Raw genomic sequence first — 144179 nt, 5'->3', positions numbered from 1 at the left:
GCAAGTACATATGCATGCAAGCGATCTCTCTGCCAATAAGGGCTATATACATCTTGCAATTAGAACTCTGTTCTATTAAGTTGTATAGTTATATCCCTTACTGAAACCAGGTTATTCAGTACATTACTTGGCTACTTTCCTGTAACCAGACATACGGCATTTACGTTCTGCCTTCTTATAGGCATATTTTCCTTTCCCCCGATTGGAAGTCTTGGTCTCCTACAAAGGCTTTGGCTGGAAACTTCTCATAATCATATCTATTCCCTAGTAGGGAAAATTTAATATAAATGCTAGTGTACCAATCGGAGACAGAGAAGTTCGAACGTTTTTGTCCTAAGAAGGAGAAACCTCCGTTACGAATGTTTTCCAACTGATTTCCGGACACGATTAAGTCGAGCTACGCATGTATGCTTGTCATGCTCCCAGTTCGTTGTTACTACTCCGTAGTAGACTTATGCTTATCACCCACCCAACAATAGATTGAAGATACGTCTCGTCTCAATCCCCTCTTGGGGTTTGTTGGATGCGTTCGGTAATTACCGTACAGTCTTCTGTCCGGAAAGCAATCTCAATGGAGATTCGCCCTTATAAAATAAGCTGTACTGATTAACTGGGAGCACAAGGAGGACACGGGGGAGAGTCACCAGTATACCTCTTCAGCTCGGACTCAAGGACATTCATCTCGACCTGTTTCCAGACCCTCCCCCGTCACGTCGCCCTACAGCATGATGTTGGATACATCCCAACGTCCCTCGCCTTCGAGTAATACTACTCTGTGACGCAGGTGCTACAAGCTGGAGTCTGGAAGCGTCTAATGACCTTCGCAGCCCGCTTCCTGCAGGGCGTGACCCACAGGAGTTTCGATACGTTTTCTATCGCTCTGTGGTGGCTACACAACAGCTGGTCTAACCTCAGGCTCCTTTTTGGACAGGTAGCAGAAGGTTGAGGGCATTGTTATCAGGTTTTAGTCTGCATGAACGAAAGAAGTATGTCTGGCCCTTACTTCTTTCTTCATCATCCCCTCTACGGGGAAGCAGCATCCTGGTCCCTGCATAGCTGACCTCGAACCTCTGTAGGTAAACCATGCTTCCTTGTGTTCCGAGTATTGAGTCAATACTGTCGCGTCCCCCATACCCTGACGAGGTGGTATTGGGAACGTCCTAACCCAGAGTTCCTTCTGGAACTCCAGGTCAACTGCCTTGGACGGGTCACACTTCTTCCTTCACACACAAGCTTATGTAGGCCACAGGGTTTCTTGCGGAGCAAGGAACTTGTGAGGTGCAGGGACTCCTTTTCTCGAGTGCGACTCACTCGGATCCTGAGTCCCCGGGTAAAGCCAAAGCCAGTATGGCTGGGGACTTTCCACCCTACCTAAGGGGTAAGTCACCCAATGTAAATAGCGTGGTTTGTATTTCGGTTACGGAACAAATGACAAATTCGAAGATAATTTGTATTTTTCCTAACCATACAAACCTTAGCTATTTACACATATTTGCCCGCCAGCCCTGTCCCCCAAGACAAGTCCTACCTCTAAGTGAAAGTGAGCATTCACCTGTGTGTGAGGGGGGGAGGGGTAGCTAGCTACCACTCCCCTACCCCCCCCCCCCCCCCCCCGCTAACTAGCGCGGGGGTAATACACCCTCGTTAAATTCTAATGGCTCGCCATTTCAGCTGCGCTAAAAGGTAAACTCAATGTATATAGCTAAGGTTTGTATGGTTAGGGAAAATACAAATTATCTTCGAATTTGTCATATTGGTATTGCAGAATGTCTTTTGAGATATTTAGTTTTTGAGGGAATCAAGTGTGGTTGATCAAAGGTTGTTCTGAAATATGATATATAAGGAAATTAAGCTTAGATAGGACATGAGTCCAGGTAATGCTGACTTTTCTTTTCATCCCACGACATTTAAAAATCAGTAAATCTTATAAAGTAACATCTTAATACGTCATTATTTGTATTCTTCTTGACTGTCATCCCCCAAAGAATTAGACTAAAATAAGCTATAAGGGCATCCCAGCTCAACTTAGCACTATCATTATGATCTGCTATTCTGGTTCCCCATAGATTAAACACAAGATTGCTGCCCAATTTCCATAACTTCTTTATTGCCTAAAGTTTTTAAAAGCCTTTGGCAAACCGTCTAAATATGTATGCTGAAGGTAATATTGTGTTTTTTAGTTTGAAGTACGGGGGCCATGGTGACATCAATTCATCGTACCCACCAAATTGATGCCATTTATGCCTAATCATCTCATCATTTCAATAAGGACATTTGCAGTAAATATATTTTACTTTAATTTCAGAAGCATTTACTGTATGTAAATGCACATTTGAAATCCAAAAGCTGAAGCCAGTAAATGAAAAAATTTCTAGTGGGCAACCCAATTTCCTTATTGATATGGGAAGATCATCATCTCAGAAAGAATATTTAGAATATTGGAATGAATATATTTTTGGGCTCAAGCCATGTCGTCCTGATGGAAGTTCCTTAAAGGCAGCTTCCTAGGGTATATTACAACTACGGCGATATTCCCAGAGAATTTACCTAAAGGTACCCAGAATTCTAACTCCTGGAGCGAGTATCCCTAAAAAAGACCTTAGAGATATCGTAAATATCAGTGGACGTATTCTTGACACGCCTCATAGCAATCTATACCCCGAATAGAGTTAACACTTCGTAGGGGTCAAATGGCAAGAAAACGAAAACGATAAGAAAGGGGAGAGCCGTTCGTAAGGCATCTCTCCTCCCCGTTTCGTAAACGTGCCCTGCGCCGCTCGCGGCGCCATCTGTATTCCTTTTTGCGTAGCTATACGACTCGGTGTTTTTCCCTGTGTTACTACCAAAATCTTGGATTTACTCGTTGATAATGCTTTCTCCAACTTCTTCTGCCTCGGATAAGTTGAGTACTATTTCTTTTATGTATAAATGTAGGCTCTTGTTTCAAATTAAAGTAATTAAAAGAGTTATCTTTGATACAAGAGCTGTTGCCTGCTGGAGGCATCATGGATGCTGTCGCTCGCTAGAATAGGATTTATTTGTTAGCAAGAGCGACGTTCCCAGCCCCTTTGCGCCTTAATAATTAGCTGCTTAGCTTATTTAGGAATTCTGTTATGATGCGATAGTAGTGTGCCTGGCGAAAGTTTTGCCTAGGCTGACCAACACTAGTCTTCGTAGGCTAGCTGTTGGCCCGTGTACTTCCTGCATGATAATTAGTCTTCCAAGTGTGATTTTATATTGCTTTAAGCGTTAGGCAACGTTATACATATAAGCCCTTTTCGAGTACTTTCCAAGATAGTATTGGAGTGAGTTTCGGTGAATTAGGTAATCGATTCTCTTATTGCCTAGGCTAGGTTGTCTTAGGTCATTATAATATTATCTGTTTCCCCGTTTGCTCCCTTCTCTTCGGGGAAGGGGCAAACCCTTTCCCTCTGTTTAAGCCTTAGGCTTAACTCTAGTGGTTTATTTGAATTAAATTTCAAATATATCTATGCTGGAGTAGTACTGTACCTTCCTGTTCCAACTGAATTGGTTCAGAGGGGGACAGTACAACAGTGTATTAGTCTGAGTCCGGGTTGGTCTAGCGTGGGGCAGAGTCTCCCTTGCTGACTGACACTGGCATAAGGGGTTTATCCCCCTTGGATCACCTTGTTGGGTTCCAGTAGTGATCCCTTCGCTCGGTGACCCCTCAGACTTGTCCTCTTTGCCGTTCTGGATTCGGGATATGTTCCCTTTCTGGAATAGCAATTCCTTCCTTGCCTTGGTTTTAGGGAGGCAGCCAGTAGTGCCGGCCTCCCTCTCGGGTTTTCTCTGGCTGAGAGGAGCTCTCTTAGTTGGGAATGACCCTTAACCAAGGCAAGGTTGGATAGGACCCTCTGTCCTTCCCTTCTATTTTTCCCGTTTCCTTTGTGTCAGTCGTCCGCATCCGTACCTAGCCTAGGTTAGGATGGGGAACTGACGTGGTCCCCTGTCGGCCGGCAGAGTGTGCCGACCGGCAGAGACCCTTTCTTTTGAGTGCTGCCCGGTCCTTTCTTGGTCCCTCCACCGCTGCCGTCTGTAGATTCAGTAAGCAGCGGTTAGGAAGCCTGACTTAGTGTCTCCCCTTCCTCTCGGCACTCTTTCGGGTGCCGGGCACAGAGGCTCATAGCCTCCTAGCCCGGCACTCATTCTGTTGTCTTCTTATGTGTTGTCCTTGCCGTCTGCCGGCCTACAGGCCGGCCGCCGTTGGGGGGGGGGGGTGTTCTCCAGTTCTCTTGCTGTCGGTCGGCGGTGGTTATATACCTTTGCCGGCCGGTCTCTTGCTCATCTGCCGGCCACTATGAGTGGCGGCCGGCAGCCGAGCGCTACCTGGTGTGGAGGCCAGCCGGCAGGGTTTGCTTACCGCTGCCGGCTGGCCTGCTACACTGCCCAGTTAGCCGGCCACTAAGAGTGATGGCCGGCAACACAGTGCTACCCGGGTGGCTGTGGACCGGCAACCACTGCCGGCCGGTTCAGGCATGGGATCTGGAGTTCTCCCCAATAGGGGTGATCTGGAGTTGTGTACTTGAGATCTACCTTTGGAAAAAAAGGGGGGGGGGGTTACTGACCGGCAATAGCCGGCCGGCACACCACCCTCATGTACTGTATCAGTTCTTTCTTGAGTGGTGTATTCAACCAAGGGAGACCATGATATAGTAGGTTACAACACTCTCTTTTCTAACTTACTTGTGTTACTTTGTGCAATCACTTGGTGTCGCCTTACAAGGATAAAAAGAGAATTCTTTTCATCCCTGGCCAGAATGGTAAAATTTTACCTTAGGTGTGAGCTACACCTAATTTCCTTGGGAAATATGATCTCTGGTTATTCTAGTAAAGACTAACTACGTGACTTTTGGCTGGTGGGCTTCCACAGGTGATTGTGTGGGTTTCACAAGTAGGTGTCTTTCCCTTATTCTTTGTGAATACTCATTTTTACATGTGAATTGAAATTCACTTGATATTCATGGAAATTTTTCTTCTTTTACAGGAGGAGCATCCGAAGTGTGATAGTGTCTTCTGCAATGTCCGCAGCAAGAACTTTTGCGGACATGTCTCGTGTAGGAGGCACGCGGCTTGCGCAGCCTCCAATGATGACCATCGCTACTGGGATCCGCAGGTATGTGCAGTATGTACTAACCTACTATCAGAGGCTTTTGAATCCCCTAGGTCGGCGGAGTCAAGGGATGCAGCGAGGGAGAAGCTCCGCTTATGGGTAAGGGGTTTTCAGAAGAACACCACTGGACCTTATCTTCTTAATGAGAAGATGAGGGCATACCTTTTTCCCAAAGCTTCCACTGACGCTGTTGTTCCCCAGCCTCGGCCGGAGATCCCTCTCGTCCAGATCCCAGTCGAGGAGGATGTTGCGGATGCCATGCAGGACATCCAGTTGGATGACAAGATGTCTGACTTGTCCGATCGTGCGGAACAGGGTCTCCTCGCAGAGGGTGAGGAGGAGGATCAAGATCCTATTGCCGTGGAGGAAGAGGTTCCCGTCCCTTCAGACGTTCCGGTTCAGATCCCTGAACCTATCCCCTCTACCTCGTCCGCTCTTCCAGCAGAGCTGGGACAGGCTCTCTCTTCCATCGTTGGTATGATCCAACAGATGCAGAGGGAGAATAATCAGAAGGCCGCTACTTTGGAGCTCCAGATGCAGAAGATCACAGCATCACGTGGACCTCCAAAGAAGCTCAACGTGAAGGACCTTCCTCTGTGCTCGGATGCCAACCCGTGGAGATATGCCGAGCACATGCCGATGACGATCGGGAAGATCGTCATGTCGGAGAAACTTGGCTCAGTTCCCCTTGAGGAGGTGGAATTCTGGCCCAGTAGAGGGGCCTACCCGGACTGTTATGTCCGTCTGAAGAAGGAGCCGGCCTCTAAGGAGGAGACGGAACCGAAGGAGGTGATCATCCTGGATCACTCCAAGGCTCAAGCTACCCTAACAGCTGCATTGAAGGAGAGGGGGTTCTCAAACTCTAAAGTTGCTGCTCTGAGTAAGAAGCACCCCTCCTTTGTATCCTCCCCGGCTAGGGCCTTCCCCTTTATGCAGAAAGGGTTCGCGGCCGTCTTGAAGGCGGTTGAAGCTGGCAAACCGTGTCCATCTCTGGAGGAATGCAAACCACTGTCGTTGGCCTTGCCGCTGGATAATAAGGACTGGAAGGAGGTGCACCTCACTTTCTCGGTTGGGAAGTTGGACGCCGACATTGCAGGTCAGCAGTTTGGCGAAAACCTTCCCAAGTTGTCGGAATTCCTCCTACGGAGGGAATTGGACACAAAGGAGCGCCTGGCAGCCTCGATGTCTCTCCAGACTAACATGGAGACAATGGCTAGCGACCCCAAGATGCCTGAGATGTTCATGGTAATGGCCAAGATCCATCTGGCCACGGTGACTAAGGACCTCTATTGCTTTGTCAAAGCGAGGAGGGCCTGTAGAGAGTTTGTTTTCGCCTCGGCCACAGTGAGGCATGAACCCAAGAGGCTCATTTCATCTAGCATCTGGGGTAAAGATCTCTTTCCCAACGAAGTGGTCAAAGAGGTGGTGGACAAGGCAGCCACTGAGAACCGTAATCTTCTCCTTAAGTGGGGCCTGTCCCTTAAGAGGAAGTCTTCTCCTGATGAGGGCCCTCAGTCGAAAGGAAAGGCGAAGAAATCGAGGTTTTCCTCCCGTCCAGCCAAGCCTTTCAGACCACAAAGACAGCAGCAGCAGCAGCCAGCTTTGCCTCCGGTACCACAACTGGTAGCCCAGACCCCGACCACCTTCCAATGGGTACCCCAAGCCGTGTCATCAGCATCCCCGGCATTCAATCCAGTGTTCGAAGGGCAATCGACCACGTTTCGAGCAAAGCCCAGAGGTGCAGCCAGAGGTTCGGCGAGACGCCCCTCTAGGGGACGAGGATTCAGAGGTGGTCGCGGCCAGGGAGGCAAGACTGCAGGGCAGTCAAAGTGAAGTGTCGCCGGTAGGTGGGAGACTACAGTATTTCCGGGATCGCTGGACCTTCGATCCCTGGGCCCACAGCCTGCTCAAAAATGGACTGGGTTGGAGTTGGTACAGTACTCCGCCCCAGTGCCCTCAATTTTTCCAACACTCCACCCCCGTTTTGGAGGAGTACATCCAAGATCTGTTGGAGAAAAAGGTGATCCGGAGGGTAAAGTCCATCAAGTTTCAAGGGAGGCTGTTTTGTGTTCCCAAGAAAGACTCGGGGAAACTCAGAGTCATTCTGGACTTGTCACCACTCAACAAGTTCATAGTGAACCACAAGTTCAAGATGTTAACGTTACAACACATAAGGGCCTTACTGCCCAAGAGGGCATATACCGTCTCCATCGATTTGTCAGACGCATATTGGCACGTTCCAATAAGTCGCCGTCTCTCCCCCTACCTAGGATTCAAGCTACAACAAAAACTTTATGCTTTCAGAGCGATGCCCTTCGGGCTAAACATAGCCCCAAGGATCTTTACGAAGCTTGCGAGCGCAGCGCTCAAACAGTTATGCCTAAAAGGGTTCCAGGTAGTAGCCTACCTGGACGATTGGTTGGTGTGGGCAGCATCCAGAGCGGAATGCTTGCAGGCTTCCCTACAAGTGATTCAGTTCCTGGAATATCTAGGTTTCATGATCAACAGAAAGAAGTCTCGTCTTTCTCCAGCTCAGAGGTTCCAGTGGTTGGGAATTCACTGGGATCTAGTGTCACACCGTTTTTCCATTCCGATGTCGAAAAGGAAGGAGATAGCGGGGTCTGTCAGGAGACTTCTAGGTTCCGAGAGGATATCAAGACGCGAACAAGAGAGGGTTTTGGGCTCTCTTCAGTTCGCATCAGTAACAGACCCAGTGCTAAGAGCACAGCTAAAAGATGCAGCGGGAGTCTGGAGAACCTTTGCATCGAAAGAGCGAAGGGACTTGAAGAGACCGGTCCCACTTCGGCTACGTTCTCTTCTCAGACCGTGGTCTCAAGCCAGTCGTCTAAAGAGGTCACTACCTCTTCAACCAGTGACAATCCACACAGACGCCTCAAAGGTAGGGTGGGGGGGGGGTCACTCCCATCGGAAAAAAGTGCAAGGGACCTGGTCCAAGCTATTTGGGACTTTTCACATAAACTTTCTAGAAGCTATGACAGTGCTTCTTACCCTGAAGAAAGTATCCCCACGTCACTCGATCCATGTAAGGTTGGTACTGGACAGCGAGGTGGTAGTGAAATGTCTGAATCGGCGGGGATCGAGATCTCCACCTCTCAACCAGGTAATGTTAGCCATATTTCGACTGGCGGAGAAGAAGAAGTGGCACCTGTCAGCAGTTCACCTTCAAGGAGTCCGGAATGTGACCGCGGACGCTCTATCCAGGGTTACACCGATAGAGTCGGAATGGTCCCTAGACGCAGGATCATTCTCCTTCATCTTGAGACAAGTCCCAGAACTGCAGATAGACCTCTTCGCGACGAAGGACAACAAGAAGCTGCCGAGATATGTGTCCCCATACGTGGACCCCTTGGCGGAAGCAGTAGATGCGATGTCCCTCGATTGGAACAGATGGTCCAGGATCTACCTGTTTCCCCCTCACAATCTGATGTTGAGGGTCCTCAACAAACTGAGATCCTTCAAGGGAGTAGCAGCAATAGTGGCCCACAAGTGGCCGAACAGTGTATGGTTCCCTCTAGCTCTGGAACTACGACTAGAGTTTCTACCACTCCCGGACCCAGTTCTGTCCCAGCAAGTCTAGAAGTCGACTGTCTACGCTTCATTACAGAAAACCCGGACCCTGCAGCTCATGATTTTCTCTCCCTAGCGGTGAAGAAACGGTTCGGAATCTCGAAAGATAGCATCGACTTCCTGGAAGAATATAAGTGTAAGTCTACTAGAAGGCAGTACGAATCAGCATGGAAGAAATGGGTAGCCTTTGTCAAAGACAAGAACCCGCAAGAGATCTCTACGGAGTTCTGCCTATCCTTCTTCATCCACCTCCACGGACAGGGGCTGGCGGCTAACACGATTTCTACATGTAAGTCAGCTCTGACAAGACCCATTCTATATGCCTTCCAGGTAGACCTCGCTAACGAGATGTTTAATAAGATTCCGAAGGCCTGTGCTAGGCTTAGACCATCAGCTCCTCCAAAGCCTATTTCGTGGTCGTTAGACAAAGTCCTTCATTTTTCCTCATTACTGGATAATGAGGAGTGCGCATTGAAGGACCTGACTCAAAAAGTGATCTTCCTTTTTGCCCTTGCTTCTGGGGCCAGAGTTAGTGAGATTGTGGCCCTCTCGAGAGAGGAGGGCCGGGTTCAGTTCCTGGATGGGGGAGAACTGAACCTGTTTCCGGACCCTACGTTTCTCGCTAAGAACGAGTTGCCCACCAACAGGTGGGGTCCCTGGAGAATCTGCCCTCTGAAAGAAGATGCATCTCTATGTCCCGTAGAATGCCTAAAGGTCTATCTTCGTAGAACTTCAGACTTCCATGGGGGCCAACTATTCAGAGGAGAAACATCGGGCTCGAATTTATCTTTAAATCAGCTTAGGGCGAAAATTACATATTTTATTCGCAGAGCGGATCCTGACAGTTCACCTGCAGGTCATAATCCGAGGAAAGTTGCTTCATCCTTAAACTTCTTTAACTTTATGGATTTTGAACACCTTCGTTCATACACTGGCTGGAAGTCTTCCAGGGTATTCTTTCGCCACTATGCTAAGCAAGTGGAGCAGCTAAAGAGGTCTGTGGTAGCAGTTGGTTGCGTCGTTAACCCTGCTGTTTAACTCTGCGAGGAACAGTGGAATTATTTGGGACTTTGATTCTTGGGTGAGTGTAGAGTTACATGCGTTGATATAACTAGTAGTGAAGGCTCTGGGAGCCCACAGTGACTGTTCCAGCATTATGGTGATGGTAGCACAAGTACAGACAGGGTGCCGAGCGTTGCTAACGCTAATGTCAGTGGATAGTAACATGGACGTTAACTTTGATACCTTGGTATGCGACAAGTGACCTGATTGTTTTCTTTCAGATAACCATACATCCATGCACTACGGTACTTGTGTAAATTGTTGGTCATCCACCTATCAGATGTATATATTTGTGGTAACCATGTCTATTTATTGTTACTCAATAAACTTGTTCTCGGGAACCTTGCGTCTCCTTCACCTATATTGATTTCATGTTAATTATTGAGCATTTAGCTTATGTATATTAATCGGGGATATCTATAATAGCCTATTCCTTAATGCAAGCCTTATTGCACTGGTTTATACTTTCCTTAGCATAAAGGGTTCCACCCCTCTCTGAGGACGGTGGCGGCAGCAAGTTTAATCCTACGCAGATATAACCTTTTTGTCTAATTTTACTTCGACCAGGGTGCTGGTCGGGATTTTTTCCCTTGGATGCTGTAGTTCCGTAAAGACTATGCTTTACTTCATATAGAGTGAGACCACTATATTGTACTGGCTGGCGAGTGATTCATACATAGGTATATGTACTCTTCGTTCGTTTCTAGAGTCTAGTAGGACTCCTCCCTGTAGGGGGCAGGAAGCGCTTTCATGGCTTATGATTAGTGAAAAGATGTATAACGGTAACATCTTAGGTCTTTCAGTCGAGTTGACTAAGAAACATTCCTGAGGAGTACGGCACGTATTGAGAATCCACAGATACAGTAATGCTCTTTTATACTTCCATCAGGACGACATGGCTTGAGCCCAAAAAACGGATTTTGAGCGAAGCGAAAAATCTATTTTTGGGTAAGATGGCCATGTCGTCCTGATGGACCCGCCCTGTCCCTTTTCAAAAAAAAAAAAAAAAAAAAAAAAAGAAAAGGGTTGTAGGACCCCTCCCTACATACAGTATCTGTAGCACCTCGTGTATCGCTACATGGAATACAGATGGCGCCGCGAGCGGCGCAGGGCACGCTTACGAAACGGGGAGGAGAGATGCCTTACGAACGGCTCCCCCCTTTCTTATCGTTTTCGTTTTCTTGCCATTTGACCCCTACGAAGTGTTAACTCTATTCGGGGTATAGATTGCTATGAGGCGTGTCAAGAATACGTCCACTGATATTTACGATATCCCTAAGGTCTTTTTTAGGGATACTCGCTCCAGGAGTTAGAATTCTGGGTACCTTTAGGTAAATTCTCTGGGAATATCGCCGTAGTTGTAATATACCCTAGGAAGCTGCCTTTAAGGAACTTCCATCAGGACGACATGGCCATCTTACCCAAAAATAGATTTTTCGCTTCGCTCAAAATCCGTTTTTACTTTTCTTTCAGAAGCGTTTGTATACTGCACATTTGAAATACAAAAACCTAGGCCAGTAAATAAAAACTTTCTTGTGGGCAACCCGATTCCCCTAATAATATCGGAAGGAGATGGAAGCTAGAGGAACGCTGAGGGTAGAAGATTAAATTATTCATATCTAAATCACAGCTGATAACAGGGATGGAGGCTGTAATATATAACTCATCAGTTTAAAGATAAGTTAAAAATTTTCATTATTTAAGATTCTTTTTTACATTTGCACCTCATTTGGGTTACAGAATAGGTAATAAATATTTATAGAAGGTAGTTCATAATGTTGAGAGTATACAGTACTATCTGAAAAAAGTCAAGTATTACATAACTTCTCGAAGTGAGATTGTTCTCAAATTATTTTTAGGTGAAATGGTCATAGATTTTGTCATTTCTATACATTACTAGTTTTATGTCTGTATACTACCACGTCATTTCAGGTATGCAAATATTTCTCGAAAGGTCAATTCTCAAAAGGTCTTTTGTTCCGACGAGATATACAAACCTCGTAATCATTTAATAAAGGAATTCGCTTCAGCAACAGCCCAAGAGAACGAAAACCATGCAGTTGTGCTGATTGATTGGCTGGCGGTATGGGGCGAAGCTTAGCTCCCGCCCTTCCCCCCACCGCCAGCCTGCTTTCCCCATTCACTCGCTTTGGCTCAACGTGGATGGTTGTGCTACGCTCCGCTCTCTACGCTGCAGCCCTTTGCCTTCTCTTGTGCTTGTGTACTAGTGATTGTGTGATTGTTATGGAGGAGAAAGTTACTTGTAAGATGCGATGTTGTGCAGGCCGTGGCAGGCGTTGCAGTAGGTGACTTTCGTCACCTTCTGTAGACCTGCACACGCTCTGATCGACAGGAAGGGAAAAACCTTGCTATCAAGGTTCTCCTTGCCGTGAGTGTGAATCCTCGCCGCCATGTTGGGAAGCCCGGATTCACAGCCTGTCGGGGATTTCTCGGGTTTCACCGGGGGAGCGGGTAACTTTAGCGCTCCCGCTACTTCGCCGATCACGAGGGGCACCCGACAGATTGTTGGACCATCTGATGCCGATGACGACACTTATCCCGGTAAGATGGGGGAACTTTGGGCGTCTCTTGGATTATCAAGTAAGCCTGACTTGAATTTATAAAAACGCTTTTTATATATGGTGGACGAACTTGAACGTCATTTGAATGATCCGATTGTTGATGAACACATGAATGTAACTGAGTTTGTAACTTTATCGACTCCCATGTTCCCTAATGCCCCTGTTGTTGTTGACCATGTACCTGATAAAGCATTTGTTCTTGGGAAAATACAAAACTTTTCCAAGGGTAAAATAACTGCAGGACTCCCCGTTAAAACAAGGGAGAGTAATGTTTTAAACACTGAGATTTCGTTAACGATTGCTGGCAAACCCTTTACAGCTTCGCCTGCAAGTCATTTAAAATTAAAATCTGCTAAAACTCCTGCTGATACAAGATGTTTTTCAGGTTCACCCCATTCACCGACCATGGCTCTTCCTACGGACATGGCTCAGGTATCTCCTACGGCTTTAAAGCAGAGATTCAGTGCACCCTCTACTTTGATTTTAGCTGAAGATACATTTGTTCATCCTCATCCAGTGTCATCTGCTGTTGCCTTGACCACCGTTCCAGTACCTCGGAGGGGGCACAAGAAGAGGAAGCGTGGGCGATATTCCTCTCATAGTTCCTCCTCCTCTCTCTCCTCGTCTTCACCTTCATCTTCCGACTCTGACTCTTCTCCCCCCAAGGAGAAAGAGGAAGGAGAAGAAGAGGAAAGCGAAGAGGGCCAGGAAGGCCAGTCGCAGTCGAAGGGACATGGTACCCCGAGACACCTCTTCTCCTCCGGAGGATGAGGGTGACGCGAGAGATTCCCGTGTTCAATGCGCTCATGGGATTGTTCACGGCGAATCTCACGCAAGGCCTCAATGCACGACAACTGCGCTCGAGGGTGCAGGTATTGTCTCCTAGAGCACGGTAACGGGGTCCTCAGTCCCCCGAGCTGCTGTTCAGACTCGAGTTGAACCGCTCTTGAACGGGGAAGTGAGAGTCCCGGCTTCGGCACGAGAAATCACAGCTGTGGTCTCTCGTGAAGAATCCGCGTCGACTACCTCTGGTCTGAGTCAGAAAAGTACCTCCACATAAATCTCCTAGAGATGAAGGCCATCTTTCTGGCCCTTCAACAATTCCAACAGTACCTGGCCAGTCACTCTGTGGTGGTGATGAGCGACAACACCACAGTAGTGGCCTACATCAACAAACAAGGAGGTACTTTTTCGCAGCAACTATCCCATCTAGTAGTAGAGATACTGAGGTGGACCGAAATCCACTCGATACCACTATCGGCACGCTTCATTCCAGGCAAAAGGAATGTGCTCGCCAACAATCTGAGCAGAGCATCTCAGATAGTGAGTACTGAGTGGTCTTTGGATCATCAAAATCCTGACTTTGTGGGATTCTCCTACTGTGGACCTTTTCGCAACGGCCCTGAACTTCAAGCTCCCGCTGTACTGTTCCCCAGTCCCAGACCCCAAGGGTCTCTGGCAAGAGGCTTTCCAACAATGGTGGGACAATATCGACATTTACGCCTTTCCCCCGTTCTGTCTGATGAGGAGGGTACTCAACAAGACCAGAACATCGGTCAATCTTTCAATGACCCTCATAGCTCCGCTATGGCATCACGCAGAATGGTTCTCGGACCTTCTGCAACTCCTAACGGAGCCTCCAAGAGAACTCCCTCCACGACACAATCTACTCAAACAACCACACGCCAACATCTTCCTTGAAGCCGTAGCTTCGCTACGACTTCACGCCTGGAGTCTATCCAGCATTTCCTCTCTGACAGAGGATTTTCGCAACAAGTTGTGATTAGGATGTCTGGACATCTGCGGAAATCATCAGCAGCAGTCTACCATGCAAAGTGGAAAGTCTTCTTTGGTTGGTGTCGTGGAAGGGATATCTCTCCACTTGATGCCACTATTCCAGCAATAGCGAAGTTTCTCGTGTATTTGCGTGAAGAAATGCACCTTTCAGTCTCGGCAGTGAAAGGCTATCGCTCAGCCTTAAGCCTCGCCTTCAGACTGAAAGGAATGGACATTTCTTCATCGCCAAAACTTTCTCTACTCATACGGAGTTATGAAGTTACCTGCCCCCAGTCGGAAGTGAGACCTCCCCCATGGAACGTGGTTCGAGTTCCCAGGTCTCTTAAGAGACCTCCCTATGAATCATTACGCCAGGCAACAGATCGCCACCTTACTTGGAAGACAGTGTTCCTGCTAGCTTTGGCCTCGGCCAAGTGAGTCAGCGAACTTCATGGTCTCTCATATGACATCGCCCATTCAAGGGGATGGGGAATGGTAACATTCAGCTTCGTCCCTGAGTTTATTGATAAGACTCAGAACCCGGAAGTAGCGGATCCTCGATTCGACTCTTTCCGGATTTCTAGTCTCCGTACTGTAACAGATGACCCAGACCATCTCTTACTATGCCCAGTAAAGAGCTTGAGGCTGTACCTCAAGAGAACAGCCGCAGCCCGTCCTCATGTGCCAGCACTATTCGTCCGCACTGGAAGGACTAAGAGGAGGGTCACCAAGAACACCATCTCTGCATGAATTTGCAGGGTCATTGACCTTGCACTGAATCCAGACCCTCCTCCGTCACGTCGCCCCAAAGCACATGATGTCAGGGGCATAGCTATGTCCCTGGCATTCAAAAGAAATTATTCAGTAATACAGGTTCTTCAAGCTGGGGTGTGGAAACGTCATAACACGTTCACATCCCACTACCTGCAAGACGTGACCCACAGGAGACTCAATACTTTTTCTATCGGTCCTGTGGTGGCTGCACAACAGCATGTTTAAAACCTCAAGCTCCTTATTGGACAAGTAGCAGAAGGTTGAGGGCATTGTTACCCGGTTTTAGTCTGCATGAATGAAAAGGTTTGACTGGCCCTTATTCTCTTCTTCATCATCCCCTCTCTTGGGGAAAGCAGCATACTGAGTTCTCTGCATAGCTGACCTCAAACCACTACAGGTAAACGATGCTCCCTTGTGTTCCTAGTATTAAGATTAATACTGTTACTTCCCAATACCCTGATGAGGTGGTATTGGGAAAGTCCTAGTGCACAGTTTTCCATCTAAAGAACTTCGGAACAACTTTCTAGGACGAGTCACACTTCTACATACCTTTACACACAGCTTGCGTAGGCCGCAAACCTTGCTTAGCAAGGTTTTAGCGAGGTGCAGGGGCTCCTTATTTCTTGAGTGCTAACACACACAGATAAGGAGCCCCCGGGCAAAGCCAAAAAGCCAGACTGGATGGGACGCCCACCCTACCTAATGGGTGAGTCACCCCTATTATATAGTTACGGAACAAATGACAAATTCATAGATAATTTGTTTTTTTCCTAACTATACAAACCTTAGCTATTTAACCAAACTTGCCCGCCAGCCCTATACCTCTTAAAGTCCTACCTCCAAGCAAAGTGAGCTCAATCACAGGTGTGTGAGGGGGAGCGGTAGCAAGCTACCCTCCCTACCCCTGCTAACTAGCGGTGTGGGTAGTTAACCCTCGTTAAAAATTAATGGCTCGTAAATTCAGCTACGCCGAAAGTAATACTGTACTCCTATTAAGTAGCTAAGGTTTGTATAGTTAGGAAAAATACAAATAATGTACGAATTTGTCATCTTTTGAAAGTTTTCATTATGTACATAAGTCTTACATAAACAAATCAGTTGAAAATTGAAATTTAACATTTATATAACTTGATTTTTTGTAAAGTGAAAATTTTGCTAATGCATGTTAGTCAATTTAAAAAAAATAAAAAAGAATAATTGAGGATATAATAATTAATTCATAAATATAAATAAATCAATTGCTTCCATATTGAGATGTCAGGTTTACAAATATTCTAAATGTTACTCTTTCAATTACTTGTAATGTTCCTTATAATTTTCAGACAATTTTGTGCATAATATTAATACCCTTTTAATTTAATACATCTCCATTCATCATCTCCTACTTCGCGCTTCATAGTCCTCAGCCATGTAGGTCTGGGTCTTCCAACTCTTCTAGTGACTTATGGAACCCAGCTGAACATTTGGTGAACTAATCTCTCTTGGAGAGTGCGAAGAGCATGCCCAAACGATCTCCATCTACCCCTCATCATGATCTCATCCACATATGGCACTTGAGTAATCTCAAGATCGAGACGACTGGCAAAACCTAATCGAGGCCCTTTGTGTCAATAGACGTAGGAAGAGAAGATGATAATGATGATTAATACCCTAATTTCCATCTGTTAAAGCTAGTTTAAATCTAAGATCATTATTTCTAGCAAACTCAGGAATTGAATCTATTTTGTTCATATAAAATCTATATTATTCATTTAGATCACATGTTAAAACATTTTCATAAATTGAACTTATTAAATGCATGTATGTTTATTTCTATGGGTTTTCATGAAAGAGGGGCTATGAAAAGCTAAATGTTTTTTATTTTCTTTTTTGCTGTAATCTCATCTAATAGCCATTTTTATATATATGTTATTTTATATTTGTTCCGTAACCGAAATACAAACCACGCTATTTAAATAGGGTATTACTTTCGGCGTAGCTGAAATGACGAGCCATTAAATTTTTAACGAGGGTTTACTACCCCCTTGCTAGTTAGCGAGGGGTTATGGGAGGAGTAGCTAGCTACCCCTTCCCCCTCACACACCGGTGAACTAGTCCACTTTGCTTCTGGCTCGGGTGATGAACAGACGTGTCTGCTCTCACCCTTTCGTATTGACAGCCATAATCTTTTTTGTTTTTCCTTTCAGTTGTGTGTTTGGAAGTTGGCCTCTCTCTTTATCATGCGGAAATGCTCGGATTACCAGACCGCCCTTGTGGGACATATATGTCGGCGGTCGAGACGGACCCTCACACCTTGTGTCCGTTCTGCAAGGGCCAACGGTGTGATAAGGATAAAGTTTGTTGTGAGTGTAAGGAGTGGTCTAGCTCCCAGTTGGAGAGGTTTTCCTGGCGCCGAAAGAAGAAGTCCAAGCGGGATCTTTCTCCTTCAAGGATCTCCTTGAAAAAGGATATCTCCAAGGACTCTTCTTTTGTTGCCCAAACCTCCTCCGAAGCTCCCACTCGATCGGTCTCTCCCGAGAGGCCGTCGAGTGGCAGCGTAGGCCGTACTTGTGTTGACCGACCTCGGGGTTCGGGAGAGGGAGTTGCCTCTCATAGCGAGGCAGCTCCTCCTCCTCCTCCGGGGGAGGATTCATCTATGAATGTTGCTAATGATGATTTATTGCAGCTTTTGGCTTCCTTGGGGCTTAAGGGTTTGCCCTCTAGGGAAGCCCTGTTTGACCTTATCCAGTTGCAGTTGGGAGCAGCTGTCAAACAGTCGCCGGTGATAGCGGAGGTTGACCCTCTGTCTATCGTCGACGTTGTTGTGGCAGAGGCTTCCGGCGAGTTGGGTCAAACCTCTGCCTTGGGTGCTGATGTTGCTGAAGGCTTGGTTCCCCTCCCCGAACATCCTTCGAGGGAGGGGTCAAGTCCAACGGTCTCTCCTGCTGGTGTTTCTCCCCCTCGGGGGAGTTCACTAACAGACTCATCTTTGGAGGACTGACGATGGTGTTCCTGATGCCCCCAGAGGACGTATCCGACGCAAGGCTCGTCTTCCTCTTCGCCGTAGAGGCCTTCCTTCTCCCCACAAGGGAGTTAGGAGGCGCCTTTTCGGCTCCTCGCCTTTGCAGTCCCCCGCAGAGGATCCTCCTCACCGTGCTTTGACCGTTGCAGCTGCATCACTGGACCTCTCTGCAGATTGTTCGCGATCTCCTCCGCCTGCCAGACCTGCTGACCTTCCTTCTCCGTTCCTGGCAGCTGACATGCTGTGGGCGCCCACGCACCCCGTTTTCAAACGGGCACGGGTCCCTTCGGGGCAAAAGGGGCTTGCTCACAATGTGGGCAAGTCCCTTAAGTGCCAGGTATCTCCTGTGCCCACGCTCTCCTGCGTGCAATTCGACCCAGAGACATCCTATGCCAGGGACAACGCGCCAGCGAGTTCCTGCTGCAGAGTCGACTCACCAGCGCTCTCACCGATCTCCTGCTCGTCAGCGCTCACCTGCGCGCCAGCGCTCTCCTGCGCACCAGCGATCTCCTATTCGCCAGCGCACAACTGCACGCCCTGATCCTGTTACGCGCCACGCGCGCCCACGATCTCCTGCTCGCCCACAATCTCCAGCTCGCCAGCGCTCTCCTCCTGCTCGCCAGCGCGCGCCATCGCTTGCCTGCGCGCCCTCGATCTCCGGATCTGAGCACAGGAAAGAAGACTCGCCCCTCGCCTTCTCGCCAGCGATCTCCTGCGCGCCCTCGCAACTCGCCCACCCGTCAGCCCTCGCCTGCGCACTATGGCATGCAGTCACCTTTGAACTCACAGGTTCCAGTCCCTACCGTGCGCCCTTCCAGAGGCTTCCGAGATTCTGCGCGCCCACGAGCAGTCTCCTCCTCGCGCTTCCACGCTTGCTGGTCCTTCTGCGCGCCCTCTGTCTTCACCAGACCGCGCACCTGAGCGCCATCAGTCTCCTGAGCGCACACGTGCACCATCTCCTGCGCGCCATCACTCCCCAGCACGCAATCGCGCCCACGAGCCTGCTCGCCGTGGATCATCTACGCGCCCACGCGCACCGTCACCTGTGCGCAGTCGCAACACCTGCACACTCTGCGCGCCATCGCTCGCCTGTGCACCATCATTCTCCTGCTCGCCAGCACTCGCCCGTGCGCCCACGCCCTCCCGCGCCTCCATCTCCGCGCGCCCGCGCACGTGCGCGAACGTTCGCCCGCGCGCGAACCTGGGATTATTCCCTCGTTTGAGCCCAAGTGCGATTCCCACCGGGTTTCGCAACGCGAACTACAGAACGAGTTGTCAGGAACGAGAGCAGCTAGGTCGTCTTCACCCCCCCCCCCCCGATCCTGTTACGCGCCGCGCGCGCCCACGATCTCCTGCTCGCCCACAATCTCCAGGTCGCCAGCGCGCTCCTCCTGCTTGCCTGCGCGCTCTCGATCTCCGGATCTGAGCACAGGAAAGAAGACTCGCCCCTCGCCTTCTCGCCAGCGATCTCCTGCGCGCCCTCGGAACTCGCCCACCCGTCAGCCCTCGCTTGCGCACCATCGCACGCAGTCACCGTCGTGCACACAGGTTCCAGTCCCTACCGTGCGCCCTTCCAGAGCCTTCCGAGATCCTGCGCGCCCACGAGCAGTCTCCTCCTCGCTCTTCCACGCTTGCTGGTACTTCTGCGCGCCCTCTGTCTTCACCAGACCACGCACCTGTGCGCCATCAGTCTCCTGCGCGCACACGCGCACCATCTCCTGCGTGCACACGCGCACCATCTCCTGCGTGCCATCACTCCCCAGCACGCAATCGCGCCCACGAGCCTGCTCGCCGTAGATCATCTACGCGCCCACGCGCACCATCACCTGTGCGCAGTCGCACACCTGCACGCCCTGCGCGCCATCGCTCGCCTGTGCACCATCATTCTCCTGCTCGCCAGCACTCGCCCGCGCACCCACGCCCTCCCGCGCCTTCATCTCCGCGCGCCCGCACGCGAACCTGGGATTTTTCCCTCGCGTGAGCCCAAGCGCTATTCCCACCGGGTTTCGCAACGCGAGCTACCGAACGAGTTGTCAGGAATAAGAGCAGCTAGATCGTCTTCACCCCCTCCCCCCGATCCTGTTACACGATCTCCTGCTCGCCCACAATCTCCAGCTCGCCAGCGCGCTCCTCCTGCTCGCCTGCGCGCCCTCGATCTCCGGATCTGAGCACAGGAAAGAAGACTCGCCCCTCGCCTTCTCGCCAGCAATCTCCTGCGCGCCCTCGGAACTCGCCCACCCGTCAGCCCTTGCCTGCACACCATTGCACGCAGTCACCTTCGCGCGCACAGGTTCCAGTCCCTACCGTGCGCCCTTCCAGAGCCTTCCGAGATCCTGCGCGCCCACGAGCAGTCTCCTCCTCGCGCTTCCACGCTTGCTGGTCCTTCTGCGCGCCCTCTGTCTTCACCAGACCACGCACCTGCGCGCCATCAGTCTCCTGTGCGCCATCATTCCCCAGCACGCAATCGCGCTCACGAGCCTGCTCGCCGTAGATCATCTACGCGCCCACGCGCACCATCACCTGTTCGCAGTCGCACACCTGCACGCCCTGCGCGCCATCGCTCGCCTGTGCACCATCATTCTCCTGCTCGCCAGCACTCGCCCGCGCACCCACCCCCTCCCGCGCCTTCATCTCCGCGCGAACGTTTGCCCGCGCGCGAACCTGGGAGTATTCCCTTGCGCGAGCCCAAGCGCGATTCCCACCGGGTTTCGCAACGCGAGCTACCGAACGAGTTGTCAGGAACGAGAGCAGCTAGGTCGTCTTCACCCTCCCCCCCTGATCCTGTTACACGCTAGGCGCGCCCACGCTCTCCTGCTCGCCCACGATCTCCTGCTCGCCCACAATCTCCAGCTCGCCAGCGCTCTCCTCCTGCTCGCCAGCGGGCACCTGCGCACCATCACTCGCCTGCGCGCCCTCGATCTCCGGATCTGAGCACAGGAAAGAAGACTCGCCCCTTGCCTTCTTGCCAGCGATCTCCTGCGCGCCCTCGGAACTCGCCCACCCGTCAGCCCTTGCCTGCGCACCATTGCACGCAGTCACCTTCGCGCGCACAGGTTCCAGTCCCTACCGTGCGCCCTTCCAGAGGCTTCCGAGATCCTGCACGCCCACGAGCAGTCTCCTTCTCGCGCTTCCACGCTTGCTGGTCCTTCTGCGCGCCCTCTGTCTTCACCAGACCGCGCACCTGCGCGCCATCAGTCTCCTGCGCGCACACGCGCATCATCTCCTGCGCGCCATCACTCCCCAGCACGCAATCGCGCCCACAAGCCTGCTCGTCATAGATCATCTACGGGCCCACGCGCACCGTCACCTGTACGCAGTCGCACACCTGCTCGCTAGCACTCGCCCGCGCGCCCACGCCCTTCCGCGCCTCCATCTCCGCGCGCCCACGCCCTCCCGCGCCTCTATCTCCGTGCGCCCGGGCACGTGCACGAACGTTCGCCCGCGCGCGAACCTGGGATTATTCCCTTGCGCGAGCCCAAGCGCGATTCCCACCGGGTTTCGCAACGCGAGCTACCAAACGAGTTGTCAGGAACGAGAGCAACTAGGTCGTCTTCACTGCGTCTGTCAGTAAGCAGCCATGGTTTGAGTCCCTTATCAGAGCTGTCGTCCAGGCTGTTAAGCCTGCCTTCTCTGATTTGGGACCCAAACCAAGGGCAGCTCCGACCCCACTGAAGAGGAAGAGAGGAGTAGAGATCGTGGTGACTTCTCCTCGGGTCAAGCTGGCTCCCAAGAAGTCCGTCAGGAAGGCTCCTTCCCACCCGCAGACGTTTTCTCCATCCCCTGTGGACGAGGTTTTTCCGTCCTAAGGGGAGTCTTCCGAGTTGAGACCTTCTCCCACCTCACCAATGGGAGCAACCCCACCTTGAGCAGGAGAATCGTCCCGTGTTGGGGCGGAGAAGAGCCCTCAGACTTCGTTGCTGGAGTCCTGTATCCCTCCTAGGAGGGAACCGAAGGACTCGAAGACCATCCCGAAGTCTTCTTCCAGGATTCAACCAGAGCCAATGAGACCCGCGAAGAACGTCCACGTGTCCCCCCAAGAAGAGCCTTTTGGGGACAGGAGACTTCGCTGCCGGTTCTCCAGGGGGAGAGCAGCAAGAGTCAGAGCATGCCTTCTAGCAGGTCTTGACTCTGATGAGGAATCTCAACAAGTTTCCGGACCCGGAGATTCCTCCTCGTGAGGGCAAGGACACGGTCCTGGACCGAGTCTTTGGCACTCAGAAACCCACTAAGGCCAGTGCGGCTCTGCCCTGGTCCCAAGGGGTTAAGAGTGCCAGGGATAAGGTTGAGGGCCAGCTCTCCGAGCTCGCCTCCTCCAGCCGTTCCACTGCTGGCAACAAGCTCCTCCCGCCTCCTCATGTCCACCAGAGGAGGTATTTTGAGATCATGGAGGAGTCTTGTTTAGCTCTTCCGTTGCACCACTCTGTGGAAGACCTTACCAAGGGAGTTCTTCTTGATAGACTCTCTAGCCGGCAAGTGACTTTCTCGGCGACAGAGGTCCTAAACCAGGAGAAGGTTGCGAAGTGAGCCATGCAGGCTACTTCGTAGCTGGATGTCTGGTTGGGGTCTCTGGGCATGGTTTTGCGATCCGAGGAGCTGTCCAAGGAAAGCACTAGGAAGGCCCTGGAGACCTTCCTCCTCTCGGGCACCCGCACCATTGAGTTTCTGGCCCACCAAGTCTCGAACTTGTGGGCCAATTCGATCTTGAAACGACGTGATGCGGTGGTAGAGAGGTTCCATTCGAAGGTCTCAACCGTCGAAGTCAGCAAGCTCAGACACTCTTCCCTTATGGGAAAGAGCCTGTTTGAGCCCAAGGATGTGGAACAGGTAGCTGAGAGGTGGAGGAAATCCAATCAGGATTCTCTCCTCCAAAGGGCTCTCACATCGAAGCCCTACAAACCTCCAGCACTCAACAACAACCTCGCCAGTCCAAGACGACGAAACCGGCAGCGGCAGCGAAGACAACGGTGTCCAAACAGCAGCCCTTTCCTGTCAAAGACAAGAGAGGCAAGAAGTCCTCCAGGGGAGGCAAGAATGCTAGGGGGAGCAGCCGAGGCCGCAAACGCTAGGATTGGCAATCCCCCTGCATGTCCACCAGTGGGGGGATACCTACAAAGTTGCGCAATCAGGTGGCAGCAACTCGGGGCTGATTCCGTGACGGTTTCTGTAATCAGTCAAGGATATCGCGTCCCGTTCATAACATATCTTCCTCCCCTGACAGCGAATCCAGTGTCGTTGAGCTCCTATGCCATGGGATCGGCAAAGGGGCTAGCCCTACAGGCAGAAGTCGAGACCATGCTAAAGAAGGATGCTCTCCAAGAGGTCGTCGAGGGGTCCCCAGGCTTCTTCAGTCGACTCTTTCTTGTAAAGAAGGCGTCTGGAGGCAGGAGACCAGTCATCGACCTCTCAGCTCTGAACAGGTTTGTCAAACAAACTCCGTTCAGCATGGAGACAGCAGACACGGTCAGACTTGCAGTGAGACCACAAGACTTCATGTGTACACTGGATCTGAAGGACGCGTACTTCTAGATCCCAATCCATCGGTCTTCAAGGAAGTATTTAAGATTCAGCCTAGACAACAAAATCTACCTGTTCAAGGTGCTGTGTTTTGGTCTCTCCACAGCACCTCAGGTTTTTACCAGAGTTTCCACCCTGATCTCTTCGTGGGCACACAGGACCCGCATTCGTCTACTCCGTTATCTGGACGACTGGCTGATCCTGGCAGTCTCGGAGTCGACCCTTCTTCGACACCGAGACAAGCTTCTGGGACTTTGCCAAGATCTAGGAATCATGGTAAATCTCGAGAAGTCTTCTCTGCTTCCATCTTAACGACTGGTATATCTAGGCATGATCTTGGACACTAATCTCCACAAAGCCTTTCCATCAGACGACAGGATAGCAAGGCTGAGGAGGGTCGCAGATCCTTTCCTCAGACGAGAAGAACTCCCAGCCCAATCTTGGTTACGTCTCCTCGGTCACCTTTCCTCTCTGGCACGTCTAGTTCCAAATGGGCGCCTCAGGATGAGATCCCTGCAATGGCAGCTCAAGTCCCGGTGGAATCAAGGTCACGATTCCCTGGACATTTTGGTCCCTATGGGTCCTGCGGAACGGACGGACCTTCAATGGCGGGTGACAGACGAAAACCTCCGAAAGGGAGTGGCTCTTCTCGTCCTCCCTCCGGATTTGATGCTGTTCTCGGATGCCTCAAAAGAAGGTTGGGGGTCCCATGTTCTGAACTACAGGACCTCATGCCTACGGTCAGAATCAGAAAAGTGCCTCCACATAAACCTGCTAGAGATGAAGGCCGTCTATTTGGCTCTTCAACAGTTCCGACAGTACCTGGCGGGTCACTCCGTGGGGGTGATGAGTGACATCACCACGGTAGTGACTTACATCAACAAGCAGGGAGGTACCTTTTCACAACAGCTATCCCATCTTGCAGTAGAGATACTGAGATGGACCGAAGTCCACTCGATTCCACTATGGGCTCGCTTCATTCCGGGCAAAAGGAATGTGCTCGCCGACAGTCTGAGCAGAGCATCCCAGATAGTGAGTACCGAGTGGTCTTCGAATCCTCTAGTAGCCAACAAAGTCCTGACTTTGTGGGGTTCCCCGATGGTGGATCTGTTCGCGACAGCCTTGAATTTCAAGCTCCCGCTGTACTGCTCCCCAGTCCCGGACCCCAAGGCACTCTGGCAAGATGCCTTCCAACAACGGTGGGACAACATCGACGTGTACGCCTTTCCCCCCGTTCTGTCTGATGAGAAGGTTGCTCAACAAGGCCAGAATATCGGTCAACCTGTCTATGACCTTAATAGCTCCGCTATTGCATCATGCATAGTGGTTCCCGGACCTTCTGCAGCTCCTGACGGAACTCCCGAAAAAACTCCCTCCTCGACACGAGCTACTTAAACAACCACACGCCAACATCTTCCACAAAGCCGTAGCATCCCTACATCTTCACACCTGGAGACTATCCAGCATCTCCTCTCAGAGAGAGGCTTTTCGCAACAAGTTGCGGAAAGGATGTCTCGACACCTGCGAAAGTCACCCGCAGGAGTCTACCAGGCGAAGTGGAGAGCCTCCTCTCGATGCCACTATTCCAGCAATAGCGGAGTTTCTCCTCTCGATGCCACTATTCCAGCAATAGCGGAGTTTCTTGTGTATTTGCGGGAAGAAATGCGCCTTTCAGTCTCGGCAGTGAAAGGCTATCGCTCAGCCTTAAGTCTTGCCTTCAGGCTAAAAGGGATGGACATTTCCTCCTCACCAAAACTTTCTTTACTCATACGAAGTTATGAACTTACCTGCCCTCAGTCGGAAGTGAGACCTCCTCCATAGAACGTGGTTCGAGTCCTCAGGGCTCTTAAGAGACCTCCGTTCGAACCATTACGCCAGGCTTCTGATCGCCACCTGACTTGGAAGACGATGTTCCTACTTGCTTTGGCCTCGGCCAAGCGAGTCAGCGAACTTCATGGTCTCTCGTATGACATCGCCCATGGGGGGAGGTAATGTTCAGGTTCGTCCCTGAGTTTGTAGCTAAGACTCAAAATCCAGGAGTGCCGGACCCCCGGTTCGACTCCTTCCGGATTTTGAATCTCCGTTCTGTAACAGATGAGCCAGACCATCTCCTACTGTGCCCAGTAAGGAGTCTGAAGCTCTATCTTAAAAGAACAGCTGCAGTTCGTCCTCGAGTGCAAGCATTGTTTGTGAGCACAGGAAGGACGAAGAGGAGGGTCACGAAGAACACTATCTTAGCGTGGATTCGCAGGGTCATCCACCATTCCCTGAATCCAGACCCTCCTCCGTCCCGTCGCCCTAGAGCACATGATGTCAGGGGCATCACTACGTCCCTGGCCTTCAAGAGAAACTACTCAGTGACGCAGGTTCTATAAGCAGGGGTTTGGAAGCGTCAAACGACATTCACAGCCCACTACCTGCAAGACGTGACCCACAGGAGGCTCGATACATTCTCTATCGGCCCTGTGGTGGCTGCACAACAGCTGGTCTAAACCTCAGGCTCCTTAATGGACAAGTAGCAGAAGGTTGAGGGTATTGTTACCCGGTTTTAGTCGGCATGAATGAAAAGGTATGCCTGGCCCTTATTCTTTTCTTCATCCTCCCCTCTCATGGGGAAAGCAGCATCCTGGGTTCTTTGCACAGCTGACCTCAAACCACTGCAGGTAAACCATGCTTCCTTGTGTTCCTAGTATTAAGATAATACTGTCGCGTCCCCCATACCCTTACGAGGTGGTATTGGGAACGTCCTAACCTAGAATTCCATCTAAAGGACTCCAGGTCAACTTCCTAGGACGAGTCACACTTCATTCCTTCACACACAAGCTTACGTAGGCCGCGATCCTTGCAGAGCAAGGTACTTTCGAGGTGCAGGGACTCCTTTTCTTGAGTTCTACTTACTCAGATACTGAGTCCCCAGGCAAAAAGCCAAAGGCTGGGACTTACCACCCTTCCTAAGGGTTAAGTCACCCTATTTAAATAGCGTGGTTTGTATTTCGGTTACGGAACAAATGACAAATTCGTAGATAATTTGTATTTTCCTAACCATACAAACCTTAGCTATTTAATCAAACTTGCCCGCCAGCCCTGGTCCCTGGGATAAGTCCTACCTCTAAGCAAAGTGAACTAGTTCACCGGTGTGTGAGGGGGGAGGGGTAGCTAGCCTATTTAAATAGCTAAGGTTTGTATGGTTAGGAAAAATACAAATTATCTACGAATTTGTCATGTTTGTTTGCCTATCAAAGCTTCCTATTTGTCCTAAATTGTAAGAGGAGTTATTCATAAAGTATTTTTTTTTCAGGATACAGTTGGTTGCTTGCTTGAGATTAACAAATGACTAACGGCAGAATCACAAGAAAATTGATGTCCATTGATAACAAAAAACTTGCAAGTGGAAATTAAGATATGTGACTTCATGAAAAAAATACCATGGTTTTAAATATGGGGAGATTTAACAATTTTCAAAATTCTTGTGTAGATATGTTTAGAATGTGAGGCTCTAAGTACCTTGATATTGCCTAATTAATCTGTTAAATTTAGCTGTTAGAATTCAACTGCAAAACTTAATATTTTTCTATAAATCTTAAAATCTGTTGCTGTCTTTACCATACAGTTCTCATTTTACATTATACTGATTATGTCTTAGCTATCGTAAGTGTTTCTGTCAGGTTTTTTTTTTTTTTTTTTTTTTTTGGGGGGGGGGAAATTTCAACAAAGAACAAAGTGTAAGATTATGTTATACTATATTTGCAACTTAGAATACCACTGAATCACAACTTCAATAACTTTAGTCACCATCTCAGTCTTTTGCTATCTCGTGTCATACTAAATTTACCAGAAGCCTCAATATTAAATCTCACTTTCACTAATGTATTGTCATCAATTGAAAATTTTACTTAATAATATTTTTTCGTATCTATACAAGGTATAAGAATGTTGGTTAATACTTTTTATCGGGACCGTAGAACAAGGTTATGTGATATTGAGTTGTGTATGTTTTAATTCTAATTTGATTTGGCGACAATGCTTGTAAGTTTGCCGTTCTACTAAGCACATTTGGGATTACGATTTTATGCTACTTGAATTTGTATTTCCGGATAGTTTATAGCTATAATTTCTATGTAGCATTTAGAAGGATACAAATACTTGATCATAGTACTATTATCAATCAGAAAACACATTTAACATGGCACTTGTTTAATGGCTATTTTTTTGCAAACAATCATTTTGGGATCTTTAGGTCAACAATCTGTATAATGTATGTTTTTAAAATGATATATTAAGTTAAAATATTTAAACCTAACTTTACCTGATATACTGTTGTGCCCTAAAGTTTATTTGGTGACCATTTTCTCAATCAGGTGAGGTCCTTCGGGAGAAAATCCTTTTTATACATTGAATTCTATTATTCATAGTTTTTCTATGATAACTTTCTCTTTGGGGTTCCTGTGGATATTAGACAAAGGCTGATAGATTCAAAAGCTAATTAACAATTCCGGGTGTTTTACCCTGTGTTTTAGCTTATGATTTTATAAGGTTTCGTTTCAATCCTTACTTTCCACTAGGCCTTCTTATTCTGTAAATATTTGTAGGTCACTAAGCTGTGTCTTCAATTAGAACACATCATGTTGTAGGCAGTAGGTTGGCTAAGTGGCTAATTTCCAATTGGTAAGGATAAAAGAGACGCTTTAGCTATGGTAAGCAGCTCTTCTAGGAGGAGGACACTCCAAAATCAAACCATTGCTCTCATAGCCTCTGTACCATGGTATTCCTTATTTTATTCCTTCAGTGGACTTTATTTCCTGAGGCCCTTGCATTTATTGCATCCTGATTTTCCAACTAGGGTTGTAACTTAGCTATTGATATTATCGATATTGGTTAGGTTTCAACAACAGTTTGGAATCCCTTTTTCATTATCAGAAAGTTCTATTGAATTTGCTATTAAGACTAATTTTAGTAAGTTTCAAGAAATTGTGTTGATTCCTTCTTATTGGGTTCTTTATTTGGGCTTTGTGTTGGAGAACAAAATTCAGAATGATCTTGTGACCAAAGAGTTCAAGAAAACAAAAGTTCTGTCCACAACATAAGGGGATGAGTCTCTTAGGAACTAAGGCATCTTTAGAGACGTGCATTCCTCATGCTCAATTCAAAATAAGACCTTTTTAGTTTTGTTTCAACCAATACAGGGATAGATTAGTTTCTATTCTATGTATCAAGAATCAGATGGAACCACTTGATTGGTGGGATTCTCAACAATGTTTTCTTCAAGGTGGGAGTCTCCCTTCTGTAGGTAGTAGACTGGTCAAGGCACCAGCGAGTTACTGGGTTCCTTTGACTGGCCAGATAGTACCACATTGGATCCCTCTCTGGTTACAGTTCCTTTTTCCTTTGCCTGCACATATGCCATGTGGTATGGCCTATATTTTATGCATTTTCTTCTTTTCTCTTACATCAAAGATAACCAAAAAATTCTTCTTCACTCACGGGGTTAACTACTGCACTGTAATTGTTCAGTGGCTACTTTTCATTTGTTCATTGGCTATTTTCTTCTTTCTACTTTCCACTTGTTCAGTAGCTTCTTTCCATTTGGTAATGGTAGAAGAGAGACTTTAGCTATGATAAGCAGCTCTTCTAGGAGGAGGACACTCAAAAATCAAACCATTGTTCTCTGGTCTTGGGTAGTGCCATAATCTTTGTACCATGATCTTCTTCTGTCTTGAGTTAGAGTTCTCCTGCTTGAGGCTACACTCGAGCACGCTATTCTACCCGTTTCCTTATTTCCTTAAGTCACACTGGGTTATTTTCTCAGTTGGAGGCCTTTGGCTTTTTTGTGAAAAATCAAGTTTCAGCCGCAGTATATTTAGTTCCACTTTTTCTGCTCTTGATTGATGTGAAACTTGGTCTTTATGTTGAATAATCTGCAGAATCTCACATGAAATACAGTATTTGGTTAGATCATAATTCTTAACTCATGTTAGCTGACTGGTTTCTATGTACGGTGGTAAATTTGCTAAGCTATCAAGTTCATGTTGTTAGTAACTGATTATATTTGAAGGTTCTGTCCAGAATATGTAGTTGGATACTTTAACAAAAGTCTTCTGCAGTGTTTTCATGGATCTTGCTGAAGTCTGATATTTTATCATTGGTTAATTGTTGATGGTTTTGATGAGTTAGAAATGATAGTGTTTTTAAGCAGTTAAGGCTTTATACAAAATTCAAAGGTTATTTATCTTGAAAATGTATTAATAATCAAGTCCTGAAACAGGTTTCTCTTTTCATAGCAGGTTTATTGTTTTTTATATGGAAAATATGAATCTCATTCAAAGATGTAATGATTTTGCAGCATAGTTTCCTTTACATCTCAGGTGTCCTGAAATCTTCCTGGTTGTCTCCTTTTTAAGGAATGGTTTAAATAATTTTGTTCCAATGGTTATTTGGGGGAAATTATTGAAACTGAATTTAGAATATTTCTAGATATCTGGAGAATTGAATTGGAAACTTCACTGCCTGGCTAACTGCTGGACTAGTGTTCAAGTCCCGCTCAAGATCGATAGTTCTTGTAGTATCTACAACCTCACCATCCTCTTGAGCTAAGGATGGGGAGCCTATAGGTCTACCTGCTGAGTCATCAGCAGCCATTGTTTGGCCCTCCCTAGTTCTAATTTTGGTGGAGAGGGTTCTTGGGTGCTGATCGTTTGTATATATGGTCAGTCTTTAGTGCATTGTCCTGCTAGCTGAGGCAGTGTCACTGCCCCTTGCCTCTGCCATTCATGAGCAGCTTTTAAAGTAGTTCTTGATAATGGCACTAATTTCTCATGTTGGTTTCCTGTGATATTCACTCTAAGGAAACCAGTATATCTGTATTTTTTTCTTTGTGATTTTTTTTTTAATTATTTTTAAACATTTTTGATTACATTATGTAAATGGTTATGATCTTCCCATATCAGTTCCGAACATTCTCCATACTTGGGTTTGCAAAGTTTAAGGCTTTTTAAGTTTTCAGGATTTTTATGCCACTCTAGCAGACAGCTTTGAAAGGGACACTTTTGGATCAAGTGATTTAAATTTTTCCTCGACCTGTTTTCGTTAGGCGGTAATACGGCCTGGTTGAAAGTATCTCCTTAAAGTAAATTATGATATTTTGTATTTGTTCTTGGGTCTTTTGAGTTACTTTGGGCTTTCCTTGCTCTACAGTGTGTTTGTGAGCAATCCTTGTTTATAGATTTTTTTCAGATATTTGTTTTAAAGATATATTTTCTGTTACTTCTAAGGACAAATGGCTTTCTTTAGTATTCTGATTTTTGGGGGGCACTTTGTGTGAAAATTGTCTTGCAGAGTTCCCCTTGTTTTAGGAATTTTCTTTGGGCAAAGATATTGGAACTTCTTTCGTAGCACTCCTTGGTCTATGGAGTTATTTAAGGAACTCATTGTTCATGGATTATGAAGAAATTCAGGTTCTACATATTTTATTTTAAGTTATTTTGGATACACATTAGTCTGTGTAGTAATCTTGGAATCCTTTTTCTATGGCGTTACTCGAAGAATTTCTTGATTTAACAAGCTACAAGGGGCACTTATTTGATTTACCAGTTTTGAGTATTCCATAGTTTAGAATTTATTTTGTAGTGCACACTGGTTTATCCAGGAGACCACTTTGTCTATGGAGATTTTTGGGCCTTATTTCTCTGTCCATTTAGTTATTCATGACCAGCATTGTTCTTGAAAGTTATTTTTAATACTTTTATCTTTAGTATTATTTAGAAAATTTTTTATTGGCACTCATTGGATAGTGAAGTGAGCTATGAGTTATTTGGAGACGTATATTACCTATGCAATTATTCAGAACAATTCTTTGTGTGTGGAGTTATCCACTACACACCTTGGTCTAAGGGGCTATTCTGTGCACATATTGGATTGTTTATTTCATGTCGCTGGTTGTTTTCATGATTCGATTTAAGTAAATCCTTCTTTCATTTTTTTCTATTACTCTTGTTTTCAAGAGTTCCAAATTGCTTGTCAATCTTTATGCTTCATAGTTATATTGCAAGTCTCTGTGAATTAAGATCTAATTGATAAAATCTTTGTAATTGGGTGAATTTAAGATTATATATATTTCTAATAATTTTGCTTAAATTTTTTTGGGGGGAATATTTCAAAGAGAATTTATCTATCAATGATATTCAAGGTATGTTCAATGTAGCACTATTTTTTCTTCCTAGGCTATCTGCCAAACGATCATAAAACTGGTGGGAGATTTGCTTCATCCCCTTTTGTTTCTTAAATAAGAAAATATTAAAAGCATATCTGTAGATTTCTTGTATATTGCTAAGGGAAATCCATGCACTGTAATTAACTTGCTTTCCTTTAATTGAAAATAATGCATTCCCCTTTTACAATTCTTTCTAATGATTAAAACAAATTAGAATACTACTTTTGATTTATATGTTAAAGGTAGAGAATTGTATGGTAACTTGTATTTCTTATTTTTTAATGTGTCATTAATTCTCATGAGTCAAAATTTTGCCCCAATACCCATCCTCCTTTGACATTTTATATTGCTTTACAACAGTTGGCTCTCTCTCTCTCTCTCTCTCTCTCTCTCTCTCTCTCTCTCTCTCTCTCTCTCTCTCTCTCTCTCTCTCTGAGAAATCGATGAACTCGAAGTGAGTCAGACGTAATGGAGAAGCTAGCTAATGAAACTTAATAGATTAAATGGTAAAGAAAGTAATGATATATAGGTCAATGAAGGTTCATTATACTAGAAGATTATGAAACATCTGTTGGGGAGACATAAAGGTCACAGAATTAAGTTATTGAAAAGCTAGATATAAACTCAAATATATTATCTTTGTAGGGGTATTGTGCCATCATTTTACCTCCAACGGTCTATTGTGCCATCATTTTACCTCCAACGGTCTATTGTGCCATCATTTTACCTCCAACAGTCTATTGTATTCATTGCTTAATGGTCTATCAATGTTCCTTCTAACCCTATCTGCACTTGCACATTCTTTTTTACCCTATCTGCAATTCCATATTCCTTCTGACCATGCCTATACTTGCACATCCTTCTGACCCTACTTATACTTGCACATTCCTTCTGACCCTAGCTGCCCTTACACGTTCCTTCTGAACCTACCTGCACTTGTGCATTCCTTCTTATCCTACCTGCACTTGCACATCCCTTCTGACCCTTGTTGCACTTACACGTTCCTTCTGAACCTACCTGCACTTGTCCATTCCTTCTTATCCTACCTGCACTTGCACATCCCCTCTGACCCTCGTTGCACTTACATGTACCTTCTGACCCTCGCTGCACTTACAAGTTCCTTCTGAACCTACCAGCACTTGTGCATTCCTTCTTATCCTACCTGCACTTGCACATCCCTTCTGACCCTTGTTGCACTTACACGTACCTTCTGACCCTCGCTGTCCTTACACATTCCTTCTGAACCTACCTGCACTAGTGTATTCCTTCTTATCCTACCTGCACTTGCACATCCCTTCTGACCCTCGTTGCACTTACACGTAGCTTCTGACCCTCGCTGCCCTTACACATTCCTTCTGAACCTACCTGCACTTGTGTATTCCTTCTTATCCTACCTGCACCTGTGCATTCCTTCTTATCCTACCTGCACATGTGCATTCCTTCTTATCCTACCTGCACATGTGCATTCCTTCTTATCCTACCTGCACTTGTGGATTCCTTCTTATCCTACCTGCACTTGCACATCCCTTCTGACCCTCGTTGCACTTACACGTAGCTTCTGACCCTCGCTGCCCTTACACATTCCTTCTGAACCTACCTGCACTTGTGTATTCCTTCTTATCCTACCTGCACCTGTGCATTCCTTCTTATCCTACCTGCACATGTGCATTCCTTCTTATCCTACCTGCACATGTGCATTCCTTCTTATCCTACCTGCACTTGTGGATTCCTTCTTATCCTACCTGCACTTGCACATCCCTTCTGACCCTCGTTGCACTTACACGTAGCTTCTGACCCTCGCTGCCCTTACACATTCCTTCTGAACCTACCTGCACTTGTGTATTCCTTCTTATCCTACCTGCACCTGTGCATTCCTTCTTATCCTACCTGCACTTGTGTATTCCTTCTTATCCTACCTGCACCTGTGCATTCCTTCTTATCCTACCTGCACATGTGCATTCCTTCTTATCCTACCTGCACATGTGCATTCCTTCTTATCCTACCTGCACTTGTGGATTCCTTCTTATCCTACCTGCACTTGCACATCCCTTCTGACCCTCGTTGCACTTACACGTAGCTTCTGACCCTCGCTGCCCTTACACATTCCTTCTGAACCTACCTGCACTTGTGTATTCCTTCTTATCCTACCTGCACCTGTGCATTCCTTCTTATCCTACCTGCACATGTGCATTCCTTCTTATCCTACCTGCACATGTGCATTCCTTCTTATCCTACCTGCACTTGTGGATTCCTTCTTATCCTACCTGCACTTGCACATCCCTTCTGACCCTCGTTGCACTTACACGTACCTTCTGACCCTCGCTGCCCTTACACATTCCTTCTGAACCTACCTGCACTTGTGTATTCCTTCTTATCCTACCTGCACTTGCACATCCCTTCTGACCCTCGTTGCACTTACACGTACCTTCTGACCCTCGCTGCCCTTACACATTCCTTCTGAACCTACCTGCACTTGTGTATTCCTTCTTATCCTACCTGCACTTGCACATCCCTTCTGACCCTCGTTGCACTTACACGTACCTTCTGACCCTCGCTGCACTTACAAGTTCCTATTTCATGAAGTAAAGGAATCTAAATGGAATTATCATTGACTGATATTAGAAAGGATCTCTTTGATTGGGAGTTTTAGAAGGCGACCTCAGCAAAGCAGCCGATTACTGAAAAATTTCTTCAGTGAATTGCATAGTTAGATGAAAATGTTGTTTTCTGGGGTCAATAAGACCTTAGTGTAAAATGTTTTGTTTAGCTAAAGGGAGGGAGAAGAATTTGGAATCATATAGTTGTGTAGATAGTGCATTTGTTATGTATAAAATAGATGGGATATAAACTAGATGCAGTTTAATGGCCATTCCAATCTAAGGAAGCTCCTTTAATCTCTCTCTCTCTCTCTCTCTCTCTCTCTCTCTCTCTCTCTCTCTCTCTCTCTCTCTCTCTCTCTCTCCCTCTCTCCCTTTTTTTTCCTGGTGCTACATGAAAATACCTTGAAGAATAACATGCTAATTTTTAAAAGTAAAGGGAGGTTTTGTTCACATTTTCCAATAAGGTTTAATTATGAAGAAACTCTTTTATATTAACCTGATGCTTACCTCTAATTTCAAATCTCCCACTCCTCATCCTTGATCCTTCCTTATCCCAAATTTGGAAATGTTATAAAAAAAACCAAAGACACTCGCCTCCTATGGCTGATGAGTCTCCCACTGGCCCCCCTCCTCTTTGAGCATCAGTATTTGCCAATTTATTCCTCCCCACAAAAACAGCTAGAGTCCATGAGGTAGATCCTGATCTTAACTAGAGTAATCACTAGTTCTTTTGGACTGTTATTTTATTACCCATGTACAGAATTTGTTCATTCTTTTACTGGTGACTTGAGAGCTGTAGCTCAATGTAGTGACTTAAATATATTGTACTTGTCAAAGGCGACAGTCTGTATTGGTAAATATTTTGGACTAGTCTGCTTATTGATCCAGCTGTCTTGTATGTGCAGGTTTTATCCTGAAAGCCAAAGTCATGAAAAATTTTCTTGTGTTATGCCATTATTAACTTGCTCAAAAGCCTCAAATTCTTTGCTTGTGATGGTTTATCAGATTTTAGAATTTGGTATAAATTATCCTATTTGAATATTGTAGGAGGTTATAATGTCAAATGTACAGGTTTTGGTACTATCGTTTTCATTTCTAGTAAAATTGTATGCAATTTTGTCAATGACGAAAACATCAAATTTTTTATGAATTGTGTAATGTAAGTAGTGAAATGCCTATCTAATGTAAAAGGAATGTGATTCAATGTGCTCCAGACATGTTTATGCTCCTTTTGAAGTTAATGTGTAATCAGTGGTAATTGTTGTTTCCAGATATTTCATAAAAACTTCCATTTCAAGTATGATTTAAATGTTAAAGATTAATGATAAGCGTACTTAACGCAAGTGGTGTTTCAAGGAATTAGGTAAGAGGGTCATTTTCAAGTCTTGCATTTCAGAACTTTTTATTATGGCGAAATACCTGTGCTCTCTGGAAAGGTGCACAGCTCGGTTCATAAATTCCATTTTGTTTCTTGGCTCATGTCATTTGTGCCCATGACACAAAGAAGGGATAAATAACACTTTAATCACTTTTAAATAAATTGTGTAATAAGTTTTTGAGTATCTTGCCGCTGATGCGAAAGCTGTCCAGATTAGTTTATGTGTGATTATGTTGTTTAAAGGATGAGAGAAGGGATTTGGTATGAAAAATAGGTTTATAAATTGTTGACAGAGAGTCTCGTCAGATATGTGTGTTTTAAGAGCAAAGTTTAGTGGATTAATGGCAAAGGATTTTTTATTTACTTCAATTGGTCAAGGTATGAAAGTTCAATTTCCTTAAAATTACTTTGTTTACGTATCCTCATATCCTGGGTTTTAGAGATGCATTGAATTCTGGGTAGGTTTTTTTTGTTAATGCAAAACTGGTGTGCAGAAATACAGTATTAACGTCTTCAAACAGTATCCTTCCTAGAAGAAAATTCATAAAATTTTGAGAGAGTTGTTAGGTCTCTTACACCTACGCAATTCACAATAATTGGAATATCATACCCAAAAGTTCGTTAATTTTCTAAATATAGATAATTCATATTGCCTTTACAACTTTTTTAATCCCTTAACTATTTTTATGATTAAATATTTTGACAATGCACAGAAATTGTAAGATTTATTAGATGATACACTGCATCGTGGGCTGGTTCATACCTGGCATTTTTTGTATAGTCATTTTAGCTTTTTCTCATTTGTTAGATTTCCTGGCCTTTTGGACAGCAGCGTGAGCTTTTACTAGAATTGCAGTGATTAAAATAATTCACATTCAGAACATGGAGTTTTCAAAGTAAAAACAAATGTTGCTCATTACAGTATTTAAAATGAAAAATTTATAAATTGCCATATTGAAAGAGATTACAATACAGTATATAATGTAATATCACAGCACAGTATTAAAAGTTGTCTGTTGTTGTCACTAAAGGTTTTATTCTTGAAAAAAACAAAGTACCCACTGCTGACCTTGCTAGCAATTATTTCTATGCCCACATCCTTCAAGGATACCTTTGGTTTAGTTGTTTGCCATTAAGGGGTCGTCCGAGCTCACTTGGCCTAAAGTAGTTTTGAGTATTAAATTGAGAATTAAAAGATTAGATTAAAAATATTTATGAAGCAGCAAAAGTAATGAAAATGAAATACTGTATGGAAAATTGGATATTGCATAACCTAGCTACCTTAGTGTTAATTTTTTGTTCCACACAGAGAAATAGGCTGGCTCTCTCTCTCTCTCTCTCTCTCTCTCTCTCTCTCTCTCTCTCTCTCTCTCTCACACAAGAAGGGGGTAGTGCCATTAGTGCACATCACAAGATTCTCTGTAGGCATTACAAACCGCTCTTAACCCTACTGTAGCTACACTAGCTTAATAGCCTTCAAGCACTAGGCTATATTCCTAAATTCATTCAATCAAATCTCCCTCTTAAAAAACATTGATCACAGGACTCCTGTCAAATATTTTCTTAATTTCTTATTGGTAATAAGAGCAATAGTTTATAAGCAACATTTACTCTCTTAAGATGATTATTCATCGCACATCAGTATAAAAAACTTATTAAAACCCAGTAAATTTTGATCCTTGATATCAGTGTCTAATTTTAATTGTGATGGGAATTTGCTTTTATAGAATATTTGGACTAAGTGTTATGAATTCCATTGGTAGGAATAAGTAAGTGTTGTCCTAGTATTGAGTAATTGGAGTGAGATTCTTATGGAGTAGTTAGGTCATTACTTTGTCTATTTAGCTTCAATAGATCATGTCGCAAGGTGGACAAGGAAGTCAGCTTTTTGTCAGTGTTTCTTAAAGAAGTTAGACTGAAAGGATTTTAGTTAAAGCTTCTTTATGTACATGGATACGAATTAGGTTTTTCACACAGAATTAGGATAGATTTTGCATTGTAATTTACGTACTGTAGCTAATAAATAAATCTTGTTGAACTATGTAAAAAGGTGAAAAATATCCTCTATCCATTTAACAAGTTCAACATCCACTCAGTCAGCCCATTGCCAAGTTTCAAACTCTAAGTTTCTTCATAAAAGTATTTTTCAAGAGTGTCGAACACTCAGCTTTCAGTAAGCAAACCATATAAAAATTTACTTTAAAGTTTTTGAAGTAACCCGGTATAATCTTATTAATGTATTAGAGTAAAAAATTGCGAAGTTTTAGTGTATGCCTAGTTATGATAGATTTTCTGAGATAACTATGTATTTAACTTGGAAGTTTAGCTTTTATGAGAATTTATATAACAAACTCATAGAGACCAAATTATTTTCTCGATTTTAGAGTTTTGAATTATTAATTGTGTGATTTGAAGTAACCAAAGAGAAAATTTCAGTCTTCTTAAAGTCACCAAGAAATAAATGAAAAAAGATTATAATTTGTCTTTTTGTTCAGAGAGATTTGAGTTTGATGCTTTGCTCTTTATTATAGTAATAAACTTGTAGAGAAGTTATAATTCCTGGTCCTGTGTTTCTAAATTACGAAAAAGATTAATTTTTTCATTCAAATTAAAACACGTAATGAATTCATCATTATTAAAGGTCAGTATGTTGGTAATTAAGTATTTAATATTCTAAAGATATATTTCCCTTTGTTGGTACTTTTTCCAACTACCTTATATCAAAAGGTATTTGGGAGCTCAGACACACTCGTGTTTCGAACAATACTAAAATCATATCTTTTTATCTAATATCTGTTCATCTTGTGCCGGTTATCAGTAGAGAATATCTTATTTGGCAAAAGTGATTTTCATCTGTCTGTCCATCTTGTGCTGAGCTCATTCTAGAAACTTAGGAAAAAAAGATATTTTAAACTTCATTTCAGGCTGACTTAATCATTCTAAAGTCTGTTAAAGAAAAAAATCCACAAGTATGAAAATATTTTAATAACTAGAAATAGATTGATCATTGCTATTTTGACCGTAACTTATGGTGATATATTAAGTTACACAGGACCTGCGTAAAATACGTGATGAATAGTAAAGAAACATTTCCTTTGATTATTAGCTGAGGATACTTTAGGGAATATATGCACGTGATGGTATAGCAAGGGATATGAGCAGAGGATAGTATAGTACGAGATTATAAGATTAGAAGTGTATTATAAGTAATTATAAGATGATGATAGTATGTTGAGGGCTTATGTGCTGAGGATAGTATATTGTAGAAAGGAAGATAGTATGAGCTGAGGATAGTATTTAATGGGGATGACTTTATTTGATAATATGGATGTATAAGACATACTCGTAATTGCAGGATTATTGTATATTTTTGGGTTATAAATCTAAGTTTATGAGGAGTTATATAAACTTTGAATTAAAACTTAATCTACCTCAAACTATAAGTAAATAATTAATTAGTATCCTATGTCTCAGTACCATTTCATAAGTTTATTGTTTTAAACAATGCCGCTAGCTCATAAAGTGTTCCAGGTGAAACGCGCTTTCCAGCAATGCCTTTTTTAGGGTTTGTATTTGAAAACTTTATTACACAGCTAAAGTGATTTGGGTGTCGATGTGTAAGATGAATGCGTACTTCGGTCCGATCTGACTGTCTGCTGGGAGGAGTAGCAAGGATGGTCAGGGCAGTAGTCTTGCACTTCTCTTCTCTTTTACCTGACTCAATCGTGTGTATAAAATGGGACGAAACCAGGAGGCATCTTGGCATTTGTGAATCTTGTCTGCTTTTGAGAGGGCTTCAGGTGTCTGTAGTAATGGATTGTTCTGAAATTGCACAAAGGCTTGAAAATTCCCCTTTTACTTATTAGAAGTTCAATTTTTTTTCTATTTTAGAAATGTCTTGTTCAAGTGTATAATTTCATGTTTTCATTAAAGAATTAACGTAACTATAATAGCTGGAATCTGCCTTAAAGTAATGTAGATTATGACATAAATGTTTTACCATTCAACTTCATGTGAGCTCCAAACTATTCCTTAAGTCTTTGAATTACAATGCAGATATAATTTTTTTGTAAAATTATCAATAAAAAAAAGAAAAAAAAAAGAAAAGGAAAGCATTCAAGGGCCTAGTAACATTGCTTCACCAGAAGAAAAATTTGCTGTAAGTTTTTAGTTACTAGGTGGGACAGGGGATGGCCTTGGTGGGCTTTCCTTTTCCTTATTTTTTTATTAATAATTTTATATTAGATAATTCACAGCTTACTTACACAATCATAAAATATGTAACCTCAAATGCTGAGCTTCAAACGCACCAACAGTTGTTCAGAAAAAGAAGACGGACACTGACTGGAAAAACAAAGAAAACGGAACTTTTGTCATTCCAGATGCCATATTGGATGAAGGAAGATTCACCTGTGAGACTTTCTTTGTCAAATCGTGAGCCCAATGAAAGACAAATGTTAAGTTTTCTTTGAGTCTAGGGCGTTTAAAGCTTTCAGAAATTGGAGTTTCGTGAGTCTGATGCATTTATATGTCATTGACTTCATAGTGTTTGTATTTTCATTATACAGTATAACTAAACTGATTATACTGAAACCTGTGTCCTGTTTGGCATTCAATCTTCTAGAATAAAAATCTTTAGCGAATTTCTAAGTTTTTCTTCATCCATATTGTGTTAAAGGTTCCCACATCTAGGTATACTTTTGTACCTAAAACCTTATTAGCGTCAACATTGATTCAGAGTCTTTTGAGCAATATTATCTAATGGAAATAACAAGGCTAGTATTTATGATTTTAGTCAGAAAAAAACCTATTACATCCAGCTTGATTAAAAAGTAGACTTTGGTCCAAAATAAAATATCAGACAGTTCGGCCATCTTGACTTGAAAATATTGTCATAAAACATTGGTACTGCTGCTCTCATATCCCAGTTTTGGGGGGTGAACTAACTGTATATGAGGGATCAATAACAGTACACAAGGGCAAGTGACTACTTCGGAGAAAGGACTATTTCATGAGCTTTTTGGCCCGTTTTTTTTGGGGGGGAATAAGGCATTTTACTGGTGCTAGAAGGGGAAGGGGGCCCATTTAGGGAGAACACTCCTGAGTCGTTAAAATTAAAGTTTTTTTTTTATTCTCTATTTTTTTTTCATCCCATTTTCTTTTTATGTACAAAGGGGAAACAATAAAAAATGGTAATCCTTTTCATATGCATTTTATTTCTGAGTTCCCAAGAAGTTACAATGTTTGAATATGGCAAACATATCTTACTTTAATGAAGTTTAGTATCTTTTATGGTATACTTGATGATGTCAATACTATGGTATACTTGATGTTAATTGCACAAGAAAAATTGGTTTAGACAAATATACTTGAAGGTACAAGAGCTTGAGTCTTGAATGATAATATATGGCAAAAAATGTGACATACCACTGTTAATAGCATAAACTGAATAAGTAAAGGTAGATGGGCAAGCATTTTGATGCCAGTGATATGGGCATTACTGACTACTTTGTTATAATCATAGGTTAATTATAGTCAGAGTTGTAGAGGGCTCATTCATGAGATTAAGTATAACATATTTGAATAGCTAATTGGAATCAACCTCTTCATTCACAAAAGAATTGAGATATCTTGAGTTAAGCAATGTTGAGGTTTAGTAATGGGGTTTAAATCTTATAACCCCCATAAGAAATGGGTTAGCCTAGTATTTGCTCATTTTCAGAATGGAAATAGATAGGCAAGACCAGTCTTACACGATAGAGCTCGACTGGGGAAAACTTATGCTCAGTAAACTATTACCAGAAATGCCTCATTTGACTCCCACAGGGACACAAAGTCTGACCATCATTGTCATTAGTACCAATATGAGCCTGTGCTAAACAAATTAAGCATATTTGGAAATAGTTTACTGAACTAGGGTTGTTCCGAGTCTATCTCATACAAGACTAAGTTACATTTCTATCTCTGTTTTGAGAAATGAGCAAAATCTTAGGTTTTAACATCGATTAAAGGGGATGTTAAGAATCACCGGTAACCCCCATTGCTAAACCTCAAGATGTCTCAACTTAAGATATCTCATTTCTGTTTTGAATTAAATTTATTCTAATTTGGTATTCTACTATCTTGTACTCAATACCATGAATGAACCATTTCCAACTCTATAATGAACCTAGGGTATGACCAAAGGAGTCAGCAATGCCCATGTCACTGATGTCAAAATGCCGGACCATCTACCTTTACATATTCATTATATGTAGTTATACTAATAGCAGTGGTATGTCACTTCTTTGCCGTGAATTATCATTTAAGACTCAAGCCCTTGTACCTTCAAGTATTTTAGTCCATATCAATTTTTCTTATGCAATTGGCATTATTGAGTAGCAACTATTATTTACAACAAAATATTTGAAATAACCATTTTAACCAATGTACAGTTATGAATTATACAAACATCTCGCGTCTCAATTAAGTTTTACTGATTAATATTTGTATGTAATAAAATTTTAAATGGCAAAAGATTTTTTTTTAATTAAAAAAACAACAGGTTTTAAGCTTTTGATATCTGCCTAATTACCATTTTAGAATCGTGTCTTATTTATATGAAGTTATATTTTAGATTTGCAAAGCTATTCTACCTATTACACCACTTTTAATAATTTAAAGGATACAATCTACATTTCTATGCCAACCTAAATTTTCATAATCCATTACCCTCTAAATGTGTAAATGACTAATACTATACAGAACTTTAAATTACTACTTCAAAATGTTACATTGGAACCCTTTGTTTTTCTTTGAGCTTCCCTAAAAGCAATCATTCCTCTAATTGTCCTAAATATCTAATCATGACCGGATTATTTTTCTTCCCTCCCAAGCAGTGCTTTAGATGCAATTCCTAAACCCCTTCAGGTTTATCCTACGTATCAAGAACCAGATATGTCAGAAATATCTTTACACTTTCCTTGGGTATAACTACTAAACATTAATCATAAGCACAAGAAGCCTTTATAGCAATTTCAATATTTCATATATGGTTACATCCAGCCTTAAATCATGCAGGAAAGGACGAAATGAGCCGTAACCAAAAAGAGGAACCCAATGTAATACTGTCTGGCCAGTCATAGGACCCAATATTGGTTAAGGCTTTCAGTAATAATCTTGAAAGTTTGCATTGAAACCAATATTAGAACATCTACTTTAAGCAAGAAATATTTCGTGAATGTTAATTTAAAATTACTTCACTGATGATATCCTTCTCTTAAGACTACCATAACTAAAATACCATTTCCTTTCATAAAACATTTTCATAAAAACCTAACATGTAAAATGCTCCAAACTACAACTGTTATTAACTATATATGCTATATTTTAGACTAGATCACAAGACAGTTACTTCCATCTTTTTAAGAGAATATGCAAAGCTTAAAACCAGTGGACAAGAGATTTTATCCGTTGAGTAGCAATTTTGTCATTCTGATATTTTTTAATCAATCACCATTCACTAGATTGAAAATAAATAAGATCATCTACTGCAAACAAGCATTTGGATTGTTATATGTGACCAGAATAATTATATTATTAATATTTTGGGAAAATGATTAATTTAACAAAAATCACTAATACATATTTGGTATGAAGTTTTGAGAATAAGCTTACAACCAATTTGGCAAAAAAGGTGTCAAAACAATTTAAACTTATTTATAAACATTTATAAACAGGTATATTTTTCTCATTGTGGATATAACCTTAATTGAGAGAGAGAGAGAGAGAGAGAGAGAGAGAGAGAGAGAGAGAGAGAGAGAGAGAGAGAGAGAGAGAGAGAGAGAGAGAGAGAGAGAGAGAGAGGGAGAGAAAGAGAGAGAGAGGGAGAGGGAGAGAAAGAGAAAGAGAGAGAGAGAGAGGGAGAGAGAAAGAGAAAGAGAGAGAGAAAGAGAGAAAGAGAAAGAGAGAGAGAGAGAGAGAGAGAGAGAGAGAGAGAGAGAGAGAGAGAGAGATTAGCCTTCTAAAAGTTAGCAATACTATTTAAGACCTTAATTACACTAATGCCCTTCACAAATAATAAAAATTATCATATTCATGACTTTCCTTGCCTCAAGTTACACAAGATAAATAGATTACTTGCTCGCACAATATGTAAACCTATTTAATAAATAAAAAGTTAAATCTTTACAGAGCATACATGGTTCTCCCCTTGTTTAACTGATATACATATACATATATATATATATATATATATATATATATATATATATATATATATATATATATATATATATATATATATATATAATATATATATATCATAGATTTTAGTACTGGGGCTTAAATGAACTATTCAGTTAAGCATAATATCTGTCATTATTGCAGGGGAAGGAAATAAGGTTATTTTGAAATATATAAGCCAAAATCACCAATTAGTATTTTTTTTTACTTCTTTACTATATTTATAATACCAATACTTGTACACGTGTTGATTGCTAAAATATGATAACCCACAAAAAAGTTACAACACTGGCAAGCTGTAACAAATTTGAGAGCCAAACTATTTTTGGAAATATTGAACTTAGAGAGTGAACAGGTTAATCAGAGTGGAAAATATATGTGTGGGTATGAAATAAATGTATTATTATTATTAATTGCCTAGCTACAACCCTAGTTGGAAAAGCAGGATGCTATAAGCCCAGGGGCCCCAACTGGGAAAATAACCCAGTAAGTAAAGGAAAAATAAACTATTTCAAGAACAGTAACAACATTAAAAATAAATATTTCCTATATAAACTATGAATACTTTAACAAAACAAGAGGAAGATAAATTAAATAGAATAGTGTGCCCGAGTGTACCCTCAAGCAAGAGAACTCTAACCCAAGACAGTGGAAGACCATGATACAGAGGCTATGACACTACCCAATATTAGAGAATCTTGGTTTGATTTTGGAGTGTCTTTCTTCTAGAAGAGCTGCTTACCATAGCTAAAGATTCTCTTCTACCCTTACCAAGAGGAAAGTAGCCACTGAACAATTACAGTGCAGTAGTTAACCCCTTGGGTGAAGAAGAATTGGTTGGTAATTTCAGTGTTGTCACGTGTATGAGGACAGAGGAGAATATGTAAAAAAAATAGGCCAAACTATTCGGTGTATGTGTAGGCAAAGGGAAAAACTGTAACCAGAGAGAAGGATCCAATGTAGTACTGTCTGGCCAGTCAAAGGACCTCATAACTCTCTAGCGGTAGTATAGGGGAAACAGAAGATTTAGCGGAAAGAACCAGAGGATAATGGTGTATGCAAAGGAGAAAGGTGGTAATGGAACAGAAAGGTGGTAATGGAACATAAAGGGGGGAAGTGTCAGTCAAAAGGAAATCGAAGGTATTTGAGGACAGGAAAGTAAGGCATGCACAGGATGCAGAGAAACAGCACAGAGAAGAGGAAAGATTCTAGGAGGAAAGTAGGCATAGCTATTGGGAGAGCAGTAGAACAATTAGATAAAAGGCTAGTAACAAGAGAAGGAGAAAAGGATACCTATAAGATTTCAAACTTGAGGAAAAAGCAAAGGCAGGATTTGAGGTAACTAAAAGTTATCAGGGAGAGCAATGGAAATATATTACATACGGATGAAGACATTAAGAGGAGGTAGAGAATATTTTGAACAACTATTGAATACTGAAAATAAGAGAGAGGAGCTGGAAGAAGCACAAAGGGTGGGGGAGCCAGTGTCTTTTTTAATATTTTATTTTAATTTTCCATTACTTCTTATATTGTTTATCTATTTCCTTACCTCACATGACTATTTTTACCTGTTGTTTAGAGTTGGAGATTAGCTAGTAGCCTAATAATAATAATAATGAATACATTAGTAACATTAGTAAAGCTAAAAGTGAAAAACAGTAAAGCACCAGGTCAATAAGTTTCAGATTGAAATGGTCAAGATACTAGCTATAGAGGGGGAAGAATGGATGCTAGATTTAGTAGGAGCATTATAGGAAGAGGAAATAATGCCTAATGACTAGGAGAGTCTAATGATAACTATATTTAAGCAGAAATGTGATGTCATGGATTGTGGTAACTACAGGGGGATTAAACTAACATAGCACGGTTTGGAAGTTTTTGAAAGGGTACAAGAGGACAGATTTAAAGACATTGTAAAGATTGGGAACCAGCAGTACGAATTCATGAGAGGAAGATGGTGTGTGGACGCCATCTTTATAGTAAGACAGTTACAGGAAAAGAGAGTAGAGGGAAACCAGAAGCCTTTGTGTGCTTTTGTAGATCTTAATACTAAGAGAAATGATGTTTTGGTGCTTGAGGAACAGTAAAGTCCTGGAGACGTTGGTTAGGATGGTAGATATGATTCACAAAAGAACAAGGACTAAAGTAATAACAGCTGTTGGGTAAGAGAAACCTTTGAAGTTAGTGTTGGATTACACTAGGGGTCAGCATTAAGCCCGTTTTTATTTGTGGTGGGCTTGGAGGTCTTAAGTGAAGGGATCTGAAATTAAGAGTTGTGGTTGTTGCTTTGTGCAGATGTTTTGTTGATTACAGCTGAAAATGTGTTAGACATAGAGAAGGGTTGTAGAGTGGCAACAGACTTTTGAAAGTGGTGGCTTGAGAGTAAATATGGATAAGACTTGAGCTATGGTGAGCAGTAAGGAAGGTAGGGTAAGGATAATTATGTATGAAGTAGAGGCTCGGTCATAGAACAGGTGGAACCATTCAGATGGTTAGGATCTACTTCAAGTCAGGAAGGATGATGTGAAGTTGAAGTTGAGAATAGGATAAATGCAGCTTGGGGGAAGTGGAGGGAAGTAGTGAGAGTGGGATGTAATAAGAACATGCTAATCAAGGTAAAAGTCAAGATTAATAGTAAAGTAATAAGATCAATATTAATGAATGAATCGGAAATGTGGGTTCCAAGATAAAAAGAGCAAAGCTTGAGTGAAGAGAGAAGAATGTTGAGGTGGAACATGGGACTATCACGACTTGAAAGATTGAAAAATGATGAAATAAGAAGAATGGCAGGCATAGTGAAGATTACAGGGGTGATTAGAGTGTCATGGCTGAGATGGTGTGGACATATTTTGAGGATGAATGGTGGGGAGGGCTTAGGAGGAACCTGCAAGGGGGAGAAGATCGAGAAGGAGGCAAGAGAATAAGCCGGTAAGATAAGGTGAAGGGTGATATGGAGAAAAGAGGTTTGATGAAAGAGGATGCCTTTGATAGAAGGCATTTGAGAGGGCACATCAGGCAACTGGTCCCTTAATGTAGGGATAACGGTGGGGAAGAAGACGACTATTTTCTCCCATAGCTACTATTCTCAAATAGATCTGCTTACACCTTATAAGGGAACATAGACCTAGGGTAAATTTGACGTCGTGTAAAAGAAAATTCAGTGACAGTTGTTGATAATTAGATGCGAGTTTTGAAAGGCATAAATGAAATGGTGTCCATAGACAAAGATGAAATCATATTCATAGCTAAAATAGGTAATGTAGGTTATATCCACATGCAATTAATGTTTAATATATAGATTATAGAATAAATTGAAAGCAATTGCTAAAGATAATTGATATAAATTTCCCTTCAGCCACACATTTATATAACTTGTTTGCAGTACTTTACACATAACTAAAATGATACGACCTTGATGTTAAGAGGTCCAGAGGAAATGAACATTTGATTTAACAATAATTGATGAAAATTAAAAACACAAGCAGCAAATTTCTAAGGAAGAAGTCCTCCCTCATTTACATTTGTTTCTATTAATTGGTTGTTAATGTTAAATTTCCTCCTTTTCCAAAAATATTTACAATAATACATAATATAAAATAAAATAAAATAACATTGTCTCTGATAATTCCAGTTAACTATTTTGATATGATGATAGTAATAAATTAACATTCGGTATATTCCTATTCACCAATTACTTTGTAAGCTACTAAGCAAATTATTGTGCTTCTTTATTATCAAATAACCATTACGAAATTGCAATCTGAATTTTAATTAGAAAGTCAAGGGTCATAAATATAGATCTGGACCTAATTTTCAAGTTAAATTTTGGCCGTTTAGAATTTACTACAAAAAATAGCATCACTTGTATTTTTAAGGGAAAGGTGCAGATAATTGAAAATTAACTTGAAATAGCTTTATAGGCACTGACTTTGTAAAGATTAGGAGCCAATAAAATGCTTGCTACTAGACTCGGTAAAGGTTAAAGGCTTTGATAATTAAATTCCCAGCTTCCAGAAATAAATACAGTACTCTTTGATAAACTGGAAATAATCAGAAAGAAATGGATATCTGTTAGAGGCTTGGGGTGAAGATGGCAGGTTCATCTTGCCAAGATCCTTGGACATAATGTGTCCAACAATGATAGTGGCATTTTTAAATTTATATCAGAAGCAGGTCTTCTTAAACGGATTTTGAGCGAAGCGAAAATCTATTTTTGGGTGATATAGCCATGTCGTCCTGATGGAAGGTTCCTATGGGTAGCTTTCTAAGAGATATTTGGCTACAGTGATATTCCCAGAGAATTAACCTTTAGGTCTCCAGAATTCTACTCCTGGTGCAAATATCCTTAAAATTTCTATTAAGGATATCGCATAATATCAGGGGACGTATATCTTGATATGACACATAGCAATCTTTACCACGAATAGCGTTTTCGTTTCGAGGGGGAAGAGCGGAAAAAATAGAAGGGGAGCTGTTATCAAGGTTACCCTTCCTCCCGTACTACTGTTTAGTATCTAGATAGCGCTGTATCCAAGATGGCGCTCATTCCTTGTAGCATTGAGCATGGTGCTACAGATATAGTAATTTTGGGAAGGATCCTGCCAAGGCCTTTTCTATAGAAAAGGAAGGTGGGTCCATCAGGACGACATGGCTATCTCTCCCAAAAATAATTTTTCGCTTGGCTCAAAATCCGTTTTTTGGGCTCAAGCCATGTTGTCCTGATGGAAGTTTACCAGAGAATTACTAGAAAGTACTTTATCTGTGGATTTTCATAGGTGCCTTAACCTTGGGACAATTTTTCTATGGTCATCCGGACCATTGAGACAAATGACGTTACCGTTATCTGTCATTACCACTAATCATGGACAATGTTCGTGCTTCCTGCCCCCTGCAGGGAAGAGTCATACTAGACAGTAGAAAAGGGGTCTCTAGGTTTGCATATATTGTACGAACAAACATAAGTATCCACTAGATATACATAAGGTCTCACGGTTTGTATATGTTGTCAGAACAACCAAGTGTCAACTATGACCATTGTTTGTAAGCATACAATAATATGAGGTTTACTTGAATAAATAATTAGAGAACTCTGGCATATTTAATGTGCTAATTGCAGGAGAAATAAGATGCAATTACACTCTTAATAGACATTTATTTGGAATAAATGACCAAATGGAATAATGAGTGTAACGTGTTAAGGGAATTATACATACAACGTATACAGAAAATATTTTTCTCCCTGAAAGAGAAGAAATGATGAGTGCCACTCTAAATTTGAAAATGTTTGATAAATTTTCCTAATATAATTTCTGTAAATGTTATATACTATCAACACTGTGTACTATGTACACACGGCACAAGTGTTATCTGTATAATTCCACACCTGAGATTTTGAACAGTCTTAGTGTCACCATGACTCACTTAAAAGGTATTGCACTGGAAGTATCAACACCTTTTCACCCTAATTGACAGTCCCAATCAATCAACTGTTCATCGCAGCACTAGACAATTAACTGTTCATCGCAGCACTAGACGACAGGTTTTAATACACTACCTGCCACCACCATATAATGCTTCAGTTCGTGGACTTGCTTTGCGTAGCGTTTGTAGAACATTCTGGATGACTTCCATCCAGTATATGAGCGAAGACGCTCAAAGTCCATATACTGAAAAAAGTTCAGTGATGAAGCAATTTTTCTTGGATCATGACCTGTGGGTGTACTGTCAGGATCCGCTCTGCGAATAAAGTAGGTGAGCTTCGCCCTCAGTTGTTTTAGGGATAAGTTTGATCCTGAAGTTTCTCCTTTGAAGAGCTGTCCTCCCCTGAAGTCTGAAGTTCTACGAAGATAGACCTTTAGGCACTCTACTGGACACAGAGAGACATCTTCCTTCAGAGGGCAGATTTTCCAGGGACCCCATCTCTTAATGGGTAGCTCGTTCTTGGCGAGAAAGGCTGGATCAGGAAAGAGATTCAGTTCTCCCACTTTTGTGAACTGAATGTGGCCCTCATTTCTTGATAGGGCTACTATTTCACTAACTCTAGTCCCTGAGGCTATAGCGAACAGGTAAATAACCTTCTGGGTTAGATCCTTGTGAGAACAATCTCCATTGTTCACAGATGAAGCATAATGTAGGACCTTGTCCAAAGACCATGAAATGGGCTTCAGAGAAGCTGCAGGCATAAGTCTAGCGCATGCCTTCGGGATCTTGTTAAAGATTTCGTTCGTCAGGTCTACTTGAAAGGCGTATAGAAGAGGTTTAGTCAGAGCTGACTTGCACGTAGTTATCGTGTTGGCTGCCAGACCTTGTTCATGAAGGTGGATAAAGAAGGACAGACAGAAGTCTATTGAAATTTTTTTCGGTCCTTTTGCTTTAACAAAAGCAACCCACGTTTTCCAAGATGATTCATATTGTCTTCTAGTTGACTTAGAATTGTATTCTTCTAAGAAATCTATACTGCCTTTTGAGATCCCAAATCTTTTCTTAACCGCTAAGGCGAGAAAATCATGAAATGAAGGTTTTGGGTTCTCTGTGATGAAGCGAAGACAGTCGACCTCTGAACCCGTTGAGATAGTGCTGGATTCTGTACAAGGACCAGCCTCAGCCTCAGTTCAATCACTAGAGGGAACCAGTTGCTCTTGGGCCACTTGGGGACCAATAAAGCTGCCGTTCCCTGGAAGGATCTCAGCTTGTTGAGGACCTTCAGCAGGAGATTGGATGGAAGGAACAGGAAATTCCGGGTCCATTCGTTCCAAACTAGGGACATGGCATCCGTTATCTCCTCTAGAGGGTCCTCGTATGGTGCTACATATCGAGATAGTTATTCAATGTCGCTCATCGCGAAGAGGTCGATCTGCAGTTCCGGGACTTGTTCCAAGATGGAAGAGAATGAGTCTGCGTCTGGGGACCATTCTGACTCTTATCGGCTTGAGCCTAAATAGAGCATCCGCTGTCACATTGTGGAACCTTTGTAAGTGAACTGCTGATAGGTGCCATCTCTCTAGACAAAGGACGGCTAATATCACATGGTTGATATGGGACGATCTCGAGCCTTGTCGGTTCAGACATCTCACTATCACTTCACTGTCCAAGATCAGCCTGATGTGGACTGATCTGCGAGGGGTTTTCCCAACGTCAAGAGAACTGCCATGGCTTCCAAAATGTTGATGAGAAAGGTCTTGAACAGAGATGACCAAGTCCCTTGGACTTTCCTTTGATGGGAGTGAACTCCCCATTCTTCCGTCGAGGCATCCATGTGGATGGTCATCGACAGCAGAGGTGTTTGCAAGGGCATGGTCCTCATTAGGCTCTTGGCCTTCGACCATTGGTTGAAAAGAGATCATAGTAAGGCCGGTATTGGTCATTTTAGATATCTTCGAGCGTTTGATGCATATCTTCTCCATACTCCTGACGCATCTTTTAGCTGTGCTCTTAGCACTGGGTCTGTTACTGATGCAAACTGGAGAGACCCCAGTACTCTTTCTGGTTGGCGTCTAGAAATCCTGTCGGATTACAGTAGTCCCTTGACAGACCCTGCGATCTCCCTCTTCTTCCCTGAGGGAATGGAGAGACGATGTGACCTCAGGTTCCAATGGCTTTCCATCCATTGAAACCCTTGAGCTGGAGAGAGTCGAGACTTCTTGAAGTTTATTTTGCATCCCGGATGTTCCAGGAACTGGATCACTTCTTTGGATGCTTGCAGACAAGCTGTTTCGGATGCTGCCTGCACCAGCCAGTCGTCCAGGTACGCTGCTACCTGAACACCTTCAAGGCGTAGTTGTTGCACGACTGCGTCTGTAAGTTTCATGAAGATATTTGGGACTATGTTTAGTCCAAAGGGTATGGTTCTTAGAACATACTTTATCTTCTGTAACTTGAGTCCTAGGTAGGAGGAGAGAGGGCGACTGACTAGAAGGTGCCAATAAGCATCTGTCAGGTCTATCGAAACTGTGAACGCCCCTTTTTGTAACAGGGTCCTTACGTGTTGAAGGATTAACATCCTGAACTTGTTGTTTTTTAAGAACTTGTTGAGTGGTGACAAGTCCAGAATGACTCTGAGTTTTTCAGAGTCCTTCTTGGGAACACAAAACAGCCTTCCCTGGAATTTGATGGACTTTGCTTCCCTTATAACCTATATGCTCAAGAGCTATAGGGTATATTCTTCTAATGCGGGGGTGGAGTGTTGGAAGAATTGAGGAAATGATGGTGGAGACTTGTTCCGTTTCCCTCCTAGTCCAATCTTGATTAGGCCATGGGCCCAAGGATCGAAGGTCCAACGATCTTGAAATTGTTGGAGCCTCCCTCCTACCAGAAGCGTCTCCTTGCTTCGAATGATCAGAGGGTTTACCTCCTCGACCACATCCTCCCTTACCTCTTGAGGATGTCTAGAGGAGCCCCGTCTGGATACTTTACCTCTCAACCGAGAGGTAGTGGTCTGCCTCTTAAACCCGGGGTTGAATGCTGGTGACTAGGCAACCAGCTGTTGAGGCACCACTTGGAAGGTGGTCTGTGTTTGGGCCACCGCTTGGAAGGTGGTCTGTGTTTGGGCCACCACTTGGGGCACCGCGGTCATAGTAACTGTGGGATGTTGTTGAGCAGGTTGAGGGGGAAGTCTAGACTTCTTCGTCTTCCTTTAGGTTGGGGACCCGCATCCAGGGAAGACTTCCTCTTTGAAGAGATGCCCCACTTCTGGAGAAGGTTCCTATTCTCCATGATGGCTTTCTCGACTACCTCTTTGACTACTTCGTTCGGGAAGAGGTCTTTACCCCAGATGTTAGAAGATACCAGCTTCCTGGGTTCATGTTTCACTGTTGTAGCAGTGAACACGAACTCTCTATAGGCTCTCCTAGCCTTCATGAAAGCATACAGGTCCTTTACTAGGGTGGCCATATGCATTTTGGCCAGGACCATGAGTATGTCTGGGGTACTTCGTTGGCCTGCACACATCTCTATGCAGTTTTGTAGGGATAAAGATGCCGCAAGTCTCTCCGTCTCTTGTTCCTTGCACAAGAGAGTCAGAAAGTTTAGGGAGATTCTCGCTAAACTGTCGTCCAGCGATGTCTGTGTCCAGTTTCCCTACTGAGAAAGTTAGGTGGACTTCCTTCCATTCCTTCTCCTGCCTGGGCAAGGCTAACGACAGAGGCCTGCACTCCTCTAGCGCAGGGCATGGTTTTCCTGCCTCCACTGCCTTGGCAACAGATTTAAATGCCTTCAATGTAAAGGGGAAGGCTATTGAAGCAGGAGCAAGAAAGGTAGGGTGTTTCTTGCTCAAGGCGGACACTTTCGACACCGAATAGCCCGCCTTTCTAGGGCTATTTGACAAGAGAGCCTGTGCCTTATCGTGGTCGAAAACCATGACCTTCTTCGGTTCCGTCTCCTCTTTTGGCATTGGTTCATGCTTCAGTCGAATGAAGCAATCAGGGTAAGCGTTAAAGCTTGGCCAAAACAGGATGTCGTCTAAGGGGACAGCTCCCATCTTCTCTGAGATGTAGAGTTTGCCGTTCGAAATCGGCATAAACTCCGCTTACCTCCAGGGATTGGTTTTGGAGCAATCCCTGGGTCGCTTGTATGACCCTTGGGAGGCGTAAGTGGAGCATCACGGAGCTCTCTCTCGAATTTCGCTTCCCTTGCTTCGCCTCGTTTGCAAATGTTCTACATTAAATCCATAAGATGGGCCAGTGCCTGGCTCATGTTGTCCAATGGAGGGGTAGAAGGTGAAGACGTCGAGGGTAACCGCTCCAGTGCCGGCACAGACGGAAGGAACTCTGACTCGTCATCATCATCATCTTCCAGATGTAGAGTAGACTCCTCCTCGGGATCATCCTTTAATAGATCCTTTTTAGTGTCCATAGACACTTCCGACATCCTTACCTCTTGGTGGATGTCCATACTTTGCAATGCCTCCCTGAGATCCGTCTCAATGGCAATCTGGACGGAGGGAGGTCCGCGTCGTGCTTTGGGGCAAAACCATTTCACTACCCGCTTTCGGGAACAACAAGCTACGCATCCTATCGTTAGGTAGGTATGGTCCCAGAGAGTTCTTCTGGAACCCTCTTACCCACTTGCGCAGCTTTTCACGTGACGCATCCCTCGACTCTGTTGACTTGGGGTAGTCAAAACCTTCGGTCACCAAGGTCCGGCAGATATTGCAGACTTGGGGGTCCCAATATTGCAGGGATTCGGTAATGATGGTGCAGGGGGCATGAGACCTGTACGCTTCGTGACCGTGGAAGTTCCTACTCCTATGGTTGCAGAAGATCGCATCGCATTTCATCTGGGGTTCCTCCTGTAAAGGAAGGAAAATAAAATGAGTATGCGATTGTTTATCTCACATGATAAACAGATATGCGAATATTAATATTTTAATCATTATAGCTTAGGATAGTAAGCTAAAAAGAAATAGGGAAAGACACATACTTGTGTATCCCTTCCAGCCAATTGCTGTGACCTCCCCCCAATATTAAAGATAAAGAGTTTCCTTTATCAGGGCAACTCAAAAGAGAAGGGTTCTAACCCCTAGGGATATAAAAAGTGTACACTGCTACTGACCCTTCTTAATTATTTAATATTGTGGGGTCAGTATTAACTGATTTCCAATCAGAGTATTGAAGGAGTTCTATTCTTTCAATATAGGATTGGTCTCAGCAAAAGACTGTACAAGGGTACACAAGGTATGTTGGAAAATAACTACTGTATAATAAATACTATAGTTTTCTGTTTGCAGTATATACTATACTGAAAATATACTGGCTACTGTATAATCATATACTTCAGTTCAGCCGGCGTGTTGCCAGCATGGCTAGCACCTGGCGGCACAGTCCGGCCGGCATGTCGTCGGCTTGACAAGAAATTAGAAAAGACGCATACTTGTGTATTGCTCCCAGCCAATTACTGTGACCTCCCCTTCCAATATCAAGACTATAGAGTTTCCTGATCTGGGAAAACTCAAAGAAGGGATCTAACCTCTAGGGATAGAAAAGTGTACTACCACTGACCCCTCTAAACTATTTAATATTGTAGGGTAAGTTATTAACTGATTTCTAATCAGAGTATTGAAGGAATTCAATTCTTTCAATACAGGATTGGTCTCAGCAAAAGACTGTGCAAGGATACACAAAATATGTTGGAAAATAGCTACTGTATAATATATACAATAGTTTTCTATCTGCAGTAAATACTATACTGCAAATATACTTGCTATTGTATAATCATATACTGTAGTTCAGCCGCCATGTTGCCGGCAGGGCTAGTAGCTGGCGGCACCGGGCCAGCCGACATGCTGCCGGCTGGGTTAGTACCTGGCAGCACTAGCTGACAGAGAGAGAAAAAGCATGGAGTGAAGGTCTGACTTATTAAAATGTATGTTAACAATAAATAAGGGTGTAAGTATATAACCTTACTGCCTTCCTCCTAAAGGAGGGTTCAAATGGAAGGGGAGAATACATCATCCAGCCACAAGATCCGTTGCCGGCATTGCCAGATTCAGGAATGTGGATGGCAGTCCAAGGGAGGACTGAAGAACCTTCAGCAGCATAACGGAAAGACTGACTAAACAGCTGCGTATGTAGGAGCCCGGCCGGCACCGCAACCCACCCGGCAAGTGGTGAGATTGCAGGATAACGGCCACAGGATTGCGATGGCTAAGTCATCGCTAAAGAACAGAGAGGGGAAGGGAAAAGGGTCCTGTATCAAGTGTAGAAGAAGGTGGCAGGATTTCTGCCACTTACACACGAGAGTGAAACAATGTTTCAGTATCGGCGCCATCCTAGGTGGCAGAAGAATAACTATTCTTCAGCCTAGGGATCTGCCGAATCAATCAGGTGTAGAAAAAAGCCGGCAGGATTGCCGCCGCCTCCACACAAGAGAAACAATGTTTCAGTATCGGCGACATCCTAGGCGGCAGAAGAATACTATTCTTCAGTCTAGGGTCTGCCGACACAGAACTAGTCTTCTAGACTGCAGGGGAGAAGGTGGCGGCATCATACTACCACTTCAGGTGCGGCCTAGGGAGGCTTAGCCTCCTATGCCGGCAGCTGTAAGCCGGCAGGGGAGTGACTACGCACCCTGCTGCTCTGCCGCCGGCATAAACACTGAATACTCTGAGGTTCTGTCGAAAACCAAAGCCGGGATCTTGCCGGCAAAGGTGGGAGACAAAACCCTAGCCTAGTCAAGCCGGAGTGAACTACTCTATGGCAAGACCAGATAGGGTTGCCGCTTGCGGCAGCACTCAGAGGGAAGGAGGGATTACCCTTAAATCTCAACAGGAGACAAGTATCGAGTTATATAATTCTAGGAGATGTACTATCTCCCGTTGAATCAATAAAACGAAACACGAGGGTAAACGTGGATAATGTCTGAAAGTATACTACAGCACCTAGGCTAGGTAGCCTAGCGCGAGACAAGATCTCGGTTACCTAAATTGCCAAAACTCTAACGTATACGATCGACAGAAGGAAGAGGAAATTATGCATAAAATATATATCTTTACTACTATAATTGTGCCTAAATAGCTTTCATAATTTATTAATGCTATTACAACCGGGAAAGTCGTTCTAACTAAGTAACACATGCATAACGAAAGACAGCGCCCATGGCGCCTCAGGTGACAGGCCTAGCTCCTTAACACAATAAATTACTCTAATTTCACTGCGAAGCAGGAGCTAAAAATTATACACTGTAAAGAATAAATACTCAACTTTCCAGTGGCCAAAGAAGCTGGAGATTGCATATTAAAACCTCTCAAAAGCAATCAAATTGTTAGATTAACAGGGAACACGACCGTGCGAAATCGCTACAAAAATAGGAATGAGTGCCATCTAGATACTCAATAGTAGTACGGGAGGAAGGGTAACCTTGATAATGGCTCCCCTTCTATTTTTGCCGCTCTTCCCCCTCGAAACAAAAAAGCTATTCGGGGTGAAGATTGCTATGTGTCGTATCAAGATATACGTTCCCTAATATTACGTGATAATCTTAAGAGAAATTTTAAGGATATTTGCGCCAGGAGTTAGAATTCTGGAGAGCTAAAGGTTAATTCTCTGGGAATATCACTGTAGCCAAATTTCCCTTAGAAAGCTATCTATAGGAACCTTCCATCAGGACGACATGGCTTGAGCCCAAAAATGCTATTCAACTTTTATAACATATTTACTTTTCTGGTTTTAATTGAATATTCTTTTAATCTTTATTTAATAAACAATGATGCCAGAAAACTCCAAATCAATCAATCAATCAATCTGGTAATATCGTTATTGTAAATTACTTATTTGCTGTACAGTAACTTAAATGATTTTCTTTATATTCTGTTAGTAATTTCTATTAAATCTATGGGATATAAATAACCATTGTCATACACAACCCCTTAAAATCTCAATAACTTTTCAATTGAACATTTAAAAATATTTGAAGTATTATAATTATATTTCTCATGATAGTTTTCAATACTCCAGAGAGGTTTGAAGATAGTGTGGCCACTTCAGATGAGACGATTTGGTACTCCTTTCTGAAATTAAAATCTTGTCTTTGTCTTTTCAGTATTAAATTCCAAATTATTTGCTGATGATCATCATCTTGATGTCATAAGGAATGTCTCACATACAACAGTTTAATTATCTGGTTTGAGCTGGAGGCCATAATTTCCTTTTCTTTTGATGATTCTAGTCTGAAAAGTAAATAAAATAGGGTAATTATACAGATCTGTCTTATTCAAGTGGTCAAATATTTTACTGTGCACTTCAATATCAAAATCATACTTTTAGTAAAACATTTTGGATGATAAACTATAACGAACATAAAATATTCTTATGTAATGTAAAGGAGTTGGAAGACCCAGACCTACATGGCTGAGGACTATGAATCGTGAAGTCGGGGATGATGAAGGGAGAAGTATTGATTTAAACGCTCAAAATAGAAACAACTGTTGAAATCTAACCGAGGCCCTTTGCGTCAATAGGTGATGATGATGATGAATAAATATAAAATATGACAAACCAGGCATATCCATTAAATTTACAATAGCAAATAACAACCAAATGTATATGTTGTAAAGTGGAAAAGCATTACTTCCTAAATCCTAACAAAGAAATACTTCACAACAATAATCGAATGATTGACTGCTGGTATTCCAATGTTTTCTTCCAGAGATACTCAATAAACCACAATTCCCTGAATAAAACATTTTACCTTACACCACAGAGGATACCTGGTCAAAAACACACAATAATCATAAACAAAATTTATATAAAAGAGAAGTGTACAATTTCTGGGCAAAAATAGAGTTTACTGACACGGTAACAGTTCCAGGAGTAGAATATTACTTGGAGTACAAGGGTATTGTGCTGTGAAAATTAACGATTGTGTTGTTTTCACTCTTAAAACTATTAAAAAACGACATGCAGCGTGCTAAATTTATTAAGGAAATGTACCGTTCTCATAAATGAAATGGCATACTAAATTATATAGTGTATGGATTCTCCATAAACTAACTCCAGCTAACCCACCATTACTTATTCATTTTCCAAGTGGATTTACTGGTTAACATTCAATCAATGAAAAAGCTTATTCTCCCTTCACCATCTTAATTACCTTGCCTTACACTAAGGAAAACCTTATCACATATTCTTTGACTCACTAACCTTGTCTCGACAAGTTCACTGACAAGCTTAGTCATTTTTTATTTCATTTCATTTGATGGCTGCTTTCCCGGTCCCATAAAGCAGGGAAACCCCACTCTCTACAGGACCTCCACTGTCTTTTTATCGAGTTCATTCAGACTATTTAACGTTTCATATTGCGTATTGTTCATTTACTGTTAAATCGTCACTGTCAAAAGACTCATGAAATAAGAAAGTCTTCAGTTTCCTCTTGAAAGCCTTAATGTCTTCAATCATTCGAATGTTTCGTGGGAGCTTATTATATAGTCTCGGGGCCGATGTTATTGTTTTTAATATACTGGGCTGCTTACGTGAATTAGACATTTTGCTTCAGAGTGACCTTAACCTTCGAAAAATTGAATCATTTCCAGTTTTTTACATAAGTTAATCTGTGCCAGTTTCATTACTCTACGTTTAAAATTGCGGTCAGAAAGCTGTTCTCAAACACACAAACACACACACAAGGGGCAAAAACGTAAACTCTTTTCAACTTCGTTGGCGGAGGTAATTATATAATCCTGCCTTTGTCCCCTGACTAACCTATCATTGCCTAATCGAATTAAAAGTATTTTACACCAATTAACAAGTTAACTATTATTTTGACCATTACAGTGTGTTTACATCGCCGAATCTTTAGCAAGAGCCAGCATGGCTATCACAATGGCAAGCTCCTAGATTTCAGTGTTCCTTTGTATGAATCTAAGCTTTAGGTTATATACTTAATCTAATAAAAGACAATTAGTTAGGTAGAACTAGTTATCTTACAACACTAAAAATTAACAAAAAAATATCACCACAAGATGAGTCCATGATTCAGTCTTTTTATGTACTGTATTGGAAGTATATCTTTTTATATAATCCCATCAGTAATTTAAAACTAAACTAAACTAAATAATAAATTAACTATTAGTTATATAAAAAAATATAATTTTTATAGAGGGTTAAAATACCAAATGAAAAATGCAGGCCCATGAAATAACTTATGCAACTACAGATTTTTCATATTGCAAAGTGTAATCAATTGTTAACAGGTCTGGGAGACTGCAACTTATTAGTTTTCTTTCTTCAAAACCTAAAATTTCTCTTTACCTTGGACTTTCAGCGATTGGAGACCTAGCTCGTAGGGATCCAGCGAATGGGGACCTAACCGTGGCTGCCGTAAGAATACACCACTATTCCAGATACAAAACAAGCGGATGGGGGGAAAATTGGCCCATGGAGACATCTTTGCTCCGTGGAGGACAGCTTCGCTCTCTCGCAAATAAACATTATCCTACTGCTCTCGGTTCTAGCAAGTTGTATATGAATGAGTTGACAATGCCAATCATGTGGCATTATTTCGGGGATATTTTTTTTTAATTTTACATGAACAACAAATACTGTAGCTATATACTGGGGATATTTTTTACTTTCACATGAGCAACAAATATCTATACACTGGCGGATATTTTTTTTACTTTCACGTGAGCAACAAATAGTTGCGTATCTTCACTCGGCTGTGCATGTGTACTTTCACTTGTGTGCGTTTATGTACGTTGGATATGCTGTGGTTGCGCGCCGCTCCTCTTCTCATTCAACCAAGAATCTGTTCATTAACTGTTCGAAATTTTCTAATTCTCCAATTCTTGCGTTCTAATTTCCTGTCTATATTCTTCATCGGGAATGCTATATCCCACTGCTCCTTTGTTCTCATCTCCTGCAGCAGCAGCGTCCGCTATGTTATTCCTTGTGTATCTAGGCATCTTGAACTTATATTTTACCGGCTCAAAGAACAACTTCGCTCACAGTATACCCAAACAGACCTATTTTTACACCTGACACCAATATGTCCCATGTAGACGGATAATGAGACGTCGGAATATGGGTTTTCTTCAGTTATTACAAAAGGTTCGTAAGTACACAATATACTGTACACAACTGGGCGTTGTCAGTGCTAGAGTGTGGACGTGTTGAGTCGAGCTCTGCTATACATACCCTGAATCGTGTTTTAGCTTTCCGTTTCTCGCTTAGAATATCATTGAAAAGATATTAGTTAGTCTTATGGAGAAACCTAAGTGATAAGAAACAGTACACTATGTCTGCTTCATATGTAATGACACGGAAGGAGAACGGAGAAAATGGATAGTATGTGAATGTAATAGACTCAACCATAAGAGATGTGTACATATAGTGACAGCCATCAGTGAGAATGAACGGAATAACCTATACAGGTTATGCCCGCATTGCATACGTGAACCCAGACAAAACAATTTAGTAATATCAAAAGTAAAGGAAGATGTGAACGTGAGAGATCTGTACCTGAACGAACAAGATGCGAAAATAGATGACTTAGAAAACAAACTTGCGGACCTTATCGCACATGCAGCAAATTCCAAACAGACCACCGACCTCACTGAGAAAGTTGACATTCTTGCCATGAATACGGAATCAATTAAAGCAACACTTCAAATATTGATAGACCCAAAACCGGAGAAACCGACATTTGCTGACAAAGTTAAGGAAAAGAAATCTGTTGATAATTAAATCAACTAATACAACAACTAAAATTACTGAAAGAAAACGTGAGGTTGAACAAGCACTTCCAGACATTCCTATACTTAACACGAGGTCAACTACGAATGGAAATGTTTTTGTAAACTTTGCTAACAATATGATCAGAGAAGAGGCAGCAAACAAAATTCAGACATTGGTGGCTGACACTGAAACAAGGAAAATCAGAAAACCAAAACCCTAAATAATGATATGCAATGTATACTATGATGAAGATGATGTAGTAAATGCTTTGATTCATATAAATCGCTGCCTAGACCAAATCCAAAATATAGAAGATAAGATAAGTGTAGTCCTGAAGAAAAATGCCTGGGGGGGGGGGACCACCCACCATGTGCTGAAATGTGATCCTGAAGTTCGGAGGGCTTTCATGATAATGGGGACAAAGTTTCGTTACGATGGGGTATCTATAACATACGTAATAGGTACCACGTGATCACCTGCTCCCACTGTCAGAGATATGGACATTTTGAAAAGGATTGCAAGTCTAAGAATGAAGATAAAGTCTGTGGGAAATATTCAAGGAGACACTCCACCAGGGAGGTGTAATTTACAAGTGTCAAAGTGTATAAACTGCACAAAGTTAAACAGACAAAGTGACCACTCAGTAAATTCTAGAGACGGCAATGCTTATGACTTGGAATTGAAAAGACTAGCGGAAAATACTGATCATGGTTACTAGGGATGTCAAACTGTGGCCAAGTAAATATACAATCTGTAGCTAATAAGACTTCAAATTTGTGAATTGATAAACAAAAAATATTTAGATATGCTAGCATTATCTGAAACATAGTTAAATAACTTGGACAAGGCAAAGATCACTGAAATGACACCCCCCACACATGCCTTCTTTCACATACCGAGAGAAGGGAGGTCTGGTGGGAGAGTAGGACTCTTTATTCATAAAAGTTACTCAAATCTTAAAACGCTGAAAAGAATTAGTGTAACAAGCTTTGAACATATAGAAATAAAATTTACGCCAAAAAATAGAATATCCTTTGTAACAATCTACAAACCTCCTAGAACAAACACTAGTTTCTTTTTTGAAGAATTCGGTGCTCTCATTGAGAAGATTATGGAGAAAAACGAATTAGTTATCTGTGGAGACCTCAATTTTTGGAAGGATGACACATCAAATCCTGACGCTTTGGCATTTAGCGAGTTACTAGAATCATATCAACTAGTGAATAATATCGACTGTACAACTACTTTAACTGGGCATATGCTAGACTTAGTTTTAAGTGATGACATGAATAATATTGTATCTGATATAAAAGTTGAAGAGAAATGTACTCTCTCCCCAGTACACAAACTTATTACATTTAGTCTACCTCTACAGAAACATGCATTAGTAAAGAAAATAAACTTCAGACATATATCAAATTTTTCCCCTACCATATTTATTGAAGTTACAAGAAAATAAATGATGCTAAACACCCTCTGTGATCATGATGACCAACATCTGTTAGGAGCTAAGAGTGCTAACTGTCTTATGACCACTTATGATAAAGTGAGTAAAAGTGAATATGATACCATGTGCCCACCGATGAAAAGACTATAACCGTAAAAGACCAATCTCCTTGGTTTGATGGAGAGACTTTGGTAAAAAAAAAAAAAAAAAAAAAAAGATGTAAAGAAAGAAAGTGGAATACATGTAGGTTAAAAACTGAAAGTACTTGGGTAGAATACAAAACTGCTGCGTGTCAATATAACTACCTACTAAGAAAGGAAAAAAGTGAATACTATAAGAGAAATATCCTCGAAGCAGCAACAGACATAAATAAGTTATATCGTCTCCTGAATGGTATAATGGGAAATGTAAAAGAAAAGAAGCTACCTGATGGATACAGTGACCAGGAACTAGCAAATAATTTAGTATTCTTTAGAAACAAAATTGAAAATATAACCAGGTCATTTGTAAATACTCAACATCAGATTAATGATACACCAGGCACACAGACAAAATTAATATGATTTAACAACATAACACAAGATGACATCACCAGAATTAGCAAGAGCGCAAAGAAAACAAATTGCGCGATCGATCCTATGCCAATATCTGAAGTAATTGGAGAGAGAGACTTTTCTAGTCTAGCCGAAATAATAATGAGAATAGCAAATGCAAGCATTGATGAATGTAAGTTTCCTAAATCTGAAAAAATGGCTATTGTCACACCAGTTCTGAAAAATGCACCGACTACCAGGAATTAAGCTCATATGGACCTATTTCAAATCTATCCTTTGTCTCAAAAGTGCTTGAATATGTAATTCTTGAACAACTAGTCAGCCACTTAGAAGTAATAGAAGCTTTGCCTGACAACCAATCTATTACAGAAAACTATACTCTAGGGAGATAGCCATCTGCTGTGTTTTAAATATGCTAGAAATGATGGATGAAAATAAATGTGGTATCTTAATACTGGTCGATCTCAGTGCTGCTTTTCATCCAGTTGTGCATGAACTGCTACTAAATGATCTACGGTCCATCGGCGTTGAAGATCAAGCCTTCGAATACCTAAAAGACTACTTAGTTGGTAGAAATTACTGTGTACAAATTGGAAACTCTTATTCAGCATATGAACCCTTAAACAGAGGGGTACCCCAGGGGAGTGTACTTGGCCCAATCTTATTCTGCATCTATACTATTGGTCTATCGAAAATGCTACAAAGGCATGGTGTGAAGTTTAAACTATTTACAGATGACACACAATTTTACTTCTCCATAAATGATATACAGTACATGACACTACTGAAACTCTAAACCGAATCCTTGATAGTGTTAGAGAATGGATGACATTTAAACAACTAAAATTAAATGAGAACAAAACTGAATTCAGGGTGGTGGGCAGGCGAAACAGCGTGAGAAACTTAGGTGATATTCAAATGAACATAAATAATGACTCGGTGCCGATATCTAGTAAAGTTCGAGATCTATGTGTATTTCTTGACTGTAACCAGTCTCTAAATGCCCAAATAAATATTGTAATAAAAATGACAAACTTATGCAAGAGTTTGTATTTTTCCTAACATACAAACCCAAATTCTTTACTATAGGAGATATTCTAGCGCAAGCTGGAAAATACGGCAGAAAAACCTTAAAAAGGTCATTAACGACCGGCCAGGTAGATACCCCCCTGTTAGCGGTGGGGGACCTCCGGTCGGTAGCTACTGTTTACCTTCAATCGGATTCTAGCTAGGACTATTCTAGGGGGCAGTGATGGAGGGAAGATTTGCGTAAAGAATTCAGGTTTGTATGTTAGGAAAAATATAAACTGTTATAAGTTTGTCATTTGTTCCTACACTTGATACAAACCCTCATTCTTTACTATAGGAGAATTAGTCTTGAGGCAAGGGTGACCAAGGAGTTCCCTATTCCTAGGGAAGATAATCCTCAGACTAGACTCTTTTGAAGAAAAAATCTCCCGTAAATCTTCTTTCTTTGTAGATCCCCATAATCTTAGCACAGCTGAAGGGTTGTAGCTTTGTGGAAAAAAATGTTTCAACATGAAGTGGGTCAGGAACATTCAACTCAGACGCCTTCATACTTAGGATTCCCCCGACCTTGAAAAGGGGAAACCTCGTGACCACGAATATAACTTATACACTGTGAGAGGAATCAGATGAGTTTCATACCTTATTTCCATTGGCGAGTTCAGCTGAAACTGGCTACAGACTAGGATCCCCAGATGGGAGGGAGAAGGAAACGAAGAAGATAGATGGATGTCCTTCTTAAAACCTAGTGTAACCCATTATCCTCAGCCAATGGCTACTGTCCTCTGAAAGGGTGTAAGGTAGCTACAGCACCTGTTGACCTGCCACAATAGGCCCTATAGAAAGAGTCTAGAGACTTATGTGTCACGTCACTCAAATAGTGAGTGGTGAATGTAGATTGGCGTTTCTAGACCCCAGCTTTTAAGATTTGGGAGACAGAAATTTCTCTTAAAACGCCAGTGAGGCAGCCACTCCCCTAACTTGATGGGTTTTGGGTTGTGCTGCCTCTGAGTCTCCGTGAAAAGCCCTCGCAATAACTTTCTTGAGCCAGTAAGAGATGGTGTTGTGAGAGGTTCTCTTCTTTATCTTGTTGGTACTAAGGAAGAGATGACGGAGACGTAGTCTGAAAGGTCTGGTGCACTTCAGTATTTCTTTAGCGCCCTGACTGGGCATAGTGTTACCTTATTGAGGCTGGGAAATTGAAATTCTTGAAATCTCTCATCGGTAGATGAAGGATTATGAGTCTTAGCCTCAAAGCCAGGTACAAAGTTGAGAGACTCCCCCCCCCCCTTTCCCCTAGAATGGGTGACGTTGTAAGACGGACCATGTAGCTCACGGACCCTTTTAGCCGAGGCCAAAGCTACGAGGAAGACGGTCTTAAGGGTCAGAAAATAGTCTGAGGCCCTATTTAAGGGATCATAGGGCGGACCCTGCAGGGAACGTGAGACACGTCTCAAGGTGGTGGTCTAATCTCAACTGGGGGACAAGATCACTCAAAACCTTGAATTAACAAGGCGATATCTTCCGAGGCGGAGAGGTCAACCCCTTCTCAGTCTACAGATGGGGCTCAAGGCTGAATGATAGCCCTTAATCACCGAGACTGAGAGGAGTTTTTCCTCCCTGAAGTACAAAAGGAAGTCTGGGAACTACTGATTCCCTCCTTTTGAGAACCCAATTGCCCCACATGGTCCCTGTTGTAGGAAGTCCATTGCCTTAGCCCCAGCAGTTAGGACTTCCTGTAAGGACTGCATGGAGTCTTGGTTTGACAGGTCCTTGTGACTCGCAAGGTAACCGACTGTACCAGACAACGTGTCAAGCTAAGATAGAGCCTCCAGAAGGGACATTGAAGCCGCTTCTATTGCCAAGGCTTCTGTGGCTGAGAAGGAGACACGAAGAGTAGTGTCTCTTCGAGGAGCAGCCAGGTGTGAGGCTCGCTGTGAGGGGATCCAAGATTATAGAAGGGTTGGAGTCTCTGATCTTGTAAAAGGGCTTTTGTCTCTTAAACGGGAATTTATGGGATTCCTGAGACTTCAGGGAACCCGTTTCTCCCGAGACCACCTGCGATACCTTCCTCAGACGGCCTGCAGGGTGAACAGACCAGGGGAGTTCAATTCTGGTCGTAGGGTTTGGTGGAGGACGACATAGCCTGTCTAAGGCTGGAGCGTCAAGAGGTTGAGGAGGCAGATGCAAATCGCTGAGGCCTAAGATATTACACACAGTTCTTAGAGCCCTTAAATAGGAGGATTCTAAGTCCTTCGACAGCAGCTCTTCTGAGGAATCCTAAGGCTGCACTAATTCCTCGCATGTTATTACAGGTAAAGTGGATGCGAGTAGCAGACAAACCTTTTGTCTCACCCCTCGACTCTTTCTTATCGAAAGGGGAAGAGCAATAGAAGTCACTCCGTCTGGAGGTAATGGCGAAGACCGTTGACGAGTCGGAAGACTCTGTCATAAGAGTAAAACTCTTGATGACGATGGTCGCGCGCATAGCGCTAATTACGTGCATGCACGAACACTTTATGCTAATTGTTATGAGCCCAAAGGCTCAGTGTAACTGAAATTCAAAGGTTCACAGTCGTACGAACTCGAAAGTCCAGCGTGACAGAGGGCCGAAGGACTCCTAAGGTCATGAGAACCTGTAGGATCAACATGATGAGAGCCCGAAGGCTCACGATCACGCCAGCCCAATGGGTGATCGTCACGAGACCCCGAGGGGTCAACGTGAGGAGAACCAGTAGGTTCAAAAAGACGTCTCCTTACGGCATGAGGGGGAGAACGCCAGGGAGGGGAGGAGTTACAAACCCTCCCACCTTACGAACCTCCGGAGAGGAAAGACTCCGCCCGATGGGGAGACTGTTCCAGATCTAAAGATAACTCCTCCGAGGGAGAAGTTTGTTCTCCCGAAGGAGAACGTCGCTTAAGACAAGGCTCTTGCTCCACCCCTGGAGGAGAACCATAAGCGTAAGGGGGAGGATTGTGGATCAGCAAACTCCTACAAGTTTCCTCTCGTGAACGAGAGACAGGTACTCCCAAAGGATATCGCAAAAACAAGCTTTCTACCTGCTCTATGAGAAAAAGCATAGACATAATAAACTCACTCTCGCGAATGAGGGAGAAGTCCTCGCGAACGAGGGAGAAGTCCTCGCGAACGAGGGAGAAGTCCTCGCGAACGAGGGAGAAGTCCTCGCGAACGAGGGAGAAGTCCTCGCGAACGAGGGAGAAGTCCTCGCGAACGAGGGAGAAGTCCTCGCGAACGAGGGAGAAGTCCTCCCGAAGGAGGACATCGCCTAAGGCAAGTTTTCTCCCCGCTCTATGGGAAAAAGCGTAGGCATAATAATTTCTCTCTCGCGAACGAGGGAGAAGTCTTCCCGAAGGAGGACATCGCCTAAGACAAGCTTTCTCCCAGCTCTATGGGAAAAAAGCATAAGCGTAATAATCTCTCTCGCAAACGAGAGAGAAGTTCTCCCGAAGGAGGAAGAGCCTAAGACCAGCTTTCTTCCAACTCTATGGGAAAAGCGTAGGCGTAATAATCTATCTCTCGCGAACGAGGAAGAAGTCCTCCCGAAGGAGGACATTGCCAAAGACAAGCTTTCTCCCAGTTCTATGGGAAAAAAGCTTAGGCGTAATAATCTCCCTCGCGAACAGGAGAGAAGTTCTCCCGAAGGAGGAATCGCCTGAGACAAGCTTTCTCCCCGCTCTATGGGAAAAAGCGTAGGCGTAATAATCTCTCTCTTGCAAACGAGGGAGAGGTCCTCCCGAAGGAGGACATTGCCTAAAACAAGCTTTGTCACAGATCTATGGGTAAAAAGCATAGAAGTAATAATCTCTCTCGTGAACGAGAGAAAAGTTCTTCTGAAGGAGGAATCGCCTAAGACAAGCTTTCTCCCCACTCTACGGGAAAAAGCGTAAGTGTAATAATTTCTCTCTAGTGAACGAGGGAGAAGTCCTCCCGAAGGAGGACATCACCTGAGACAAGCTTTCTCCCAGCCCTATGGAAAAAAGCATAGGCATAATAATCTCCCTCTTGCGAACGAGAGAGAAGTCCTCCCGAAGGAGGACATCACCTGAGATAAGCTTTCTCCCTGCTCTATGGGAAAAAAGCGTAGGCATAATAGTCTCTCTCGCGAACGAGGGAGAACTTTCCCTCGAATGAGGAACAAGCCTTAGACTTGCTTTTTCCCAGCTCAAGGGGAGGAAGCACAGTCTTCGGGGACGAGAAAGCAGAGGCAAAACTCGTTGAGCTGTCGGCAACTTCACGAAAGAGGGAAGGTTGCTGAATTCCTGTAGTGGGGAAGCTCTCCCTCAGAAAGGGGGACAGCCCAATTCCGGGGAAGGTTAACACTCCCTTCTAAGGGGAGGTTCTCCAACCCCTGGAGGTGAATCTCCAGGCAGCAATCTATGCTTCCCAACAACAAGTTGTTCAAGTTGAAGGTTGACAATGAGTGCTACCTAATAACATGGGCAGCTCACGAGCTGCCACGTGAAGCGCAGGATAATAAACAGAGCAGCCAAAGCCATCGGCCTTATAATAAACAGAGCAGCCAAAGCCATCGGCCTTGTATTCTACGTCGCGGCTATCTGGTTGTGCTTTCTTTTTAGCTTCTCTAACACGTTTCCCCTTTACCCTCTGCTCTCAACCGAAGAGAAGAAGGATCAAACCCCTGCATCTTCTTCCGAGGTTTTCGTGAGACTCGTAATCCCTAACTCATTAGGGAGCAAAGGAACTGGGGAGGTTGTCCTGTCTGAAACACTAGAGCGAGGAGATTGACCCCCATGAGTGTATGACCGGAGATTTGCGTGCGTAGCGCTGAATGCACACTCGCGAACACTTTGCGTGACAAGAGTCGGAAGACTCTCTGTCATAAGAGTAAAACTCTTGATGGTCACAGGCGTAGTGTTGGTTGCGCACGCGCGAACACTCCACACGACAAGAGTCCGAAGACTCTCTGTCATAAGAGTAAAACTCTTGGTGACTTGTTTTACGAGAACCAGAAGGTTCAGCGTGATCGTTTGTGCCTCTAGAGATCGTGTTGCGAGACCCCGAAGGGCCAGAGCAAAGGGAAATATGATATTTTCATAATAAAATAAATTTTTGAACATACTTACCCGTTGGTTATATAACAATAGCTTTATTCTTCTGTCCGGCAGAAATTAAAAACTCGCAGCAACGGAGCTAGGTTGAACTATTCCTTCTAGTCTCAGATTTTCCATGCCCATAGGTCTCTAGAGGGGAGGAGGGCGGGATTTTAAGTTATACAACCAGCGGGTAAGTATGTTCAAAAATTTATTTTATTATGAAAATATAATTTTTAAACATTTAGACTTACCCGCTGGTTATATAACAATAGCTGATTGACACCCTTGGTGGCGGGTCAGAGACAGCAACATTAATGGAATTTCACTTAATTGTTAAAAACAAAACTAGCTTAAGGGTTCGTACCTATTAAGGAAGCTGACTTCAATGATTCTCTGCATTATTAAGTCTGCTCTCCTTTGAGAATCAGCGATTCACCCAGGGGGCTGAAGAACTCTAGGAGCTGTCAAACGGTGAATAACCTATATGCTGACAGGACCTCAACTAATACCCTTGTTCCGGGCGCTCTCAAGGAACAAATAACTACTTGACCAAGTCAAAGATTGCGGAAGATTGTCTAACAATTTCCTCCAATCATAACAATATATACAAGTTCCAAGAAGGGAAAAGGGTACTAGGGATTAAGGGAGTGTAGTGGTAGATCCTTCACCTACTACTGCATTCGCTGCTACAAATGGACCCAAAGTGTAGCAGTCCTCATAAAGAGTCTGGACACGTTTTAAATAATGTGATGCGAATACAGATTCACTTCTCCAAAACGTTGTATCCATTATACTTTGCAGAGAACCATTTTGTTTAAAAGCTACAGAAGTTGCCACAGCTCTAGCTTCATGAGTCTTAACTTTCAGGAGCTTAAGGTCTGCCTCACCAGTGTGTGAGCTTCTTTAATCGAAAGTCTTATGAAATATGATAAGGTGTTTTTAGACATAGGTAAAGCAGGCTTTTTGACTGCACACCAAAGAGCTTCTGAATTGCCTCTTAAACCTTCAGTCCCGTCTAAATAGAACCTTAGTTCTCTAACAGGACAAAGAACCTTCTCCAGCTCCTCACCCACCAAATCAGAGAGGTTAGCAATTTCGAAAGATTTTGGCCATGGGTGAGAAGGACGTTCGTTCTTGGCTAGAAATTCAAGCTGCAGGAAGCATATAGCTTTGCCGTTTCTAAAGCCAATGTTTTGCTAAAAGCATGAACTTCACTGACCCTTTTAGCTGCTGCTAAGCTTACTAAAAATAAAAGTCTTTAAAGTCAGATCTTTAAAAGAAACAGAGTTCAAAGGTTCAAATCTGTCACTCATAAGAAATTTTAAAACCACGTCTAAATTCCAGGCTGGTGAATCCTGTTGATGTTTCTTAGAGGTTTCAAAGGATCTAAGGAGATCTTGAAGGTCCTTGTTATTCGAGAGGTCTAAATGTCTATGCCTGAAGAATGTTGCTAACATACTCCTGTACCCTTTAATGGTTGAGGAGGAGAAATTGTGCCTCCTTCTAAGCTCTAAAAATAAATCGGCAATTTGAGCTATAGAGGTACTGGATGAAGAAACTGAGTTAGCTTTACACCATGCTCTAAAAACTTCGCACATGGATTGGTACACCCTGATAGTAGAAGTTCTTCTTGCTCTAGCAATAGCCTTGGCTGCTTCCTTCGAAAATCCTCTAGATCTTGCAAGTTTTTTGATAGTCTGAAGGCAGTCAGACGTAGAGCTTGGAGGTTTAGATGGTTTCTTGCCAAGTGGGGTTGTCTGAGAAGATCTATTCTCAATGGCAAGCTTCTTGAAACATCCACCATCCATTCCAGTACCTCTGTGAACCAACCTCTTGACGGCCAGAAGGGGGCTATTAACGTCAATCTGGTTCCCTCGTGAGACACAAACTTTTATAGTACTTTGTACAGCACTTTGAATGGAGGGAAAGCGTACAGGTCTAGGTGTGACCAGTCCATCAAGAACGCGTCTGTGTGTGAGGCTTCGAGATCCGGAACTGGGGAGCAATAATTCTCTAGTCTTTTGGTTTTTGAGGTCGCGAATAGATCTATGAGAGGGCGGCCCCAAATCCGCAAAGTTTCTTGCATACATCTAGATGCAGTGTCCACTTTTTGGGGAGAACTTGATTCCTCCTGCTGAGGCTGTCTGCCCTCACATTCTTTTCCCCTTGAATGAATCTTGTCAACAGGGATACCTTTCTTTGATGTGCCCAAACGAGAAGAGTTCTTGCTATCTCATAAACCGGCCTCGAATGCGTTCCCCTTTGTTTCGCTATGTAGGCCAAAGCTGTGGTATTGTCTGCATTGATTTGTATTACTTTGTTTAGTACTAGCTTCTCGAACCCCTTGAGAGCCAACAGGACTGAAGTTACCTGACACTCAAGATCCAGGTCTGCTACTCTTGTACAGTATGCAGGCCGACAAACTAGCATGAGCGAAGAGAGCTTCTGTTGCAAATCTAATAACGTAATAAAAATAGGGTCAAACTGTTGTGGTACAGGCGAAGTCATGTCTACCACAAGCTCTCTTTCTATACCTTTTAAAAAACACGCAGACCGTCCAGAAGACGATAACCAGTTTGATGGTGGAGAAGGAGCATGAACTGAAGCCATTCTAGGCTAAGACAACTGTCCTGCAATTGAGAGAGTTGGACGTTATTTGACAGTTGCTGACATCCTAAAAGGATGTTTGGTAGGAGAGTTTTTCTTTGGTAGAAAGAAAAGAACGCTCAGAACTGTTCGAAAGACTACAACCAGAAGCTTGCGATGTCAAGAAAAGACGCTGATTGACCGTGTCCATCTTCCTCTTTAGAAGTCTGGAAGTTGATGTCAGCCTCGTCTGGGTGCTGAGTCATCTGAAGACGACGCTTTCACCTCACCTTTCCTATGATGAAGGTGAGAGACCTGTGAGGTGTCAAAAGGTATGCTCGAGTAGGCGACTACTCGGGAGCTAAAGCCTCTCGTTTCCTTTATCGTTCGACAATTTTTCTCTCCGGGAAAAGGAAGCTGGAAGAAGTTTCAAATCAATAATCCTTGGAAGAGGTCTAAGGTTAAGGATAAGAAACAACGATATGTCCTCACAGACGCACCCTATATTTGAGGGGTGGTGCTTAGCCCGAAACAAAGAACTCAAAACTGGACAACTTCCTCCAATACACGAACTTTCCGGTAGCTTGAAGTTCGGATGGATGGGGAAGTAGAAGTAAGCATCTTTAAGATCTAAAGAGATCATCCAGTGGACCTTCTTTACTGCTGCAAGCATAGCCTTACGAGCCTCCATAGAGAACTTTTGACCTCTGGACGTAGCTTGCACAGTATGTGACTAACATTGGACGGCACTGTTTGTTTTACGTTCGACGTCACGAGCTTGTTGCTTGACGCCCAATGCTGCGCTTAGCTGCCTAGCAATCGTTGCCGCGCTTGGAAGGTAAACGTTCGATGACACGCTTGGCCGTTTGATGTCTGGTATCAAGAGAAGCACACTCTCAATGGGATATAGAAGCCCTATCACGCTGTTCAACATTTAGCTTGCTGGTAGGTTGCCTGTGCGACAAAGCATCCTGATAAGAATCATGACGAACCATCGCTTTGCTAACAGCAGGCTGATAAGACTGCATAACAGATGAGAGCTGTTGCTTCATGCCAGCAGCATAGTCCAATTAGGATCAACATTAGGTGACACCAGTGTAGAAAACTTTGTTCGCGAACTCGCCTTCCTCATCACTTACATAACGCTCTGCATTTCAGCAGACGGAAAACAGTCTGGCGGAAGCGGCGGTGCCTGTACCATAACACCAGACTCAGGAACAAGATCCTAATCCGCCTGAACTAAAGCTTTGCCAACTTCTGACATCCTGACAGGACGTATACAGCAAAAAAGGGGCACTGCCTTCTCTTACAAAAGCCCTAATGCACTTCCTGCTGTTGCAGCTGAAAGTGCTGCTGCACCAACATCTGCAGTTAGGTTTTTTATGCTGCATTGAGGACGCCCTATAGCACTGCCCTATCAGCACGGTCTTTTTGACTTTGTTACTTTTCTCAGAATGATTTATTGTTAATTTATTCTCATCATTTATTTATTTCCTTATTTCCTTTCCTCACTGAGCTATCTTTCCCTATTGGAGCCCTTAGGCCTATAGCATCTAGCTTTTCCAACTAGGGTTGTAGCTTGGCTAGTAATAATAATAAAATAATAAACAAAGACTCCTTTGACGTCTTCCTTAGCGAAAAACTCTGAAGGCGGAACGAGGAGCAGTAGGTCCAAAATAAAATTGAAACTTCAGAAAAAACTCTGAGTTTCTGAGTCACTCCCTTACTCCTACAAGTCTCTAACCTAGGTAGAGATGTCTTGTTTCCTAGGAGTCAACTCCTTAAGGTTATGAATTCTGACCTCAATGCTTTAGAGGTTTAATTCTCGCTCTCCCAACCAAGAATTAGTTGAAGCATGCCTTGGTCTGAGAACATATGATCTTTCTAGTTGATATTTATTTCTCAATATAGCGCCTGGCGTAACAATGTTCCAACGCTAGACGCTCATGGCCACGTAGACATCAAGTTCTACTGACGCTCTACGCCACGTGACTTTCAGAACAATAACACTTGCTATTAAAAAATGCTCGCGATTCAGACGCTCGGAACTATGCCAATCGCGTCTAGAACGGTAGATCATCGGACAAGAGAAACCAAGAAGTTGCATTAAGTTACAAACATCATGTCAAACTCTTACAGCAGCTTTAGTAGCTAACCTTGCTGAACGCTCTGTTGTTGTTACGCTCAGCTTGGCGCAAGGCGTCATGCTCAGCTTAGCGCGAAATGTCACGTTCAGCTTGGTGCGAGGCGCCATGCTCAGCCACCTGCCGAGCGCCATCATGCTCAGCTGCTTGGCACGCGCCATCAAGTTCAGCTCTTTTTAAGAGGTAAGAACATTTGAATGCTCATTACCTGTCAAGAATGATTCTAATTCTTTATTTTCGTCTTTGCGCCCGATGCGCGCCATCACTTAACGTTAGAAAACACTTTTACCTCGCCTTACCTACGGCAAGGGAGAGCGTTCTGGGTATTGTCAACAGAAAACGCTCGAGGGGACTTCTGCTCGGGTCTTACAAGACGGTAGGCGCCAGGCTACGCCTCTCACTTCCCTTCGCCGCTCGACTTTCCTTCTCCCATGGGTCCGGGAGCTTGAAAGAGGTCTAAGGCTAGGATAACGACAGGTCCGAACAGATGCACCCTCCATTGTATTGAATAAAATTCACTGCACTAATTTAGCACTAAAAATTTGCATTTTAAACTCTTTGGTATAAAACCAAAAGTACACACGCCCGTAAAGGGAGATCTTACTATTCTGTCAAGGGCTTGAATGGGAATGCAATAGTCACTGAATCCCATATAAAATGTAACAAAATATTTTATATAAAATATTAACATATTAAATGAATATATATAAGAATAAATAATATATCTATATATTTAAACCAACCCTTATTATTAAGGGGTTCCAATAAAAGACGAATAAACAGTTGGAACATTTATAAATATTATACGAAAAAATTTAGTATTCCAAAATCGAACAAGTAAACAACGATACAAAGAATCGTGAGACTATATCGAGTGTCATGAATACTATGTCATATAAAAATTAACTGAACGCTACTTTTCTTTAATCTTTGTAAACAGATTAGCTAAAGAAAAAATACTAAAAGGACCTATATAATTGGAAAATGACATATTCCTTTTATCTAATATAACTTAAAAACTTTAGTTTTTAAAGAAAAATTTACTTTTCATAAAATTCAATACAAAGAGTAATACTGTAACGATAGACTGAGGACCGCGTAGCATAAATATAAATGAACGCTAGATAATCTTTTAAACAGATTGAAGATTATGCAAAGAAAGCATACCAAAAGGACAAAAATGTTCTTGAAATAACATAATCCTTTTATTTTATATAACTAAATATTTTGTAAGATAGTATTAACTTATCATTCTTTGTAGCAAAAGAAAGAAAACGCAAGTCATACTCAAGCTTACGTCATATGACTGTGACGTCATTGATGAGGCGAGATGTTTACCTATCGCCCTAATGCTTTCGTCGTTAAAAATAGGTTGGAAATTTTTAATCCTACCTTCTAAGCTATAAGATAGCAATAAAATATCAAACAAAAACCTAATAAGTGGATGCTAAAACACGTAACAAGAGTACATCACCAATATGCTGCTAAAATCCAGGTTAAACACGAGTAAATTTCTTTCTCTGTTGCAAGTATGGCGGCAGAAAAAAATCTGATACTAGAAGGAATAGTTTGACCTAGCTCCGTGGTGGTGCTGGTGTTTACCTGGTATATCTATGCGATTGCTGCGAGTTTTGAATTTCTGCCAGACAGAAGAATAAAGCTATTGTTATATAACCAACGGGTAAGTTTAAATGTTTAAAAACCGAAGTTTCCCTGTCACGAGACACCGAAGTGTCAGCGTGACTAAATACAGGACAGCCCGAGGGTTCAGCAACTTGTGTTGCGAGACAACAAAGGGATAGCGCAACCGGAAACCAAAGCTTCTTAGATAATCCCTCGCGAGAGGAAGATGACAGCGAGGCAGAACGATGATGAGAGGGAGCGCTCTTCTTAGGTTTGTTTCAAGAGTGCTTATAGTCTCAAGGTAAACATCTCGTGGAGACACAGAAGACGAGGAAGAGCGAGAGCGATGATGTCTCTTCCTATATCGCCTGTCTCTTGGGCGAGAACGTCTAGATAAAGGTGCGCGAGCTCTCTCTCTCTCTCTCTCTCTCTCTCTCTCCTGACCTCCGAAGAGGGCGATGACGAGGAGGAGGAGGAGGAGGAGGTACTGCGATGTTTGTGCTTGCGACGCTGTGTATTGTAGAAGCGCAAACGGTGTGAGAAGTAGGTGCAGGAGGAGCTGAAATTACTACACCCACTGAAACTTCAGTGGGCACCGCCTGAGTTGACAGGAGATAGGCGATGTTCGGAACTCCCAAGGGTTCCAAAACAGAAGGGACCCGAGGCATAACCTTGCCCGCGAGGAACTGGTTCCAAACTTCCTCTGAAGGAGACCCAGGAAGTCCAAGGGAAGGCCATACTGCTCGTACATGATCTGGAAAGGAAGCAGTAACAGAGACATTCCCGGTGGCGTAAAACATTGCCCCATTAGGAGAGGCAATGGGATCTGCCTGACCAAGAAGAATGGGGGTTAAATCAATGGTGACACTTTTCCTTGACCTCCCCCCGGAGGAGGGAGGAAACGAATAGTCTGAAGGGAGAGAATGAGAGGCCGAAGAGGCGGCCCGAGACTCCTTACCTTTCGACGGCCAACCTGGAGGTAATGAGTCCTTCTAGGACTTCCTATTCTACCCCTCTCGAACTTCTCCCACTGAGAGGGCGACCACTCTACATACTTGGCAGGGGGAACCTTCAGAACACCTATGACCTCTGTACCCAGGGCATAGGGAAAGAGGATCCACCTCCAGCGGTGACAAAGGTGCCTGGAACACTTCCTCACAATAGAAGACATCACATCTAACAAAGAAAAAAGAAAAAAAGGATTAATCAAAAACACCAAAAAGAAAGGCTAGTCTGCCAATCAAACAAAAGCAGGAGCAGCAGTGTTACCACTGCGACGGATAGAATTCGATTGAAGGTAAACAGCAGCTACCGCTAACAGGTGGGTAACTACCTACCCGGTCGTTAACGACCTTGTTAAGTTTTTTATGCCATATTTTCCACCTCGTGCTAGAATATCTCCTATAGTAAAGAATGAGGGTTTTTATCAAGTTTAAGAACAAACTGCTGGTTATGATCTAAGAAATATTGCGTTTATAAAAAAGCACCTGGACGAAAATTCTGTGAAGAAACTTGTGATAAACTGTGTTATTACCAGGATTGACTACTGCAACTATCTATTACAATTTACCAAAACTGCAACTTAAGAAATTACAAAACATAATAAACAGAGGAGCAAGACTGATAAAAGGTGTCCCACCTAGAGAAAGAATCACCCCTATACTTATCAATTTACACTGGCTGCCAATTAAGCCAAGAAATTGAATTTAAAATATGTACAATAACCCACCAGGTTATCAGAACCGGGTGTCCAAAATACTTAAGAGAACTGCTACATATTGTGAGGCCAACAAATCGTGTCGACACGAGAATAGTTACAGATGGCTTCAAACTGTTGGAACCTAGATTTATGTCTACTTTAGGCTCCAAAGCCTTTAAATATGCAGCCCCGAGACTATATAATAAGCTCCCATGAAACATTCGAATGATTGAAGACATTAAGAGGAAACTGAAGACTTTCTTATTTCAAAAGTCATACAACAGTGACAATTTAACAGTAAATGAACAATACGCAATATGAAACGTTAAATACTCTGAACGAACAAGGTAAAACGACAGTGGAGGTCCTGTAGAGAGTGGGGTTCCCCTGCTGTATAGGACTGGAAAAGCAGCCATCAAAGTAAAGTAAAGTAAAGTAAGCTATCACTCTCTCAGGTACGAGTGCCTTGTCTACTTGAGCGCACAAAGGCAACTAAACTCCCCTTGCTATCAAAATGCAATCTTGCTACAACAACAAGCTGAGTTATAGGTTTTTGTGGAATTTTCATGATTATAGAGTTCATTTAACTTGACGTACAACACAAATCTACATACAAGAATTAGGAGAGTTATAGACTGGGGGATATTTTTTACTTTCCCATGAGCACCAATAGCTATATATTGGGAGATAATATTTACTTTCACTTGAGCAATAAATAGCTATATACAAGGGTATATTTTTTTTACTTTCACATGAGCAACAAATAGCTACATACTGCGGGATATTTTTTACATTTACATGAGCAACAATATCTATATACTGGGGGATATTTTTACTTTCACATGAGCAACAATAGCTATATAGTAAGGGATATTTCTACATTCACATGAGCAACAAATAGCCAAAAACTGGGGGATATTTTTTACTTTCACATGGGTAACAATAGCTATATCTTGGGGGAATTTTTTACTTTCACATGATTAACAATAGCTATATACTGGCAGATAAATTTTTACTTTCACATGAGCAACTATAGTTATATACTGGTAGATATTTTTTACTTTCACATGAGCATAAATAGCTATATACTGGGGGACATTTTTTACTCTCATGAGCAACAAATAGCTATATACTGTGGGATATTCTTTACTTTCACATAAGCAACAAGTAGCTATATACTGGGGGATACTTTTTACATTCAACTGAGCAACAATAGGTATATACGGCGGGATATTTTTACTTTCACATGAGCACCTATTGCTATATACTGGTAGATATTTTTTACTTTCATATGAGTAACTCCTCACCAAGTCCCTCCCACTCACTGGGTCTCACTGATATAAACTCCTATATGCTCCTACCTACCTCCCTCTCAGGGAGGCCAGACTTCGCTGCCATCTCCTCATTTTATCAGTATCCTTTCGAACCTCTTTGGGCCCTTCTCACTTGGTCAAAACTTGATCACCTATCTTTTGTCTCACCCTTAAACTCTATCCTCATACTCAAAAACCTTTCTATTCACACAGTCTCTACTACTAATTAGGTCTTGCTACTATAAACTTTTACCTCCTCCTGCAGGTATCAGTTGGTACAGAGGCTCAGTCCTAAACTTCTGCTTCCTTTTGGCTCCAGTTAAGAGTTTTTTTTCTTTTTTTTTTGGCCAGTGCCTACAACACCTATCTTTAATACCTTCATTAAGCTAAAAATACATGAAAAGCTTGTCTATCCTTTATTCTCATTTCAAAAAATAAATAGAAGGGCACAGTACAAGTACAAAATATCAATCACATAGGTCTTCAGCCTTGCCAGGGACCTCCTTTACAGTCTTGCTCTCTAAGCTGAGCATGACTATAAACAGACTGTACTCTTTGAGCTGATTACTACTTACAAGGCCTGGCAACATTGGTGAAGATCAAACCACCTTTGGGGACTATAACATCTAGTCTAAGAGCCTCCACTCGGAGAGAAGTCCTGGGCAATCTAAAGCCATCCATTTATCCAACCATGAATATTGGGGCAAGACACCTGTTCATGAATTTTCCTACCCCTACCCCCTTATAACAACAATTATGTGGGACCCCATTGAGAAACCGTAACACCGAGTAGTGAAACACTAAAAACAAGTGATTTGCAGCAATACTAATGGTGAAAAATGTATATTAAACACAAGATAGTCAGAAATATATGGTTAGTATAAGTGGTGTGGAACTAAGTTATTATAATTACCTATGATTCACATCACATCCCTTAAATGGTTTTAGCCGTAACTAGCTTAGCTCACAAATAAACATTACCTCACTGTTCCTCTGTTCTAGCAAGCGGTATATGGAAGTGTTGTGCATACCATTCATGTGGGTTACTATTGCATCATGATTATCTATAATATATATCACGCCCCTCAAATGGTCTCTGCTCTGTCATGGCTTGCTTTGCTCAAAAATTAGCAATCTCATTGCTCCTCTGTCTTGGCAAATGTTACATGGATGTGTTACGAACACCATCCGCATGGGCCACTATTAAAGAATTATAAGTAGGCTTTATTTACAATATTCCTTACCATACGTTTAGCAGGTCAAAGCTTTAGGGTCCTCTAAAGATGGTGAGAGCACTGGGGGTCCTCTCTCATGGATGGGTGAAGGTACAATCTGACAGCCTGGAGTAGGAATTGATGTAAATGTTCGAACCTCTTGTGCTAGGGAAATAAACACACATTAGTATGAGAATTCATAAAAAAATGAAACCAAAGGTTTAAGAATATGTATTATAATGAATTTACTTGGTGGATAAAGATATAACCAGATAAATATTGATTAAAATATTCCTTTTGCATTTCACCATGGAGAATGTAACTTTTAACATCTCGCCTGTATGTACACCTGACTGTGGATCCACTAAATGTGCTGAATGATTAACATTGAGTTGCACAAACCACTCAGTGGCAAAATGTTTATAGCTTTCCCACGATTCACTGTGGATTGCGCTGCGTACATTGATAAAACGTTTTATCAAGGGCACAAGAGTCTCTGTGTTACTTGTTGTGAAAGTACAATGGGGAACTTGTGCGTAAATACTTGAAAGCTGTTAATTGTTAAAAAAAAAAAAAGAATAATCAGCTGATGAATACCTCATTCCAAAAACACAAAGCTTCCCAAAGGTAAACAATAGACAAACTCAGAAAGTGTTAACATTTTAATCGATATGTCCCAGCCCCCATTAATCATAGTGAAAAATGCCAAAGTAGCTAGCACCAATCCATTTTTTTATAGCGAATACCAGTTTTACTAGAAATATCATACATTTTTACTATCACATGAGCAACAATAGCTAAAACTGAACCGAATAATCTAAACAATCAATGACCAAAATAAATTGAGTCATTAAATTTTGAAATAGATTAAAATCCAGAGTGGGAGAAATCTTCCAACGATAGTCATGCTGGAACTGAAACATGGAAAAAAAAAGGCTCTTGTAAAACAAGAACTGGAACTTATGCATAAATATTTGGAAGGTATAAATTCATTTTAAAAGTCAGCTAATAATTATGTCAACAAAAACCAGAGCTGCTTTAAGTAAATGCCATCAACATATGTGCAGTAACCCCCAATCAGTGTCTTAAAAGTAAACAATGGACTTGGGCAATAAAATGTTGTTCACGTTCAAATCGAGCATTATGTAAGTTATCAGACCCCTGCCCCCATTAGTCATACAGAGAAAAATGTCAATGCTTTTGAACGAACATGATAAAATGACTGTGGAGGTCTTGTAGAGAGTAGGGTTCCCCTGCTATATAGGACCAGAAAAGCATCCCTTGAAGTGAGCAATGTAAAATAGCTAATACTCGGCCATTTCTTGTAGCAAATTCCAGTTTCTCTAGAAATTAAGTATTATACAGTATATTAACAAGTTCCATACACATTTGCCTCTCTTTATACTTAGGTTATTACTCTCTTGCCTTCAAGTTTAGAATAAAATATGCCTAAACGGTAAGAAATCTACTACTTATAAGCAAATCCAGTTCTGACAAGATATTTAACTTTTACACTGTTGCCAATTGTTTTGTTGTGAATTTTTGTTAGTTGTGCCTTAGATAAAGTTTTGATAAGCCAAGCTGAATAATTCTTTATATCACAATGAAATATAAAGGTACAGTAAAGGTTTCATGACTGTTTGAGTTGAGTTTTAAACAGGAATGTTGTGCAATAGGTTAAATTAAGATATACAGTACCTCCATAATTTGATTTAATATACAGAATTTTAGGTAAAGTTGGAATATAGCCTCAATTTAAGTATCTACAGCATTGTAAGTCACATTAGGATGGGGTTGGTATCCTAGTCTTGCTAGGTAAGAATCCCACATCCTAGGTTAAGCTTAGTACAGATTCCTGTAATATTGAGAAGTGGTAAGGTAGGGAAAGGACGTAATTCTTGTTTAAACATATGAACCAGCCACATTTTTGGCTTTAAATCATAGGCCGCATTGTGGTTGCCTTAAATTTTATGTCTTGACTATGATTTCGGTTCTAGTGTATAACCTTGTACGCTAGATTATGGAAAGAATGTCGGGATGCATTGCTCTAACTTGATTTAATTTGCATTTTCTTGAGTCTCGCTAGGTGGGCGAGGAGTTCAGGCTAGCTAGATTAGGACCTGGTGCCTAGGGTAAAACATCCCTATTGTTCTCAATGTATCCATATATATGGTAGATTATATTTGCAATATTACACAATGAGCGAGGATTTTTTTATGTATAGATTATGACAAAATTTAGGATTGTCTCCCTTTTCCCGATTAGGGCATTACATTCAATATGTGCTCAACCCTATCCTAAAATCCCGAGTTTCCAACCGGGCCCTCCATAACCTGGGTGTTGACATGTTTACTTAAGCCTTACTGGGTGGTTTAGGCCTACCTAAAAGGTGTCATGCCTATTCTACTTTTTTCAAGGATCTAATATGCTATTATTATCTGTACAATAAACCAACCTGAGACAATTCGGTGCACACAATCGCTCAAGCTACCAAAATTCTCAAATTAAAAATATTGCACATGATTAGTAATATTTTACCTCCCATATATTTATTTGAACATTAGGAAGGAAAAAAATGTATTCTATCTATTATTAATAGTTGAGTGTCATATGATTAAAAGGCAAATATATGATACTTTAATTTCTAGCCAAATACTGTAGGCCTATATGAACCATATATTTTTCATACTCATTATCCTTTTCTGAACATGAATATTAGGGTAAACCACCAGCCCATGACTTTTCCCACATCACCCAGCCATACAATAACAATTATGGGGTACCTCAGGTAGAAACAGGTGTTCTTTGGGGGGAGGGACTGGTGTTAAGGGGGGAGGGACTGGGGTTAAGGGGGAAACTGGGATTTAGGGAGGAGCCGGCGTTTAGGGAGGAGCCGAGTTTAGGGGGGAACTGGGGTTTTAAATGGAACCAGAATTTAGGAGGGAAACTAGTGTTTTGGATGGGAAGACCAGGGTTTTGGGTTGGGAAACCCCTTGAACGAGTGATTTTCAATATCAATAATGGTCAGAAATGCACAATAAACAAATCCAGTAAGGAAAATATACGGCTCATGTTATTGGAGTGAAATGAAAGTAAGATTATTTATGATTCACATCATGTCCCACTAATGGTTTTTACTCTGATGTGGCTCACTTCACTAGCAAATAAACATTATTTCACTGCTCCTCTGTTCTTGCAACCGGTGGATGGATATGCTGTGCATGCACCTGTGAGTCACTTTTAAAGTATCATAACTGCCTATGATTTATACCACATCTCTCAGATGGCTCAGCTCATCCATGGCTAACTTCGCTCGCAAATAAACATTATCTCACTGCTCCTCTATCCTGCCTAGAGTACATGGATGAGCTGTGCACAGCAATCATGTGGGCCACTATTACGGTGATAATTTGTACGTTCACATGAGCAACAATAGTAATTTACTGAACGGAGACTGTTTTAATGCGGGTTTACACTGTCGAACAGTTCGTCAAACGCGATTTGACAGACAAGTGCAGTGATGTTCCAACGTGTGGACGAGGTATTTGGTTTTCGAACAGTTCGAAGAAAGTCTGTTCTCGTCTGACTTTAGTGGGCGGGGCTTCATTGTCCACAAATCTTATGCATTTGTGACTGACTCCGCCTCTTCGAGCCGTTTGTCAAGCAGGTTTAACAACCGGGTTCGACGTACCGTTCAACCGTGTAAATCCCGCTTATAACAATGACCGAAATAAATGAAATTACATGATATCAAGAAATATGATATTTTGATTATAAAATAAATTTTTGAATATACTTACCCGGTGAATATATAATAGCTGACGTCTCCGACGGCTCGACAGATTCCAAAAACTCGCGAGCGATCGCCATGAAGGTTGCGGGTGTGCCCACCAGCGCCGACTATCGGCCAGATACCGCATATACTTGTAAACAGCTCCAGTTCTTCTCAGTCCCCTAGGTCTCTATCGGGGAGGAAGGGAGGGCCTTTAATTTATATATTCACCGGGTAAGTATATTCAAAAATTTATTTTATAATCAAAATATCCTTTTTAAATATTAAACTTAGCCGGTGAATATATAATAGCTGATTCACACCCATGGTGGTGGGTAGAGACCAGTATTAATACAATAAAGGAGTATATGCTTAGAGTTTTTGACAGTTATATCATAACAAAACCCAAATAAATATAGGTACCTGGTAAGGAAGCTGACTCTGACGATTACTCTGCCTTGTTAGTCCGCTTTCCTCACGAAGCCCAGCCATCCTCTCAGGATGCTGAAAGACTCCCAGGAGCTGTTATATCCAGGGCGACAACCCATACAACAGGACCTCATCAAAACCCTTAATCTGGGCGCTCTCAAGAAATGACATTTGACCACCCGCCAAATCAAAAAGGATGCGAAAGGCTTCTTAGCCTTCCGTACAACCCAAAACAAGATTAAAAACATTTCAAGAGAAGATTAAAAGGATATTGGAATTAAGGGAATGTAGTGGTAGAACCCTCACCCACTACTGCACTCGCTGCAACGAATGGACCCAGTGTGTAGCAGTCCTCATAAAGAGTCTGGACGTCTTTTAAGTAAAATGAAGCGAACACCGACTTGCTCCTCCAAAAGGTCGCATCCATAACACTTCGTAGAGATGTTTTGCTTAAAGGCCACGGAAGTTGCTATCGCTCTTACTTCGTGCGTCTTGACCTTAAGCAAGCAACGATCTTTTTCACTTAAGTGAGAATGAGCCTCTCGGATTAAAAATCTAATAAAATACGATAAAGCATTTTTAGACATAGGCAATGAGGGCTTCTTAACTGAGCACCATAAGGCCTCAGATCCACCTCGTAAGGATCTGGTACGAGCTAAATAAAACTTAAGAGCTCTAACTGGGCACAGTACTCTTTCAAGCTCGTTGCCTACGATCTCTGATAGGCAAGGTATATCAAAAGATTTAGGCCAAGGACGAGAAGGCAGTTCATTTTTGGCCAAGAAACCAAGCTGAAGCGAACATGAGGCTTTATCTGTAGAAAAGCCGATGTTTTTACTAAAGGCATGGATCTCACTGACCCTTTTAGCCGAAGCCAAGCACACTAAGAAAAGCGTCTTGAGGGTGAGATCCTTCAGGGAGGCTGAATGTAATGGCTCAAACCTGTCGGACATTAGGAACCTTAGGACCACGTCTAAGTTCCATCCAGGAGTTGCCATACGACGCTCCTTAGAGGTCTCGAAGGACTTAAGGAGATCTTGGAGATCTTTATTATTGGACAGATCTAAGCCTCTATGTCTGAACACAGACGCCAACATGCTCCTGTAGCCCTTAATAGTGGGCGCTGAGAGGGAGCGAACATTTCTCAGATGCAGGAGAAAGTCTGCAATTTGGGCTACAGAGGTACTGGAAGAGGAAATGAATGATGACTTGCACCAGTCTCTAAAGACTTCCCACTTCGACTGGTAGACCTTGATGGTAGATGCTCTCCTAGCTCTCGCAATCGCTCTGGCTGCCTCCTTCGAAAATCCTCGAGATCTTGAGAGTCTTTCGATAGTCTGAAGGCAGTCAGACGAAGCGCGGGGAGGCTTTGATGAAGACTCCTTACGTGGGGCTGCCGTAAGAGATCCATCCTTAAAGGTAGACTCCTTGGAACGTCTACCAGCCATTGAAGTACCTCTGTGAACCACTCTCTCGCGGGCCAGAGTGGAGCAACCAATGTCAACCTGGTCCCTTCGTGAGAGGTGAACTTCTGCAGCACCTTGTTTAGGATCTTGAAAGGTGGAAAGGCATAAACGTCCAGGTGAGACCAGTCCAGCAGGAAAGCGTCTATGTGGGCTGCCTCTGGATCTGGAACTGGAAAGCAGTAAGTCGAGAGCCTCTTTGTCAGAGAAGTCGCAAAAAGATCTATGGTGGGTTGACCCCATGTCATCCATAGCTTCTCGCACACAGTCTTATGCAACGTCCACTCCATGGAGATGACTTGTCCTCTTCTGCTGAGGCCGTCCGCCAAGACATTCATTTTCCTTGCACAAATCTCGCCAAAGGAGAGATGTTACTTGCCTTAAATGGAGTTCCTTCTGATCCGTGGATCAAAGACCCGAGCATTCCAGACTGTCCAGTGGACCTCCCTAACCCAAATCCGCTGCATCTGAAAACAACACATGGTTTGGCTTCTTGATCGCAAGAGAAAGACCTTCTCGAAGTCTGATGTTGCTGTCCCACCAAGTCAGACATGTCTAGACTGAGTTGGAGATTGGGAAAGAGATACTCTCTAAGCCCTTCTCCTTGTTCCAATGGTTTAGGTGAAATTGGAGAGGGCATAGGTCGAGTCTCCCCAGAGAGATAAACTACTCCAGCGATGAAAGAGTTCCCACGAGGCTAGTTCAAACTCTTACAGAGCAACTGTTTTTCTCTTGCAAGTGAAGGACTTTTAACAGAGCTTGTTCCATTCTTGCGGGAGACGAAAAGGCCCGAAAAATCAGACACTGTATCTCCATTCCCAAATAAAGAATAGTCTGGGATGGGGTACTGTAAGTTACGACTTCTCTACGTTTACTGTGAGACCTAGCTCCTTGGTTAGGTCTAATGCCCATTAGAGGCTCTCCAGACAGCGATATAATGACGACGCCCTGATTAGCCAGTCGTCAAAATAAAGGGAGGCTCTGAATCCTCAAAAAATGTAGAAAGCTTGCTACATTTTGCAAGGGCCTTGTAAAAACAAGAGGAGCAGGAATGAGGTCGAAGTACAGTGCTCGACATTGGTACATTACTTTCCCGTCCACAAACCTCAGATGTTGTTGAAAGTTTGGATGAATCGGGATGTGGAAGTATGCATCCTGAAGGTCGAGAGAGACCATCCAGTCACCTTCCCTTAATGCTGCCAAGACAGATTTGGTAGTCTTCATCGTGAAGTTTGTCTTGACAATGAACACATTGAGCGCACTTACATCTTAAGTACTCCTGCAGTGAACGTGGCTGCCAGATCATTGGAGCCATCCCTGATAGCCTTGTTCCTGCAGAGAACGTGGCTGTCAGATCATTGGAGCCATCCCTGATAGCCTTGTTCATGCATGACATAATTGTACAGCAAAACTTCAAACGCTCGAAAAACTCCTAACAGGAGATGGTCTAGCTCTGAAGCCGACCATAAAATCTTGGAGCGTCTCATGGCCAGGCGACGGGGAGAGTCTGAGGCTTGAGAAGTCTCCCTGGGCAGAGGCAAGAACTTCCAAGCTGAGAACTTCTCCTGTGTCATACCAGACGCTCGCTCTATAAGCCAGTTTAAAAGGAGTGAAAGCAAAGGCTGTCTCCCCCAAACTCCTCCTGGTGATCAACCAGTCGCCTAGCAAAAGTAAAGCTCTCTTAGAAGAGCGAGAGAGCACTAGCTAAGAAAACAACGGCTTCGAAGTAGCTAGGCCTAGTGTAAACTCTGACGAAGGCGAACGAGGAGCAGCAGTTACAAAATGGTCCGGACAAAGATCCTTAAAAATCAGCATTATTTTTTTTAAAGTCCATAGAGGGCTGAGCAGCTTTAGGCTCCTCTCCGTCTGACAAAGTCCCCAAAGGAATATCAGTAGGAGGGGGATCAGCAACTTCCTCATCTGAAGGAACCTCGTCCGACAATTGCAGAGTCTCATGAAAAGGAGAGACCTGCCGCGGTGGCAATGCTTGACAGGCAAAGTCCACACGCAAAGGAGCAGCAGTAGCAGTCAAGGAAGCGACGTCAAGTCGCTGCTGAAAGGACTGACCAGCAACAACAACAGGAGTTGATGGACGCTCGACGTCAAGTCGAGACTGCCTTGACTGCCTAGACTGAGCAGTCAAAACAACCATTGACTGCGGTGCTTGACGCTCAACGTCAAAACAAGGCAACTGAGCTGGTTGGCGAACGTCCTGAACGTCAACACGAGACTGCGGCAGTGGCTGAACGTCAACACGAGGCTGCGGCAGCGGCTGAAAGTCAACACAGGACTGCAGCGAGTGAGGATCCAAGTCACGTGACTGACGTGACAAACTACCGACATCACGTTTCATAACGTCAAAAGGACGAGTAAATGCTCGTTTGGGCGGCTGACGGCCAGTGTCTCGTTTAGCGTAACGGCGACACGAAAGCGAAGGTTCATCGTGAACCTGCTCAACGTCATACTTCTCCATAAGGGAGGCAAGCTTAGTCTGCATGTCCTGCAGGACAACCCATTTAGGATCAACGGGAGTCGGAACGGGCCGAGACGACGGTAACCTCTGTGTTGGCAAAACATTGCCTTTACCGCGACCCTCGGACCCCGTGTTACGCTTGCGTTTAATAGGCGAACAGTCTTCCGACGACTGCAAAGGGTTAGAGCTGTCCCCATGGCTACAGCCAGGACGCTGGACCTGTCCTGAAGGGACTGACTTTCGCTTAAAGGGTCTAGAAACCTTGCGCCAAGGTTTCTTTTGCGAAAAGTCTTCGGATGACGAGGAGAAACTTCGTCTCTCCTGTCTTATGGCAAGGACGTGCTTGCCGAGCAACGTCTGATACCTTTGAGGGAACGTCTGTTCGTTGGTTTACACTCCTCACTCCCTTAGGTCCTACGACATTCCTTCTCCCTGGTGCATGGGAGCCTGAAAGAGGTCTCGGACTAGGCAAGTGACAAGCACGAACAAACGAACCCTCCGCAACACAGCACATGTTTTCTAGCACTCACTTCACTGATATCGTATTTTTCAATAATTTCACATTAGGCATGAATAAAACTGATATCTACCTGAAGCACGCAATTCTCCCTTACATCAAAAGGTTATAATTGCGAAATGAGTCGCATAATGTAAGCACATTAGTACAAAATGAAACACACATGCAAAAATCAAAAAAAAAAACATACATATATATCGAATAAAACGGAAATATATAAAGTTAAAAAGGGAGGAGACTAAACTCTAGTTCACTAAAGACTACGTTTTCAATCTCTCACCGTACAGTGCCTTGGGACGAGAATAAAAACTAAAAACGTTTTATCCTTTCTCCCCGTACAGAGACTGGGGACGAGAGTAAAAAACTGAATCGAGAACAACGTTACTCGCTCCCAAACTCCTTACTTGGGACGAGAATAAAGATCGGATCGTTCTCTCTTTCTCTCTCTCTCTCTCTCTCTCTCTTGTCACACACAAGAGAATTGCCCACTCACCCTTCGTCAATAAACAGGTTATTTGACCAAAGGAAAAAAACTGAAAGGACTAAGAAATTGAAAATTAACAAGTTCCTTTAAATTAGTATTTAAAACACTTCAGTTTGAAAGAAAAATGAACAAAACGTCAAAATCGATTTACTCTTTCTGCAAAGTGAAACCGTGATTCTCTCTTTCTCTATCGTAACGATAGAGCGCAAACTGCGTAGCATAAATAAACCAAACGTTAGTTCATCTTTGAAAAAACAGCACGAAGACTATTCAAAGAATATCTTTCTTAAAATATTTTCTGAAAAATATTCATTTCATAACTCTTACAGAGCAAATGATTTAAACTTAACGAAAATGATATTTTGATTATAAAATAAATTTTTGAATATACATACCCGGTGAATATATAATAGCTGACGTCTCCGACGGCTCGACAGAATTCAAAAACTCGCGAGCGATCGCCATGAAGGTAGCGGGTGTGCCCACCAGCGGCAACTATCGGCCAGATACCGCATATACATGTAAACAGCTCCAGTTCTTCTCATCCCGCTGTCTCTCTATCGGGGAGGAAGGGGGGGCCTTTAATTTATATATTCACCGGGTAAGTATATTCAAAAATTTATTTTATAATCAAAATGATATTTTAATTATAAAATAAATTTTTGAATATACTTACCCGGTGAATATATAATAGCTGACGCTCCGGCGGCTCGACAGAAAAACACAAAAACTCGCGAGCGATCGCTATGAAGGTTGCGGGTGTGCCCACCAGCGCCAACTATTGGCCAGATACCGCATATACATGTAAACAGCTCCAATTCTTCTCATCCCGCTGGGTCTCTATCGGGGAGGAAGGGGGGGCCTTTAATTTATATATTCACCGGGTAAGTATATTCAAAAATTTATTTTATAATTAAAATATAATTTTTAAATATTAGCTGATTCACACCCATGGTGGTGGGTAGAGACCAGAAATAATTAAGTTTACAGCGTATATGCTTAGAGTTTTTGACAGTTATATCATAACAAAACCCAAATATATATAGGTACCTGGTAAGGAAGTTGACTTAGACGATTACTCTGCCTTGTTAGTCTGTCTTCCTCACGAAGCCCAGCGATCCTCTTAGGATGCTGAAAGACTCCCAGGAGCTGAAGTATCAAGGGCTGCAACCCATACAACAGGACCTCATCAAACCCCTAATCTGGGCGCTCTCAAGAAATGACATTTGACCACCCGCCAAATCAACCAGGATGCGAAAGGCATCTTAGCCTTCCGTACAACCCAAAAACAAGATTAAAAACATTTCAAGAGACAGATTAAAAGGATATTGGAATTAAGGTAATGTAGTGGTAGAACCCTCACCCACTACTGCACTCGCTGCAACGAATGGACCCAGTGTGTAGCAGTCCTCGTAAAGAGTCTGGACATCTTTTAAGTAAAATGACGCGAATACCGACTTGCTTCTCCAAACGGTCGCGTCCATAATACTTTGCAGAGATCTATTTTGCTTAAAGGCCACGGAAGTTGCTATAGCTCTTACTTCGTGCGTCTTAACCTTAAGCAAGCGTCGGTCTTTTTCATTCAAGTGAGAATGAGCCTCTTGTATTAAAAATCTGATAAAATATGACAAAGCCTTCTTTGACATAGGCAATGATGGTTTCTTAACTGAGCACCATAATGCCTCGGATCCACCTCGTAAGGACTTAGTACGAGCTAAGTAGAACTTAAGAGCTCTAACTGGACACAGCACTCTTTCAAGTTCGTTGCCTACGATCTCTGACAGGCAAGGTATATCAAAGGACTTAGGCCAAGGACGAGAAGGCAGTACATTTTTGGCCAGGAAACCAAGTTGAAGTGAACATGTGGCTTTTTCTGTAGAAAAGCCGATGTTCTTACTGAAGGCATGAATTTCACTGACCCTTTTAGCCGAAGCCAAGCACAATAGGAAAAGCGTCTTGAGGGTGAGATCCTTCAGGTAGGCTGAATGTAATGGCTCAAACCTGTCTGACATGAGGAACCTTAGGACCACGTCTAAGTTCCATCCAGGAGTTGCCAAACGACGTTCCTTAGAGGTCTCGAAAGACTTAAGGAGATCTTGGAGATCTTTATTGTTGGAAAGATCTAAGCCTCTATGACGAAAGACCGAAGCCAACATGCTCCTGTAGCCCTTAATCGTGGGAGCTGAGAGGGAGCGAACATTTCTCAGATGTAAAAGAAAATCTGCGATTTGGGCTACAGAGGAACTGGAAGAGGACACAGATGCTGACTTGCACCAGTCTCGAAAGACTTCCCACTTCGACTGGTATACTCTGATGGTAGAAGCTCTCCTAGCTCTCGCAATCGCACTGGCTGCCTCCTTCGAAAAGCCTCGAGCTCTTGAGAGTCTCTCGATAGTCTGAAGGCAGTCAGACGAAGCGCGGGGAGGCTTTGATGAACATTCTTTACGTGGGGCTGACGTAAGAGATCTACCCTTAGAGGAAGACTTCTTGGAATGTCTACCAGCCATTGAAGTACCTCGGTGAACCACTCTCTCGCGGGCCAGAGGGGAGCAACCAACGTCAACCTTATCCCTTCGTGAGAGGCGAACTTCTGCAGTACCTTGTTGACTATCTTGAATGGTGGGAATGCATATAAGTCCAGATGAGACCAATCCAGTAGAAACGCGTCTATGTGGATTGCTTCTGGATCTGGGACTGGTGAGCAATAGATTGGTAACCTTTTGGTCAACGAGGTGGCAAAGAGGTCTATGGTGGGTTGACCCCAAGTCGCCCAAAGACTCTTGCACACGTCCTTGTGGAGGGTCCATTCCGTGGGTATCACCTCACCCCTCCGACTGAGACAGTCTGCCAAGACGTTCAAGTCCCCCTGGATGAATCTCGTCAACAGGGAGATGCCTCGATTTCTTGACCATATGAGAAGGTCCCTTGCGATCTCGTACAGCGTGAGGGAGTGTGTGCCTCCTTGCTTGGAGATGTACGCCAAAGCTGTGGTGTTGTCTGAGTTGACCTCTACAACTTTGTTTCGAAGAAAGCTTTCGAATTTCATCAAGGCCAAGTGGACTGCTAATAGCTCCTTGCCGTTGATGTGCATGCTCTTCTGACTTGAGGTCCACAGACCCGAGCATTCCCGACCGTCCAGGGTCGCACCCCAACCCAAATCCGACGCGTCTGAGAACAACACGTGGTTTGGGTTCTTGACTGCTAGGGATAGTCCCTCTCTCAGACTGATATTGCTGTCCCACCATTTCAGGCATGCCTTTACTGGTTCGGAGACTGGGATTGATACTGTCTCTAACGTCTTGTCCTTGTTCCAGTGAGAGGCTAGATTGAACTGGAGAGGCCGAAGGTGTAGTCTCCCTAGCGAGACAAACTGCTCCAGGGATGAGAGAGTCCCTACGAGACTCATCCAACTCCTGACTGAACAACGTTCTCTTTTCAGCATTAGTTGGACTTTGAGCAGGGCTTGATCTATTCGGGTGGCAGACTGAAAAGCCCGAAAAACTGGACTGCAAATCTCCATCCCCAAATATAGAATAGTCTGGGATGGGATCAGTTGGGACTTTTCTAGGTTGACCAAAAGTCCCAACTCCTTGGCCAGACCCAACGTCCAATGTAGATCCTGCAGACAGCGATGACTGGACGATGCTCTGAGAAGCCAGTCGTCCAAGTACAGGGAGGCTCGGATTCCCGATAGATGGAGGAATTTTGCCACATTCCTCATGAGCCTCGTAAACACGAGAGGAGCAGGACTGAGGCAAAAGCACAGGGCTCGAAACTGGTACACCACATTCCTGTAAACAAACCTCAGAAACGGTTGGGAATCCGGGTGTATAGGAATGTGGAAGTATGCATCCTGAAGGTCGAGAGAGACCATCCAGTCGCCTTCCATTAATGCTGTCAAGACAGCTTGGTAGACTTCATCGTGAAGCTTGTCTTGACAATGAACACATTGAGCGCACTTGCCTCTTACGTACTCCTGCAGTGAACGTGGCTGCCAGATCATTGGAGCCATCCCTGATAGTCTTGTTCCTGCAGAGAACGTGGCTGTCAGATCATTGGCGCCATCCCTGATAGCCTTGTTTATGCATGACATAATTGTACAGCAAGCAAAACTTCAAACGCTCGAAAAAACTCCTAACAGGAGATGGTCTAGCTCTGAAGCCGACCATAAAATCTTGGAGCGTCTCATGGCCAGGCGCCAGGGAGAGTCTATGAGGTTTGAGAAGTCTATCTGGGCAGAGGCAGGAACTCCCAAGCCGAGAACTTCTCCCGTGTCATACCAGACGCTCGCTCTATAAGCCAGTTTAAAAGGAGGGAAAGCAAAGGCTGTCTCCCCCAAACTCCTCCTGGTGTTCAACCAGTCGCCTAGCAAACGTAAAGCTCTCTTAGAAGAGCGAGAGAGCACTAGCTTAGAAAACAACGGCTTCGAAGTAGCTAGGCCTAGTGTAAACTCTGACGTTTAGGCGAACGAGGAGCAGCAGTTACAAAATGATCCGGACAAAGATCCTTAAAAATCAGCATGATTTATTTAAACTCCATATAGGGCTGAGCAGCTTTAGGCTCCTCTCCGTCTGACAGAGTCCACAAGGGAATATCAGTAGGAGGGGAATCAGCAACTTCCTCATCTGAAGGAACCTCGTCCGACAATTGCCGAGTCTCAAGCAAGGGAGAGACCTGCTGTGGTGGCAATGCTTGACAAGCAGAGTCCACACGCAAAGGAGCATCAGTAGCAGTCAAGGACGATACATCATGTAACTGCTTAAAGGACTGACCAGCAACAACAACAGGTGCGGGAGGACGCTCGACGTCAAGTCGAGACTGCCTTGACTGCCGACTGCCTTGACTGCCTAGACTGAGCAGTCAAAACAACTTTTGACTGCGGTGCTTGACGCTGAACGTCAAAACAAGTCAACTTCGCTGGTTGGCGAACGTCTTGAACGTCAACAAGAGCAAGCGGCAGCGGCTGAACGTCCACAAGCGGCTGAAAGTCAACACGGGACTGCATCGAGTGAGGCTCTACAAAACGTGATTGACGTGACTTTGTTGAACCTGCTCAGCAGAATAGTCCTCCATAAGAGAGGCAAGCTTATTCTGCATGTCTTGCAGTACAACCCATTTAGGATCAACGTGAATGGGTGCGGTAAGAGACGAGGGTAACGTCTGTGACTGCAAAACCTTGCCTACACTAAGACTCTCTGAGCCTGTGTTATACTTCTGTTTAGGCGTCGAGCAGACTTCCGATGACTGCACAGGGTCAGAGCTGTCCCAATGGCTACAACCAGGACGCTGGACCTGTCCTGAAGGGACTGACTTTCGCTTTAAGGGTCTCGAAACCTTGCTCCACGGTTTCTTACGCGATAAGCCTTCGGATGACGAGGAGAAAACCGTCTCGCTCGTCTTATGGTAGGGGCGGTCTTGACGAGACACGCCTAAAACCATAGAGGGAACGTCTGTTCGTTGGTTAAAGCCTCTCGAACCCATAAGTCCTACGACATTACTTCTCCCTGGGGCATGGGAGCTTGCAAGAGGTCTCGGACTAGGCGAACGACAGGCACGAACAGACGAACCCTCTGTCGCAACACTGATAACACTTTGCGCAATTATCACTTTATCACTACAATTTTCTGTTTTTGCACTTACTTCACTGAAATCGAATTTTTCAATAATTTCACATTAGGCATGAATAAAAACTGATTTCTACCTGAAGCACGCAATTCTCCCCTACCTCAAAAGGTTATAATTGCGAAATACGTCGTATAATGTAAGCACATTAATACAAGCAAAAAAAAAAAAAAAAACAGTAAACATATATATCGAATAAAACGGAAATATATAAAGATAAAAGGATCATTGACTGGGGAGGAGACTAAACACTAGTTCATTAAAAACTACGTTTTCAATCTCTCACCGTACAGTGCCTAGGGACGAGAATAAAAACTAAAAAAGTTTTATCCTTTCTCCCCGTACAGAGACTTGGGACGAGAGTAAAAAACTGACTCGAGAACAACGTTACTCGCTTCGGACGAGAATAAAGATCGGAACGTTCTCTCTTCCTCTCTCTCTCTCCCTCTCCCTCTCCCTCTCCCTCTCCCTCTCCCTCTCTCTCTCTCTCTCTCTCTCTCTCTCTCTCTCTCTCTCTCTCTCTCTTGATTTCACACAGAAGAGAAAAGCCCACTTACCCTTCGTCAATAAACAGGTTATTTGACCAAAGGAAAAAACTGAAAGGACTAAGAAATTGAAAATTAACCAGTTCCTTTAAATTAGTATTTAAAACATTTCAGTTTGAAAGAAGAATGAACAAAACGTCAGAATCGATTTACTCTTTCTGCAAAGAGAAACCGTGATTCTCTCTTTCTCTATCGTAACGATAGAGCGCAAACTGCGTAGCATAAATAAACCAAACGTTAGTTCATCTTTGAAACAGCACGAAGACTATTCAAAGAAAATCTTTCATAAAATATCTACTAAAAAATATTCATTTAATAAGTTTTAAATCATTTGCTCTGTAAGAGTTATTAACGAAAATAAAAGTTGAAAGGGCTCAACGTTGTTTAACTTCGGTTTCCAAGTTAGGACCGCCTACTCTCAGATTAGGGGAGGAATAGGTAAGGCCGCATATAAACAAATCATTAAAATTTATCTTGATGTTTATTATAAATGGAAACTAATCGAAGAGGCCTAATAAAGGCGGGTGAGATATAAAATATATAGAGGAAAATCTATAATTAACAACAACAATTTATAACGTGATAAGATATTGCTAAAAGCCTAAAACACACTTCCGTACTAAGGGAGGGGTCGGCCATTTTGAAAAGTCCAAAAAACAATCCAAAGTCATCAACAATTAAATCTATCCAAAAAGAGTTCAAGAGTTTAAGTTGAAGATAAAACACCTACACTGCGAAAGCTCAAACCAAAAGGAAGTACTTCACCAAGACTGTTGAAAAACTCCAGGTTAACAGCGAGTAATGGTACGTCTTGTCGATCAGACCGACAGAGAAGAATTGGAGCTGTTTACATGTATATGCGGTATCTGGCCGATAGTTGGCGCTGGTGGGCACACCCGCAACCTTCATAGCGATCGCTCGCGAGTTTTTGTGTTTTTCTGTCGAGCCGCCGGAGCGTCAGCTATTATATATTCACCGGCTAAGTTAAATATTTAAAAATATCATTTTTAAATATTAAACTTAGCCGGTGAATATATAATAGCTGATTCACACCCATGGTGGTGGGTAGAGACCAGTATTAATACAGTTTACGGCGTATATGCTTAGAGTTTTTGACAGTTATATCATAACAAAACCCAAATAAATATAGGTACCTGGTAAGGAAGCTGACTCTAACGATTACTCTGCCTTGTTAGTCCGCTTTCCTCACGAAGCCCAGCCATCCTCTTAGGATGCTGAAAGACTCCCAGGAGCTGAAGTATCTAGGGCGACAACCCATACAACAGGACCTCATCAAAACCCTTAATCTGGGCGCTCTCAAGAAATGACATTTGACCACCCGCCAAATCAAAAAGGATGCGAAAGGCTTCTTAGCCTTCCGTACAACCCAATTAAAAACATTTCAAGAGAAGATTAAAAGGATATTGGAATTAAGGGAATGTAGTGGTAGAACCCTTACCCACTACTGCACTCGCTGCAACGAATGGACCCAGTGTGTAGCAGTCCTCATAAAGAGTCTGGACATCTTTTAAGTAAAATGACGCGAATACCGACTTGCTTCTCCAAACGGTCGCGTCCATAATACTTTGCAGAGATCTGTTTTGCTTAAAGGCCACAGAAGTTGCTATAGCTCTTACTTCGTGCGTCTTGACCTTAAGCAAGCAACGATCTTTTTCACTCAAGTGAGAATGAGCCTCTCGGATTAAAAATCTAATAAAATATGACAAAGCAATCTTTGACATAGGCAATGAAGGCTTCTTAACTGAGCACCACAAAGCCTCAGATCCACCTCGTAAGGATTTAGTCCGAGCTAAATAAAACTTCAGAGCTCTAACTGGACACAGCACTCTTTCAAGCTCGTTGCCTACGATCTCTGACAGGCAAGATATATCAAATGACTTAGGCCAAGGACGAGAAGGCAGTTCATTTTTGGCCAAGAAAAACAAGCTGAAGTGAACATGTGGCTTTATCTGTAGAAAAGCCGATGTTCCTACTGAAGGCATGGATCTCAATGACCCTTTTAGTCGAAGCCAAGCACACTAAGAAAAGCGTCTTGAGGGTGAGATCCTTCAGGGAGGCTGAATGTAATGGCTCAAACCTGTCGGACATTAGGAACCTTAGGACCACGTCTAAGTTCCATCCAGGAGTTGCCATACGACGCTCCTTAGAGGTCTCGAAGGACTTAAGGAGATCTTGGAGATCTTTATTATTGGACAGATCTAAGCCTCTATGTCTGAACACAGACGCCAACATGCTCCTGTAGCCCTTAATAGTGAGAGGGAGCGAACATTTCTCAGATGTAGGAGAAAGTCTGCAATTTGGGCTACGGAGGTACTGGAAGAGGAAATGGATGATGACTTGCACCAGTCTCTAAAGACTTCCCACTTCGACTGATAGACCTTGATGGTAGATGCTCTCCTAGCTCTCGCAATCGTTCTGGCTGCCCCCTTCGAAAATCCTCTAGCTCTTGAGAGTCTTTCGATAGTCTGAAGGCAGTCAGACGAAGTGCGGGGAGGCTTTGATGAAGACTCCTTACGTGGCTGCCGTAAGAGATCCATCCTTAAAGGTAGACTCCTTGGAACGTCTACCAGCCATTGAAGTACCTCTGTGAACCATTCTCTCGCGGGCCAGAGTGGAGCAACCAATGTCAACCTGGTCCCTTCGTGAGAGGTGAACTCCTGCAGCACCTTGTCTAGGATCCTGAAAGGTGGAAAGGCATAAACGTCCAGGTGAGACCAGTCCAGCAGGAAAGCGTCTATGTGAGCTGCCTCTAGATCTGGAACTGGAAAGCAGTAAGTCGAGAGCCTCTTAGAGAGAGTAGCAAAAAGATCTATGGTGGGTAGACCCCATGTCATCCATAGCTTCTCGCACACAGTCTTATGCAACGTCCACTCCATGGAGAAGACTTGTCCTCTTCTGCTGAGGCCGTCCGCCAAGATATTCATTTCTGCACAAACCTCGCCAAAGGAGAGATGTTACTGCCTTAAAAGGAGTTCCTTCTGATCCGTGGATCAAAGAACCGAGCCTTCCAGACTGTCCAGTGGACCTCCCTAACCCAAATCCGCTGCATCTGAAAACAACACATGGTTTGGCTTCTTGATCGCAAGAGAAAGACCTTCTCGAAGTCTGATGTTGCTGTCCCACCAAGTCAGACATGTCTAGACTGAGTTGGAGATTGGGAAAGAGATACTCTCTAAGCCCTTCTCCTTGTTCCAATGTTTAGGTGAAATAGGAAAGGGCATAGGTTGAGTCTCCCCAGAGAGATAAACTACTCCAGCGATGAAAGAGTTCCCACGAGGCTAGTACAAACTCTTACAGAGCAACTGTTTTTCTCTTGCAAGTGAAGGACTTTTAACAGAGCTTGTTCCATTCTTGCGGGAGACGAAAAGGGTCGAAAAATCAGACACTGTATCTCCATTCCCAAAAAAAGAATAGTCTGGGATGGGATACTGTAAGTTACGACTTCTCTACGTTCACTATGAGACCTAGCTCCTTGGTTAGGTCTAATGTCCATTAGAGGCTCTCCAGACAGCGATATAATGACGAACGCCCTGATTAGCCAGTCGTCAAAATAAAGGGAGGCTCTGAATCCTCAAAAAATGTAGAAAGCTGGCTACATTTTGCAAGGGCCTTGTAAAAACAAGAGGAGCAGGAATGAGGTCGGAGTACAGTGCTCGACAGTGGTACATTACTTTCCCGTCCACAAACCTCAGATGTAGTCGAAAGTTTGGATGAATCGGGATGTGGAAGTATGCATCCTGAAGGTCGAGAGAGACCATCCAGTCGCCTTCCATTAATGCTGTCAAGACAGCTTGGTAGACTTCATCGTGAAGTTTGTCTTGACAATGAACACATTGAGCGCACTTGCATCTTCCGTACTCCTGCAGTGAACGTGGCTGCCAGATCATTGGAGCCATCCCTGATAGTCTTGTTCCTGCAGAGAACGTGGCTGTCAGATCATTGGAGCCATCCCTGATAGCCTTGTTTATGCATGACATAATTGTACAGCAAAACTTCAAACGCTCGAAAAAAAAACCTCCTAACAGGAGATGGTCTAGCTCTGAAGCTGACCATAAAATCTTGGAGCGTCTCATGGCCAGGCGCCAGGGAGAGTCTATGAGGCTTGAGAAGTCTATCTGGGCAGAGGCAGGAACTCCCAAGCCGAGAACTTCTCCTGTGTCATACCAGACGCTCGCTCTATAAGCCAGTTTAAAAGGAGGGAAAGCAAAGGCTGTCTCCCCCAAACTCCTCCTGGTGATCAACCAGTCGCCTAGCAAAAGTAAAGCTCTCTTAGAAGAGCGAGAGAGCACTAGCTTAGAAAACAACGGCTTCAAAGTAGCTAGGCCACTAGCTTAGAAAACAACGGCTTCGAAGTAGCTAGGCCTAGTGTAAACTCTGACGTTTAGGCGAACGAGGAGCAGCAGTTACAAAATGGTCCAGACAAAGATCCTTAAAAATCAGCATGATTTATTTAAAGTCCATAGAGGGCTGAGCAGCTTTAGGCTCCTCTCCGTCTGACAGAGTCCCCAAGGGAATATCAGTAGGAGGGGGATCAGCAACTTCCTCATCTGAAGGAACCTCGTCCGACAATTGCCGAGTCTCAAGCAAGGGAGAGACCTGCCGTGGTGGTAATGCTTGACAAGCAGAGTCCACACGCAAAGGAGCATCAGTAGCAGTCAAGGACGCTACGTCATGTAACTGCTTAAAGGACTGACCAGCAACAACAACAGGTGCGGGAGGACGCTCGACGTCAAGTCGAGACTGCCTTGACTGCCTAGATAGAGCAGTTAAAACAACTCTTGACTGCGGTGCTCGACGTTCAACGTCAAAACAAGGCAACTGAGCTGGTTGGCGAGCGTCCTGAATGTCAACACGAGACTGCGGCAGCGGCTGAACGTCAACACGAGGCTGCGGTAGCGGCTGAAAGTCAACACGGGACTGCAGCGAGTAAGGATCCAAGTCACGTGACTGACGTGACAAACTCACGACATCACGTTTCATAACGTCAAACGGACGAGTAAATGCTCATTTGGGCGGCTGACGGCCAGAGTCTCGTTTAGTGTAACGGCGACTCGAAAGCGAAGGTTCATCGTGAACCTGCTCAACGTCATACTTCTCCATAAGGGAGGCAAGCTTAGACTGCATGTCCTGCAGGACAACCCATTTAGGATCAACAGGAGTCGGGACGGGCCGAGACGACGGTAACATCTGTGTTGGCAAAACATGACAAATTCGAAGATAATTTGTATTTTTCCTAACCATACAAACCTTAGCTATTTACAAAGGGTATTACTTTTTAGCGTAGCTGAAATGGCGAGCCATTAGAATTTAACGAGGGTGTATTACCCCCGCGCTAGTTAGCGGGGGGGTAGGGGAGTGGTAGCTAGCTACCCCTCCTCTCCCTCACACACAGGTGAATACTCACTTTCACTTAGAGGTAGGACTTGTCTTGGGGGACAGGGCTGGCGGGCAAATATGTGTAAATAGCTAAGGTTTGTATGGTTAGGAAAAATACAAATTATCTTCGAATTTGTCATTTGTTCCGTAACCGAAATACAAACCACGCTATTTACAAAGGGTGACTTATCCCTTAGGAAGGGTGCAAAGTCCCCAGCCATACTGGCTTTGGCTTTACCCGGGGACTCAGAATCCGAGTGAGTCACACTCGAGAAAAGGAGTCCCTGCACCTCACAAGTTCCTTGCTCCGCAAGGAACCATGTGGCCTACGTAAGCTTGTGTGTGAAAGAAGAAGTGTGACCCGTCCTAGGCAGTTGACCTGGAGTTCCAGAAGGAACTCTGGGTTAGGACGTTCCCAATACCACCTCGTCAGGGTATGGGGGACGCGACAGTATTGACTCAATACTCGGAACACAAGGAAGCATGGTTTACCTGCAGAGGTTCGAGGTCAGCTATGCAGAGACCAGGATGCTGCTTCCCCGTAGAGGGGATGATGAAGAAAGAAGAAAGGGCCAGACATACTTCTTTCGTTCATGCAGACTAAAACCTGATAACAATGCCCTCAACCTTCTGCTACCTGTCCAAAAAGGAGCCTGAGGTTAGACCAGCTGTTGTGTAGCCACCACAGAGCGATAGAAAACGTATCGAGACTCCTGTGGGTCACGCCCTGCAGGAAGCGGGCTGTGAAGGTCATCAGACGCTTCCAGACTCCAGCTTGTAGCACCTGCGTCACAGAGTAGTATTACTCGAAGGCGAGGGACGTTGCGATGTATCCAACATCGTGCTGTAGGGCGACGTGACGGGGGAGGTTCTGAAGACAGGTCGAGATGAATGTCCTTGAGTCCGGGCTGAAGAGGTATACTGGTGACTCTCCCCCCATGTCCTCCTTGTGTTCCCAAATCGGCTGCAACTGAGGACAAACTGCAGCTGTTCCCAGCGCTAACCTCTCGATTCCTTACTGGCAAGAAAGAGAAGGTCTTGGGACATCAGACACAGAATGGAGACTCGAAATCTTGAATGAATCGGACCGAAGGGCCGGGACCCTCAGATTCCGAGTCTAGCCAACAACTCAGGAGCGAGCCTGAATGTTGCCTTCCCCTCTTCCTTAGAAAGGGGGAAGTAGTAAGAGACCAAGAAGATTGCTTACACACTGGCCGTGGCCAGAGTGAGCAGAAGACCCAAGGCGGAATACAATCCGAGGCCTGTCGTAAAAGGGTCTTGAGAAGATCTCTTAAAGGACTAAAAGTCCGAGCCATGCTCCAAGTTGGAGGTCTTCCTCCGACTAGGGCAGGGACGATCCTAGCTTCGCATGAGCGAGGATAGATCCAGCGGGCAGGAAAAAGTTATTCCTTTAAGCCTGAAGGTCAGGGAAAGGCTGAGCGACAGGCTTCATTGCCGAGAGCGGAAAGGAGTTTCCTCCCGCCGAAAGGCAATAAGACCGTTATTGCTGGAGAAGAGGCCTCAAGGGAAGAGGTATATCTCCCACGGCACCAACCACCTTAGACTCTTCACTTTGCCTGGGAGACCCCTGTGGATGACTATCGCAGATGACGCGACCTCCGTACCGCGACTGTAGCGGGTTGTCTCTTCTTGAGAAGGAAGCGTAGTGTCTCCAGGCATGAAGCCGAAGCGACGCCCCGGTTTGGGAGAGATGTCGCAGTGTGGTTGCTTGAGTAGTCTGCGCCGTGGGAGAAGCTCTCCTGGGAGTTCCGTCAGGGGAAGCAGACGGTCCAGAAACCGTTCTGCGCATAGTCCCAGTGGAGCTCTCCCATTGAAAGGTTAACAGACAACCTGGTCTTGTTGAGACCCATTGTCCGCAGACAAAAAGGAGTTGTCTCACCATCACCGGAATGCATCTTGCCAGAGTCTCGGGGTCTGTGACTGGGGGGAAGACTAGCGGAAGTTTGAGGTTCCAAGCTGTCGCGATCAGGTCCCCCAGACCAGCACTTGCTGGTTACCCAAGGTCAAAGACCCCTAGGTACACTCTATGAGGCTCTGCTCGGATAGTCTGGGAGAAACATTCCCCTGCCTGGAATGAGAGAGCCGATGGTGGTATTGAGAGAATCTCAATCATCCCGATATCTCTACTGCAAGATGTGAAGGTGTGAAAAAGCGTCCCCTGCTGGTTAGAATGAAGTCGACGCGCAACGGGGCGACTCGGCAGGAGCTGTAGGATCTGAAGAGGGGCCAGACTAAGGCCCCTAAGCCTGCCTGAATGATGGAGAGGTATCCTTCAGGTCTAGACCATAGGCCTGGACCGGAACATGCCCCCCCTTTCCTTTGAGTCCGAGAACCGCATCAAGAATGTGGGGAAAGGACGAGAATATCCACTACCATCAAGAGGCTCCATAGGTCAACACCCATTGCAGGTCTAATAGTTCCGCTGGTCCCATAGGACCAGGGAGTCCGGTTAAACATTGCCTGAAGCCACCGGAACTTGGATCGCCCCACATGGAACTTATCCTGAGGCGACCGTTCGGACTATAGACGGGTCAATGAGGAAAGAAGAACTAGGAAACGTTCCAAGGTAGGGCTGAAAACTCTGCTTGACTGAGAACAGGTACTGCGACTCTCCTCAGTCTTGCCACAGTCAACCGAAAGGAAGGCTCGGAGGATGTGGTAACAGAATCTGGTGTCTCCAGGTAGTCACCCATCCAAGTACCGACGTTGCTTAACCTCGCTGGACGAACGAGAAGCGGGGTTTCCAGTGTGGTAAGGCGGTTGACTCAATATCATGGCCAGATACTCCAGATGTTGAGGCAGAGGAAGAGAAGGCTCCAAGCAAAATACCATGAGCCCACACTCATGGTAAGCATCCGGAAGCTTGTCCCGGCGCTGAAGAAGGTCGAAACCCGAGCCTACTGGAGTTGACCAGCCCTCCAAACAGCAGAGGAGGCAGAAGCCTGCACCTGAGCGGCCAAGAGGAAGGCAGGGAGAGTTCTCTGGGGAAACAAACCTGCTATGCCACGGCGGGATAGTCACACTGCAACATAAGCAGGAATACTTGCAGTCTAGGCTGAATTCGACGAGCACCCTGGAAGATGGATGGAATGGAAACTGAAAGTACCCGTCCTTCCGATCCAGGGTTTAGGGAGCCCTGTCGCCTCGTTACCAGTCTGATCGATTCTGCTGGTCTACGCTGGCCGAAGTTTGTTCGACAAACTTGATCAGGGCTGAGAGGTCGACTATGGACATCCCCTCTCAGATCCTTCCTTACAAGAAAGGATCGACTGAGGGGGCTGGGGGTGAAGCCGTCGATGATCCTAAGGAAGACCTTCGCCTAAGGTATGGATCATTCTGCCCAACCGGGCAACTCTGCTGACGCTATGGCATAGAGGTTCAGAGACACCGAATTCGCTGACAGAGACGGCAGGCGCGATATCCTTGGCTACTCACAGAGATTGTGCGGGAATGGGCATCGGGAAGCTGTCATTCGGATGAGTAACCTTAAGCATCCTCCCAGCGAAAAACCTGCAATCCTAGAGTTCGTGAACTCCTTTTAGGACTATGCCCCCCCCGGGGGAGTCTCCCGTGCCATCTGTTCCTAATAGGAGGAAACTGCAATTGGACACCTTGTCCCAGTTGTCGTAGCTGATAACTTAGGCCGACGTGGTTGAAAGAAAAGGGCGCTGGAGCCCTGCAGAGTCTGGAAGAAAGCGCCTTGGAGGAGTGAAACCGGAAGTCGATTTACTCCGCACAGCAGCTGTCTAAGTCTCTGTCCTTGGGCACAAACAAACTCTTCTCAAGGATGGAAGGGTGTCTGAGGTCGTCGACCTCCACAGATGAGACACCCGAAGGAAGCCCTCAGTCAGCGCGTCCAGATGGTACAACATCGAGCTTGTCCGCAAGTTAGATACTTAACGACGAACGGCCAAGGTGCCTGAGCTCGAGTGGAGGAAAGTAACCCTTGATCTTCCTGTAGCTTCCTTGAACCAAACCTCGGGCCGTAACCGAGGAGGGAAAGAACCTGGTAAGCTCCCAGAGGAAGAGGTAAGCAGTCACCCCTTGTCCGATGGAGAAATCTCGAACGGAAAGTCCCCCCGCCAAAAATCCTTCCAGGGAATGACGGGGAAGGGCTAACCCAGGTTCAGGAATAGAGGAGTGTTGCTCAGATCTCCCTTAAGTTTCTCCTATTCTTGCAAGTGCCATGCTCTGTGTTTACGGGGTGAGGCATTGTTCTGGAAATACGCTCCAGAAGAACTCGCCAGGCTGGTCATGCTGCGAAAACCCCATTGGGAATCGTGGTCGCAATTGCCCTGGAGCTCGCGCGACGGGAATTCCTGGTGGTCGGCGAGCGATAACCCATGGACGAGCAATGGATACTGCAAGAAATAAGCCGACATTTGTGCGAAGAAACACTGTAGGTTCGCGCGACGGAACACCATCCGTCTGCGCGATGGAAAAAAACCGTTGGTTCGCGCGTGGGCGAACATTAGAGAGCATGAGCGTAGACGTGCAGGCGAAATGTCGCGCGGTTGCACAGGCGAGCGGTCGCGCGGGCGCGCAGGCGAGCGGTCGCGCGGGCGCGCAGGCGAGCGGTCGCGCGGGCGCGCAGGCGAGCGGTCGCGCGGGCGCGCAGGCGAGCGGTCGCGCGGTCGCACGGGCGAGCGGTCGCGCGGTCGCACGGGCGAGCGGTCGCGCGGGCGCGCAGGCGAGCGGTCGCGCGGGCGCGCAGGCGAGCAGTCGCGCGGGCGCGCAGGCGAGCAGTCGCGCGGGCGAGCAGTCGCGCGGGCGCGCAGGCGAGCAGTCGCGCGGGCGAACGGTCGTGAGGGTGGGCAGGTGGATGAGAGCGAGTCCGAGGCGGCGAACGCAAGCGTTAGCGCGATGGCGAGGAAACGCGCTGCCGCGTGGGCGAGGAGGACCGCTGGCGATATGGATCAACAAGCGATCGGTGGTGAGCGGGTGAGCGCTAACATGCAGGTTGGCGATGGCGCGTTGTGTTATGCCGACGCGATGGTCGAGCAGTATGCGCAGGTGAGCAGTATGCGAAGGTGAGCGATCGCGAGCAGTGGTCACCATGCGCCGGGTCGCGCGATGGTGATCAGTATGCGCAGGGTCGCGTGATGGTGATCAGCATGCCTGGGTCGCGTGATGGTGATCAGCATGCCAGGGTCGTGCGATGGCGATCAGCATGCGCAGGTTGGTGGTCGCGCGATGGCGAACAGCATCTGCAGGTGGGCGATCGCGTGATGGCGAACAGCATACGCAGTTGAGGGTCGCGCGATGGTGATCAGCATGCGCAGGGTTCAGCGATGGTGATCAGCATCCGCAGGTGTGTGGTCGCGCGATGGCGATCAGCATCCCCAGTTGAGGGTCGTGCGATGGCGATCAGTATTCGCAGGTGAGGGTCGCGCGATGGCGATCAGCATCCGCAGTTGAGGGTCGCGCGATGGCGATCAGCATCCGCAGTTGAGGGTCGCGCGATGGTGATCAGCATCCGCAGTTGAGGGTCGCGCGATGGTGATCAGCATCCGCAGTTGAGGGTCGCGCGATGGCGATCAGCATCCGCAGTTGAGGGTCGCGCGATGGCGATCAGCATCCGCAGTTGAGGGTCGCGCGATGGCGATCAGCATCCGCAGTTGAGGGTCGCGCGATGGCGATCAGCATCCGCAGTTGAGGGTCGCGCGATGGCGATCAGCATCTGCAGTTGAGGGTTGCGCGATGGCGATCAGCATCCGCAGTTGAGGGTTGAATGATGGCGATCAGCATCCGCAGTTGAGGGTCGCGCGATGGCGATCAGCATGCGCAAGTGAGCTAGTAGCTGGCGAACCATGTTCCTTCAGAAGTGTTGGAGAACGTTGGCGTGCCGGCTGTAACACACGTGGGCGATCCGGAGATCGCTGGCGAGCTGAAGATCGCTGGCGGGCTGACGATCGCTGGCGAGCTGATGATCGCTGACGAGCTGATGATCGCTGACGAGCTGATGATCGCTGACGAGCAGAAGGCTACGCGTGGAAGCCTGCGCAAAGAAGAAGAGTCCTTGACCCTGACCTGAACCGAAGTTCTAGATCGCGAGGGCGAACGTGGGAGCACAGGGCGCGTAACAGGAACCAACAGGAACCGCAGGGAAGATCATCTTGAAAGCGCTGACGAACAGGAGAGCGCTGATGAGCAGAAGGGCGCGCAGGGAAACCCTGACACGCAAGGGAAGAACCCCCGTGGGGGCAACCCTTTGCCCCGAAGGGATCGTTGTCCGCCGGGAGACTGATGTCCGTCGGAAGACCGCTGTCCGTCGGGAAGACCGTTGCCCGTCGGAAGACGAGATCAGACTGCTGTCCATTTGCACCAAGGCGGAAGATCGAGAAAAAGAAGTTGTAGGCTGCAAACGGAGATCCAAAAAGGCGCCTCAAGCACCCTTATAGGGAGATGAGAGGCCCTTACGACGAGGCGGACGGAGGGCCTTACGGCGAGGGAGGCCAACAGCAACAGAAGAAACCTCCGAAGAGGAGTCTCTATGAGTGTACTCTCTCGCGGACGAAAGAGAAACACTTCGTGGAAGAGACTGGTCAGCCAGTGACCTAAAAGGAGCAATCCTCCGAAGAGGAGCTCCTGCAGTTGCCCAGCCCCTTGAGCGAAACTGCAGGTGTGACCGCTCAGCACCAAGAGCATAGTCGCACGAAAAAAAAGGCAAGAGAAGAACCCCCAAAAGGGGAAAAACTCAAGCCTGGACAGGAAAAACTTCCCTCGGAAGGAAAGTTATCCGCCCAAAGAGGCAAGCCTCCTGAGTGTTCTAAAATGAACTGGAGAGCTGTCCGTCGTCACGGGAGTACTACCAGTAGAAGGAGACACGCCCCTGACGAAAATACAAGGGGGGAGGCAGCAACAGCCGAATCCCCAGGACTCAACCAGACAGCTCACACCGTTGCTATATTACAGAAACGAACTAGATCGGTAACTATAAAAAAATAAAACAAATAATATTAGTACACATTCATTCCCCCGGGAAGGCTCCGAAGAGGAATCCCGAGGGAAAGGAACAAGAATTACACAACAGGCACGTGCCCTCACAACCACTTACACTCGCGGAAGGAGAGCTGAACCAAAACAGAATTATAACAATTATAATTATGTAACTATGTAATTATGTAATCTAAAAATGAATGAACACTAAAGAAAGAACGAAAACCCCGAAAGGAATCGTTCTACAAGCTGAAAAACAAAAAACAACTACAATTAGATTCATAACTAATTGAGACAAACGTACGGCGTAGCAACCCCCCATACGGAAAGGAAGCTAGGCTACAAGGGCGTAGTAACACGTAGTAAAAGGGTGAACGACCTCAAGAGAGAGAGAGAGAGAGAGAGAAAGACATAAGTCAAACTCGATAGCCACCCATAAAAATACGCCGTGGTGGCCTAACTGCCGAGGCCTCCACGTAGATATCGTACACTACACACACACATCTGAAAAGGAAACTTACTTATTCCTATACTCAAATATATATACAAACATGAAAACATGTTACATATATATTGAGTAAATGAAAAGTAAGCGATTAAGTAAAGACAAAACAGACAATGGCTGCCAAGCGAGGACCAAGACAGAGACGTCTGTCACAGTCCGAGCCAAAAGTGAAAGTGAGTATTCACCTGTGTGTGAGGGGGAGGAGGGGTAGCTAGCTACCACTCCCCTAACCCCCCGCTAACTAGCGCGGGGGTAATACACCCTCATTAAATTCTAATGGCTCGCCATTTCAGCTACGCTAAAAAGTAATACCCTTTGTAAATAGCGTGGTTTGTATTTCGGTTACGGAACAAATTGCCTTTACCGCGACCCTCGGACCCCGTGTTACGCTTGCGTTAATAAGCGAATCGTCTTCCGACGACTGCAAAGGGTCAGAGCTGTCCCCATGGCAGCCAGGACGCTGGACCTGTCCTGAATGGACTGACTTCCGCTTTAAGGGTCTAGAAACTTTGCTCCAAGATTTCTTTTGCGAGAAGCCTTCGGATGACGAGGAGAAAAACAGCCTCGCTCGTCTTATGGTAGGGGCGATCTTGCTAGACACGCCCGATACCATAGAGGGAACGTTTGTTCGTTGGTTAAAGCCTCTCGTCCCCATAAGTCCTACGACATTACTTCTCCCTGGTAGCATGGGAGCCTGAAAGAGGTATCGGACTAGGTGAACGACAAGCACGAACAGACGAACCCTCGGTCGCAACACTAAAAAACACTTTGCGCAATTATCACTTTATCACTACGATTTTCTGTTTTTGCACTTACTTCACTGAAATAGAATTTTTCAATAATTTTACATTAGGCATGAATAAAAACTGATTTCTACCTGAAGCACGCAATTCTCCCCTACATCAAAAGGTTATAATTGCGAAATAAGTCGTATAATGTAAGCACATTAATACAAGCAAAAAAAACAGTAAACATATATATCGAATAAAACGGAAATATATAAAGTTAAAAGGATCAGTGACTGGGGAGGAGACTAAACACTAGTTCATTAAAAACTACGTTTTCAATCTCTCACCGTACAGTGCCTAGGGACGAGAATAAAAACTAAAAACGTTTTATCCTTTCTCCCCGTACAGAGACTTGGGACGAGAGTAAAAAACTGACTCGAGAACAACGTTACTCGCTTGGGACGAGAATAAAGATCGGAACGTTCTCTCTTCCTCTCTCTCTCTCCGTCTCTCTCTCTCTCTCTCTTGATTTCACACAGAAGAGAAAAGCCCACTTACCCTTCGTCAATAAACAGGTTATTTGACCAAAGGAAAAAAAAACTGAAAGGACTAAGAAAATGAAAATTAACAAGTTCTTTTAAATTAGTATTTAAAACATTTCTGCAAAGTGAAACCGTGATTCTCTCTTTCTCTATCGTAACGATAGAGCGCAAACTGCGTAGCATAAATAAACCAAACGTTAGTTCATCTTTGAAACAGCACGAAGACTATTCAAAGAAAATCTTTCATAAAATATTTACTAAAAAATATTCATTTAATAACTCTTACAGAGCAAATGATTTAAACTTAACGAAAATAAAAGTTGAATGGGCTCAACGTTGTTTAACTTCGGTTTCCAAGTTAGGACCGCCTACTCTCGGATTAGGGGAGGAATAGGTAAGGCCGCATATAAACAAATCATTAAAATTTATCTTGATGTTTTACTATAGTCTATGGGTATCATCAATCACTTTTTTTATTATTCTGTACATATTGTTTTTGTTATAATTCTTGTTAATCTAGTTTTTAAGTATGATGTCTCTTTTTTATTTCTATTAATTCTTATGCTGTCTGGAGACATTGAGCGAAATCCAGGACCTGTACATCGTAGATTTCGTCAATGTCGTCTTCTGTATTGCAATATTCGTGGTCTTCATGCAAATATCCAAGACCTTACAGTTGCGTCCAGACAGTATGATATTCTTTTGTGCTCAGAAACTTTGGTTTCTAATATGAGGCACTCATCTGAGCTCCTTATAACTGGTTTTAAGAAGCCAATAATGCTGAAACGTGATGCCATTCCTAGGGCCAGGGGAATGGCGGTGTATATTAGGACCGAGTACCCTGCTTCTCATAAGTCCTGCTATCAATGTGGATGTCATGAGATTCAGGTAATAAAAGTTTGTGGCAGGCATAGCAACTTTTATTTGTGTTCGATCTACCGGAATCCAGACATGGATGATTCTATCTTCGATTGTCTTCTTACCATTATGGCTAAGATACAAGAAGATGATAAAAAGGCTTCTTGTGTCTTTGTTGGTGATTTTAATGCTCACCATAGGGAGTGGTTAAGTTCTATCTCTCCTACCGATCGCCATGGCTTAAGAGCTTTAGACTTTGCCTCTGAATCAGGCTGTGAGCAAATCATAAATGAAGCTACCCACAGGTCTGGTAATTGCTTGGACCTCGTATACACTGACTCCCCTGGCGTTATAACTAGCAAGGTTGGTTCTCCAGTCGGGACTTCTGATCATGCCTTGATTTCATTATTAGTGAAGACTGAGCAGCCTGTCCCTGATATATCATATTCCTGTAAAATTTATATGAAATCCCAAGCAGACTGGAATGGGATTTTGCATGATCTTTTGTCCTTGAATTGGTCACAATTATATAATAGTGTAGATCCTGTTGTCTCTTTGAATGAGAATCTAGTCAACATAATTGATAGGCGTATCCCTTCTCGTGTGCTAAGGTACCGAATGAAGGACAAACCGTGGTTCAATGATGATTGTAGACGTGCTTATTTGGAGAAGCAGGAGGCCTATCACCTTTGGAAGGGTAACAGATCAGATTTGACCTGGAACAACTATACTCAGCTTCGAGCTTTTGCTCAGAGTTTATGCCTCAACTGAAAAGGAGTACAATTTAATCATAAAAGAAACCCTCTCTGGTACAACTCAGGAACATAAATGGTGGTCTACCCTTAAATCTGCACTGTTTGGTGTAGATGCAACAGTTCCTCCTTTACTTAAACCAGATGGCTCAGTCACTCACTGTCCAAAGGAAAAGGCAACCCTTTTGGCTGATGTTTTTGACAGTAAACAGAGTAATGAAAAACTTGAACTTCCTCATTCCTGTTTTCCTGAGGCTAAACTAACTAGTTTAGCTTTTCGATCTCGTGAGATTAAAGCTCTGTTGATGGACCTTGATGCTTATGGAGGTGTAGACCCAAATGGTATTTTTCCTTTGTTTTTTATAAAGACAGCAGATTTCTTAGCTCCAAAGTTATCTGTTATTTTGCGCAAGTTAGCAAGAAGAGGAGCTTTTAGCACTTGTTGGAGAATTGGTAATGTTACTCCTCTATGTAAATGTGTTTGTGGTAGCTCAAGTCCCACTGATTACCGCCCAATTTCCATAACTCCCATATTATCTAAAGTTTTTGAACGTCTTCTGGCAAAACGTCTTAATAGGTTTGCTGAAGGTAATCATCTACTCCCTAGTTTGCAATTTGGTTTTCGTAAAGGCCTTGGAGCATGTGATGCCCTTCTTACAATCTCCAATGCAGTACAGAAATCCCTTGATTGTGGTCGGGAAGTTCGTATGATTGGCCTTGATTTTAGTGCTGCCTTTGACCGTGTTAATCATGAGGCCCTTGTTTTCAAACTGAAACAGTTGGGAGTGGGTGGTCGTTTCTTAGCATTATTATTGATTTTTTAAGTAGTAGATCTCAAAGAGTAGTTGTTGATGGGCACCATAGTGAGTATAGGAATGTGATATCCGGTGTTCCACAGGGTAGTGTTCTTGGCCCATTACTTTTCATACTATATACACATGACATGTGGTTTGGCCTAGAAAATAAGCTTGTTGCATATGCAGATGATGCTACTCTCTTTGCATCAATTCCATCCCTGAATGTAGATCTAGGGTTGGTGAATCCCTTAATAGAGATTTAGCTAAAATTAGTGCATGGTGCAAATCATGGGGTATGAAGTTGAATCCTAACAAAACTCAAAGTATGATTGTAAGTAGGTCAAGGACGGTGGCTCCTCAACATCCGGATCTCAGTATTGATAATGTTTCTTTAAATTTGTATGACTCTTTCAAAATTTTAGGTGTGTTTCTCGATAGCAAATTTACTTTTGAGAAACATATAAGGTCTGTGTCTTCTTCAATTGCACAAAAAATTGGCTTATTGAGAAAGTCTTTTAAGATATTCGGTGATCAATCTATTCTGAAGAAGTGTTTTAATTCTTTTATTCTACCTTGTTTTGAGTATTGTTCTCCTGTCTGGTCTTCAGCTGCTGATTCTCATCTTAATTTGTTGGACAGAAACTTACGGTCTATTAAATTTCTTATTCCTGATCTAGATATTAATCTCTGGCACCGTCGTTCAATTAGTTCATTATGCATGTTACATAAGATTTTTCATAACTCTGACCCTCCTTTACATTCAGATCTCCCTGGACAATTCTATCCTGTTCATAATACTAGGCAGGCAGTTAATTCTAATAGCCAGGCCTTTTCCATCATAAGACTCAATACTACGCAGTACTCTAGAAGTTTTATTCCAGCTGTTACCAAGTTGTGGAATGATCTTCCCAATCGGGTTGTTGAATCAGTAGAACTTCAAAAGTTCAAAGTTGGAGCAAATGCTTTTTTGTTGACCAGGCGGACATGAGTCTTTTTATAGTTTATATATGACATATTTGTTTTTGACGTTGTTAATAGTTTTTATATGACATATCTGTTATGACGTTGTTACTTTTTTTAGAATGATTTATTGTTAATATGTTCTCTTCAGTTATTTGTTTCCTTATTTCCTTTCCTCACTGGGCTATTTTTCCCTGTTGGAGCCCCTGGGCTTATAGCATCTTGCTTTTCCAATTGGGGTTGTAGCTTGGATAGTAATAATAATAATAATAATAATAATAAATGGAAAGCTAATCGAAGAGGCCTAATAAAGGCGGGTGAGATATAAAATATATAGAGGAAAATCTATAATTAACAACAACAATTTATAACGTGATATGATATTTTAATTATAAAATAAATTTTTGAATATACTTACCCGGTGAATATATAATAGCTGACGCTCCGGCGGCTCGACAGAAAAACACAAAAACTCGCGAGCGATCGCTATGAAGGTTGCGGGTGTGCCCACCAGCACCAACTATCGGCCAGATACCGCATATACATGTAAACAGCTCCAATTCTTCTCATCCCGCTGGGTCTCTATCGGGGAGGAAAGGGGGGGGCCTTTAATTTATATATTCACCGGGTAAGTATATTCAAAAATTTATTTTATAATTAAAATATCATTTTTAAATATTTAACTTAGCCGGTGAATATATAATAGCTGATTCACACCCATGGTGGTGAGTAGAGACCAGAAATAATTAAGTTTACAGCGTCTATGCTTAGAGTTTTTGACAGTTATATCATAACAAAACCCAAATATATATAGGTACCTGGTAAGGAAGCTGACTCTGACGATTACTCTGCCTTGTTAGTCTGTCTTCCTCACGAAGCCCAGCGATCCTCTTAGGATGCTGAAAGACTCCCAGGAGCTGATGTATCTAGGGCTGCAACCCATACAACAGGACCTCATCAAACCCCTAATCTGGGCGCTCTCATGAAATGACATTTGACCACCCGCCAAATCAAAAAGGATGCGAAAGGCTTCTTAGCCTTCCGTACAACCCAAAACAAGATTAAAAACATTTCAAGAGAAGATTAAAAGGATATTGGAATTAAGGGAATGTAGTGGTAGAACCCTCACCCACTACTGCACTCGCTGCAACGAATGGACCCAGTGTGTAGCAGTCCTCATAAAGAGTCTGGACGTCTTTTAAGTAAAATGAAGCGAACACCGACTTGCTCCTCCAAAAGGTCGCGTCCATAATACTTCGCAGAGATCTGTTTTGCTTAAAGGCCACGGAAGTTGCTATCGCTCTTACTTCGTGTGTCTTGACCTTAAGCAAGCAACGATCTTTTTCACCTAAGTGAGAATGAGCCTCTCGGATTAAAAATCTAATAAAATACGATAAAGCATTTTTAGACATAGGCAATGAGGGCTTCTTAACTGAGCACCATAAGGTCTCAGATCCACCTCGTAAGGATCTGGTACGAGCTAAATAAAACTCAAGAGCTCTAACTGGGCACAGTACTCTTTCAAGCTCGTTGTCTACGATCTCTGATAGGCAAGGTATATCAAAAGATTTAGGCCAAGGATGAGAAGGCAGTTCATTTTTGGCCAAGAAACCAAGCTAAAGCGAACATGTGGCTTTATCTGTAGAAAAGCCGATGTTTTTACTAAAGGCATGGATCTCACTGACCCTTTTAGCCGAAGCCAAGCACACTAAGAGAAGCGTCTTGAGGGTGAGATCCTTCAGGGAGGCTGAATGTAATGGCTCAAACCTGTCGGACATTAGGAACCTTAGGACCACGTCTAAGTTCCATCCAGGAGTTGCCATACGACGCTCCTTAGAGGTCTCGAAGGACTTAAGGAGATCTTGGAGATCTTTATTATTGGACAGATCTAAGCCTCTATGTCTGAACACAGAAGCCAACATGCTCCTGTAGCCCTTAATAGTGGGAGCAGAGAGGGAGCGAACATTTCTCAGATGCAGGAGAAAGTCTGCAATTTGGGCTACAGAGGTACTGGAAGAGGAAATGGATGATGACTTGCACCAGTCTCTAAAGACTTCCCACTTCGACTGGTAGACCTTGATGGTAGATGCTCTCCTAGCTCTCGCAATCGCTCTGGCTGCCTCCTTCGAAAATCCTCGAGCTCTTGAGAGTCTTTCGATAGTCTGAAGGCAGTCAGACGAAGCACGGGGAGGCTTTGATGAAGACTCCTTACGTGGGGCTGCCGTAAGAGATCCATCCTTAAAGGTAGACTCCTTGGAACGTCTACCAGCCATTGAAGTACCTCTGTGAACCACTCTCTCGCGGGCCAGAGTGGAGCAACCAATGTCAACCTGGTCCCTTCGTGAGAGGTGAACTTCTGCAGCACCTTGTTTAGGATCTTGAAAGGCGGAAAGGCATAAACGTCCAGGTGAGACCAGTCCAGCAGGAAAGCGTCTATGTGGGCTGCCTCTGGATCTGGAACTGGAAAGCAGTAAGTCGAGAGCCTCTTTGTCAGAGAAGTCGCAAAAAGATCTATGGTGGGTTGACCCCATGTCATCCATAGCTTCTCGCACACAGTCTTATGCAACGTCCACTCCATGGAGAAGACTTGTCCTGTTCTGCTGAGGCCGTCCGCCAAAACATTCATTTTCCTTGCACAAATCTTGCCAAAGGAGAGATGTTACTTGCCTTAAATGGAGTTCCTTCTGATCCGTGGATCAAAGACCCGAGCATTCCAGACTGTCCAGTGGACCTCCCTAACCCAAATCCGATGCATCTGAAAACAACACATGGTTTGGGTTCTTGATCGCAAGAGAAAGACCTTCTAAAAGTCTGATGTTGCTGTCCCACCAAGTCAGACATGTCTAGACTGAGTTGGAGATTGGGAAAGAGATACTCTCTAAGCCCTTCTCCTTGTTCCAATGGTTTAGGTGAAATTGGAGAGGGCATAGGTTGAGTCTCCCCAGAGAGATAAACTACTCCAGCGATGAAAGTGTTCCCACGAGGCTAGTTCAAACTCTTACAGAGCAACTGTTTTTCTCTTGCAAATGAAGGACTTTTAACAGAGCTTGTTCCATTCTTGCGGGAGACGAAAAGGCCCGAAAAATCAGACACTGTATCTCCATTCCTAAATAAAGAATAGTCTGGGATGGGGTACTGTAAGTTACGACTTCTCTACGTTCACTATGAGACCTAGCTCCTTGGTTAAGTCTAATGTCCATTAGAAGCTCTCCAGACAGCGATATAATGACGACGCCCTGATTAGCCAGTCGTCAAAATAAAGGGAGGCTCTGAAACCTCAAAAAAATGTAGAAAGCTTGCTACATTTTGCAAGGGCCTTGTAAAAACAAGAGGAGCAGGAATGAGGTCGAAGTACAGTGCTCGACATTGGTACATTACTTTCCCGTCCACAAACCTCAAATGTTGTTGAAAGTTTGGATGAATCGGGATGTGGAAGTATGCATCCTGAAGGTCGAGAGAGACCATCCAGTCGCCTTCTCTTAATGCTGCCAAGACAGATATGGTAGTCTTCATCGTGAAGTTTGTCTTGACAATGAACACATTGAGCGCACTTACATCTTAAGTACTCCTGCAGTGAACGTGGCTGCCAGATCATTGGAGCCATCCCTGATAGCCTTGTTCCTGCAGAGAACGTGGCTGTCAGATCATTGGAGCCATCCCAGATAGCCTTGTTCATGCATGACATAATTGTACAGCAAAACTTCAAACGCTCGAAAAACTCCTAACAGGAGATGGTCTAGCTCTGAAGCCGACCATAAAATCTTGGAGCGTCTCATGGCCAGGCGACGGGGAGAGTCTATGAGGCTTGAGAAGTCTCCCTGGGCAGAGGCAGGAACTCCCAAGCCGAGAACTTCTCCCGTGTCATACCAGACGCTCGCTCTATAAGACAGTTTAAAAGGAGGTAAAGCAAAGGCTGTCTCCCCCAAACTCCTCCTGGTGCTCAACCAGTCGCCTAGCAAACGTAAAGCTCTCTTAGAAGAGCGAGAGAGCACTAGCTTAGAAAACAACGGCTTCGAAGTAGCTAGGCCTAGTGTAAACTCTGACGAAGGCGAACGAGGAGCAGCAGTTACAAAATGGTCCGGACAAAGATCCTTAAAAATCATCATGATTTTTTTAAAGTCCATAGAGGGCTGAGCAGCTTTAGGCTCCTCTCCGTCTGACAAAGTCCCCAAAGGAATATCAGTAGGAGGGGGATCAGCAACTTCCTCATCTGAAGGAACCTCGTCCGACAATTGCCGAGTCTCATGAAAAGGAGAGACCTGCCGCGGTGGCAATGCTTGACAGGCAAAGTCCACACGCAAAGGAGCAGCAGTGGCAGTCAAGGAAGCAACGTCATGTGCTGCTGAAAGGACTGACCAGCAACAACAACAGGAGTTGATGGATGCTCGACGTCAAGTCGAGACTGCCTTGACTGCCTGGACTGAGCAGTCAAAACAACCCTTGACTGCGGTGCTTGACGCTCAACGTCAAAACAAGGCAACTGAGCTGGTTGGCGAACGTCCTGAACGTCAACACGAGACTGCGGCAGCGGCTGAACGTCAACACGAGACTGCGGCAGCGGCTGAAAGTCAACACGAGACTGCGGCAGCGGCTGAAAGTCAACACGGGACTGCAGCGAGTGAGGATCCAAGTCACGTGACTGACGTGACAAACTACCGACATCACGTTTCATAACGTCAAAAGGACGAGTAAATGCTCGTTTGGGCGGCTGACGGCCAGAGTCTCGTTTAGCGTAACGGCGACTCGAAAGCGAAGGTTCATCGTGAACCTGCTCAACGTCATACTTCTCCATAAGGGAGGCAAGCTTAGTCTGCATGTCCTGCAGGACAACCCATTTAGGATCAACGGGAGTCGGAACGGGCCGAGACGACGGTAACGTCTGTGTTGGCAAAACATTGCCTTTACCGCGACCCTCGGACCCCGTGTTACGCTTGCGTTTAATAGGCGAACAGTCTTCCGACGACTGCAAAGGGTCAGAGCTGTCCCCATGGCTACAGCCAGGACGCTGGACCTGTCCTGAAGGGACTGACTTTCGCTTAAAGGATCTAGAAACCTTACGCCAAGGTTTCTTTTGCGAAAAGTCTTCGGATGACGAGGAGAAACTTCGTTTTTCCTGTCTTATGGCAAGGACGTGCTGCCGAGCAACGTCTGATACCTTTGAGGGAACGTCTGTTCGTTGGTTTACACTCCTCACTCCCTTAGGTCCTACGACATTCCTTCTCCCTGGTGCATGGGAGCCTGAAAGAGGTCTCGGACTAGGCAAGTGACAAGCACGAACAAACGAACCCTCCGCAATACAGCACATGTTTTCTAGCACTCACTTCACTGATATCGTATTTTTCAATAATTTCACATTAGGCATGAATAAAACTGATATCTACCTGAAGCACGCAATTCTCCCTTACATCAAAAGGTTATAATTGCGAAATGAGTCGCATAATGTAAGCACATTAGTACAAAATGAAACACATGCAAAAATCAAAAAAACATATACATACATATCGAATAAAACGGAAATATATAAAGTTAAAAAAGATCAGTGACTGGGGAGGAGACTAAACTCTAGTTCACTAAAGACTACGTTTTCAATCTCTCACCGTACAGTGCCTTGGGACGAGAATAAAAACTAAAAACGTTTTATCCTTTCTCCCCGTACAGAGACTTGGGACGAGAGTAAAAAACTGAATCGAGAACAACGTTACTCGCTCCCAAACTCCTTACTTGGGACGAGAATAAAGATCGGATCGTTCTCTCTTTCTCTCTCTCTTTCCGTCTCTCTCTCTCGTCACACACAAGAGAATTGCCCACTCACTCTTCGTCAATAAACAGGTTATTTGACCAAAGGAAAAAACTGAAAGGACTAAGAAATTGAAAATTAACAAGTTCCTTTAAATTAGTATTTAAAACACTTCAGTTTGAAAGAAGAATGAACAAAACGTCAAAATCGATTTACTCTTTCTGCAAAGTGAAACCGTGATTCTCTCTTTCTCTATCGTAACGATAGAGCGCAAACTGCGTAGCATAAATAAACCAAACGTTAGTTCATCTTTGAAAAAACAGCACGAAGACTATTCAAAGAATATCTTTCTTAAAATATTTTCTAAAAAATATTCATTTCATAACTCTTACAGAGCAAATGATTTAAACTTAACGAAAATAAAAGTTGAATGGGCTCAACGTTGTTTAACTTCGGTTTCCAAGTTAGGACCGCCTACATCTCGGACTAGGGGAGGAATAGGTAAAGGCCGCATATAAACAAAACATAAAATTTATCTTGATGTTTAGTATAAATGGAAAGCTAATCGAAGAGGCCTAATAAGGCGGGTGAGATATAAAATATATAGAGGAAAATCTATAATTATCAACAATAATTTATAACGTGATAAAATAATTACTAAAAGCCTAAAACACACATCCGTACACTGAGGGAAGGGTCGGCCATCTTTACTCTATGGAAAAACCAGAGATAAAAAAGCAAGGGCAAAACACTTTTACTCTCCTTTCAAAAGCATTTCTTTTGAAGATAGTATTGAATAATCCAACACGGCGAAAGCAATAAAACCAAAACCAAGTACTTCACCAATTCGGTAGAAAACGAGGTCATAAAGCGAGTGGAATCGACTTGTCGATGAAACCGACAGAGAAGAACTGGACCTGTTTACATGTATATGCGGTATCTGGCCGATAGTCGGCGCTGGTGGGCACACCCGCAACCTTCATGGCGATCGCTCGCGAGTTTTTGGAATCTGTCGAGCCGTCGGAGACGTCAGCTATTATATATTCACCGGCTAAGTTTAATATTTAAAAATGGAAAATTATTTACAATAATAATATTGGATAATAGACATAGATTTTCAGTAAGACAGTGATGTGGAATCTGAAAGGGAAATATGTTATTTTGATTATAAAATAAATTTTTGAATATACTTACCCGGTGATTATATAGCTGCAACTCTGTTGCTCGACAGACAACTCTACGGAAAAACTCGCCAGCGATCGCTACACATGTTGCGGGTGTGCCCAACAGCGCCATCTGTCGACCAGATACCCAGCTCTCAATGTAAACAAAGACTCAATTTTCTCCTCGTCCCACTGCGTCTCTATTGGGGAGGAAGGGAGGGTCATTTAATTTATAATCACCGGGTAAGTATATGCAAAAATTTATTTTATAATCAAAATAACATTTTTCAATATTTAACTTAGCCGGTGATTATATAGCTGATTCACACCCAGGATGGTGGGTAGAGACCAGTAATATATGTTTACACTTTTATGAGCTAAGAGTTTTTTATTTAATTTTAGAAGTTATCCAAATAACAAAAACAAAATAAATAGGTACCTGGTAAGGAAGTCGACTTGAACAATTACTCTGCCTTTTAAGTACGTCTTCCTTACGGAGCCCCTAGGATCTGAAGTATCAAGGGTTGCAACCCATACAACAGGACCTCATCAAACCCCTAATCTAGGCGCTCTCAAGAAATGACTTTGACCACCCGCCAAATCAACCAGGATGCGAAAGGCTTCTTAGCCTTCCGGACAACCCATAAAAAAACAACATTTCAAGAGACAGATTAAAAGGATAAGGAATTAGGGAATTGTAGTGGTTGAGCCCTCACCCACTACTGCACTCGCTGCTACGAATGGTCCCAGTGTGTAGCAGTTCTTGTAAAGAGACTGGACATCTTTCAAGTAAAATGACGCGAACACTGACTTGCTTCTCCAATAGGTTGCGTCCATTATACTTTGCAGAGATATATTTTGCTTAAAGGCCACGGAAGTTGTTACAGCTCTAACTTCGTGCGTCTTCACCTTAAGCAAAGTTCGGTCTTCCTCACTCAGATGTGAATGAGCTTCTCGTATTAACAATCTGATAAAGTCTGACCAAGCATTCTTGACATAGGCAAGGATGGTTTCTTAACTGAACACCATAAAGCTTCAGATTGGCCTTGTAAAGGTTTAGTACGCTTTAAATAGAACTTAAGAGCTCTAACAGGGCATAAGACTCTTTCTAGTTCATTGCCTACGATCTCCGATAAGCTGGGGATATCGAAAGATTTAGGCCAAGGCCGAGAAGGCAGCTCATTTTTGGCTAGAAAACCAAGTTGTAGCGAACAAGTGGCTTTTTCTGACGAAAATCCGATGTTCTTGCTGAAGGCATGAATCTCACTGACTCTTTTAGCCGAGGCTAAGCATACCAGGAAAAGAGTCTTTAAGGTGAGATCTTTCAGGGAGGCTGATTGTAACGGTTCCAACCTGTCTGACATGAAGAATCTTAGTACCACGTCTAAATTCCATCCAGGGGTAGCCAAACGACGCTCCTTGGTGGTCTCAAAAGACTTAAGGAGGTCTTGCAGATCTTTATGTTTGGAAAGATCTAAGCCTCTATGCCGGAAGACCGATGCCAACATGCTTCTGTAGCCCTTGATAGTGGGAGCTGAAAGGGATCGTCCTTTTCTCAGGTATAAGAGAAAAACAGCTATTTGAGCTACAGAGGTACTGGTCGAGGATACAGAAACTGACTTGCACCAGTCTCGGAAGACTTCCCACTTCGATTGGTAGACTCTAATGGAAGACGCTCTCCTTGCTCTAGCAATCGCACTGGCTGCTTCCTTCGAAAAGCCTCTAGCTCTCGAGAGTCTTTCGATAGTCTGAAGGCAGTCAGACGAAGAGCGTGGAGGCTTTGGAGTACCTTCTTTACGTGTGGCTGACGTAGAAGGTCTACCCTTAGAGGAAGACTACTGGGAACGTCTACTAACCATCGAAGTATCTCGGTGAACCATTCTCTCGCGGGCCAGAGGGAAGCAACTAACGTCAACCTTGTCCCTTCGTGAGAGGCGAACTTCTGCAGTACCTTGTTGACACTCTTGAACGGTGGGAATGCGTAGAGATCCAGATGTGACCAATCTAGGAGGAAAGTATCTATATGTATTGCTGCTGGGTCCGGGACTGGAGAGCAATAGATTGGAAGCCTCTTGGTCAGCGAGGTTGCAAAGAGATCTATGGATGGTTTTACCCCAAGTGGCCCAAAGTTTCTTGCACACATCCTTGTGGAGGGTCCATTCGGTTGGAATTACTTGCCCTTTACGACTGAGACAATCTGCTATGACGTTCAAGTCGCCTTGGATGAACCTCGTTACTAGGGAGATGTCTTGACCTTTTGACCAGATGAGTAGGTCCCTGCGATCTCGTACAACGTCAGTGAGTGGGTACCTCCTTGTTTGGAGATGTACGCCAAGGCAGTGGTGATGTCCGAGTTAATTTCCACCACTTTGCCTCGAAGGAGAGACTTGAAGCTTTTCAAGGCCAGATGTACTGCCAACAGCTCCTTGCAGTTGATATGCATGCTCCTCTGACTCGAGTTCCACAGTCCTGAGCATTCCCGACCGTCTAGTGTCGCGCCCCAGCCCACGTCCGATGCGTCCGAGAAGAGAACGTGGTTGGGAGTCTGAACAGCCAGGGGAAGACCCTCTCTTAGGTTGATATTGTCCTTCCACCAAGTCAGACAAGATTTATCTTTTCGGAAACCGGGATCGAGACCGCTTCTAGCGTCTTGTCCTTTTTCCAGTGAAAAGCTAGATGGTATTGAAGAGGACGGAGGCGTAGTCTTCCTAGTGACACAAAATGTTCCACGGATGACAGCGTCCCTACCAGACTCATCCACAGCCTGACTGAGCAGCGTTCCTTCTTCAGCATCTTCTGGATGGATAGCAGGGCTTGATCTATTCTGGGGGCTGATCGTCTTGTTGTTCAGCAACGTCCTCATCCGAAAACTGATGAGGAAACGGCAACGGAGTGGGCAACGTCTGGCTCGCTGAGTCCGGTCGCACTGGTGCATGCGTGACGGAGCCGGACACAACATCATGGAACTGCTGCACAGTCTGTGAACTGTCAACAACCATGGGTGCGCGAGGAAGCACAGCGTCAACCCGAGACTGTCTAGACCGTCTGGGTTGTGCAGTCAACACCCTACCGGGTTGCTGAGGTTGACGCACTGCGTCAAAACAAGTCACCTCTGCTGGTTGTTGAACGTCCTGAACGTCAACAACCACCTCCGAGCGTCGCTTAACGTCAACGTGCGGCTGGCAACCCACACTGGGTCGCATCGGTGGAGGAACCACCTCAACTGGCAGACGCGAGTAGGTTACCTCAGCGTCAACAGGGCGCACAACCGACCGGTTGGAAGGTTGTTGGCCAGAAGGTTCGGTAGCAACCTTCTCCGCATTAAAGTCCTCTATCAAGGACGCAAGCTTGGACTGCATGTCTTGCAGCAAAGCCCATTTAGGGTCTACGGGAGCAGGTGCGGCAACAGACGGGGTTAGCGACTGAGGAGGTACCGCTTACCATCCCTGAAAGCCTTGTTATGCATGACATAATTGTACAGCAAAACTTCAAAGGCTCGAAAACAGCTGTGAGGTTGACCTGTAAAAAACTTGGAGCGTCTCCTGGCCAGGCGCCAGGGAGAGTCTACGAGAATTGAGAAGTCTATCTGGGCAGAGGCATGAACTCCCAAGCCGAGAACTTCTCTCGTGTCATATCAGACTCTCGCTCTATAAACCAGTTTAAAAGAAGGGAAAGCAAAGGCTGTATCCCCCAAACTCCTCCTGGTGAAAAACCAGTCGCCTAGCCAACGTAAAGCTCTCTAGGAGAGCGAGAGAGCACTAGCTTAAAAACAACGGCTTCGAAGTAGCTAGGCCTAGTGTAAGCTCTGACGTTTAGGCGAACGAGGAGCAGCAGTTACAAAAAGATCCGGACAAAGATCCTTAAAAAAAATCATCATGATTTAATTAAAGTCCATAGGGGGCTAAGCAGCTTTAGGCTCCTCTCCATCTGACAGAGTCCTCAAGGGAATATCAGTAGGAGGGGGAACAGCAACTTCCTCATCTACAGGAACCTTGTCCGATAAAAGCTGAGTCTCAAGCAAGGGAGAGACCTACCGTGGTGGCAATGCTTTACAAGCAGTCCACACTCACTGGTGCATTAGTAGCGGACCAGAACGCAACGTCATGTAACTGCTTGACAGTCTGTGAACTGTCAACCACAACAGGTGCGTGAGGACGCACAGCGTCCACTCGAGACTGCTTTGACTGCCTAGACTGAGCAGTCAAAACAACTCTAGAATGCGGAGGTTGACGCACAACATCAAAACAAGTCAACTCCGATTGTTAGTGAACGTCTTGAACGTCAACAGGAGCATCAGCAAGTGGCCTAACGTCCAAATGCGGCTGAAAAACCGCACGAGACCGCATCGAGTGTGGTTCTCAACAACCTGACTGACGTGACTAAGCTACGCCAACGTCAACAGTAAGCACAAAGGAACGTTAGGTTGGCTGAAAGCCAGGATATCGATGAGATAAACGGCTAGACTTCAACGGACTAATCGGCAGAATAGTCTTCCATAAGGGAGGCAAGCATATACTGCATGTCTTGCCATACAACCCATTAAGGATCAACGGAAATGGTTGTGGTAAGAGACGAGGGTAACGTCTGTGACCGCAACACTTTGCCAACAAAAAAAGACTCTCGGAGTCTGTGTTACGCTTTTGTTAGGCGGCGAGCAGTTATCCGATGACTGCATGGGGTCAGAGCTGTCCTAATGGTTGTAATCAGGACGCTGGACCTGTCCTGAAAGGACTGACTTTTGCTTAAGGGCTTCGAAACCTTGTGACAGGTTTCTTATGCGAAAAGCCTTCGGATGACGAGGAGAAACAACGTCTCTCTCGTCTTATGGTAGGGGAGATCTTGGTAAGATACACCCGATACCATAGAGGGAAAACGTCTGTTCGTTGATCAAGGCCTCTCGAACCCATAAGTCGTTTGACATTACTTCTCCCCTGGGCTTGGGAGCATGCAAGAGGTCCCGGACTAGGTGAACGACAGGCACGAACAGACAAACCCTCGGACGCAACACTGTAACACTTTGTGCATATCACTTTATCACTTCGATTTTCTGTTTTGCACTTATTTCACTGAAATCGAAACTTTTACTGATTTCTACCTGAAACACGCAATTCTAACCTTCATTAAAAGGTAGTAATTGCGAAATCAGTTGTATAATGCAAGCTCATTAATACCAGCAAAAAACAGAAAACATTTTAAGATAAAAAAAATCAGTGGCTGGGAAAGAGACTAAACACTAGTTCATATAACTACGTTTTCAATCTCTCACCGCACATAGCCTGGGGACGAGAATAAAAAACTAAAAACGTTTTATCCTTCCTCCCCGTACAGCGACTAGGGACGAGAGTAACTCGAGAACAACGTTACCCGTTTGAACGGAACGTTTTCTCTCCTCTCTCTCCCTCCGTCTCTATCTCTCTCTCTCTTTCTCTCTTGATTTCGCACCTAAGAGAAGAGCCCAATTATATTTCGTCAAAAAAACATGTTATTTGACTAAAGGAAAAAACTGAAAGGTTTTTCAAATAAAAAGTTCCTTTAAAATAGAATTTAAAACATTCAAGCTAAGAAAGAATGAACAAAACGTCAGAATCGATTTACTCTTACTGCAAAGTGAAACCGTGATACACTCTCTCTCTATCGTAACGATAGAGCGCATGTTGAACGTCCTGAACGTCAACAACTGCGTAGCATAAATAAACTAAACGTTAGTTCATCTTTGAAAACAGTACGAAGACTATCAAAGAAATTCTTTCATAAAATATTACATTTAAAAAGTTTTAAATCCTTAGCTCTTTAAAAGCTAATTACGATATAAAGGGCTCAACGTTGATTAACTTCGGTTTCCAAGTTAGGACCGCCTATCTCAGGAAAGGTCGCATATAAACAAAACATTAAAATTTATTTTTATATGTTTATAATAAATGGAAAGTTAATCGAAGAGGCCTAATAAAGGCGGAGAGATATAAAATATATAGAGGAAAATCTATAACGTGATAAGATAATTACTAAAAGCCTAAACACACTTCCGTCTAAGGGAAGGGTCGGCCATTTAAAAGTGAAAGAAAGTCCATACTCTCTTTGTCACCATAATTAAATCTATCCAAAACGAGTTCAAGATTTAAGATGAAGATAAAACACCTGCATAGCGAAAGCTCAAAACTAGAATATAGTACTTCACCAAATAGATGTGAAAAACTCCAGTTTAGCAACAGCGAGTAAAGTACGTCTTGTCGACACCTCGACAGAGAGAAAATTGAGTCTTTGTTTACATTGAGAGCTGGGTATCTGGTCGACAGATGGCGCTGTTGGGCACACCCGCAACCTGTGTAGCGATCGCTGGCGAGTTTTTCCGTAGAGTTGTCTGTCGAGCAACAGAGTTGCAGCTATATAATCACCGGCTAAGTTAAATATTGAAAAATTTTGCCTTTAAGCACAAGTTCCCGGGGGAACGCCAGTCTTTAAAATCATTATACACTTCATGTCCAAGAACATGTGGCACAAGTGTAAGAATCTATGTCACTTCACCTTAATGAATAACAGTCTACGTATTAGTGACACTAAGTGTCCTTTAAAATCACTATGTATCGCACTAGGGTCAACACAGGCACCAGTTTGAGTTAAAGTCCCGAAAAAACTCACTGTTCTACGCAGAACTAAACAGCCTGTTTCATCACACTACCTGGTGCTACCACGAATCGTTTTATTTCGTGCACCAGCTTCGCATAGTGTTTGAAGAATACTCTAGGTGACCTCCAGCCTGTGAAGGATCAGAGGCTTTCAAAATCCCTTCCTTGGAAAAAGTTCAGGGAAGAGGCGACTTTCCTAGGATCATGACCTGCTGGTGTACTGTCAGGATCCGCTCTGCGAATAAAGTAGGTGATTTTCGCTCTTAGTTGTTTTAGTGACAGGTCACTACCCGAAGTTTCTCCTTTGAAGAGTTGTCCTCCGCCAAAGTCTTTAGTTCTTTGAAGATAGACCTTAAGGCTCTCCACTGGGCATAGAGAGACATCTTCCTTCAGTGGGCAGATTCTCCAAGGGCCCCATCTTTTGGTGGGAAGTTCATTTTTAGCAAGAAACGTGGGGTCGGGGAAGAGGGTAAGTTCCCCGTGTCAGCGAACTGTATCTGGCCCTCTTCTATTTCACTGACTCGGGCTCCCGAGGCGAGAGCAAAAAGGAAGATCACTTTTGGAGTCAAGTCTTTCAGAGGGCAAGATTCGTTGTCCAGGTTAGAGGCAAAATGGAGCACCTTATCCAGGGACCAGGTGATGGGTCTCGGTGGAGGTGCTGGACGGAGTCTAGCGCACGCCTTCGAGAGTTTATTGAAGATTTCGCTGGATAAATCTATTTGGAAGGCGTACAGAAGTGGTCTAGTCAAGTCCGATTTGCAGGTGGAAATCGTATTGGCTGCTAAGCCTTGTCCATGAAGGTGAATAAAGAAGGACATGCAGAAATCTATAGAGATTTCCGTAGGGTTTTTCGCCTTGACGAAGGATACCCACTTCTTCCAGGATGATTCATATTGCCTTCTGGTAGACTTTGTTTTGTATTCCTCTAGGAAGTCTAAACTTTTCTTCAAGATCCCAAACCTTTTCTTCACGGCTAGGGAGAGAAAATCATGAGATGAAGGTCTTTGACTTTCTTTGATGAAGCGAAGACAGTCAACTTCTGCACCTATTGGGAGAGAACTGGGCCCAGCAAGGGATCAGCTTGAGCTGTAGCTCCAGGACTAGGGGGAACCAGTTGCTCCGGGGCCACTTGGGAGCCACTAGGGCTGCTGTCCCTTTGAAGGTTCTTAGTTTGGAGAAGACTTTCAGCAGAAGGTTGGGTGTAGGGAACAGGTAAATCTTGGACCATCTGTCCCAAAGCGGAAGCAGTGGACGCCATGTCCACTGCTTCCACTTTGGGGTCCTCGTAAAGGGCCACATATCAAGGAAGTTGCTTGTTGTCGCTCGTCGCGAAGAGGTCGATCTGTAGTTCCGGGACTTGACGAGAGATGAAGGAAAATGATCTTGCGTCAAGGGACCATTCCGATTCTATGGGGCTTGTCCTTGATAGAGCGTCCGCCATCACGTTGCGGAATCCTTGTAGGTGAACTGCAGATAGGTGCCATTTCTTCCTGTCCGCCAGGCGGAAGAAGGGTAATAGCACCTGGTTTATGTGGGGCGATCTCGAGCCCTGACGGTTGAGACATCTGACTACTACTGAGCTGTCCAGAGTTAGACGGATGTGTATCGAGGGACACGGGGATAATTTCTTCGGGGTGAGAAGAACCGTCATGGCCTCCAAGATGGTGATGTGAAACATCTTGAATAGGGGAGACCATGTTCCTTGAACTTGCCGTTGATGGGAGTGACCCCCCCCAACCCTCCAGAGAAGCGTCCATGTGGATGTTGATCGATGGAGGCGGAGGTTGGAGAGGGATGGATCTTTTCAAGGTCCTTGCTTCTGACCACGATCTTAGAAGGGAGCGAAGCCTGTTCGGTAGGGTCTCTTGAGATCTCTTCGAGCGATGGATGCGTTTCGTCTCCAGACTCCTGATGCATCCTTTAGCTGTGCTCATAGCACTGGGTTTGTCACTGAGGCGAACTGTAGGGAGCTGAGTACTTGCTCCTGCTGTCGTCTTGAGATCTGTTTGGATTTGAGAAGTCTTCTGACAGATCCAGGTATTTCTTTCCTTTTCTTCAGCGGGATGGAAAGGCGGTGTGACTGAAGATCCCAATGGATTCCTAACCATTGGAACTTCTGAGCTTGAGCGAGGCGAGACTTCTTGGTGTTTATTTTGAAACCCAGATGTTCCAGGAACTGGGTTACTTTGTTGCAAGCTCTCAAACATTCTTCTGGCGATGTCAACCAGACCAGCCAGTCGTCGAGGTAGGCTATCACTTGGACGCCCTGAAGGCGTAGCTGGTGGACGATTGTGTCTGCTAGCTTGGCGAAGATTCTCGGAGCCACGTTGAGCCCGAAGGGCATGGCTCTGAAGGCGTAGCCTCTTCTTTGGAGCCGGAATCCTAGGTAGGAGGAAGCGTGGTGGTTCATTGGGATGTGCCAGTAGGCGTCCGCCAGGTCTATTGAAACCGTGTAGGCCTTGTGAGGCAGTAGGGCTCTTATTTGTTGAAGGGTCAGCATCTTGAATTTGTTGTTCGCAATGAACTTTTTGAGGGGGACAAGTCGAAAATGACTCTGAGTCCTTCTTTGGAACACAAAATAGTCTTCCTTGGAACCTAGTGGACTTTACCCTCTTAATCACCTTCTTGTTCAAGAGTTCTAGGACATATTCTTCCAAGATGGGGGTTGAAGGCTGGAAGAAATTGGTTGAAGGTTGGCAGTGGTTGCGTCCAGCTCCAACCTAGTCCCTTTTTGATGATGCTGTGTGCCTAAGGATCGAAGGTCCAACGATCCTGAAAGTGGCAGTGTCTTCCTCCCACCGGAAGCACTTCATTGCTTCTAGTTTCCCGAGGGTTTGCCACCTCGGCCGCTAGCTCCCCTTCCTCCTCTACCCCTGGAGGGGCGGCAAGAGGAGTCTCTGCTGGAGCCTCTACCTCTGGGACGAAAGGTAGCAGATGGTTGTTCATAGGCAGGGATGAAGACCGGTGATTGGGACACCACCGGCTGGGGGACCAGCTGAAAGGTCTTTTGTGGTTGTGCAACCACTTGGGGAGTAGCGGGAGCTGGAAGCTGGCGTTTGGGTTGACGCTGCTGGGGTCGTGGTTTGGAGGATTTCCTCTTAGGCTGAGGGCCTTCTTCCCGAGAGGATTTCCTTTTGCTGGACATGCCCCACTTGTTGAGAAGGTTCCGGTTCTCAGAGGCGGCTTTGTCCACGATCTCTTTCACCAGAGCCGTTGGGAAGAGATGCTTGCCCCAGATGTTGGAGGTGATTAGCTTCCGGGGTTCGTGTTTCACTGCGCGTTGGCTAACACGAATTCCCTGCAGGCTCTCCGGGCCTTGATGAAGCTATACAAGTCCTTCATCACGATCACTAGGCGAGTCTTCGCGAGAACCATATACAAATCTGGGACCCTAACGTCCCCGGCCATGACCTCAAGCTGAATTTGATGAGACAGGGGAGGCGGCTAGTCTCTCCTTGGTCTCCTGCTCCCGACGAAGGTGGTGGTCATTCAACTTTGGAAGATCCTCATTGAATTGACAGCCAGCCGCGTCAGGTTCCAGTTTCCCGACCGTGAAAGTGAACTGGATATCTTTCCAGAATGTCGTCGGGGGGAAGGGCGAGGGAGAGAGGCCTACACTCCTCCAGGGTAGGGCAGGGCTTTCCTTCCTCCACCACCTTCATGACCGCATGGAAGACCTTTTCAACAAAGCGAAAGGTCGCAGTAGAGGGAGTAAGAAAGGACGGGTGCTTCTTGCTCAACGCCGGCATTTTAGAGTTGGTAAAACCACGACTCTCAAGACACTCTGCCAGCATGGCTTAGGCTTTCGAGTGATCGAACACGATAACTTCTTTGGTTTCGGTCTCTTCCTTGGAGGCCGGTTCGGACCTGAGCCGGACGTCACAGTCCGGGTAATCCTCAAAGTTGGGGAAGAACTCCACTTCTTCAAGGATGGACCTAAGCCGATCATTAATGAAGATTTTGCCAATTGTAATTGGCATATGCTAGGCGTACCTCCAAGGGTTAGACTCCGAGCAGGAGGGAAGATCCTTAATAGAGATCTTCTTTGGTAGTTTCATACCTAAAAGATGAACTTTGAGCTCCTCTTGGTTCTTACGGAGCTTTTCGTCCATCAGTGCCACCAATACCCGGATGGCGTCTTGGGTGGCGGGCAGCAGGGGTTCCGAGGCGGCGGAGGTAGAGGGGACTGGCTCCTCGACCACAACAGGGGTTACTGGAGGTGTTTGGGCGACCTCGCCCTCCGAATCAGGGAACTCCACCTGGTCGTCTTCTTCCTCCAGATCCTCACCCATGAGGGTCCTCTCGGTGTTGTCGGAGACTTCCGACATCATCTCCACCTCGTCGAGATGACACTTTCGGAGTGAAGCCGAAATGTCGGGTTCAACTACTAGCTGGACGCAGGGAATCTGATCCTGGGGAATCACAGAATCCAACAGAGCTTTAGGGAAAAGCAAGGCCCTCATCTTCTCGTTGGGGAGATAAGGCCCGGTGGTGTTCTTCTGGAAACCGCGCACCCACTTGCGCAGTTTCTCTCCAGCGTTGTCCCTGGCCTCCGCGGACGGAGGGTTGTCGAACGCCTCATCAAGAAGGCCTTTGCAGGTTGAACAGCACTGTGGATCCCAATACTTGAGAATGCCCTTTTTTTCTGCACGGGCGGCGTGGGTCCGGCACGCCTTATGCCCGTAGAAGTCCGGGCGGCGAACTCCGCAGAAGGAGCTCCCACACTTCACGTTCTCCTCTTGTAAAAGAAAGAGATCATGAGTACATGGAAGACATAGTTATGGCTTACATTACTCTTAAGATTAAGATTCACTAATCTGTAGAATTGGTTTTAATGTGAGTTCAGGATAGGTGAGCTAGAAAGGAAGTAGGAAGACACATACTTGTGAGTCCCGTCCAGCCAGTTACTGTGACCTTTTCTGCAGTCAATTCCTTAGGACCTGAGGTTCTAAGGGAGGGAATGGTATCCTTATGGGCGAGCCAAAATTAGGCTTCCTTATAAAGGAATTGTCTACAGAGTGGAGAGGGTCTGAAATCGTTCAGAACCTAGAGAAAAGAAGGGGGAAAATAGGATAAAACCCCCTTATATTGGGTAGGTCCCGGCAAGAGAGTGCACTGAGAAGCACAGAGTATGCTGGAAATATTGTACTGTACAACCGTACACCCCAGCCACTGTTTTTAAGGTATGAAATACAAAAGAAAAAGCAGTCAGGCTATCCGGCTGTATTAGATCGACTGCCGGCACGGGGCTGGCAGCCGGAGGGAGGGGCGTTTGTCCATGGAAGCCGCAGAAGTGTCCGGCGGCAAGCCGGAGGTCGGTCCGGCGGGGTGAATCCATCTAAGGCTACACACTGAGCAGCAGAGAGGTAGGAGACACCTAGAAGGGCGACCGTCGGCACGGCGGAAGGTCGCCGGCAGGGCGGCGGCTTCCGACAGCCGGCGCTGGTGAACCTTGCTGGGTACATAAGATGGAGGGTTGTCTGAGATGTCGGCGGCAGCGGCGGCGGCCCCCGCCAGGCTGCCGCCTTAGGTAATCCTCAGATAGGAACATCCTATGAAGTAGGAAGGTCGCATGGGGTGTCGGCGGCTAGCGCCGGCAGGCGGAGGCAGCAGTGGACCGGCACCAAGATAGAAGAGAGAAAGATAAGGAGGGAGTGGGGAAGGGTAATGTCCGATACCCGACCTGCTTCCCTCCGGAAGGAGTGCTCTCATGATAGGAAGGGATACGCCTATCATCCGGCGGCACGGGGGCGGCAGACGGTTGGATGCCTATGGTAATCCAAGGGAGGATCAGAGGACACTCAAAAGGGAGAGGGAGATCTTCCGCCGGCACTACCCTATAGTTCGACTATGAGGAGGAAGTGTAGCAGAGCGGCCAGCCAAGCAGAAGAGCACAGCTTAACCTACAACTCTCCTCAAGGGAGGAATTGTAGGACAGCAGACAGGGGTGTGAAGGCAAGCCAACACAAAGGGATAGAGTGGGGAGGGGGTTTGGGGTCTGAGGGAGCAGAAGGGGTTGCAACCCTAAAGCTCCCAAGGGGTGGGGGGAATCTGTTAGAAACGCTCTCCAACACTAGGGTAGGTTAGCTCAGAGTAGGCACAGCACTGGTGTACTGTCCTAAACTATAATAAAACAGAATCCCCCAAAGCCTAACCTAAACCAGGAGTCTTTTAGATTAGGGAGGGCTGGGAAGGCATATCGCTAGGCTACAGGGAGGAAGGGACGTGTCCCAACCAAGAGCAGTCTAGGGGGAAGGGCAGAGTCCTTCCACCTTCAGTCTCAGTCGATACCTAAAGGGAAATGTGTTCCCTAAGGGTGGACTGGGATGAACGATAGGTACTCTGGGGTTCTGTCTGAGGTCCCCCCATATACTATGGTAGGGAAGAGGGAAGAACGATCTAGCCTAACCTACCCGAAAATTATTCCGGGTAAGGGGGCTAAGATATAGCAAAGCTACCCAGAGGGAGGTTACCCGAAGGTAACAGGGGAGATAAGGAAGCATACAAGGGCCCCAACGTTGGGTTAGGGGAGTGTGACATGGATGGACCAGGCACGGTCCCTTGTATGGTCCCTAGAAGGCGAAAGAACACGTGCAACACTGAATCTTGTATATGTTTAAAAATGCCTATATCTTCATTAACATTAACACTAGAAACGGGTAGTTTGTAGCGCTACGGCCAAGTGTCCTAATTTGCTTATTATCGCTCCGACTGTTATCTAGTATAGAATAAAAAAAGTTTGGAAATGGTCTACGGATCTTAAATGTGTGCTTAAACGCACACTTTTGTATTTTGCCGAACACCCTAAATTACCTGAAAATTTGTGGCTCGAGTTCTTACTCCGGCCACAAATCTTCTCGCTCCCGTAGTAGGTAAGGGGGGGGGGGTCCGGGAGGGCGAAGCCCCCTGGGTAATGATACGGCTTTTAGCATAGGTTAGGTGGGTTTTTCAAGTTAGCTTCTCCCGCCAAAATAGTTTTTAGAACGACGGCCACAGTTCAGAATATTCCAGTTTTCTACGAACTCGATTTTAGAATGACGGACACAGTCCACCCCACTTTATAATATTCCCATTTTCTATGAATGAAAACGGATCTGGCCGTCACCCTACAGAGGCTCCCTAGAAAAACTTATTATGTCATGCAGAAGTAAACATGAACACTAGGCTGCGGCCTAGGCTAGGTTAGAAGTCTAGTATGGGGTCGGCTAATTAAGAACGCAGAAGAATACCATCGGCATAATATAACTAATTCCTAGCAATGAACACTAAATAACTAATGATATCTAATTAGTTATAAGGCCGGGAAGGCTGCTCTGGCTAACTATATAAAACATGCGAGGCGAACAGCGGCGTCATAAAATGGCGCCTCCGGGCAAGGCACAGCTCTGCCACAAAACACAAGATTTAAGCGTAAAAAATCGTTACTTTATGGCCAGAGCTTATTTAAACAATACAAGAATCTGGTACTCAACTTTCCAGAAGAAGGCGAGGCCGAAGGTTGCGACATGGCGAAGGATGCAAAAGATAATTGGCGATCACTGGGAAAAACCAACCAATGTAGGAAGCTACAGGCTTAGGAATGGGGACGGACGTGACGTCACACAGTATGGCAGACCGTTTGTTTACGTTGCGAGTACCGTAACAGTAACGAAGGAGGGTAACTTTGGAACGGCTCCTCAGTTACCTCGCCACCTTTCCCCCTCGAAGCGTAAACGCTCTGTGGGGTACAGATAGCCATGTGGCGTGTTAATGCATGCGTCGCCTGTTGATATACAATATCCTAGAGGGAAACCTTTAGGGTACTCGCACCAGAAGTTAGAATTCTGTGAAACCTTTAGTTTAATTCTCTGGGAATATCTACTGTAGTTATATATACCCTAAGGAAGCTACTGAAGGAACCTTCCATCAGGATGACATGGCTTGAGCCCAAAAATTAAATTATATATTAAGCCATAAAAAACAATGAGATGGCGTCATTTTCTTTCGGTTATAGGTAGGGTACCTTAATTCAGATTTAGTCAAAATACTTCTGTAGGTCCTCTGGACCCAGCAGTAACAATTTCGTTTTATATTTCGAAATAAACATAATTTCACATAGAATAGAATGACCCTTCATTACATATTAGACTTGGACTTACGCAGCACATGGGATTTTAGTGCTACGAAGTTATTCCATTTGTAAAATACCTTAGCCTATGACTGCCAACTCAAATCGAAATAGGCTTACCAACATTGCAAACTACATATCTCTCTATATTCTTTATTATGGAAATAAACCTAATGATCCTTCAAAATACCTCATCTGGTATGTCAATCAATTGTACTGTACCGACCTTTGGAAAAACGTAGGATGTATAATTACAGAAAATATCAGAAAGAAGTTGAGGTAGTCTTTCTCCTGCTTTCCTTCAACACCAACGTTAGTGTAATGACACACCCGACTGCGGAACAATACATCTTTTCCAGGAACAACTGGAATGTAGAAAATGTTTTTCCTTGTTAAATCATTATTCAATATTATATTTCTTGTTAATACTATGATATGGATATATAACAAAATAAACTATATTAAATATATGCTCAACTCAGCTGGTTTTACGATAAAAGGAAGGAAATGCTATGAACTACTTTTCTGGCATATTTTCCCCAGAATTTTGGGGGGATTTTTATGTAAGCAAATAAATGCATGGACACCCCTAATTAAGTGCACACATTCATATGTCCTCATACACACATATATACGAAGGTTTCCGAGGATAATGTTCATGTAGCATTTTATGTTTATACCTTTTTAGACATGTTCATATGGCTTTCTTTCTATTGTGTTTTAGATAGCCTTATGTGACCTATCAATAAAAGTGATCAAAATGGACTGTTATTAACTATGATGAGGCTATATGTGACTGCATTTCATAATGACTGAATAGCGTATATGATTTAAATACGAAGAGATTGGAGGAATGCTGAGGCATTCGATGTTGATCTCAGGAACAGAAAACAACGAGGATCGAGTTATTGATTATTATTATTATTATTATTATTATTATTATTATTATTATTATTATTATTATTATTATTATTATTATTACTTGCTAAGCTACAACCCTAGCTGGAAAAGCAGGATGATATAAATGCAAGGGCTCCAATAGGGAAAATAGCTTAATGAGGGAAAGCAATAAGGAAACATAGTACAAGAGAAGTTTAAGAATAACAACATTAACATAAATTTATTATACAAAAACTATAAAAACCTCAAAATAACAAGAGGAAGAGAAATAAGATAGAATAGTGTGCTCGAGTGTACCCAAACAACAGAACTCTATCGTATATGAGACTGGAGATGGGGCTTGGGCGCTGGTCATATGTATATAAGGTCAGTGACTCTAGGGCCTTGTCCTGCTTGATAGGGAAATGTCACTGTCCCTTGTCTCTGCCATTCATGAGTGGCCTTTAAACCTTTAAACTGGAATAATTGACAAAGAGAAAACGCTAATTGAGACGTAAACTTTTTACGAACCTACAAATAGCCTACATATGAGATCATACATGAAGAGGCAATGCTGAGAGTATATTATAACTTTTTAAGTTACTTTACTTACTTTATACTTTAAGGGCTGCTTTTTGGTCCTGTACTGCAGGGGAACCCTACTCTCTACAGGACCTTTCGTAATTAGTTTTATCGTATGCATTACAAGGCATTTAGCTTTTCAAGTATAGTTTTGTTGTTGTTGTTCAACATCTTTACGGAAGGGGTGATATGAGGCCTACATACAGTATATAGGAGCAAAGGGGAAATGTATGAAGAGGAATTTTGTGTAGGTTAATGGAGGACTAATTTTTTGCAGGTAATCATATCAAGTTGATAATTATCAGTAACTGATTCATTTGATGAAATTACCTCAAGAAAAACAATTGTGAATTTCATATGATAATTCAGCTTGGTTATGTAATTTCTATTTCCGGTGACACTTTTTTTTTCTAGAAGTGGAGATTAATATTTGTATTAACTTGAGAATTATCAGTAACTGATTACTTTAAGAAAAGGAAAGTTATTATTTTGAATATTTCAATTGTCAATTTGTTTTATTTTATTTATTTGAAATTATGGGAATTATTTATTCTAATTTCTAATCAAATTTGATTTGTTTCAATTAAGAAAGAAAATCCTATGAAATCATCTTGGTTATGTAATTTCTATCTCCAGTAACTTGTCTCTAAGGGGAGAGTTATAGTTGTATTATTATTATTATTATTATTATTATTATTATTATTATTATTATTATTATTATTATTATTATTATTATTATTACTAGCTAAGCTACAACCCTAGTTGGAAAAGCAGGATGCTATAAGCCCAGAGGCTCCAACAGGGAAAATAGCCCACCGAGGAAAGGAAACAAGGAAATACAATATTTTAAGAAGAATAACAACATTAAAATAAATATCTCCTATATAAACTATACAAACTTTAACAAAACAAGAGAAAGAGAAATAGGATAGAATAGTGTGCTCGAGTGTACCCTCAAACAAGAGAACTCTAACCCAAGACAGTGGAAGATCATGGTACAGAGGCTATGGCACTACCCAAGACTAGAGAACAATGGTTTGATTTTGGAGTGTCCTCCTAGAAGAGCTGCTTACCATAGCTAAAGAGTCTCTTCTACCTTTACCAAGAGGAGAGTGGCCACTGAACAATTAGTGCAGTAACCCCTTACGTGAAGAAGAATTGTTTGGTAATTGTGTTGTCAGGTGTATGAGGACAGGAGAATATGTAAAGAATAGGCCAGACTATTCAGTGTGGATATGTGTAGGCAATGGGAAAATGAACCGTAACCAGAGAGAATGGTCCAATGTAGTGCCATCTGGCCAGTCATAAGACCCCATAACTCTCTAGCGGTAGTATCTCAACGGGTGGCTGGTGCCCTGACCAACCTACTACCTATAGTAACATGACTCGCAAGAATAGGCTTATATTTGTCCTCTTTGGTGAGAATATATTGCCACAGCTGTAAAAACTATAAAAAATAAGCTTTTTATCGTTGTAGCTTTTGGAATCGAGGCTTATCGTTCAACATTTAAAATGACTTTCGAATTCTGTTGTATTGATAAATATGTAAAGTGACTTTCAATATTTTACAGGGGTTATCTTGTGTAGTGACGTAATGTTCGAGGTATAAAATACTTTACAATGTTCAGACTTTGTAGTTTAGTTCATTAGTGACGTATTGTTAAATATCTGAATATCGAGAATTATCTTTACTTCGCTTCTGCCGAACATTTACTCTTTGATTGAGGGTACACTCGGACACTATTTTACCTTATTTCTCTTCCTCTTGGTTTTTATATTTTCATAGTTTATAAAGGAAAAATTTATATTAATGTTGTTACTATTCCTTTAATATTCTATTTACTTCATTACTTCTCTTGTAGTTTATTTATTTCCTCATTTCCTTTCCTCACTGGACTATTTTCCCCGTTGGAGCTCTTGGGCTTATAGCATCCTGCTTTTCCAAATAGGGTTGTAGCTTAGCTAATAATAATAATAATAATAATAATAATAATAATAATAATAATAATAAAAATGTTTGTCTCCGTAAAGCTGTCAAATACTAAAGTGTCTGCAAAACTGAAGAGTTCAGATTCCTTAGGACAGACCTTTGCAGAATCTCAGTCATGCATATATGAAATATTCGACGTCTTAGGAGCAAGAGCTAGTAATGTAAAAAAAGAGGAATCATAATCTAAAAACAACAACAACTAGAAGGGCATTCAGTAGAGCGCAGAACTCCGCCGCAGCAGCTTATTTCTCGACCTTTTGTTCGACCTTGACCTTAACATGTTTAATTGGAGTGGATTTTCATACACTCAAATATGAACAAAGTTTGAAGTCCCTGTGACAACGATGTCCAAACTTATGGCTGATTACGTGAAATGAACATTTTCTTTGACTGTGATCTTGACCTTTTCTTTGGCCTTCCAAAATTTAATCATTTCCAGCTTTTTACATAACAGTTAATCACTGCAAGTTTCATCACTCTACGATTAAAATTATGCTCGGGGAGTTGTTCACGAACAAATAAACACACAAGGAGCAAAACATAACCTCCTTCCAACTTCGTTGACGGAGGTAACAATAAAAACAAGCATATCAAAAGCAAATAACTTCAAGGCAACACAATACTCTTGACACAAGCACAATGTAATTGAAAAAAAAAAAGTAATGTTGTCATTTGAGAAGGGAATGACAAATTACTCTTTGCATAACCAATGAAATGTTTGCTAGTTAATGATTAAAGATTGCAACTTTCTATATTCATTTTTATCTTTGGTTTCGCTTTTTTTTTTACCGGGCAACATCACCGAGACGTAGGTGTTTTTTTATGAAGAAGGATTGGAAATTGCATCAGTTTGGTGAATGGTACGTAAGAATTCTAAAAAATACTGGAATAAAGGGGAGAGAGAGAGAGAGAGAGAGAGAGAGAGAGAGAGAGAGAGAGAGAGAGAGAGAGAGAGAGTGTCTTACATTTATGACCTGCCTCCTTATTTCTTCTCTCCGATAATGATAAATGATTGTACGTGGTATTCTCTCAACCACGGGGTGGAACTTGATAACTCAAGCGTTCGATCTGCAAAAGAATCAATGAGTGATGCCTTACGGAAATGAGATGTCCTACTGGCACCAGTAGGCGAAGAGAATACAATATTGGAACGCGACTTTCAACAGGGCACTTTCAATATGATTTATTAGTGAGCTAGTTTACGAGACCCGTCAATAATGACGGATATATACCTCTTACCAGGGTATGACTACTTCTTCTCTCCCCTACCCGAGGGACGGGAGAGAGACCGAGTAGTTATGCGAATGGTAATGCTGTTGAGCGTGAGTGAATATATATATATATATATATATATATATATATATATATATATATATATATATATATATATATATATATATATATATATATTTATATAATACCCAGACAAATGCTCTTTACTATATAGAAAAGATGGTCTAATGCCTTCATTTACTTTGAGCAAATATAAGAATAATTACAAAATTATCAATTATTAACTCCCTTTGTTTCTTGAAGCAATTTGTGACCCATGAAGTTATGAACGCCGCTTGCAACAGTGTTCTAGGCCTGTTGGGAGAGCTTAAATGCACTCCTTCCCTCCATCCAGCCCGAAATATTATTATAATTATTATCATTATTATTATTATTATTATTATTATGATTATTATTATTTTCATAAGCTAAGCTAAAACCCCAGTTGAAAAAGCAGGATGCTACAAGCACAAGGGATCCAACAGTTAAAAATAGACCTGTGAAGAAATGAAATAAGGAAATAAATTATATGAAAAGTAATGAACTATCAAAATTAAATACTCTATGAACAGTAACAACATTAAAATAAATTTTCATATATATATAAGAGAAATAATATAGAATAGTGTGCCCGATTGTACCCCAAAGCAAGAGAGCTCTAACCCAAGACAGTGGAAGACCATGGTACATTGGCTATGGCATTACCCAAGACTTTAGAATAATGGTTTGATTTTTGTGTCATCCTAGAAGAGCTGCTTTCCATAGCTAAAGAGTCTATTTTACCCTTACCGAAAGGGAAGTAGCCACTGAACATTTAAAGTGCAGTATTTAACCCCTTAAACGAAGAAGAATTATCTAGTAATCTCAGTGTTGTCCGGTGTATGAGGACAGAGAAAAATAAAGAAAGAATAGTCCAGACTATTCGGTGTATATGTAGGTAAAGCAAAAATGAGCCGTAACCTGTTCAACATAAAAGCCTTTGCTGCAAGTTAGAACTTTTGAAATCTACCAACAGCAACTGATGGGTAACAGTAAGGCCTGAAACCCACAACCTTTCCCCTCTGACCTTATTATAACAAGAGAGCTATTCAGTTCTTGATTCCCTTCATACAATGATCATAGATGAGTCTGTTGGCGGCAAGATAATCCGTATTATAGCGGATAATTGCCTCTTGTCAGTGGCTGATTTGCAATGCACTCGTCAACAGCTGATTTGCAATTATTGCACTAAAATGAAAGTGGACTCGCTTCGGATGAATTAATTTTGGATTTTATAGCGAATGATTCTATATCTATTTAGTTTTCCTTTTTTTTTTTTTTTCTAATCGATCGATAAATTAGTCAGAAGAATAAAAGTTTTGTTGATATTAAATATTATTAATTATTCTTCCTAACTCTCGTTTTTCAAAATGTTTTCATTTATGAAATTTTAATTCATTCTATCTTCGGTTTTCCTACAGACCTTCCCACTATGATTACTATTATTCACTAATGTTTTACATAAGGCTTCTCTTATCACTTAGTATACATTATTACCTCCGCCAACTAAGTTGGGAGTAGGTTATGTTTTCACTCCTCTTTGTCTGTTTGTTGGTTTGGGGACAATTTCCGGGCGAAAATTTTACTCTTAGAGTAGTGAAAATTTCAGGGATCAATTTTTATGTTGTAACATGGAATTGATTTAATTTTGAAAGTATCAGGTCAAAGGTCGGTCAAGGTTGAGCAAAAGGTTGACCGAATTAACCCTAACCTTAACCCCAAGTTCGCACATGGTTATCACACAGACTTTAAATACATCTACAGTCTTAATTAGTTCTGTAAAATGCAAGCTGGTTTCGAGAAATAAGCTGCCATGGCGGAGGTCTGCACTCTCAGTGCTTTTTTAGTTATCTTTTTTTATTATTCATTTGCTTCCTAACAGTATTTTTAATTTTTCAAGGCAATCCTTTTTTATATTATTTACAGCAATATTTTTGGCATATTTTCCTTAATGGAAACTAAGAATTTTGGCAGCTTTTAGATATGCACAATGATTATCTTTATGGTAATTTTCCTCTATTTTTATTATTTCCCATTATCTTTTATCTTTCTCTCCCTTTATCTTCTACCCACGGAGGTAGACACCGTCTCAATCATATGCGAGTCATACAGTAGAAGGAGAAAATTCTTTTGAAGGAAAATATAATCTTATCAGTTATTTTCACGAATTCTTAAAATAACCATGAAGAAGAATCCGGGATAAGTTCATTAAAGGACTTGTAGATAGATAGATAGATAGATAGAGAGAGAGAAAGAGAGAGAGAGAGAGAGAGAGAGAGAGAGAGAGAGAGAGAGAGAGAGAGAGAGAGAGAGAGAGAGAGAGAGAGAGAGTATCTTAATTCTGAGAAGTACAAGCAACTGGTGGATTTGTTCGAATGTTATATACATATATATACATACCTATATAATGTGTGTGTGTATATATATATATATATATATATATATATATATATATATATATATATGTATGTATATTTATATATATATATATATATATATATATATATATATATATATATATATATATATATATATATATATATATATATGCATACATACCAATATAACGTATATATATATATATATATATATATATATATATATATATATATATATATATATATATATATATATATATATATGCATATACATCTCTACTAGTCAGGGCCACCCATTCTAGGTTGGTGTGCTGTGAGCGATCAGGTGAAAATTTCCCACCATCACCAATCCGCAGTGACCAGCGTGGTGATGAAAACTGGCCAAACCCCAAACCAAATCGTCCAATCGGTGATATTGACGGTAGTAGTTGTGAAGGAAGTTAAATCTAATTTGGTTTTCATAAAAAAGTATTTTCCGATTTTCACTAAAAATTAGAACTTAATAAACAAATTAATTTAGACTTTTTCTACCGTATAAAAAACTAGAGGGGCACTCAGTACAGCGCAGACCTCCGCCGCAGCAGCTTATTTCTCGACCTTTTGCTTGACCTTGACTTTGACCTTTGACCTTAACATGTATTGATTGGCGTAGATTTTCATACACCCTAATATGAATGAAGTTTGAAGTCTCTGTGACAACGATGTCCAAACTTATGGTTGATTACGTGAATTAGACATTTAGCTTGACCGTGACTTTGACCTTTGACTTTGACTTTCCAAAATTTAATCATTTTCAGCTTTTTACATAACAGTTAATCCCTGTAAGCTTCATTACTCTACGAATAAAATTATGACCAGGAAGCTGTTCACAAACACAGACACAACAAACACACAAACACACAAACAGGGGGTTAAAACATAACCTCCTCCTTCGTTGGCGCAGATAAAAAAAATTGTATTATGTTACCAGAAGTTTTATTCATTGTTCATATCTACGCGTGTCAACACATTAAAATCTAACAAACATAAAACAATAATTCTAATTTTTTGTTTATTCAATATTCGGACTTGACTCGTAATGCCCGATTGACGCGATGGGTTATGAAACCTGTCCATCAATTTCAATCGTAGCTTAATAGGAGGTAAAGAGACTTAATTATGTATGTCTAATCACAATCTGGGCTGTTCAATTAAACTTGTTACTGTGAGTGTTAAATTACTCTGTTATTTTCAAGTAATTTATCTATAACTAGTGTAGGCAACCCGTCAAAAATGACGGTGAAATAGTTGATAGATAAACACGCACATATGCACCGATTCATCATCTCCCATTCCCTCCCCCTTGCTAATTACAACCCCTCTCACACTCCCCAGGATATGACTACTCCCTCTCCCCCCACTCACCAGGATATGACTACTTACCCTCTCCCTACCCGAGAGACGGGGTGAGACCTGTAGTTATAATTCTTGCCGCCAAGCATGACCGAAATTATATATATATATATATGTATATACATATATATATATATATATATATATATATATATATATATATATATATATATATATATATATATATATGAAAAATTTTGAACATTAACACATGTTTGTAATATTCAAATAAGCCATGTATACCTGAATGTCTGGATTCTCTATTATACCTCGGGATCAGAGACCCAAGGGAGGAACCACTTAAAGGCAATAGCTTCTGGTCGGCCAGGGAATCGAACCCTGGTCCAGAAAGACAGGTATAACATTGACATAACATTTAGCCACGACACTTGCTCTTTATTATATAGCGGAGATTCATCTAAAGTTGATAATTTTTTTTTTAGGATTTAATATGTCAATTATGGAGTGACAATACCGAAGTTAAATGTATATTTCTAATTGTTGATAGATGAAGAATCCTTTTATTATTATTATTATTATTATTATTATTATTATTATTATTTGCTAAGCTACTAATCTAGTTGGAAAAGCAGGATGCCCCAACAGGGAAAATAGCCCAGTGAAGAAAGGAAACAAAGAAGAAAATATTCTAAGGACAATAACAACATTAAAATAAACAATTCATATATAAACTATATAGGCTATCACTGACTAACTTTGATTCAAATATACAAAAAAGAAAAAAAAATGAATTTTCCTTTCCGCAATGGCTTCAAAATAAGTGGAATTCTAAACCTGTTGATTGTTCCTCCCTTTCCAAATTCCTCTCATAATTGCTGTCATTCATCTAGATTTCATGAAAACTGTCACCCGATTATACAGTGTATTTTGCAGTCGAGTACCTCAAAGCGAGAGCAAAGAGGATTTCTATCTTTTAGAATTTGGAAATAGAAGTAAAATGAAAATACCTTTTCCTACACTTAGACATATATTTATTATTATTATCATTATTATTATTATTATTATTATTATTATTATTATTATTATTATTATTATTATTATTATTATTATTATTATTATTATTATTATTAGCTAACCTACAACCCTAGTTGGAAAAAACAGGGGGCTATAAGCCCTAAGGCCCCAACAAAGAAAAATAGTTCTATCTTTCTTAAAGAAGGTATTGTGAACTGCAATATTTATTTTTCTTTATTGTAATAATTCCTACAGACGAAATGGTTTCGATAGAACTTTAGAAATCGGTAAAAACGAATTCAACTACTATGCAAGGAGTGTGAAAGAACTGTATTTCATCCATCTTTAAAGGCCGCTCATGAATGACAGAGGAAAGGGACAGTGACATTGCCCTTTCAAGCAGGACAATGCCCAAGAGACTGACCATATATACATATGATCAGCGCCCAAGCCCTCTCTTCACCCAAGCTAGGACCAAGGAGGGCCAGGCAAATAGACCTATAGGATCCCCCAAACACCCCATCCTTAACTCACAAGGATGGTGAGATTGCAGCGA

General features: G+C 43.5%; 2 long non-coding RNA genes across 3 annotated transcripts in view; one reads left to right on the top strand and one right to left on the bottom strand.

Annotated features, from left to right (window-relative positions):
- LOC137650672 (uncharacterized) overlaps positions 1-26974 on the top strand; it is a 133813-nt gene extending 106839 nt beyond the window's left edge. The window contains exon 3 of one of the 2 annotated variants that reach the window (XR_011046039.1): positions 26727-26974. This is a non-coding gene — a long non-coding RNA (uncharacterized lncRNA). Of the gene's footprint in view, positions 1-11254; positions 11495-26726 lie in introns of those variants that run through there. The other variant, XR_011046038.1, reaches the window with a different exon arrangement.
- A 30346-nt stretch (positions 26975-57320) lies between these two features.
- On the bottom strand, positions 57321-134435 carry LOC137650670 (uncharacterized). The gene is made up of 3 exons (XR_011046037.1): positions 134343-134435; positions 79713-79847; positions 57321-57495 (listed from the first exon to the last, which is right to left on the bottom strand). It is a non-coding gene; the product is annotated as an uncharacterized lncRNA (long non-coding RNA).
- Between the last annotated feature and the right edge of the window lie 9744 nt (positions 134436-144179).

The sequence above is a fragment of the Palaemon carinicauda genome, chromosome 12 (assembly GCF_036898095.1).
Source record: "Palaemon carinicauda isolate YSFRI2023 chromosome 12, ASM3689809v2, whole genome shotgun sequence".
Classification (NCBI taxonomy): domain Eukaryota; kingdom Metazoa; phylum Arthropoda; class Malacostraca; order Decapoda; family Palaemonidae; genus Palaemon; species Palaemon carinicauda.
This window is presented reverse-complemented; position numbering and strand designations above follow the sequence as displayed.